The sequence below is a fragment of the Kogia breviceps genome, chromosome 19 (genome assembly GCF_026419965.1).
Source record: "Kogia breviceps isolate mKogBre1 chromosome 19, mKogBre1 haplotype 1, whole genome shotgun sequence".
Classification (NCBI taxonomy): Eukaryota; Metazoa; Chordata; class Mammalia; order Artiodactyla; family Physeteridae; genus Kogia; species Kogia breviceps.
The window spans coordinates 386744-506684 of record NC_081328.1 but is presented as its reverse complement, the minus strand read 5'-3'; the positions used below and the strand labels follow the sequence as shown (position 1 = coordinate 506684).

The following is a 119941-nucleotide window of genomic DNA, read 5'->3' as shown; positions in this document are numbered from 1 at the left end:
CAGGGACTTCCCTGCCCTATTATTTAATTAACTATTCCCCACGTAGCATGAACACTCCATGACGGTAATGATTTTTGTGCTTTGTTAACGTCAGTATCGCCCAGTGTCCAGAGTAGTACTAGTTATATGCAGGTTCTCAAAAACAAATGTTTAATTAGCTAATTAATTAACCCAAACAAACTTTTATAGGAGAATCTAATAAGATCATTCTCAATAAAACACAGGTGAAGTAAGGCACGTTATGGATATATTAAAGAAAGGTGTATCAGTTTAATAAAAAGTAAACTCAGAAAGAGTTAGGAATTACAAGTCATTTGTGATTCATCTCTATTAATATTAAATGTCATGAGTATTTTAGTTTTACTGTTCTTGCAAATATGATTCAGTTTCAAGAGTGTACCCTTGGGGGCTTCCCTGGTTGCGCAGTGGTGAAGGCTCCGCCCTCCCAATGCAGGGGGCCCAGGTTCCATCCTTGGTCAGGGAACTAGATCCCGCTTGTATGCCGTAACCAAGAGTTCGCAAGCGCAGCTCGGGACCCCGCCTGCTGCAACTAAGACCCGGCGCAACCAAATAAATAAATAAATGTTTTTAAAAAAGAATGTGCCCTTAGAATTCAGGCCCCTAATATCTGTCGATCACATTTTTTATCAGTATGGTCATCCAACCTTGGGAGAATTTCTATGCTCTCTACTTGGATTATAAATAATGATTTGGAATGCCCTGTAATCAGCCTTATATGTAAATAAGATTAAAATACAATATATCCTTGAGAAGCAGTTCCGAGAAGAGTCATGGATGAAACTGTTTACCATGGCATTTTTTTTCTAATGGGAAAAAAGCTGAAAACACCCTAAATGACCATTAATAGGCAAATGATTGAGTAAACTGTGAACTAGGCATTCTAGGGAATTCTATGCCGCTGTAAAAAGAATGACCTGGGTTTCTAAGTACTAATATGGAAAGTCTGTAAGACACATTAATAAAACAAGTTGCAGACAAATACAGATAGTACGGTGACATTTACTGAAAAGCAATACTGTATGTGAGTATCTATTAAAGGGCTGGGAGAAACAAACCAATCATAGTTAATGTCTGGTGAGGGAGAACTTCATCTACGGCATTTGAATTATTTTATCATAAGAATCATAGTATTTCATACTTAAAAAACCACCAAAACTTGAAATGACAAAATGTTCTAAGGCGGGGAAAGGGGACTTGCCCAAGTTCCACAGCATCTAGAAAACTGGTCCAGAAGTTCCGTTCATCCATCCACCCAGAAAACAAGTCAGACTCTTAACCTTGAGTTCTGGCTCCACCGCTGTCTGCCTGTGTAACATGAGGCAGATTGCTTATCTGTTAAAGTTGGGGTGACACCAACTCAGTGCTTACATTAGAGGGTTACAGCACAGAATAAACGGTAATCCATGCCAAGCTCTTAGTACGTGCCTGTTGTTTATTAAGGGCTTGAGAAGCAGGGACTCCCCAACAGTCCAGTGGTTAAGCTCCATGCTTCCACTGCAGGAGACTTGGGTTCAGTCACTGGTTGGGGAACCAGTGATAAGACAAGATCCCGCGTGCCACAGAGCAGCGCAGCAAAAGAAAAAGAAACGTTAGCAATTGATCTGAAAGTTGCTGGGCATTGAAATGATTGACAATATCCTACCCTAAGAATCCCACAGTGTCGTGGGATACATAGGAACACTAGCAGGCATTTGCAGTACGGCCGTTGCTGTGTATCCACAGATACCACATCCAAGGATTCAAGCAACCTCGGATGGAAAATATTTGAAAAAAAAAATGCCAGAAATTTCCGAAAAGCAAACCGTGTGCTGGCCACAACTTACATAGCTTTTACATTGTATTTACAACTATTTACACAGCATTTACATTGTATCAGGTATTATAAGTAATCTAGAGATGATTTAAGGTATACAGGAGGATGTGGGTAGGTTATATACCACTTTATATAAGGGACTCGAGTATCTGCAGGTTTGGGTATCTACAGAGCGTCCTGGAACCAGTCCCTTGAGGATACTGAGGGATGACTGAAGTATGAAATTGCAGAGATAGAGGAAAGTCCAGGTAACATGAAAACACTCCATGACACCTCTCACGCTAACCCTGCCCAGGCGTTTGCAGTAGAGGGGATCCAGAAATGTCTCCTATGCCTGACCTAAGAGTAGAAGGATGGGCAGGCGCTGGCCAGTTTAAAAATAAGTGATGTGGGCTTCCCTGGTGGCACAGTGGTTGAGAATCCGCCTGCCGATGCAGGAGACACGGGTTCGTGCCCGGGTCTGGGAAGATCCCACATGCCGCGGAGCGGCTGGGCCCGTGAGCCGTGGCCTCTGAGCCTGCGCGTCGGGAGCCTGTGCTCCGCAACGGGAGAGGCCGCAACAGTGAGAGGCCCGCGTACTGCAAAAAAAAAAAAAAAAAAAAAAAAAAAATAAGCGATGTGGTCAGGTGTTTGCCTCAAAAGGCATTCCCCACGATCCATGGGACTAACATGGCCTAAAATGTTGTTCTCTATATCGGTTTTTTGTTGGTTTTGTTTAGTTTTCAATTCTTTTAAATGTAAACATCCATGGAATTATGCTTTCAACATGGTCAAGTATATCCTATAATCCTCTCTCAGATAACAATTATGAACTCTTGACAGCATACAAACACAAATTCCTGAAGGCATTGGGGAATGAGCCAAATTGTGACGAAGTAGACGCTTGGACGAAGGGACCTGCCCAGAGGAAGAGACCTGTTTTCTATGGCTTAGAGACTGAGGACCAGCCACACTAGCAGGAGCCCACACAGGGAGGCTGAAGCTCTGATAGAAGACGCAGTCTTTCTGGACTGAAGAATTAAAGAACAGAGCACAGCACAACTAAAGCCACTGAAAAGCGAGGACAGAGTCAGAGAAAGGGAGCCCCACCACGTCCAAGTTGACCACTGAATCACTCGTGTGGGGGGGCAAATTCCAGCAGCCCAACTGGAGCGAAAAGAAATGAGTGGAGATTTAAGCTGCTGCCCAAGAAATGGTTAATTTTTTTAAAACAAGTTTCTGTTTTTTAAAATATAAGATTCAATAGTTTACCCACGTTGCTTGATATGGAAGTGGTGTGGTTTAGCTGAAACGTGATTTCAGCTCTTAAGTTCAAGTCTTTTTGTGTGTGATGTAAGAAAGTAGTCCAGTTTCATTCTTTTGCATGTAGCTGTCCAGTTTTCCCCACCCTGTTTTTTTTGTTTTTTGGCCGCACCATGTGGTATGTGGGATCTTAGTTCCCCGACCAGTGACTGAACCCACGCCCCTTGCAGTGGAAGCGCGGAGCCCTAACCACTGGACCATCAGCCCCCAACACCATTTTTGGAAGAGACCGTCCTTTCCCCACCATATACTCTTGGCTCCTCTGTTGTAGGTTAACTGACCATGTCTGAGAGGGTTTACGTCTGGGCTCCTAATTCTGTCCCACTGATCTAGGTGTCTGTTTATATACCAATACCACACTGTGAATTACCCCAGCTCTGGGGTACAGTTTGGAGTCGGGGTGTGCTGCCTCCAGTTTCCAGCTTTGTTCTTCTTTCTCAAGGTTTGTTTGTTTGTTTGTTTTTGGCTCTTCAGGATCTTTTGTAGTTCCATACAAATTTTAGAAGTATTTGTTCTAGCCTATAAATTTTTTTTTTTTTTTTTTTTTTTTTTTTTTTTTTTTGTGGTACGCGGGCCTCTCACTGTTGTGGCCTCTCCCCTCGCGGAGCACATGCTCCGGATGCGCAGGCTCAGCGGCCACGGCTCACAGGCCCAGCCGCTCTGCGGCATGTGGGATCTTCCCGGACCGGGGCACGAACCCGTGTCCCCTGCATCGGCAGGCGGACTCTCAACCACTGCGCCACCAGGGAAGCCCTAGCCTATAAATTTTTGTGTGGCTGTTTTCAGTTCTCTTGGGAATACCTAGGGATGGAATTGTTGGGTCCATGGTAACTTTAACATTTTGAGGAACCTCCAGACTGTTTTCCACAGCAGCTGTACCATCTTACTTTCCCACCAGCAGTGTATGAGTGTTCCAATTTCTCCACATCCTCACCAGCATGTTATTTTAAAAAATATTTATTTATTTATTTGGCTGTGCTGGGTCTTAGTTGTGGCACACGGGATCTTTGTTGCAGCATGCGGGCTCTTAGCTGCGGCATGTGGGATCTAGTTCCCTGACCAGAGATCAAACCCAGGCACCCTGCACTGGGAGCGTGGAGTCTTAACCGCTGGACCACCAGGGAAGTCCCTCCTTATTATTTTGTTTATTTATTTATTTGTTTGTTTGTTTATGGCTGCGTTGGGTCTTTGTTGCTGCACACAGGCTTTCTCTAGTTGTGGCAAGCGGGGGCTACTCTTCATTGTGGTGCGCGGGCTTCTCATTGCAGTGGCCTCTCTTGTTGTGGAGCATAGGCTCTGGGCGCACGGGCTCAGTAATTGTGGCGCACGGGCTTAGTTGCTCCGTGGCATGTGGGATATTCCCGGACCAGGGATCGAACCCGTGTCCCCTGCAATGGCACGCGGATTTGTAAGTGCTGTGCCACCAGGGAAGTCCCTCCCCAGCTATTTTAGATAAGAAAAGTGTGGTGATTAATATCCTGAAATGTTAAAATTTCACCAAATCATGTTACAACTTTCCAACCAGAATTGTGTTAATAAAGTAATTTCAAGAGTATTATTTGGTTTCAGTTTGAAATTAGTAATGCCCACTACATAAAACACTAAAACTGTTATGTCTTAGGGAAGAAGTTTTTCTAGATGCAACAAGTGTCACCTTCTGTCCTGAGCAGGTTGAATGATCACAATTTCTTAATCAGCAGAGTTCACACTCTTCATTTAAACTCTCACACTCATTGTTAAATAATAAACCTAGGAGAGTTGGACATTTTCCATCATGCATTTGGGAAAAGAGAAAGAGGCCAGTGATCCTTGTGGTCAGATGTAACAGTTAAATCTTGGAAGTATCTATTAAGAATACGGAGACTCAGTTACAAGACCCCCTCCAGAGCAACAAACTATCAACTAAGATAACCCTATAGAAATAATGTCCTTCCTGTAGGTTGTTTTGTTTTGTTTTTGCAGAATGTGGAAACAATTTCTAAAGCTTCTGTGTTCGAGTAACACTTGCAAGAAAAAATTTAATTTAATCACAGACAGAAGTTGGAAACATATTCACAAGTCCCAATTTTGCCTTAGAAGATAGGATCTTGTGACCACTCTCAATTTACCATCCTATCAAATTGGATTATTTTAAGTTGTTTGTGATTATAAGATTGTTTAAATAGTTTAGATTATTTAAGATAGGTTATTTTAAATATTTTATGATGCAGAACATTCTCTCTAACCCTTGGATCTTCAATTCTTTCTGGAACTCCCTTTGTTAATTCTTTTTTTGGGGGCGGGTAGCGTCGGGGCTTAGTTGCGGTATGTGGGATCTTCCCTGAGGCACGCTGGGTCTTTCATTGCTGTGCGGGCTCTTCATTGCAGCACGTGGACTTCTCTCTAGTTGTGGCGTGCAGGTTTTCTCTCTCTAGTTGTGGCACGCAGTCTCCAGGGCACCCGAGCTCAGTAGTTGTGGTGCGTGGGCTGAGTTGCCCCCAAGGCATGTGGGATCTTATTTCCCTGACCAGGAATCAAACCCGCGTCGTAAGGCAGATTCTTTACCACTGGACCACCAGGGAAGTCCCTGTTAGTTTTGTTTGTTTGTTTTTGCGGTAAGCGGGCCTCTCACTGCCGCGGCCTCTCCCGTTGCGGAGCACAGGCTCCGGACGCGCAGGCTCAGCGGCCATGGCTCACGGGCCCAGCCGCTCCGCGGCACGTGGGATCCTCCCGGACCGGGGCGCGAACCCGCGTCCCCTGCATCGGCAGGCGGACTCTCAACCACTGCGCCACCAGGGAAGCTCTCCCTGTTAGTTTTTAAGACTTGTAGTTTTTAAGGCCTGGCTCTGAAATGGCCTCTTATTCAGCATTTCGCACAAAGAACATACCTGCAAAGTGCCTTTTTGCTGGCAGAAATGGAGCAAAGACTGAATATATATCTTACTTAATAATGAAAAGAACCTGCTATATAAAAAAATAAATAAAATAAAATTCAAAAATTCCAAAAAAAAGTATTACAGACATGTGTCAGGCAGTTACAGATTTTGTGATGTTGGTCAGCTTTTAAAATTCATAACTTGTGATTTCTTTCCTTGGTTGAAATAAATATAATTTTTACACCTAAAAAAATAGTGAAATGAAAGTGAAGAGTGTATGGAATTTTTCTTCTTTGAAACTAATTGGGCTTTCCTGTATTTAACTTTCTTTTGGAAAACACTCAAGACGGTCATAACCCCTCATGTGCTTCTTGACACCTGCTTTCCCGTCCACACCTTTGCGTAACTGTCACAGCAGCCCCGGGAAGCTGGCACTAACTTCCACGTTGCCCATAAGGGGCCTCAATGACGCTCAGGGCTTTCGTGGCAGAACGGAGACTAGAAGCCTGGTTTTGTCAAGCTTTGAGGAGGGCAGTGATATGAATAGTAATGGCAACAGCTAATATTTATTTAATACTTACTAAGTACCAAGCACTGTTCCGTGATATAAATGCCCTCCTAACAGCCCAATGAAGCGTTTACCAAGACTAACTCTATCTCACACTGATGCACCAGCCTCTTTTTTTTTTTTAACTTTTTCCTCCCTAACATCTCCTTACTCTTGCTATTCTTTTTTTTAAACTTTATTTTTTTAATTAAATTTAATTTATTTTTATTTTTGGCTGCATTGGGTCTTCATTGCTGCACGCGGGCTTTCTCTAGTTGCAGCGAGAAGGGGCTACTCTTCCTTGCGCTGTACGGGCTTCTCATTGCGGTGGCTTCTCTTATTGCGGAGCATGGGTTTCAGTAGTTGCGGCTCGTGGGCTCTAGAGCGCAGGCTCAGTAGTTGCGGCTCGCGGGCTCTAGAACGCAGGCGCAATAGTTGTGGTGCACGGGCTCAGCTGCTCCGCGGCATGTGGCATCTTCCTGGACCAGGGCTCAAACCCGTGTCCCCTGCACTGGCAGGCAGATTCTTAACCACTGTGCCACCAGGGAAGCCCCTCTGCTTTGTTAACTTTCTATGGAAGTCAGTAAGATATATTGTGACTTACCATTTTGTCCGTCTAAAGGACAGTGTTGGGGTGAGGGTTATAGGGTTGATTAGCTTGTGGACATTTTTCTGATTGGTTGGTGGTGAGGTGACAGGGTGATGTTTTGGAAATTAACATTATCAACCTTCTGGTTCTAACTATGCTGGTGGTCAGTATGCAATTAACTTCCTCCACCTAGTGGCGGTTTTAGTACAGGCAAAACAGTTCAAGGGTACGGCTCAGGATCGTGTCTACAGCCCTTGAGGAGGAAATAAATGTCCTTGACTTTGTTTTATGGCTAAACTATTATTATTTTGTCTTGCTTGATTGTTTTGTTTCTGTGTGTGTATATATATATATGTATATGTATATGTGTGTGTATATATATATATATATATATATATATTTTCCCCCCCTTTGGCCACACCGTGTAGCATGCGGGTTCTTAGTTCCCCAACCAGGGATCGAACCCACGCCCCCTGCAGTGAAAGCACAGAGTCTTAACCGCTGGACCTCCAGGGAAGTCCCTTTTTTTTTTTTTAACTTCTCTGATTAAATTTTTCTTCTGGGGACTTGGGGAAGGCCTAGGATGCTAAAGCTTTTCTACAAACAGGAAGCAGGAGACATGGGGGACGTGTCCCCAGGAAGTCCCCGCCAGGTCCTGCTCGGTTTCAGTGCTATAAACCCACCTGTGGCCTCCACTGCCAACTGAGAAGAGTCCAGTCCGACCCGATCTGTGGGGAACATCTCACGTCTCATCCGCACACCAGCCAAATGACAGACCTGACCATTCTGTCTGTTCCTCCGGGCCCTTGCTGATGTCCCAAGGGTGAAATGGACGTGTCCGAGTTCTCCCTTCCTTCCAAGTCCCCCACGGATGTCTCCTCTTCCACGCAGCCTTCCCGGATGCACTTCCTAGCTCCATCTCCTGGATTCCCACAGCAGTGTGAAACTCCCCTGCACTGCATGCCATATCCTCCTGCCTCAACTACCTGTGGACATGTCTTCTCTCTCCCCAGGTCATGCGTGTCTTGTGGGCCAGAGCTGTGCCCGTATTTTCCTTGTGCTCCCACAGTACCCTTCACACGGTAAGTGCTGCATAAGCATCGGCTGAATGAATACCAAGGCAATGGGAAGTGACGGAATGCGGTGCGTTTCTCCACAGGCGACACCACGATCCAGGAGAGCGCCTGTCAGTACTCCTCTGAGCGCTCACGATGTCCTAAGGCCAGGCCTGGACTCCTGGGCTCCACGGAGCTGAGCCCCAGGCTCCTGGGCTCACACTGTGTGCTTTTCCACCCCGCCATCACCTCCCATGTTATCTCATAGACCAGATGGTTTAACTGACACAGAAAAGTCACGGACCCTGCCGTGCCATGGCTGATGGGGCGTCTGTGGGCAGCAAGGGTACAAAATAGGTTTTTATAGATACTTAAACAGAATGTGTGAGAGTCATAGGTGTTTTCAAAAACCCAAAATACCTTCTCAGTGGCGGAAAGTCTCTAAGTTGCTAAATGGCAGAGGCTGCAGCTTTTTGAGCCCTGATAACTTGCTGCCTTCCTGGGAGAAACCTTGAGATCAAAGCTTTTTTTTTTTAATCTCAGAGACAGAATTTCCCTGCGTCAAAGAGGGATGTGACCATCTCAGGAATACAGACATGCTTAGAAATATAAAGTCTCTTTTTTGCATAAGTCTGTGCTAAAACGATAGAGAGATATTGAAGTGAGCAGCTCTCTTTCTCCTTAGCCTCCTTCAATGTCCTCTATAAACAGCGAAGGGGAAATGGAATTGCTTTAGGAAGGGGTTTCTTTAGAAGAATATAAAGAGTGGACAGAGTCTGCTCTGTGTAGCCAGAATTACGTACGCACAGTTCCAGTGAGAGGCACTTGGCAAGGGCAGCTGGTAAGACTGGAAGAGAGGGACAGACTAGCAACTTCCCCCGGGAGTCTCAGCACAGCTGCCTCCGAGTGCCCGGGGGAAGAAGAACGCGCCCGTTCTGCGTGGCACCGTCTGCGGGCACCGTGCCCCACTTGGCGCTGGAGCGCCGGGCAACTGGGCCAGGCCTCTGTCCTGGCTTCAGAGTCAAAAGGTCCCCATGTTTTGACTGCAGAGTCACAGAGATACTGACGGGAGAGAGACAGGCGTGGCTCCGCACGGCACCCACACGACTCCTGTCCCAGTGCGGCCTCTGGCGCCGCCGTCTTTGAGTAGATTTCCCGTGAACTCTGTAATTCCCCTGTAAACAACACAAATACATCACACAGTATTTGCGTGTTAAGTCGCGTGATTTCTTAAATGGAAAACTTACAAATGTTCCATAAGTACTGTAATCCCATTTGGGGATTTTTTTTTTTTTCCTATTTATTAAATACACCCAGAGGCTCAGGAAGTGGAAGTCCTGGGACTGAATACAGGAGGAGCAAGTCGGAGCACGTCTCACGAAGCCAAGATTCAGATGCGGCAACTGTCAGACTGATTTACCCTGATTCGGACAAAACCCAGATTGTTCCTGGTGAACGTAAAGTTGGACTGGCTTCTTAGGAGGCCTCCCACACTGCCTGCACGCACCCGAGGCGTGTGTCCGTGCGTGTCCGTGCGTGTGTCCGTGCGTGTCCGTGCGTGTCCGTGCGCGCGCGTGCGTGTTGGGGGGATGCTTCTGCGTCCGCGGGACCGAGACACAGGGCTGACTCCCTGGGCTCAGAGGGGGGACAGCCACGTCCTGGCGCCGCGCTCTCTTTCCGGAAGGGCCGGGTGGCACGACTCTTTCCAGGGATGGGCTCTGGGCCAGACTCCCGGGTTCAATGCCCAGTGACCAATGCTTAGTTTTTTCCAGTTGACAACAGCTCACTGTCTGACACGCAGATGTCTTCCACAGGACTAGAGATACTTGGTGGAAATAACAGAGGGCAGAAGGGCTGTTTGTCAAGGGTAACATGCCCTCGCTGTGACTCATCTAGCACATTCCTCCAGAACCTTCTGGGGGGGTAGAAATGTTCTGCATCTGGTGGGATTGAGGAACTGAATTTTTAATTTTTTTTGAATTAATTTACATTTAAAGAGCCATGGGTAGCTAGCGGCTACTGTCCTGGACAGCACCGTTCTAGCCGTAGATGCCATGAGCTTCCTGTGGAAAAGTCAGTCTTATTAAAAGGTTCACTGCATCTGACACAGCCTTTATAGATATTCCTCTTGAATATTACATCTGATTGAGCATTTGAAGAAATACAGTGTAGATATTATTTGTTAGAATAGGCAATAGGACACTACAGGACACTTTAAAAAGTCTTAAACCCTTCCTTCCAGGGAAGGAATGTCACTTTTTTTTTTTTTTTTTTTTTTTTGCGGTACGCGGGCCTCTCACTGCTGTGGCCTCTCCCGTTGCGGAGCACAGGCTCCGGACGCGCAGGCTCAGAGGCCATGGCTCACGGGCCTAGTTGCTCCGCGGCACGTGGGATCTTCCCGGACCAGGGCACGAACCCGCGTCCCCTGCATCGGCAGGCGGATTCTCAACCACTGCGCCACCAGGGAAGCCCAAGGTTGCTACTTTTTAATGTCCTGCTAAAAAGTATTTTCCTCTCCCACGGTCACGATATTCTGCTGTTTGGGACTTCCCTGGGGGTCCAGTGGTTAGGACTCGGCGCTTTCACTGCTCTGGCAGGGCTGGATCCCTGGTCCCGGAACTAAGATCCCCAAAACCGCGCGACGCAGCCAAGAAAAACAAAACTAAAAACCTCCGATATTCTGCTGTTGGCTGTTATTTTCCAGAGTCGTGTCTTTCACATTTAGGTCTACAACCTATCTTGGATTGATTTTTTTGCGCGAGGTAGGGGTTACAGTTCGTCCCCCAACCCCGCCAAGGACATTCAATTGATCGAGCACTTTTCCTTCAAAATAACTCTTCTATTTCATTATAGTGGCTCTTTTGTGGGGAGAAGACATGTGACTACATCCCCGTGGGTCTGTTTCTGGCTTCTGACTTCTTTTGCATTGATCTTTTTATTTATCCTTGGGCCAGTATCACACCGCTTTAATTACTAAGGCTTTATACTCCGTAGCACACATTCTTCCACTTTGTGTCCCCTGCCCTCTTCCCCAAGAGTGCACGGAACTCAAACCGTGACCTTCCGAATTTCCCTCCGAAGATGGAGGGACGGCACTTACGCTGCTGGACGCAATTCAGACCTCCGCATCCAACCCCTCCTACCTGCGCCTTGAGGCGCGCCCGCCCAGCGCGCATGCGCAGCGTCATGGCTGGGCGAGGGAAAAATACGTCACCGGAGAGGCGGGAGGATGGGGTTGATTCGTTCTCCATGGCCTCCGCAACGACTAGGTAGGGCTGCGGGCGGGGGAACCTCGGTGGCGAGGGGCGCGAGGTCCCGCCCCGAGCTGAGGCGCGCGGCAGGTCCCGGCTCGAGCTCCATCTCGCCCGCTGAGGGGAGAGAAGTGGTGTGGAGGCCGAGCGGAGGCCGCGGACCCGGAGGGGCGCCCGCGCTGGAGTCCAGGCTCAGCGTTTTCTGGATGGGGAGCCGCGCCTTCGCTGAGCTTTGAGCCTCGGTTGGCGCGGCTGCAAGTGGGTGTAGGCAGGCGGCGGACCCGATTTCCCCGATTCCGCGCCGTGCGCGGGCGAGGCTGGCGGCACCTGGCCTGTGCAGAGGTAGCGCAGCAGGTACCTTTGTTCGGAGGCCGGGCGGGGGCGCTGCCTGCCGCGTCCCCGCGGGGTGGCCCGGCATCTCTTGCGCCTCCTGCCCTTCCTCTGCCGTTCCCAAGCTGTGCGGCTTGGACCAGTGTCCTCAGCTGTAACTTTGGGAATAAAACGCCCCTCCAATGAGTTTGTCGAAAAGCGTGGTGAGATTGCGCATGGGTGGTACTCAGCTAGCGTTTGGCACAGAATAGGTGCTCAACAAATGGTACCCATACAACCCTCTTTTTAGTTTCCTTTGCTATGGTGATTGGAGAATTGACGAGTTACTTTGGTACGAAATAGTTAACGAAATAATTTTTGAGCTTCATATACACGTGTGTTTAGTGAACGTAATACTTGCTTCTCTTAATGGAATTACCAGGAAGTGCTTTTCACGTCTTCCAACCTGGGTGTGGGGAAAACAGAGGAAGTCAGTTTCTAGAAAAATGGCAGATAGAAAAAGGGATCCTCAACTTGGTGATACAGGGATAGAATTAGCGAACGTGATCTAATTCTTAGGGATAGGCAGGGAACTAACTTTTTTGAGCACCCACCAAAATGACTGTTGTAGATATCTCTTATTCCTCAGCACGAGAGAGTATAGTGAGTAGTATCACCGTATTTTCCAGCCCAGTTTTGGGTGCTGAGAGCACCCACAGCAAATAAGTGAGAGAAGCAGGCTTTTAAAACTAGGCTTCTGGGGCTTCCCTGGTGGCGAAGCGGTTGAGAGTCCGCCTGCCGATGCAGGGGACCCGGGTTCGTGCCCCGGTCCGGGAGGATCCCACGTGCCGCGGAGCGGCTGGGCCCGTGAGCCACGGCCGCTGAGCCTGTGCGTCCGGAGCCTGCGCTCCGCAGCGGGAGGGGCCGCGGCAGTGAGAGGCCCGCGTAGCACACACACAAAAAAACAAACGAGGCTTCTGTATAAAACCAAACTCATTCTAGTACAGGGGTTGCCCCTGAAGAGGTCCTTGCTCAAGAATTTATTTTTAAAAAATATTCTTTTAAAGTTTATTTATTTATTTTTGGCTGCATTGGGTCTTCGTTGCTGTGCGTGGGCTTTCTCTAGTTGTGTCCAGAGGGGACAACTCTTCATTGTGGTGCGCGGGCTTCTCATGGCGGTGGCTTCTCTTGTGTGGAGCACGGACTGTAGGTGCGCGGGCTTCAGTAGTTGCAGTACGCAAGCTCAGTAATTGTGGCTCACGGGCTCTAGAGCGCAGGCTCAGTAGTTGTGGCACACGGGATTAGTTGCTCCGCGGGATGTGGAATCTTCCCGGCCAGGGCTCGAATCCGTGTCCCCTGCGTTGGCAGGTGGATTCTCAACCACTGCGCCACCAGGGAAGTCCTGTCTTCATCTATAGTGGAAGAAACGGACTCAGAGATGGAAAGAAATTTAGCACTGAACTAGTAAGGGCACAGCCAATTCCATGTCACTCCAAAAGCTAGTGCTTGTCTATGTATTTCATTAATTCCTTCACTTCACAGATATTTATTGAACAGCTGGTCTGTACTAGCAGGTGCTAGGTGTTGGGGATACACTGATGGCCAAAGCAGACACAGCCCCTGTCTTCAGGTAGCAATTTGAGTTGAAGTAGCAACTCATAAGCAATGACTCTAGCAAGGGAGACACACAGAAAATAGAAAATAACCAACTAAATATTGGCTGTGGTCGTGGCACCCGCCATAGGAGACAGTAGAGGGCGCTGTAGGAATATATAATGGAGTCGGTGGCAGCAGGCGGGGTGAGGAGGGACAGGGTCGCCTTTCCTGAGGAGATCGTATTCAGCCGAGACCTTAAGGACTGAGTTGGAGTTAAATTGGGCAAAGAGAAGAGTCAGGAGAAGGAGGGATGCACGTGAGGCCTCGGGGGTCGGAGGGGCTGTGTCTGGTAGTTTCGGAGCGACCCACGTGGTCGGCGGTGGAGAGTGCCTCCAAGGCAGAAGCGGCCACAGGTCGGATCCGTACGAGCAGTGCTGCGCCCCGGGGTTTATTTGCTTCGCAGGGCATGTAATCATCTCCACAAACCGTGTCTGTGTTCCAGCTCCGGGCCTCCTTCTTCAGACATGGTTAGGCCTCTGGTTGCCCTGGGTGGGGACGGATGTGCGGAGGGCCAGAGACCTCAGTGTGACACTTGCTCGGTGTTGGTTACTTGCGTGGCAAAGCTGAATAGACAGGAGTGCCAGTATTGTATTTCACCCTATTTGTCTCTGGTTTGCAAAATTATTTAACATTTTTTAGTCTCCTGATGGTCCAAGTCATATGTTAGCTACCTAGGATACAAATGTGTAAGGATAGTTATTAATTTAACTCATGTTTTATTTGCTTTCCATTTAAGATGCTACAGTTGTTTTACCAATATTATTCTTCAGGTGTGTTTGTTTACCATCTACTATGTGCTAGGCACTGTGCTAGGGACATAGCATGAGCAAATAAACATGGTCTGTGTCCTTCTGGAGCTTAAGCTCCCGGTTGGGGCTGGAGGACGGAGAGGGCGGAGGAGCGACTCAGGGAGATGGGGTTGGAGAGGTAGGCAGGGGTCAGACCATGCAGGCCTCACAGGTCATGCCGAGTATCTGGAGCTTTTCCTAAGGATGGTGGGAGGCCACTGAAAAGTCTCAGCCAGGGAGTAGAACCAGCAGGTGTGTGTTTATGAAAGATCACTGGCTTCTCCCTTGGCGGCGGAGGCGGAAGTCGATGGGTGTGAGGGCTGTTTAAAAGGTAGGATCAGTGGGACTTGGTAATAGGTTCACTCTGGGGTAAGATGGAAGAGGGAGGTTCAGGGCTGATTCATTTTCTGGCCTGTGTATCTGAGATCGGAGCTCAGAGGAAGGACATGAGTTCAGTTTTGAGTAAGACGTCTTTGAAATGATCCAGGTGGGGTGTCACAAAAGCAGCGATGTGGGAAGATCTGGCACTCACATGACTGGAATGGCTGCGTCTCTAAAGCTCTTGTCAGAGAGGAACAACCTTTCCCATTTGGGGGGGAGGGGGGCTGTGCTGTGGGGCATGTAGGATTTTAGTTCCCTGACCAGGGATCGAACCTGTGAAGCCTGGAGTCTTAACCACTGGACTGCCAGGCAAGTCCCCACCTTTCCTTATTGAGGGAGCTGTCAAGGTGGGACCTGTGAGGTGGTCCAGTGAGAGTAGAATTTCTCCACATTTATGTTGGGGAAAGGTAAAAATAAAATCTTCTGCCAACCTAGGAAATGCTCTCCACAAATACGGAAAGAAAAGAATTCTGTAATTCAAGCATTAACTGAAACTGGGATACAGCACAGGTAATCTGCAAATGAGACTACAAAAACAGGGGAAAAAAACCCCACCATTTACAGCCCATTACATACATAATCTCAAGATCAGTGGTAATTTGTTCTCTTGTAAAAAGACTAGACAACACCATTTGCTGTATGTGTTTTCATCCTAAATTTACCTGGTGATTGGGGTGGCCGTCTGTGCTAGTCAGTTGCCTTTCTCTGAAAGAAAAATAAAACATCCTTAATTTCTATAAGCAGGTTGTCGAGGTGCCTAGGCTAAACTCCCACGATGTTACCTTAAGACAGATGGCTCCCAGGCCCTTTAGAAAAAAATTCTTGGGTTTTACTTGTGGCAGGAGCTAGCTTATTTAGCCTTTAAAAAGGTTTGCTTGGGCTTCCCTGGTGGCGCAGCGGTTGAGAGTCCGCCTGCCGACGCAGGGGACGCGGGTTCGTGCCCCGGTCCGGGAGGATCCCACGTGCCGCGGAGCGGCTGGGCCCGTGAGCCGTGGCCGCTGCGCCTGCGCGTCCGGAGCCTGTGCTCCGCAACGGGAGAGGCCGCGGCAGTGAGAGGCCCGCGTACCGCCAAAAACAAAACAAACAAACAAGCAAATTGACTTAAACAGAGCAGTAAAGTGTTGGGCTGGAGCTCTCGCAGTGTGGGAACTGTTCTGGAGAGGCTCTTTAAGTGCGTTCCATGTAGTTGCGCATAGTAGGATGCCTGCAGGTGGTCAAATCTCGCCCATAGTTTCTTGTACATTGACTTGAAGAAGATACAGATACAGACCCTGCTGGTTTCCAGCCAGAGCTCTCGTCTCTGGTAGTTAAACCCTTCTAGGGCTTGTCCTCTTGAATGTCAATAATGTCATTTCTCACTCCTACCCATTGTTAAAAGCAAAATTCAACTGAGTAAATTTTTTTAAAATTAATTAATTAATATATATATTTTTGGCTGTGTTGGGTCTTCGTTGCTGCGCGTGGGCGTTCTCTGGTCGCAGCAAGTGGGGGCTACTCTTCGTTGTGGTGCACGGGCTTCTCATTGCAGTGGCTTCTCTTGTTGCAGAGCATGGCTCTAGGGTGTGCGGGCTTCAGTGGTTGTGGCACGCAGGCTCAGTAGTTGTGGCTCGCAGGCTCTACAACGCAGGCTCAGTAGTTGTGGCGCACGGGCTTAGTTGCTCCGCAGCGTGTGGGATCTTCCCGGACCAGGGCTCGAACCCGTGTCCCCTGCATTGGCAGGCAGATTCTCAACCACTGTGCCACCAGGGAAGCCTGAAGCACAGAAGTTTTAAATTTTGATGTTCAATTTATTTTTTTCTTTTGTTGCTTTTGCTGTAGTGTCATAGCTAAGAAATCATTGCTTAATCCAAGATCATGAAGGTTTACACTTAAATATTCTTTAAAGTAGTTTATAATTTTAGCTCTCACATTTAGGTCTTTGATCATTTTGAGTTAATTTTTATATATTGTGTTCTGTAAGGTTCCAACTTTATTCTTCAGTTTGTGGATATCCAGTTGTTCCAGTATCATTTATTGAAAAGACTGTTCTTTGCCCATTAATTTACCATAATGTAAAAGTCAAAGCCATTCTTTAAAAACTCACTTTATTGCTAAAAGATTCCTGTTTCATTTATGGGAAATGGCTTATGAGCAGTCTTTTTTTAGGTAACTGCCTAATTCTCCTTGAGTGGTTTTTTTCCTTTTGTTTCAAAGAAAATAAAATGAGCAAGTGGGATATATTCCATGAATGCAAGGTTGGTTCAATATTGGGAAATTGATTAGTATCTTATCCAGCATTATTAAGTATTAGGAACAATGATATGATTATTTCTTTAGATTCTGAAAAGCCTGTCAAAAAATTCAATACCCATTATAATAAAAGCACTTAGAAAATAGAAAAAAAAGCGCCTTTATGCTGTTACATACCCTAGCAAAAAACATGGTGAATGTACAAAATATGTTTTCGATTTAAGGTTTTTTTTTTCTTTTTTAGTATGGGCTCTGGAATTTGCCAAGTAATTTTTTCCAATACTGAAAAGACTCTGAGAGAGAAATAAGGAGGGAAATATGTATGGGGAAAAGTAAATCTGCCAACAGTGTTTTGTGAAATAAACAGATTGTTTGATGGCTTACTGTGGACATGTCCTGAGGCGACCTGGCCGTGTCCTTAGGGAGCTGTTTGGTGGGATGCTGGGAAATAAAGTGATAGGTCACCGGCTAGGCTATTTTTAAATGAAAGCTTAGAAGGTGGCTCTGGAAAACCCTCTCAGGTTATTATGCTTCCCTTCTCCTTTAATCCTCCGGAACGTGAGATTCCTTTCCATATGTTTTCTGGCATTAAAGTCAGGACACTCTAAGTTTTAAGTGGAAGCATTATTAAAAACTGCTTCAGAGTAAAGGGCATTTCCTAGTTAAATTTCACAGTTATGTTTTCCAGTTCCAAAAATAACTTGGGGGACTTCCCTGGTGGTCCAGTGGCTAGGACTCCGCACTCCCAAGCAGGGGGCCTGGGTTCGATCCCTGGTCAGGGAACTAGATCCCACATGCCACAACGAAGAGTTTGCATGCCGCCATTAAAGATCCCGAATGCTGTAAGGAAGACCCGGCACAGCCAAATAAGTAAATAAATTAATTAATAATAAAAAGAAAACCTTGGAACTCAGAGTGAACCATCATCCTAAATAAATTGTCTAAGAGAGAGAACAGTGGGCAGAGGCAAATAATTTATCCAAATTCATGAGGAAACTAATTTGTTAGAATTTTAAAATAATCTGATTTCAACCATGAGCCTACTTGAAATTAGACAGCATTTAATGTTTAATCCTTTGTGAATGACACGTTTAAAAATTTTTTATGGTAATAAAATATACACAATTTGAATTCACCATTTTTTTAAAAAAATTATTTATTTATTTATTTTAAAATTTTGGCTGCATTGGGTCTTCGTTGCTTCCTGAGGGCTTTCTCTAGTTGTGGTGCGCGGGCTTCTCATTGCGATGGCTTCTCTTGTTGCGGAGCACGGGCTCTAGGCACGCAGGCTTCAGTAGTTTTGGCACACGGGCTCAGTAGTTGTGGCTCGTGGGCTCTAGAGCGCAGGCTCAGTAGTTGTGGCGCACGGGCTTAGTTGCTCTGTGGCACGTGGGATCTTCCCAGACCAGGGCTCGAACCCGTGTCCCCTGCATTGGCAGGTGGATTCTTAACCACTGTGCCACCAGGGAAGCCCTGAATTTACCATCTTAACCATTTTTAAGTGTATAGCTCAGAAGTGTTAGATACATTTACAGTGTTGTGCCACCATCACCACCATCTGTCTCCAGAATTCTTTTCATCTTGCAAAACTGGAATTCTGTACCCATTAAAAAATAACTCCCTATTTCCCTCCCTGCTCCCAGCTCTCGGCAACTCCCATCCTACTTTCTGTCTCTAAGAATTTGACTACTCCAAGTATCTCATGTAAGTGGACTCATACAGTATTTGCTTTTGTGCCTGGCTTATTTCACTTAGCATAATGTCCTCAAGGTTCATCCATATTGTAGCATGTGTCAGAGTTTCCTTCCTTTTTAAAGCTGAGTGATATTCCATTGTATGTACGTATCACATTTTGCTTATCCATTCATTGATTGGTAGACGCTTGGGTTGTTTCTGTGTTTTATCTATTGTGAATAATGCTGCTGTGAACATGGGTGTACAGATATCTCTTCGAGACCCTGCATTCAATTCTTTTGAGTATATACCCAGCAGCAGAATTGCTGGATCATATGATAATTCTATTTTTAATTTTATTGAGGAACCTCCATACTTTTTTTTTCAGGGGCCATACTGTTTTACATTCTCACCCACAGTGCATAGGGTTCTAATTTCTCCATATCCTCCCACTTATCACTTCCTGGTTTTTTTGTTTGTTTGTTTGTTTGTTTGTGGTACGCGGGCCTCTCACCCTTGTGGCCTCTCCCGTTGCAGAGCACGGGCTCCGGACGCGCAGGCTCAGCGGCCATGGCTCACGGGCCCAGCCGCTCCGGGGCATGTGGGATCCTCCCGGACCGGGGCACGAACCCGCGTCCCCTGCATCGGCAGGCGGACTCTCAACCACTGCGCCACCAGGAAAGCCCCTCTGGTTTTTTGATAGCAGTCATTCTAATGGGTGTGAGGTGGTATCTCATTATAGTTTTTATTTGCATTTCACTAATGACTAGTGATATTGAGCATCTTTTCATATACTTATTGGCTGTTTTTATGTCTTCTTTTGAGAAATGTCTGTTCAAGTCTTTGCCTATTTTTTAAAAAAATTTATTGGGTCTTTGTTGCCGTGTGCAGGCTTTCTCTAGTTGCAGCGAGCGGGGGCTACTCTTCGTTGTGGTGTGCGGGCTTCTCATTGTGGTGGCTTCTCGTTGTGGAGCTTGGGCTCTAGGCACGCAGGCTTCAGTAGTTGTAGCACATGGGCTCAGTAGTTGTGGCTCACAGGCTCTAGAGTGCAGGCCCAGTAGTTGTGGCGCATGGGCTTAGTTGCTCCGCGGCATGTGGGATCTTCCCGGACCAGGGTTCGAACCCGTGTCCCCTGCATTGGCAGGAGGATTCTTAACCACTGTGCCAGCAGGGAAGCCCCCTTTGCCCATTTTTGAATCAGGTTGTTTTTGTTTTTGAGTTTTTGTTTTAAATTGTAGGAGTTCTCCATTTTAGATATTGCTCCCTTACCAGATATATGATTTGAAAATATTTTCTGCTACCCTGTGGGTTATCTTTTTACTCTGTGAATAGTGTCTTTTACTGCACAACATTAAAAATTTTTCTTGAACCAATTTATCTAGTTTTTCTTTTGTTACCTGTGCATTTATACAGTCTTATCCAAGAAAACATTACGAAATCCAATGTCATGAAGCTTTTGCCTATGTTTTCTTGTAAGAAACATGTTTTAGGTCTTACATTTAGATCCTTGATCCATTTTGAGTTAATTTTTGTATAAGGGTCCAATTTTGTTCTTTTGCTGGTGGATATCCAGTTTTTTAAAAAATTAAATTAAATTTTTTATTTTTTGGCTGTGCCATGCGGAATGTGGGATATTATTTCCCCAACCAGTGATCAAACCCATGCCCCATGCAGTGAAAGCACAGTCTTAACCACTGGACTGCTAGGTAAGTCACTGGATATCCAGTTTTCTTAGCATCATTTGTTTGAAAGACTATCTTTTCCCCATTGAATGGTTTTGACATTCCTGTCAAAAATTATTTGGTCATATATGCAAAGATTTATTTCTGGGCTCTCTGTTCCATTGGTCTATGTCTGTCTTTGTGCCAACACCACACTATTTTGATTACTCTAGCTTTATAGTAAGTTTTGGTATCAAGAAGTGGTTCTTCCAGCTTCTGTGTTCTTTTCCAAGATTCTTTTGACTATTCAGGGACCTTGAGATTCCATGTGAATTTTAGGATGAGTTTTTCTCTTTCTGCAAAAGGCATTGTTGGGATTTTGATAGGGATTGAATTGAATCTGCAGGTTGCTTTGATTGGTATTGACATTTTAATAGTAGTAAGTGTTCCACTCCATGAACATGGGATGTATTTCCATTCATTTATGTCTTGTTTAATTTCTTTCAGCAATATTTTGCAGTTTTCATTGTACAAGTCTTCATCTCCTTGGTTAAGTTAGTTCTTAAGTGTTTAATTCTTTTAGTTGTTATTGTAAATGGAATTGTTTTTGCATGTATAGAGATACAACTGATTTTTTTCTATTGACTTTGTGTCCTGCTACTTTGCTGAATAAATTCATTCTAACACATTTTAAACACATTTTTGTGGAGTCCTTAGGGTTTCCTACATACAAGATCATACCACCTGCAAACAGATAATTTTACTTCTTCGTTTCCAATTTAGATGCCTATTATTTCTTTTTCTTTCCTAATTGCTCTGGCTAGAATTTTCAGTACTATGTTGAATAGAGGTGGTGAAAGTTGGCATCCTTGCTTTGTTCCTGATCTTGGAGGAAAAGCTTTCAGTCTTTTACCATTGAGTCTGATGTTTGATGTAGGTTTATAATGTATGGCTCTTACTGTGTTGAGTAGTTTCCTTGTATTCCTGTTTGTTGAGTGCTTTTATCATGAAAGGGTGTTAAACTTTATCAGATGCTTTTTCTGCGTCAATTGAGTTGATCGTGTGGTTTTTTTCCTTCAGTTGATGTGGCATATTGTTGATCATTTTCATATGTTGTAGGATCCTTGAATTCTAGGAACAAATCCCACGTGGTCAGGATGTATAATCCTTTTACTATGCTGCTAAATTCAGTTTGTTAGTTTTTTTTTGTTGAGGAGTTTGGTGTCACTCTTCAAAAGGGATATTGTTGTGTAGTTTTCTTACAGTGTTTTTTCTTGATATCAGGGTAATGCTGGTCTCATGGAATGGGTTAGAAAGTGTTCTCTCCTACAATGGAGGAGTCACTAGCCCGGGCTGCCCTGGGCCGGTTGTGTGCTATGTGGCCAGCACACCAGCTTGGGTGGTTTTGACTTTGACTCAAAGCTTCAGGTGAGGCTCATCCTCTAGACAGGCCACCTTATCACAATTCCAGTTGTTTAATTTTTGTGTTTCTTTGTTTATCGCCACTGTCTGTCTAGGCGGTGAGCTTCATGAGGTCAGAACCCACGTGTCCTTGGTCCATCGCCCTGCAACCCCGGCCCCACCGGCACCCGGTGTGAATGGCACCTCGTGTGCTTTAGGTGAACAGGTGAGCCAGAGCCATCCTGGAGATGAGAGTATGCTCCGCATGTGAGATGTGGATGTAAAGTAGGGAGCTTGGTCTTTTTATGAAACTCCATTAACGCTGCCTGTCTGGGGACTTCCCTGGTGGTCCAGTGGTTAAGACTCCACGCTTCCAATGAAGGGGGTGCAGGTTTGATCCCTGGTCAGGAAACTAAGATCCCACATGCTGCATGGTGCAGCCAAAAAAACCCAGCTCCCTGCCTGGCTGCCTTTGCTCAGTTCCTGTCTGAAATCCTCTCTGGAAATGCTTTATTGCTTTTTTTCAGTTAGCTTATGAGTCAGCAGGACCTTAGCATTTACAAAGTGCTTCCCATGTGGCTTCTCATTGGAATATATAATCACCCCCATTTTGAAGTTAGGACACTTAATTGCAGAGAATAAATCTGCTTGCGTCACACAGTAGGGACGTGACAGAGTGAACTTGAACCCTGCTACCCAGTGCCAACGTGGTGCTTTTTCTGCTTTACACCCACAGTGAGCGCCGTGTGTGGTTTCCGTCGAGGGGTCTGGGCCCCTTGTGTGCTCTGGGAAAGACGGCAAGATCACTCAGGCATCGTCCAGTAATACTAAATTCATTTTAGAAAGCCCATTAGAAACCCAAATTGTGGGACTTCCCTGGTGGCACAGTGGTTGAGAGTCCACTTGGCAACGCAGGGGACACGGGTTCCAGCCCCGGTCCGGGAAGATCCCACACGCCACAGGGCAACTAAGCCCCTGCGCCACAACTGCTGAGCCTGAGCTCTAGAGCCCACGAGCCACAACTACTGAGCGCGCGAGCCACAACTACTGAAGCCCGCGTGCTTAGAGCCCATGCTCTGTAACAAGAGAAGCCCCTGCAATGAGAAGCCCGTGCACCACAATGAAGAGTAGCCCCCGCTCGCCACAACTAGAAAAAGCCTGTATGCAGCAACAAAGACCCAACACAGCCAATAATAAATAGTAAACTAAAAAAAAAAAAAAAAAAAAAAAGAAAAGAAACCAAAATTGTTTTTTGTGGCAAGGTGTCTAGATAGCTATCATAAGTGCTGTTTTTAAAAACTGAACAAAGACTCTGGCCCATAATAAACGGTTAGCCTCCAGCACCCTGTCCTCGTGTCAGGAGCCCGTGCTGCAGGGTCTGGAGCTGTGCTCAGCACCTCTCATCCCACCCTCCCAGGCTGGGCGTGCTGTGCAGCGGGGGCCCGGCATCTTCCTGGAGAGCAGTGCTCGCTTCTCCGCGACTGGATGCTCAGGACCTGGTCTGAAATACTCGCAGGCCTTCCTTTTGGTTCTATCTTCACTAATGCCAGCCTGCACTCCTTTAAACTGGGGGCCCTAAGGCTGGCATCCCAAAATACGCCCCATAGACCACTCGTTCATGGCTCGTTCCAGCATTCCAGGGAGGGCCTGCCGACCTGAAGGTATCCTCTGGCCTCTGGTTCAAGTTACTCTGCCCTGGGTCAAAAGACCAGAGTAGACATGGGTGCCGGGAACTGCCACTGGTGAAGTATCTGCTGCCTGAGGAAGGATGCTAGCTTTTCTTGTCAGTCAGAGACGGCCTTAGCTGCTGCTTTTCATACGCTTGAGACCAAGAACGAGTGGCTTTACTCTGCTTTTACTTTCTGAAATTAGATACGTATTTTCAGATATGGGTCATAAGCGTGACCTGTAGCTTGACGTCACCTTTAATGGAACAGCTGGCCGTCAGCGCTGACACACAAGAGTGGATGTGGGCTGTGGGAACTGAGCCTGGCTGCTTTTGCTGCCAAGCCCCCCCTTGCCCTGTGGCCTCGGTGTCCTGCCGTCCAGTTGGAACCCCTCTCTGCCCTTTAGCCTGATTTTCTTGTGCATAATACGGCAACTTATTTCATGTCTAATCCTTCCAGACCCGAACTCATTATCATTTTTTAAAATTAATTAATTAATTTTATCTTTGGCTGCGCTGGGTCTTTGTTGCTGTGTGTGGGCTTTTTCTAGTTGTAGTGAGCGGGGGCTACTCTTGGTTGCGGTGTGCAGGCTTCTCATTGCGGTGGCTTCTCGTTGCGGAGCATGGGCTCTACGGGCATGGGCTTCAGTAGTTGTGGCTCACAGGCTCAGTAGTTGTGGCTCACGGGCTCTAGAGCTCAGGCTCAGTAGTTGTGGCACGTGGGCTCAGTAGTTGTGGCTCGTGGGCTCTAGAGCGCAGGCTCAGTAGTTGTGGCTCGCGGGCTTAGTTGCTCCGCGGCATGTGGGATCTTCCCGGACCAGGGCTCGAACCCGTGTCCCCTGCACTGGCAGGCGGACTCTTAACCACTGGACCACCAGGGAAGTCCCCAAACAAAGGATCTTTGGGTCCTCATCTCTCCCCTGGGGCTTGGCCCTGCCTGAACGTCCAGTTGAGTTGAGGGCAGGGGTTGGTGCCAGCAGTACCCGGGTAAGGAGCTCGGCACTTCAGAATCCACTTGGATTGCCAGGGCCATCCGCGTGTGGGTTTGGCACAGTGTAGGGTAAGAGGGAAATGTGTCCACTTAGCGGACAGTCGCTGGCGTCTTTCAGAAGTTGATTCAGTGGAGGTTGATAGGAAAGAGTCCTTTTTGCAGATGTTCGTCCAAGGATGTTACTTTTTCATAGTGATCAAGAATTTGGGTGTATTTGGAAAGGGAGGTGAAAAATTAAGCTAAACACTGAACTAGCTTGGTTGACCGTTCCAACCGGAGCAGAACCTTTTAGCTTAGATCGGGAGCCCCTCCCAGACCCGGACTTCAGAGTCAAAGCAGCTCAGGGCACAGGCGGGTCCGGGCCGGGGTCTGTGTGTTCTTGGCTTCGTGGCACCCACAGAGTGGGTGCTGTCTTGGGAAGGGAGCAGAGATATGTTTTTAAATACGCGGAGTTGAGGGCTTGGGAGGTGGGCGGGGGCTTTACTCAGTCACCGCGTCGTGATGAATGACTGGAGGCTGCAGGCTCGTTGGCGGGAGCTGTGCGCTTACTCCCCAATCCCTTCCTCCGCTGGCAGCTGACGCGCTTCTCACACCGTAGCCCCGGAGGGCCGGGCGGGCACCTCAAGGTGGCAGCGTGGGGCTGCTCCCCGCTGCCCTCCTCAACGTTCCTTTAAGCCCGTGTCTCCCCTCGTGGCTGCTGCTCTGGGCCCAGGGGCGTGGAGGCTGGGAATGAGGAAGGGAGGGGCAGTTGTAGCCGAAACGGATGTTTCCTAAGCACGGACCCCGCATGGTGGCGCTCGCCCGGCTCCCGCGGGCTCCTCGTTGGCCAGGCCGACGCAGCTCGCCAGTGGCACTTGGTGGGCACGGGCCACAGTGCAGCAGGGCCTCCGCTCCACGGCCTGAGTCTGCGCCACTTGGCAGAGGGCTGCCCGCCCTGCCGTGAGCGCCCCAGGCATCCAGGGGCCTGTGGCCATGGAGGAGACTGTCCAGGGAGGGGTGTAAGGACCGACCGGTATGGCTCCTTTTTCCTTTTAAACAACGTTTTTAGAAAAACTTTTCTCGTTTCACCAATGTCAGGAATTGAAATTGATACTGGGTGATACTAAGTTCCTCAGAACAGATTTCTGCAGGAGACTTGGGGCCTCCTTGGCGCACTTCAGGAGCTGGTCCTCAGCCTGCCTGGGCGACGTGCGTCTGCGCCCTGCCACCCGCTCGTGTCCTTGCAGAGAGGAAGCTGGTTCCACCACGCTGAACGGTCCACACGGGGCGCAGGGCCTGGGGAGACACTGACGGGCTCCGAGCTGGGGTGCGCACGAGAGATCCGGGCTCTGTGTCAGACTTGGGGGAGGAGGGTTGGTGAGTCCCTGGCGTCCTTCCACCTTGTCACTAATTTATCTGGTTGGTTCTTCCAGAAAGAGTCTGCTGAGGGCGAGGGTCATGGACCTCATCACCTCCACGGCCATCCTGCCCCTGCTGTTGGGCTGCGTGGGCGTCTTCGGCCTCTTCGAGCTGCTGCGGTGGCTGCGCGCCAGCGCCCACGTCCGGGACGCCGTGGTGGTCGTTACGGGCGCCACGTCGGGCCTGGGCCGAGGTGGGTGGGGGGGCAGGGCTGGGGCGGGGGGGCAGCGGCGCGGGGGCAGACACGCGAGGCGGGCCGGCAGCTGGGCGGCACGGGCGGCACTGCCCTTGGTCCGGATGGAGACGGAGAGCCTAAGTGCAGTGAGGGACGGCCCTGACCTTCGGCACCAGGGCCGGAGGCGGAAGCCAGGGAGGAGGCTGCGTGTGCACGTGGGGCAGCCTCGCGCCGGTCGCTGTGGAAACGCGCATTGGTATGTGGAGACTTGCAAAAATGGACACTAACTTAGGGCCAAACGAAACGTTCCTTTTCCTGGGTTCAGCGGGCATCCCAGGTTTACGGCTTGGGCGTCACCTCCAACTTGCCGTCCCCTCACGGGGATGTGCCTCCAGCCGTGCCCTGGCACCTTCGCGGGCGGGGACAGGACCAGCAGGGCCTCAGCCATTCCTCAGCTGGGTTCTCCAGTTGAGCTCAGGTCTAACCTCGTGGCCACGCGGAGCTTCTGGGTCCCAGGCCCACCCCGCGCGCCTCTGCCGACGGTGGCAGCGTGCCAGGGCGGGTGCAGGTGCGTCAGCTTCTGCACACGCTCCGCGCCACCCCTGCACGCCCCCCGCGCTCACGCTCAGGTCCGTGCAACGAGGCCGGGAGGCGTCCTGAGTTGGGGTACACCCGGCGCCCCTGCGTCTCCTCGCCGGTGAGAGTACAGCCGGTGTGGCCCTGGGCCCCGTGCTGGCCCCTAGGTCAGGTGCCGGGACAGACGGATGTGAGGCAGGGTCCCTTCCCTCTGGGAGCCCGTGGCCTGTGCACAGAGGAAGGACTTCTCTCCGTGTGTTGCCCTTTCAGGACGGGTGTTCCCAGCGGGCTGGCAGCGGAGGCACCTAGGTGCGTGCTGGCTTGGGCTCATCTCCCTGAGTCCTCACAGCCGATGCTCAGAGAAGGTGTGACTTGCCCCGGGACTTGTAGGCAGGAGCGCGAAGCCAGGACTCAAGCCCTCGCCTTGTCTCCCTGGGGGAGGGGCGGGGTGGGCCGTGAGCAGCGCGGCCACGCAGGGGCTGCTGGCCCTTGAGAGCTGCGGGAGCACAGGAGCAGGTGGGGAGTGGCGTGCTGGCGGCCGGGGGCCTGCGCAGCCCTCAGGGTGCAGGGCCCGCGCGCGCGCCAGCAGGGTGTTCAGCTGGGCTCTCGGGGGCGGCCCAGGGTCTGTCATCACGTCTCCAGGCCCCAAGTCATAGCCGGGCCTCTGACCTTACTCAGCTGCTAATTATAGGGTGTCGGCAGCCGCTGCTCTACCACAGAGAGAAGCATTTTCTTAGCGTCCTTGAAGCGCATCTGGGGGTTGGCTGTAAGGGAGAGGCACACTGCGGCGCCGACACGCACACGCGTGGCGGAGATGCTGTTCTCTCTCCGTCCGCGCTTCCTCCTGTGGCACCAGGGAGCGGACGGGGGTGGAAGACGCGAAGCCCGCGTGTCTGTGTGCGTCCGTGCTCTTCCCACCACCTCCTGGGTCCCATCGGCGGGCCAGGAGGGCGTGTATCCCCCGCCCCGGCCGTCTCAGGACAGACACCCCTCGGCGAGTGCCCAGGGGGCGCGGGGAGGAGACCCCAGCCACCCTCGTGGCCCTGCCCGCCCTGTCGGCCGCCCTGGGGGCCTGGGTGACGTGCTGAGTGTTGGGGCAGCTCTCGTGTTTCTCCTGCCTTGTCTCCCGGCTTGTTTTTGTGGACCGGCGGGACACCGGGCGAAGGGACGCGTCTCGGCCCCGAGGCCAGGCGCCCAGTGGACTTATGAGCCGGCTGTGCTGGTGGCCTGGGGACCGGCTGGCAGCCCAAGAGAAATGTAGGCCTCTTGCTCTCCTCCCTCCCGCCTCTGCATCAGCTTTTTCAGGAAGTGAACATGGAATTTTCTCAGCCTGGTGGCATTTCTGTCATTCTCTACACGAACTTGAATTTCCTCCCCTGGCTTTCCTTGGGAAGCGAAGCTTAAGCAGAACACGGGTGACCAGTTTCCAGGGCTGTTCAGACCCTTGTGTGTCCCCCACCTTGGATCTTGGTGGCACCTCACTGAATGTCCATCGTGGTGGCCAGGTCGGGACAAGATGGGGGGAGGAAGCCAGCAGGGCTTCGGGAGTGATAGGAAACGGGCCTCAGGAGCGCCTGCCCCCAGCCCCACGCCCGAGGAGGCCCCGCAGGGCAGGTGGGATGGGGGCTGTGACCCACGCAGACCCCGGGGCTGGGGCTCCGTCTGCGTTTGTCCCCTCGGTCAGGGTGAGCTTCAAAGAAGACAACACCGCATGCCTGGAAGTGCACCGGTTTAGTTGACTTGAATCTCCTTCCAGAAAGCTCCATCTGGGTCAGGCTGGGAGGCGCCGCGTCTGGAAAGAAGGCTTTGCCGCCAGGGAGCCTCCTTCCTCCTTCCCTGAGGGACACTGGCACCCGCCCCGCTTCGCTTTCGCTTTCGATGTGTAGGCGGGGGAAGGACCCCACCTGGACCCCAGAGCCTCCTCCCTTCCTGGATCCCTGACCCTCCGGTGGGCTCCTGGGGCTGGCCTTGCCCTCCGAGCAGCCCACGGCACCAACACTCCACCTGACCACCCGGCCCAAGACTCAGTCTGGGACCCGGGGGTGGCCACGTGCTCAGCTGGGGCCACACACACCTGCTCTTGGGCACCTGAGGGAGACTAGGCCTCTACTGAGGACAGACTGCGCCCCTTTAAGCCCCGCGTTTCCATTTTCACCAACAGCCAGCCTGTAGAGCGTTTGATTGATTGATTGATTGATTGATTTTTTGCGGTACGCGGGCCTCTCACTGTTGTGGCCTCTCCCGTTGCGGAGCACAGGCTCTGGACGCGCAGGCCCAGCGGCCGTGGCTCACGGGCCCAGCCGCTCCGCGGCACGTGGGATCCTCCCGGACCGGGGCACGAACCCGCGTCCCCCGCATCGGCAGGCGGACTCTCAACCACTGCGCCACCAGGGAAGCCCCAGAACATTTTTAAAAGGCTGCTTAGAAACACACGCAGCCCTTGTGTAGCGCTCTCTGTGCAGTGCCGAGCGTGGCCGCTGTAACTCGCTCGGTCCTAGGGCTGCTGGCCTGCACCTACAGAAGAGGAAGGTGGGGACAAAGAAGTCGAAACTTCCCACATCACAGGGCCCGTCAGGGTTGGGAGTCTGAGTCGGACACAGGAAGTCTCGCTCAGGTCCGTCCTCTTGACCGCAGGGCTGTGCTGCTTTCCGTGGGCTGTGAGCTTCGGGGCACTAAAGGCTCGGCTGTGTCTGGGGGCAGGGCGAGAGGCCCTCACCCCCGGCCTCCTCCCTCTCCCTGCCCCTCCCGTCGCAGCCTTGGGACTCACACGCGACCCTGGCTGGCCTAGTCCTAGTGATGCTGCCCCCACCAGGGCTGATCTGGTCCCTCGCAAGGATTTTGACACCAGAGCTTGGAGGGAACAGGCCAAGGGCACCCTTGTCTGGCCGGGGAGTGGTGTCCACGGAACGCAGAGCTGTCTGCAGCCCGCCCCCATCTGGTGGAGAGGCCAGGCTGGGAATAAAGTGGGGAAGGGACCTGCTAGCACTCAGAGAGCTTGATTCCTGCTGCCCAGGGCCCTGGCCACCACCACTCCTGTCCTTTGCAGCTGAACCATTCAGCTCCTTCCCTTCATTCTTGAGCTACCCTGGAGTCCTCCTGATAAATCCTCTTTTTGCTTTGCCCTGGGTGACTTGAGTCTCTCTTCTTGCCACCAGAGAATACTGACTGAGAGAGGCGCCCACATAGCTCTGGGCTCCCCCTCCGTGGTCTTCGTGAGTTGTCACCTGGACACTGTAGTGACTCAGAGGAGCCCCCAGCAGGAGGGAACCTTTTAAAATGAGACCACCCTTGGACTTCCCTGGTGGCGCAGTGGTTAAGAATCCTCCTGCCAATGTAGGGGACACGCGTTCAGGCCCTGGTCCGGGAAGACCCCACATGCTGTGGAGCAATTAAGCCTGAGAGCCACAACTACGGAGCCCGCGTGCCACAACTACTGGAGCCCATGCTCAGCACCAAGAGAAGCCACCGCCATGAGAAGCCCATGCACCGCAGTGAAGAGTAGCCCCCACTTGCCGCAACCAGAGAAACCCCCCCGCGCAGCAACGAAGACCCAATGCAGCCAAAAAAAAAAAAAAAAAATGATGCCGCCCTTAACGCCGCCCTGCTGCGTGGGCGCTCGGCATACTTTAGCTCTTGAACCTCCTCGTAAGGCTATCAGCCTCCCCACGTTCTGTCCCCGCTGCGTGTGTCCACGAGCCCCAGGCCTGTGTACTCTCGGGAGGAACAGCCTGCAGGCTTCAGGCCTGGGGGGAGCCCCTCCGCCCCTTCTCACCAGAGTCCTGTGTCCCCCGTGCGTCCACAGAACCACAGAAGCGGCCCCGGCAGGCGTGTGCCTGCTGCGCTGAGGTGACGGCATCCCCGAGCTGGCGCTCCCTGACCGTCAGGCACATCCCTTGCCTCACTGAGCTCCTCGCCATGAAAGTGGGGACCCTGCTCGCAGGGTGGAGCAGAGCTAAAGGTCAGGCTGGCAAGCTCTGAGCCTGGTCCCTAACAGTCTGTCCCCCAGCTGCTGCCTGCCTCCTGCCCGCGGACGTCTGTCACAGCCCCGAACGTGGGCTCCGCAGCGGTGACAGCAGAGTCCCCTGTGCCGTGTCCCCAACCCTGCCCTGCAGCTTTCCACGGCGGGCCGGTGCCGATGGCTGTGGAAGAAGTAGCCCTGTGGTCTGGGGCTGGGGAGCTGGGAGCCGAACTGACGGTGAAGGCCTGGGCCTCCCCAGCTGCCATGCTGCTTTCTTCTTCCTCTAGAATGTGCCAGAGTTTTCCATGCCGCCGGCGCTAAGCTGGTGCTCTGTGGCCGGAACGCCGAGGCCCTGGAGGAGCTCACCCGAGAACTTGCTGCTTCCCAGGCTACCGAGGTGAGCCCAGGGGTGGTTTTTGTGGAGAAGAGCTGCAGCCCCGGTCGGCCAGCTGGGCTCAAATCCACCACTTGCGCAGCGCCGTGAGTTTAGGGAGGCCCCTCTGAGTGCCTTCTTCCTCCCCCATGGCTCCGCTAATACCTGTTCGCCTCTTGGCAGTGGCCGCCGGGAGGCTGGCGATGACATTTACCATTTCCTTTCCAGTTGAGGTGCCTTTTACCCTTTTTCTTGTCTAACTGCTCCGATTAGAACAACACGCTCTGCTGAATAGCTGCAGCGAAAGCAGACATCCTTGTCTTGTTCTGGAGCACAGAGGAGCGCTTTCAGTCCTACACCCCCGGACATGAGGTTAGTTGTGAGTTTTTCATAAACACCTTGGGGCATTTCCCCTCTGTCCCTAGTTTTCTGAGAGTTTTTATCATGAAAGGGCGTTGGATTATGTCAGATCTCTTTTCTGCATCAATTGAGATGCTTACGTGGTCCTTCCCCCTTCGTTCTATTCATGTGGTGGGTTATACTGATTGATTTCCCTACGGTAAACCACCCTTGCATTGCTAGGGTCAATTTCGCCTGTTGATGATGGATAATCCTTTTAGCATGCTGTTGAATTTGATTTGTTAGTATTCTGTTGAGGATTGTAGCATCTATATTCATAAAGGATTTTGGTCCGTAATTTTCTTGTGGTGTCTTTATCTGGCCTTGGTATCAGAGTAATGCTGGCCTCACAGAATGAATCAGTAAGTGTTTTCTCCTCTTCGGGTTTTTTTTTTTTTTTTTTAATATTTATTTATTTATTTGGCTGCGCCAGATCTTAGTTGTGTAATGCGGGATCTTTTGTTGCATTGCGTGGGCTCCAGAGCGCGCAGGCTTAGTTGCTCCGTGGCATGTGGGATCTTAGTTCCCTGACTAGGGATCAGACCTGCGTCCCCTGCATTGGAAGGCAGATTCTTAACCACTTCACCAGGGAAGTCCCTCCTCTTCAGTTTTTTTGGAAGAGTGTTAAGTATTGATGTTCATTCTTCTTTAAAATTTGATAAAATTCACCAGTGAATTTGGTTCAGGATATTTTTTGTTGGGAGGTTTTAGGGTAATGATTCAATTTCTACCTGTCACATGTCTGCTGAGATTGTCTGTTTCTTCTTGAGTCAGTTTAGGTAATTTGTGTTTCCAGGAATTTGTCCAGTTCTTCTAGGTTATCTAATTTGTTGGCATACAGTTGTTCATAGTATTCTTTTATAATCTTTTTTATCTATGTAAGGTCCCACTTTCAGTTCTAATTTTAGTTATTTGCATCTTTTCTTTTTTCTTTGGTCTAGCTAATGGTTTCTCAATTTTGTTGATCTTTTCAGAACACCAACTTGTAATTTCATTCATTTTCTTTGTTTTCTATTCCCTCTCTATATATTTTTGTTTTTAAATATTTTATTTATTTATTTATTTATTTGGCTGCGCTGAGTCTTTAGTTGAGGCACTCGGGATCTTTACTGCCGTGTGTGGAATCTTTAGTTGCAGCATGTGGGATCTAGTTCCCTGACCAGGGATCGAACCCGGGCCCCCTGCATTGGGAGTGTGGCGTCTTAACCACTGGACCACCAGGGAAGTCCCTTATATTTTGTTTATCTTCTTTCTAATCTGCTTTCCTTCCTCTGCTAGCTTTGAGTTTAGTTTGCTCTGTTTCCCTAAGATGCAAAGATATGTTAAAGATATGTTATTGATTTGAGAGGAAAATGTTCCATGTGTGCTTGTGAAGAGTATGTATTTCACTGTTGCTGGGTGGGGTGTTCTAAATATGTCTGTTAGGTCCAATTTGTTTATAGTGTTGTTCAGGTCATCTATTTCCTAATTGATTTGTCTGGTTGTTCTATCCATTATTGAAGGTGGGGTATTGAAATATCAAAATATTATTGTAGAACTATTTCTCCCTTCAATTCTATTGATTTTTGCTTCCTATATTTTGAGGGTCTGTTATTAGGTACATGTTAAGTGTTTATAACTGTTATACTTTCTTGTTGTAATGTACCTTTTAACATTATTATATAATGTCCTTCTTTGTCTCTTGTAACCTTTTTGATTTAAAGTATTTTTTTGTCTGATATTAGTTTAGGTACCCTAACTCTCTGTTTGGTTACTATTTAAATAAAATATCTCTTTTCCTCCTTTTCCTGTCAGTGTGTCTTTGGATCTAAAGTTAGTCTCTTAAAGACGGCATATAGTTAGGTGGTGTGTGGTTTTTTTTTAATCCATTCTGCCAATCAGTCTTTTGATTAAAGGTTTTAAACTATTTACATTGAAAGTAAATACTATTTAGGAGGGACTTCTGCCGTTTTGCTGTTTGTTTTCTATATGTCTTTTAGCTTTTTTGCCCCTCATTTCCTGCATTACTCTCTTGTGTTTAGTTGATTTTTTTGGAATGGAATGCTTTGATTCCCTTCTCATTTCCTTACATGTATATTCTATAGCTATTTTCTATGTGATTATCATGGAGATTACATTGAATATCCTGAAGTTGTAACAATCTAATTGGAATTTATACCAACTTAATGTCAATAGCACACAAAAACTCCACTCTGTCCTCCCCCATTTCTGCTATTCATGTCATAGATTACATCTTTATACATTGTTTGCCCAGTAACATAGATTAATAATAGTTTTTAAATGCATTTGTCAAATTATGTAGAAAATAAAGAGTAGAGTTACAATCCAAAGTTACAATACTACTAGCTTTTATAATTCCCCATGTATTTATTTTCCTGGAGATCTTTATTTCTTCAAATGGCTTTGAGTTACACTGTATAGCTTCCTTTCATTTCAAACCTGAAGGACTTCAGTTAGCACTTCTTGCAGGGCATGTCTGGTGGTAACAAACTCCCTCAGCTTTTATTTATATGGGAACTTTAATTTCTCCCTCATTTCTGACGTTATAGAACACAGATATAGAATTCTTGGTTGACATTGTTCTTCTTTCAGCACTTTGAATATATCAACCCACTGTCTTCAAGGCCTCCAAGGTTTCTAACGAGAAATCAGCTGATAGTCTTAGTAAGGATTTCTTTTATGTGAGGAGTAGTTTCTCTCTTGCAGTTTTCAGATTCTCTGTCACTTGGCTGTGATTGTGATGTGTCATAATGCGGGTCTCTGAGTTTATCCTACTTGGTGTTGAACTTCTTGGATGTGTAGATTCATGTCCTTCATTAAATTTGGGACTTTTTCAGCAGTTATTTCTTCCAGTGTTTTCTCTGCCCCTTTCTCTCTCTCTCCTTCTTCTCAGATTCCCACTAGGTGTGTGTTGGTCCACTTGGTGGTGTCCCACAGATCCCTTAGGCTCTGCTCACTTTTCTTCATCTTTCTTGTTCTCAGATTTGAGAATTTCAGTTGTCCCCTCTTCAGGTTCATGGATTCTCTCTTCTACTTGCTCAGATCTGCCTTTGGACCCCTGTAGTGTATTTTTCATTTCAGTTATTGTACTTTTCAGCTCCAGAATTTTTAAATAATTTCTGTTTCTAGTGATATTCTCATTTTGTTATACATCAGTTTCCTGCCTTTGTCCACATCTTCCTTTAGCACTTTGAACATCTTTAAGACACTTGTTTTAGTCAGTTCATTGTCTGGGCTTCCTGTGGAATGTTTTTCTGGGGATTTATCTACATTTTTGAATACCAGAAGGCAAGTGCAACTCCATTAAACCTACTGGAAGCCACTTCAGCAGGTGGTGGTTAAAAGAGTGCAGGCTGCTTCCATGCTGCAGCTCGGCGATCAGAGCAGCATCCACCATCAGAATGCAGTCCTCTTATGTGGAAGACAAGGTCCTTGTTGTCTACCTTGGCTCCTTCAAGCTGCAAGAGAAATGTGGGTTGCCTTTCCCACAGCTGCCCACCACAGGGGTGGGGCCACCATGGAGCTAAAGGTTGAAATTGGCCAAAATTGTCTATACTTTGCCAGCCGAGCACTCCCCTGGAAGCTGCAAGCGTTCAAACAGACTTCAGAGCCATGATGTCATTTCACTCCAGAGTTGGTGCCAGTGCAGCCATCCAGGCAGAGGGAGGGCTCAAGGCACTTCCTTCTCTGTGCTCCCTCCGACTCCACATCCCCTCCCTCATCTTAGATTCTGCGACAGCCCCTGAGTTAGACTGCTTGGCTAGTCATTCTCTTCAATTACAGAATTCGTCTGTCTCCCCCACAAGACTGCATGCTTTAGGGGGACAGAAGCACGTCTGTCTTGCTTTCTGCCATGTCCCCAGTGTTGAGCATATAGGGGCATATAAAAATGTTTTGTGAATCAAGACTGAAACTGATTTGGCCTGGGAAGGACAGCAGCTCTGTGGCGTAGGACAGTGCAGCGCCAGGCTGGCACAGGGCGGCAAGGGGAACCAGGCTTCCATCGTACATGCCCGCTGCCCCGTGGCATTTACAGTCCGTTCAGGAGAAAGGCTACCCAAGTCAGGTGTGGGCAGGGTTGGCGGGCTCCTCCAGGTCACATCCTTCAGGGAAGTGTTGTGACCTGTCCCTTCACGACCAGGCCCTCCCAGCACTGAGAAGCAGGGCCTGTGGCTCCCACACCTGTCGCTCTGAAGCTACGTTTGGCTTCTGTCGTTCTTGCCCCAGGTGCAGACTCACAAGCCTTACACGGTGACCTTCGACCTCACGGACCCTGGGGCCATAGTGGGGGCCGCCGCGGAGATCCTGCAGCGCTTTGGCTATGTGGACGTGCTCATCAACAACGCTGGGATCAGCTACCGCGGCACCATTGTGGACACCAGCCTCGACGTGGACAAGAGAGTCATGGAGACAAACTACTTTGGTCCAGTTGCTCTGACGAAAGGTAACCGTCTTGGGTGAAAAGGAGGACGAGCACAGGCACGTCGGCATTCTTTATATTTCCCTCGGTTCCTTCTTCCTAGACCTGGCCTCTCCCATCTGTTTGGCCCTGGAGTCAGTGGTGTCCTTACAGCCTGGGTGTTGGCTTTTCGGGGCTTTTATGTGCATTTTCTCCCACCGCTTTATGGTCTTACATCGAGATGTCCTCCTCAGCAACAGCCTCATCTGCACCGCGCTGGCTCCGTGTCTTTCCACTGTGTCTGCACAGCTACCGAGTGGGGCATTCTGAAGTCCAGCCGCGGTCCTCACTCCAGGGAGAGGCCCTCCCTTCCCTCCTGGGCGCGAGGGGCTATGAGGGTTCCGGTAAACAGTCGCCCCGCCCCCCGGGCTCTCAGCATGAGCTGCAGTGACCTCTGCCCCTCCCCACAGCGCTCCTGCCCTCCATGATCAGAAGGCGCCAGGGCCACGTCGTCGCCATCAGCAGTATCCAGGGCAAAATCAGCGTTCCCTTCCGATCCGCATGTGAGTACTTCCTTCTCCTTCCCACGTTTCCTGTATTGTCTTCTCCCTATTAGAAAGCCAACGCGTTTACTGTCCAGAATTCAGACGCTAGAGAAACGCTCGGCACAGACCGTGCAGGGACGTCATCAGCATGTGCTCCCGAGCAGAGGCCTGGGCTCGGCCCCAGCTCTGCTCCTCGTGCCACGTGTGACCTTGTGCCGTGGCCCCCGAGTCGGCCCCTCTCAGCGCCACCACCGTCGGCCCACAGGTGCTGCCCCGCCACCACTTTACCGCACGTGCCTCCAGAATTCTACACGGGATCAAATGTGCAAAACTGGGGCACGTTATCTGTAGTTTTGTGGTTCGCTTACTCCATTTGACAGTGTATCTTTCTGCATCAGCACATACGGATTTAGCTAGGTCCTTTAAGTGGATATACAGTCATTAATCGAATGGATGTGGCCTGATTTCCCTAGTAGTTTTCGTGACACGTGAGGATTGGCATCCCTTCTGTTGGCGACCAGTAGCAGTGATGGGCTTGCGTACAGCATCCTTCAGTATTTTCATCTCTGGGCGCTCACGGGAGGGTTTCAGTAAGATTAGTTCCAAAGGGTGGACATAGGACTGAGAAACTAACGCTGCCAGCTCGACTTCAGTCCCGGCCCTCAGCTCCCTGTGTGAGCGGCTGCGCCGGGATGTGGCGGCCGCGCCATCACGAGCACCAGCCAGCAGACTCTACTTTGGTTGAAAGATTTGAAAGGCGATTTCACAGACTGTCCTGGGAACTGCATTCTCTGCTCCACCGCCTGCAAGGAAACACTCAGCTGTGACAGTCTCCCCCTCGCCAGATGCTCGAAGGAGCCACGGGAAGGGAGGGGCGGGGCGGAGCCGCCTCCGCACCGTGAAAGGACAAGGACGGCCACGCACGCCCAGGCACCTGTCAGCCCGAACGCAGCGCGGCCCTCCTCCTGGTGCCGCGTGTCTGGCTCAGCCGTGGGACTCGTCTGAGCCCGCAGTGCCCCCTCACGCCATCCGACAGTCTCCGCGGCCGTGCTCAAGACAACGTGAGGCGCCCGCCGCACCCGTGCGTGTTTCCGGCGCGGTTATTTCCCTGTGCCAGTTTGCTGTTCCACTTCGCTGGCACGGGACAGCCGCCTGAGGAACAGGTGTGCAGGCACCACGTGTGACAGAGCAGGCGAGGCAATGATCGGGACAGGGGTGTACAGGCTAAAGGGCTTCTTTGTGCTGAATTATTTCCAAACTTCACTTGGATTTAGTCCCACTGAGTTTTGTCCTCCTGTTGGCTGTGACTGCGTACGTCACACTCGGTGGTTCTGGCTGCTTTATAACCACCAGGCCGGACCAGGCGGTGCCTCCTGGGCACGCCGGCCAACCCAACAGGCAGCGGTCTCCCCACTTGTGAAGTGGGGGTGGTTTCGTGCACCTCTCGGGGCTGTTGTGAGGCCGAGGGGGAGGACCCAGGAGGTGTGTTGAGTGCGCGGAGGCCTGGGGGCCACGGTCACGGCGCTTAGCTTAGTGCAGCCCGGCCGAGCACCTACATACAGCCCGCGAGCCGTGGAGGCCGGGGCTCAGGGAGGCCCCCGGTGGCTCAGTCCTCCCGGGCCTCGGCCTGGGCCGTGCCTCTGGAGTCGCGGCTGGTAGGAGTGTGTCTCGAGCCGCCCAGCCGCAGAGCGTTCGTTTGGCCAGGCCGCTCCGCCAGAGGCTCTGCGGAGTCCGGACGCTGTTGGGCTGCTCGCGGGACCCGCAGCTCACGTGGCTGATGGATGCCCTTTCCTCGGGCTCGAACGTGTGCACTCCGAGTCCGGAAACCGTCGCGGGAGATGCTGTTCCCCGGGAGTGCCGTCGTAGGGCCCCTCTGTCCCCTCAGAGCACCTGACGCCGTGCTCTTGCAGATGAAGGGCCGTCCTGCCGAAGCTGTCAGACAAAAGACGTGAGGAGGCCAGGTGTGGCTTTGTGCACGCGCTCCTGCACGTGCCGGGAGCCTCCCTGGATGCACTGTTGCAGCGTGGCCTGTGACCACGAGCCCCGCCTGTCCCCCGCTGGAGAGAGCTGCGTGCAGGAAGGACACGGAAACAGGCACAGCGCGGGGCCACGTCCGCACAGATGTGACTTCTGGCTCGCACCCCGCGTAGGTACCTGGTTGACGTGAGAAATGAATGCTGAGAAACCGGCAGCCTGGCTCCCTCTGGGGAACCGCACTGGAAGGCACGAGGAGGCCTTGCGCCTGGTTACTTTATTTCCTCCTGGACTATTTGAATATTTTACCCAGCAGGCATTAAGTGTTTTTGTTTTTAAACTTTTAATTTAGATTAATTTCACACTTAAACCTTGCAGGAACGGTACAAAGAACACCCATGCACCCTTCCTACACATTCCCAGTGGTTCACGTTTGACCACGCGCGCTGTGTCCGGTTGTGTGTGAGCGTACCTGTATGTGAGTGTATCGTGTACGGTGTTTTCCCTGAACCACACGAGAGCAGGAGACCTGACACCCCCGCGCCTGTCCAGGGCCCAGACCGGGCGGGCGCCTCCGACTCAGGGGACGCGTGCGTCCCCGCCCCTCACTCACCTGCCTCTCTGGCGACCGTCCTTTGCAGACGCGGCCTCCAAACACGCGACCCAGGCCTTCTTCGACTGTCTGCGGGCCGAGGTAGAGCAGCATGACATCGAGGTGACCGTCGTCAGCCCCGGATACATCCACACCAACCTCTCCCTCAACGCCGTCAGGGCCGACGGGTCCAAGTACGGAGGTTAGGCCCCGGTGTCGCTTTTCTTCTGCGCAAAGCTACCTGACGATTCTGTGGTCGTTTTCATTTTCTTTCAGAAAATAAGTTTAAAACTAAACCACTTGACGTGTGGGTGTTGGTCGTGTATACCGACGACTGACCTCACTCGGCACGAACCCGAGCTCAGCGCGTCTCTCGTTTCATTGCAGTGATGGACGAGACCACGGCCCAGGGCCGAAGCCCCTCGCAGGTGGCCCGAGACGTGCTGGCTGCCGTGGGGAAGAAAAAGAAGGACGTGGTCCTGGCCGATGTGGCGCCTTCCCTGGCTGTTTACTTGCGGACTCTGGCCCCCAGGCTCTTCTTCAGCCTCATGGCCTCCCGGGCCAGGAAGGAGCGGAAACCCAAGCGTTGCTAGTGCCTGTCCGGGCAGGCGGCGCGCAGCACAGCTGCTCCACGGGGACAGGTGTGTGTGCGTGGACTGCACTGGATTCTTGCCTCACGGGGGGGGAGGGAGGGAGGGAGGGAGGGAGGGGGTCTCGCCTCTCCCGCAGACCCCCGGCCTGTCCTGCTGGAGGAGGACAGGCTTCCTCCGGGGGGAGGGGTAAAATGCAGCTGGATCTAAACTCCAGGACGCGAAGTAAAGGGTTGGGCTGTGGAGCTGTGACCCCGGAGGGCAGGCAGAACCACGCCTCCTTTGGAGATCAGAAGACATCCTGTCGTCCGACCGACCCAGTTGTCGTATTTGACTCACTCACCTATAGCACTGGGGGCAGAGCCCGTCCCCGGGGCTCGGGGAGAAGGCCGCACACCGTTCACAGCGTCCCCCAGCACCGTGTCCAGCGCGGCCATCAGTCAGCATGAGACTGGCTTCTCCACGTGTCCCGCGGTTCAGTGTGCTGGAGCCGCCCGTCCGCACCTGGCTTGTTCCTGGTGACAGCTTCTGCTCAGCTGCCCCAAGGTGGCCACGGCTTGTCCGTGTCCAGCTGCCTCACCCATGAATCTGATCTGCAGTCAGATCACGGGCTCCCTGTCCGCGCGTGGCCTGTTTATTACAGAAACACCTCCCAGTCCCACCCAGCAGGCTCGGGAGGGTGGTGGGCACTGCACGGTCAAGGCAGGTCTGTTGAGGATCACTGTCGGTTGACCCTTGTTCCAGACCTCCCAGCACCCCACGCAGGGACCAGCATCTCCAGGCCCCTTGGAATTAAGTCAGAGTTTCTCACTCTTCTAAAACCTCTGGCCGTCCCCCCACGAAGAGATGGCCCCATCACCCCCATACACGCTTCTGACACCTTCCCTGCGCCCCGTGTTACTCCCTGGCGCCCGAGCTTCCTGAGGGGCCCTTTCAAACCACGGGAACATCAGTCTGGTTGCGGCTTAGAAAAGTGCCCTCTAGGGAGGACCGAGCAGAGTCTCGGGCCGACACGGCCCCCTTTTCTGTGGAACACGAGGTGGGGGCAGCAGGTTGAACTCAGGACACGGCAGGAGAGCTTCAGTGCTTTAAAAAAAAATACAGATGTTAGTTTTTGTTCTCCTAAATCAGAATCTGGACAGGAGGTCCCAGGCCCCAGCTCTCCAGGTGAACCCAATGGAGACCCAGTGACCGCCAGGCCTCGCCACCTACCTGTCCCGCCACACCCCCGAGCGGTGCTGCGCTGCGCTGCCTTGGACCAAGGCCAAGGCGAGGCGTGAGGCTGCTCGGGGAGGGGCTGGGCCTGCCTGTCGAGAGGCCTGTTCGCGCTACAGGCGGGGCCCCTCCTGCCGCCTGCATGCTCCCGCCAGGACCGCCACCGAAGAGAGCAGACACCTGGGGTTGAAATTCTCATCATTTTAATGGTCAATAGCTTCTGGTTGGCTCTGGATGGTACAGTTAAACAGCCTACTTAACGACCCCCCAAGCGCTTTCACGTCCCCTCGGTGGCGTTGCTTCCGTCGCATCCCGCCGCCTGGTCGGCCTTCCACAGCCTCAGGTCCCGTGGGTTACGGGAATCCACCTCTTAGTGTGATGAGCTGAAAAAACCCCTGGTACACTTGTGATCTGTTATTTCTTTAAAATAACAAACGTGCAGCCAGACGCCTTCCCGGGCTCCGTCCTGCCACCTGGCGGGCCGGGCTGCCTGCTCCCCCTCCTCGGCCCCGATCATACGGCGCAGAGCTCGTAAACCTTCTTTACACAGTACACCAGGGCCGCCAGCGCTATCGTGTTGTGCAGTCTCTTTCTGTGCAAGTCGTCCTTCCGGACCAGCACCACCGGGCTGGAGGAGGTGAGTGTGTGCAGGGGCAGCCGGGACAGTCTGTGGGCGTCGTACTCCACCTGGTACTTGCAGCAGGGGTCGAACTGCCAGGAGATGCCGTAGAGGGTGCAGCAGGCCAGGCTGAGCACGCCCGCAGGCAGGGAGATGTAGTGGGCGTAATCCAGGGGCAGCGCCAGCGGGGTGAAGAGGCAGGCGGTGCCCGCCAGCACGGTGGTCTTGTGCAGGCAGTTGCCCACGGTGATCCAGCGGGCTGTCTCGTCACCGATGCGGGTGGGCTCGATCACGATGTACTTGTACTGCGCTTCCAGGGCCTGCTCCAGCTCGTACTCAAACTGGTCTTGGGCGTTCTCCCCGTTGTAGATCTCATGCACAATGTAACAGTCTGTGGCCGACAGGCTCACCCTTAGGAGGGGGGGGGGGGGAAGAAGAGCCGGTTAGAGGCTGCTGCTCCGCGGAGATGCCCTCTCCTGCCCTGCACACACCAGGCGGCCGCTGGGAGGCGGGCTCGGAGCTGCCTGGGCAGCGGCTGCACAAGGGGCTGCGCGCATAGGTACCAGGGAAGGCTTGTGAAGCGAGGTCACCCCAGAACCTCCAGGGCCAGCATTTCCTTCAAAGAGGAAAGCTGTTACGCGTTCACGGCGGCGGAGAGCGGACTGTTGCGCAAACTCCGGGAGGAAAGACAGGCGAGGGAGAGCCGGCCACTGGTGCCCTTCCGTGCGTGCTCCCGGGGGGATTTTTGGGGGGCCCGTGCTGCACAGCATGTGGGATCTTAGCTCCCCAACCAGGGATCGAACCCGTGCCCCCTGCATCGGAAGCGTGGAGTCTTAGCCACTGCACCGCCAGGGAAGTCCCCCTCCGCGTTTGGTTTAACTCAGAAAGGACACAGGTGCCCAGGCGGGATCCAGCACCTTGCGAGGCAACTTAGCAGACAAGCAAACCTAAGGGGCAGGGCCTCGCTCGTGGCAGCAGCGGCTCTGGCGCAGAGATTTCCTCTGTGCTCGCAAGTTCATCAGCCGAGACGGGCACGGAGAGAAGCCCGTCTCGGCCTGGTAGGGAGGGTCTGTGCCCCGCTGACCGTCAGGAGTGCGGCCAGGGGACGATGCCTCCCTGTAGGCGTCCGAGGTGAGCTTTCCGGCCACACAGCCCCTCTGGAAGGCTCAGAGCAAGGCGCGCGTGTCAAGGCTGGGATTAGAGGACATTCTCGCCCAAAGCCTAACCTGCCTGAGTTCAGTGACGAGATGGGCCCAACAGGGAAGCACCAGCTGAAGCCCCAGCGTCCAAACAGGCCGCTCCGTCTCGGGGACGCGTCAGTGGCCAGACCCCGCCCGCGCCGGCGCCGGCGTCCACCCCAGGGGTGCGGGCTCCCGGTGCCTCCCACAGCACGCTGGGCGAGCCCATTTCCACAGGTTGGTGGCTGTGCCCACAAGTCCCTCCAGGCTGCTGGCTCAGTCCTGGTGGCACGGGAGCAACTACCAGTGGACACGGGCAGTCGGGACAGCACAGCTGAGGGTGTGTGGATGGGGCGCTCACCCACCGAGGCCGCCTGGAGCCCCAAGTGTTACGGTGGGCGGGTCCCCCCACTCCTGTCCGTCACCGCCAGCCAGTGACCAGCCTTCCACAGCGCGGAGAACCCTCCCTGGCGCCTGCCAGCCCGGCGGGCACACGGCCCTGGGCTCACCACCGGTTCTGCTTTACAGGCCGAACCTGCTTTACCTGCTCAGGAAAGGCTGGACCGTGACGCACACCCAAGCCGACTCCCAGGACTCCACGGTGTGCGGTGCAGGGGAGGGAAGCAGCACGAGGTCCAAGACAGACCCAGACCCGCCAGCAGGCGCCCCCTTTGTCAGAGGACCCACCCTGCGGTCCGCACCCACAGCCCCACCTGCTGGCGGGGCCGGGGCTCCCTCTGCCCTGCAAATGTAGTTTCAAAGGCTGCCTGGACCACCAGGTTCAGTCCTGCAGTTGACAGGGACGGTTGCTTCTCAAGCCAGGTGGCCGAGGACTAGGAAGTGAGCCGTGGCCACCACTGCCCAGCCACCCCAGCGCCCACTGTGTGTGGCCTGCTTTGTTTCTGGGGCAAAAGTAACCCAATTAAGGAAAGAACCCAGTCAGAAGGTTGCCTTGAACCTCTCAGAGCACCACTAGCCGAGCCCCAACTTGAACCCTGTACACAAAAGCGGATTTAAAAACCCCAACAACTAATAGCTAATTGGGATCCTTTTTTGAGTCCTGGGCTTCCTAAGCGACTATATTTTTGCATTTTGTTGCAGGTGTGAGGTGAGCATAGTAAAAAGGGCTCATGTTGAAAAATAAAACTGAGAGCGCACCGATAATGGAAAGGTCTTTAAAGTGAAAGAGTCAAGTACAGAACAGTGTTTGTAGCCTGTGATCTTCAGTGCCTTTCTGAGAAAGTGTACATTTGCTTTTAGATGCACAGACGTTTCTGGGCTGATATACAAAGACCCAAGAGTTACGACTGTCTCTGAGGAGGGGAATGGAGGGGCTCCAGGAAGAAAAGGGGCCCCTTCTTACCGAAAGACCTTAGAACCCTTTGAATTTGGCAGGTTCCATGGAGCTCACGGGACAGAACTGGCCCGCACAGAAGAGCGCCACGTGCCGGGCCACGGGGGCCACTGCAGGTGCTGCCTCGGGTCAGGGTCACAGGCTCTCCCTGGGGGCTTGTGAACCTGCTTCCAGCTGGGGTCAGTCTCCTCCTCTCCTCGTCAGAATCGGCTCCAGCAGCACCCAGGAAATCGTCCTCAAAGGAATCCTGGGGAACCTGGCAGCCACCACAAAGAGCCCAAAGAACAAACCTCATTTTGCCAGCACAGAATCCGGCCCTGGGGATCCCATGCCATCTCGAAGCCAGTCCTGAAGGAACGTGGGATTACAGGAGCCTCAGACATGGGACCCACAAAGTCTGGAGACAGCTCCCAAAGTCAGGGGTGCACAAGAATGTTCAAAGCACCACTCTGGTGAGAGCAGAAGACTCGAGAGCAGAGAGAAGGAGACCGTGACTCGGCCAAGGGAGGGAAAGCCGCGGAGGCACAGCCGCCCAGTCCCTCCCGACCCTGAAGGGGAAGTGGGCGCACCACACCCGTGAACGCCTCTCTCGCACGCACGCACGCACGGTTCAGATGCATGCAGAACCAAGCACGTGCTGTCACGCAGACGACGGAGGATTCAGGAGTAAGGTGGCTGCTGCCTGCGCTTGGGAGGGAAGTGTGGGCCCGGGAGACGCTAGCACTTGGTTTATTTTTTTCTAAATTATGGTAAAATACACATAACACAAAGCTTACTATCTGTAAATTTTGTGTTATGTGTCCAGTTCAGTAAGGTTAAGTACACTTAGACACTGCTGGGCAACCAATCTCCAGAACTTTTTTGTCTTAGAAAGCTGAAACTCTGTCCCCATTAAACCCCACAACTCCCACCCCACCCCACCCTTCTACATTCTGTCTCTCTGAATTTGGCTGCTCAGGGAGGGACCTCATGTAAGTGGAGTCACACAGTATCTTTTTTTGTGGCTGGCTTCTTAGCATAATGTCCTCAAGGTTCATCCACGTTGCAGCAGGTGTCAATTTCCTTCCTTTTTAACGCTGAGTCATATTCCCCGTGTGTACAGACCACGTTTCGTTATCCACCCATCCATCGATAGGTTGCTTCCACCTTCTAGCTATTGTGAACGACGCTGCTGTGAACACGGGTGTAAAAACATCTGTTTTAGTCTCTGCTCTTAATTATTTTGGACATATACCTAGAAGTGGGATTGCTGGATCATGTGGTAGTTCTATTTTTAATTTTTTAAGGAACCTCCACACTTTCCCACAGTGGCTGTACTATTTTACATTCCCACCAACACTGCACAACGGTTCCCTTTTCCCCACATCCTTGCCGACACTTTTGTTTTCCGTTTTTTCCACAGTAGCCATCCTGTTGGTATGCGGTGGCATCTCATGGTAGTTTCGACTTGTGCTTTTCCTAAATGGCAGCTTTATTGTAATAGATTCACCCACTTACACTGCACAAGTCAGTGGCTCGACACTTTCACTGAGTTGTGCAACAAACACCTCGATCAATTTTAGAACATCTTCCTCACCTCAAAAAGTAACCCCGTCACTCCCTTCTCCCCTGACCTCCGTCCCTGGCAGTCACCAACCTACTTTCTGACTGTGTATCTGCCTCTTCTGGGTGTTCTGCAGGAATGCATCACATGGCATGTGGGCTTTGGGGCTGATTCCTTCATTTAGCCTCGTGTTCCCAAGGTTGTACGTATGGTAGCAAGTTTATAACTTTTCATATGGTAAAGACATACTTTTGATGGGTTGAACACATAATTTTTAAAATTCCAAGACAAAATATCCGGTGGGAAGCATCAAAGATGCTCCTCATAAAAAAAGGCCAATAATGGTTTGTTTTCTCTGGATGGTGGCCCAACAGGTAACTTTTAAATTTTAGTTTTCTGTATTTTTCAAAAATAGAAAATAAACATGTTTCTTTTATAATGGGAAAATTAATTATAAATTTTTTTATTAAAAAAAAAAATCCTGTCCAATAGCTCTGTATCCCTTGGGGTGGAAGAGACCAGACAGGGCAGGCCCTCCCAGCCGAGGAGAGGGGGCCCCCCTCCTGCTCCAGGGGGCACTGGCCCTGCAACCCACCACCTTTTCTGGTCATGCTGGAACCAGAAGAACCGACCCAAACACCTGCTTTAAGGCCCCTTCCTGGAGCGGCCCTGGGCTCACAGTCTCAGCTCAAACAGAGGAGGAGGTGATGCCAAGCTCCTTGAGGGCAGTGACTGTTTTCATCACAGTCTGGTCCACCCCACCCCACCCTGGGCCTGAAGGTGACAGGTTCCCAACAGACTCAGACAAAGTACGTTTGAAAGGACTGACAGGAGACGGAAAACAATTAACAGTAATTAAGAGCACCCGTGGCTGAAAGTTAAACTAGGTCCATGCATCGGGTTGCTTTCCACCCAATAAGCACAGGGTCACGTGACCAGCTGAGACCTGGCGGATGGTGCCACCCCTGCATCCCTGGTCTAGGGAAACCACTTTTGGCAAACCCCAAATCACCTCCTTGGGAGCCAAGGAAAGCAGTAAACTCCTGTGCTGTGGATTCAAAGGCCAGTTAGGACTGAATGCACAGGCTTTTAGCTCCAAATACTGAGGACGTTTCCAAACTGGCACCTGACGTTCTCGTTGTTTCAGAGGAAGCCACGTGCCAGGGAACAGGCTCCCCGTGGTGCTCCAGGGACCGGGCAGCTCTGCTTTGGGGACAAGACCACGGCGCACCAAGAGTGGGAGCCGAGAGGCCTTGGATTCCGGTTCCTCTCAGTCACTCACTGGCTTTGTGTCCAAGGACAAAACCGCTGGCTACTCTGAGCCAGCTTCCCTCGTGTCAAACGGTGCAAAGGCCCCAGCTCGGAGAGTGAAGATGGGATGAGATGGGATGGGCTGGGCACACAAACAAGGTGACAGCTGCAAAGCGCCACCCAGTGTAAGGCCCAAGCACTCTTAAAACTTAAGTAAAATTGAGTGAAATTTAAAATCCAGTTCATGGGCTTCCCTGGTGGCGCACTGGTTGGGAATCTGCCTGCCGATGCAGGGAACACGGGTTCAAGCCCTGGTCTGGGAAGATCCCCCACGCCGCGGAGCAACCAGGCCGGTGAGCCACAACTACTGAGCCCGTGCGTCTGGAGCTTGTGCTCCACAACAAGAGAGGCTGCGACAGAGAGAGGCCTGCGCACCGCGATGAAGAGTGGCCCCCGCTCGCCGCAACTAGAGAAAGCCCTCGCACAGAAACGAAGACCCAACACAGCCAGAAAAAAAAACAAAAAATTCCGCTCCTCAGATGCTCCAGCTACACTTCCAATGCTTGACAGCCGCCAGTGGCCAATGGCTGCCCTGCTGGACAGCCCTGAGCGGAGCTGCCGCGAGCGCCCAGGAGCCAGGGCAGAGGCCGCTTCAGGCCACAGGACCACCCTCCCTCCTCCAGAAAGGTCTGAAAGACTGAACCGTAGAGGCACAAGTTACTGCCGCTGGAACCCCGGCTGCTTGAACGAAACAAGGAAAATGGAGGTTCACCCCAGCAGACCCTAACTTACAACATCCAACTTCCAGGGTCAGAACCTTCTGGCAGCCAGCTGAGCGGAACCCACAGCCGCAGGCTTGCACACCGGCAGGCCTGGGTGGAGAGGCCGTACTGGCACGACTCATCCAGGCCAGGAGGAAAGCAACGCGAGAGCAAGAAAACGTCCAAATCCCGCGGACGTCCTCAGCTCTGAAGGAAATGACCGGGTCAGAATGAGGGGAATGTCAGCCACCGGCCCGAGTGGCTCGTGGTCCACCTGTTCTGGGAACCAAAGCCTCCACCAGCCAGCCAGAGCCACACGCACCCGGTTCAAAGATGACAGCAGAGCTGTCAAAGAGGAGGGCCCAGTCCCCGGGAATAAAGTGTAGCACAGAAGATGTGCAGGTAATGCCACAGGACTGGCTGCCTAGAAACGCTGGAGCAGACACCTGCGTAAGCCGGGGGGGGGAAGGCCACAAAAAGTGGTTTCACCCTAAAACCTGAGCATTCAGCGTAGCACGCCCGGCCCTCGGACCACTCCAGGCCTTTAAACAGTGCTGCTGCCTCACGTCGTGATCGGAATCGGATGCCATGCATCCTCCCGGGCTGCACTCACGTTCAGCAGTCGCAGCGAGCTAGGGACATGCGGGGGCCCTTCAGGAGGAGGACAGGCAGCCTGCATGGGACAGAGGGGGACTCTGTGAGCTGGCCCAGGTTGTCACCCAAGCGGCAGAACACACAGATGCCTGCACCGCGCCGTCCCAGACAGGCCCGTGTGTCTCCCAGAGGCCGACAGGACAGTGGCGATCTGTGTGTTGTGCTTTGCTGCCGGTGTGCGGAGTTTTGGACAAGAATTCAGGTTACAGCTCAGGGTCTGAGGTTCTTCATTACAAACACTGTGCGTTCCCTAGATCTAATGGGCTGAAGAGAAAAATCAACACGCAAGCAGCTCTCATTTTGCTGTTTCCACCCCTCTCCTGTTTTGGTCTAGGCCAGCGCTGACCTTTCTGTTCTCTGTCTGCACCGTGCACTGTATTAGCCACGGGCCATGTGTTGCTTTTTGCTACCAAGCACTTGAAATGTGAATAGTGTGACTGAATTTTTCACTTTATTTAATTTTAACTAATTTAAATTTAATTGCTGCAAGTGACTAGTGGGCACTGAATTAACACAGCTCTAGACTCAAGAACCAGGTAAAGCAAGAATTCACACACTATGTATTCTAAACTGGACCGCCATTAACAGCTGGCAGCAGTAACTCCTGCGGAAAGTCTGGCACCAGGCGGGGCCTTCAAATACAATGCAGGCTTCAGAGTTTGCAGCCACAGGGAAATCTGGAAAGTCTGCCCAAAGCGTTGCTCTGCTCCAGCCAATGCCCCAAGCTAGACGATGTTTCCTTGGGTGTCAGCACGAAGCAGATTCCAACGAAGTGTGTGCGGCAGCTCGGGAAAGCGGTCTTATAGTGCGGAGCTGAAATCGGAGTCAGCACAGACGCGACATGCAACGAAGCCATTTAAGAGCACCATCAGCAGCCTGCTTTGGTCACAGGAGCCACTAGGTATGCTTGGGCCTCGATCTATGGTGTGGGCAATCAATTAATCCAGACTGCCCCCCCCACCCCAAAGTATTCCCACCCACGGAGCAGGAATGGAGGTGTGCCCAGGCTATGTTTCCATCCCCTACTCGGCGTGGAGGATCTCAGGGAAACAGCCCAGCCAAACGCGCCTCCACAAGAGCCCAGCTAGGGCCTCGTGGCAGAGGCAAACAAAGGGGTACCCCGAGCCACTCCATGTTATCTGGAAGGATGACAGATGGTGCCACCCGAACCACAAAACCAGACGCCCCATTCCTGGCTGACACACGACATACGCATCTGCAAGCAGAGCCTGCCGTTCAGGCCAAAGGGTGCAGTCTGGACACCTAAGGAGACCGAGCAGGTAACGGCAGTGAGTCAAGCTGTCAGGCGAGGAAAGACGAGCACCTGCCCTGACCAAAAAGAGCCACCACGCAGCTTTTCCAGGGGACTTTTACGGGAAATCTTTCCACTTATAACCATCGGCAACTACCTTAAATTCTCTTAAAAACTGAGGATCACAGTCAAGGACTATCCAGCCTTAGGGGTCCTGGTTTGCAAACTCAGTTTCGAATTAACACTGTCTTAAACCAAAGAGAAAAAAAAAAAAACACCCAATATCCAATTTCTTAGATCAGTAAAAGCGTAACTTTTGCTGGCACGGCCCCTGTATGGTGTCTGGGGCGTCCTCATTTGGCCCTTTCTGTTGTTTTTATCCAGTAAGGATGAATGCTTCTCTCTCTGCAACTGAGTCTTCTAAATCAGTTATTTCCTATTACTAAAGGATTAATGTTTGCATTAAAGATCTTGAAGATGTTTGCCAGTTTTTAAGGCCATCTGGAAACCATCGAGATCGCTTCTTTAACTTTTTATGGTCTGATCTAAGAAATAACCAGGTGGGAGGTGGAAAAACAAAAATACTTGCTGGCCATTCACTGCTGCTTCTCCAAGAAGAGGAAGTGCAGCAGGGACAAGGCTAGATAACTCCGAGCTCGAGAATAAAATGCAAGCTGGAGGGGTCTATCAGCACAGCTAACCAAACACGAAGGCGACCACCATGAGTATGTAATGCAATCAAAGAAAGAGAATAACGCAGAACAGTCGAGAGAAAAAGAGCGGGGAGGGAGGGGAGGAAGGGGGAAGAGTAAAGAAAGAGAACTTTTCTGTTCAACAATCCTCACCAAGAAAAACCACAACAAACCCGGAGATCCTGCTGACCTGTATCTACCGCACCAGTCCACTCGTAACAGAATGGTCAGGACAGTGCAAACCGGATGACTCCTCGAATACACATCCTTTCCCAAACTTCTGGGGCCTGAACAGGTTCTAATGGCTTCTACTAGCTGAAACTGTTTTCCAGAAGCAAAAACTGTAAATTCAACACGAAACACGAAAACGACTCCAAACTCATCTTCTAGAAATGAGTCCTTCAAATCGAGATCCACCTTGTTAGAAACAAGCTCCCGGCTCCCTACTCACGCACCGTTCGTTAGGAAAGGTCGCTGCAAAGGACTTCCACGGCAGGGGCGCTCGCGGAGACGCCTCCAAAGTCCCAAGGATCACCCCCGGGGGAAGCGGCCGGCTCCCCGCCCGGAGTCACAGCGCGGAAGGCTGAGGCCCCTCGGTGACCGTGCGAACCGCCCCGCCCGCCCCGCACCGGCCCGCGCTGGGAAGGCTTCCCGTTCCTCCTCCGTCCCAGGAGCCACTCCTCGCTACGGCTGAGAAGACCACGCGCGCGACCAGGCGGCCGGGGTCTCCGGCGCCGCTCGGCCCGCGGCATTCAGGCGGGTGCCGCCGAGGCCCGGCCGTGCCCAGCCCGCCATCGCCCCTTCCTGAGCCCTCCGCGGAGGCCGCGTCAGCCAGGACCGGGACCCCGCGCGCCCGGCGGCGGACCGGGGCGATCCGCGGGGCGGAGGCGGGGACGGCGCTGCAGCCTGAGGAGCCCCGCCGGCTCCCAGCCCCGAGCCGCCCGCAGGGAGCAGCCCGCGCCTCACCTCTCTCGGGCGCCGCCACCGCCGCCCGGGCCAAGACGCCTCCTTCCCCACGCGGCCATCTTGGAGACTCCCCGCTCGCGAACGCCTCACGCCGGGCGGCCTCGCGACACCGCGCGGGCGGGAGGGAGTTGTAGTCCGGCCGCCGCCCCGGACGGCGCGCCGGCTGGGGATCGGGCCCCGCGGGACTATAAGGTCCACAATACACTGCGCGCCGGAAGCCCACTCCGAGGCCGCCTGGGAAACGCGGGCCCAGACAGGACGAGCTGAGGGCCCACTTCCGGACTAGCCGCCGCTAGGCCTCCTGCGCTTCGAGAGCTTCGACCGCCGAGGTCACCGAGGGGCCATTCTCGCTCATCCCCCAAATTCTCGGGAGGCGAGAGAGACGCGGTCCCCGCCGCCAGGGGGTCCCTGCTGGCAGGCTGTTGGCAGAGAGTGTCTGGAAGCGGAGAAAGGGGAGCATTTACCGTTTGATGACTGCTGGGAGAGACAGGGCCCCGCGCACCCTCGTCCGGCCGTGGTGGCGAGGACACAGCCCCGCACTCGGGCGTCTTCGAAGGCGGGTGCTGGCCCGTCACCCCGCCGGCGGGAGCCCTGCCTGGACCCTGCCGAGTCGAGAGGGCGGACGGAGCCCAGTGACCCCTGCCCGCTGTGCCCTACGAGCAGGGGCTGCTGATCCGGGGGACCCCTCGCAGCTCTGAACTTGCAGTCCCTCCCCTGCTTCCGACCGACAGCGTTGCTAGACATATTAATTGGTCCCATAAGCATTTGAGCAACTCTCATGCCGAAATCAGCTCCGTGTTCAGAGAGGGGAGAAGCACGGTGCCTGCTCTCAGCCCTCGGGTCTGGGCGAACCAGGGCCCGAGGGCTGTGGGGTGTAGATGCGGCTCCCATTGTTGAGGATTCCTCAGGATTTCCTTCTGGTTCCCAGTCTACAATAGTCTTAATAGTCTGTCAGGGGCCCTCCGTACCTACAAGATGCAACTCAGGCTCCTTAGCGCAACCCAGAAGCCCCTCCGTAATGTGGAGGTTGCTCCCCGCTCCAGCTTCAACTGCCTCCTTCCCTGCCCAGAGCCAGGTTAGCAGATTCAGAGGTCCCCAGACGGTCCATGCTGTGCCTAAAATGCCTTTCTCTCCCTGCCAACCCTCCTTTAGCAGTACCTGCTCTTCCTGTTGGGTCACAATCCCGCCTCCAGGTAACAGTGTGCTGCACTGCTAGAGACCTCCGAACGATGACCATCTCGCCTTGTGATTAGTCTGTTTTCTCTGGACCAGTTTGCTGATTCAGAGGGTTTCCAGGGATTCTAGAACAGCTGGGTTTGAAGCGTGGATCTGGATCTGGGGCTGCTTTTTGTTGTTGTTGTTTGGTGGGGGGCTGCTTTTATAACCTGTTTCTCAGCCTCCCAGTTTGTAACCTGGGCGTGATACTAGCACTTCTCAGAGGACCAGTGTGAGTATTACATAAGGTGACACCTGTAGAACTCAGAACACCACACAAGGTAACAATCAACTGACGTTTAAAGTCAGGCCAAGCCCTGTTCTAATTATTTTAAGTGATTAACTCTTAAATCTTCACAACAGCCCTGTGAAAGTGATACTGTTTTTGTCCACATTTTATCCTCCTCGCAAATGAGGAGGACCTACCTGAGTGACTCGCTAAAGTCACGCGCCAGGATTTGAGCCCAAGCGGTCTGGTTGCCGAGATTTCGCTGTGCTCTGGTGTCTTTCAGGAAGAGTCAGCCAGGATCTAGTGCACAGAGGAAAGAGCTCAAGCATCTGTGGGCCTGGGACCATCTCCCCATCTCCCTGTGCTTGCACTTGACTTCTAACAGGCCATCTGCCTCCGTCTGCTGACTTGAGTGGAGACACCCAGAATGTCACCTGTTCATCACTGCTAGTGCACAGTCACCTTCTGGAAGATTCATGGGCAGGTTGATTCCCTCAGCGTGTAGTAACTGAGCTGCCACTGAGGGCACAACCTGAATGGTGGGAGTTGAAATTCCCGTGGGCCCCCAGAGAGCCCTGATTGCTGGCAGAGAAGCAGCCAGCAGGAAAGGTGGGTCCTAGCTGGTGCTCAGAAATCTCCGCCACTTCCCTTACTACTCTGTTCATTCCCTCTTACAGCAAATAATTGTCATGTGCACAGTCAGTACCACGTACTCTCAGGCACCAGAGTCACAGCATTTAGTAAGACAAACACTTCCTGGTCTCATGGAGTTTCCAGTCCAGTGGAATAAACAACTAAGTAACTAAGAATTTTCAGTGCACGATAAATACTAACAAGAAACTAAGCAGGTGATGTAATAGATGACTTGGAGATTGCAGCTGGCTAGAGGTCTTTTCAAGAGGTGGCATCTGCATGGGGCCTGGATGAAGAGTGTACAAGGAAGAGCTGGGGACAGCCTTGTGACCCAGTAATGGGACCAGGGTGACAGAAGAGGGGCACTGGGTTTGCCTTTGGTTAGTCGTTTCCTCTCTCTGAATGTCACTTTTCTCAACTGTAAGATGGGGGTAGTTTTATCTATATTATTAGTCAGTGTCTAATTAGGAAAAGAAATCCACCTGAGGTATTTCAAACAGAAGGGATTTAATACAGGGCATTGTTTGTGGAGGTGTCGGGCAGGCTGGCTGAATCACTCTCTTGAACCCTGAAACTTATTTAATATTGTACATCAACTATACCTCAACTTAAAAAAAAACCTGCTTTCTTTTACCCAAAGGCTGCATGCTGTGCCTGTGCGCTGTGCCTGCAGCTCTGTCCTGCCATCTAACTCCAGGCTTTGAACCTCCCAGGACCACCTTGCCAGCCAGGCTGCCTTGAGGGGACCCTGCCCCATGCTGTGAGCAAAGAGCCCTCCCCCAGATCCCAGTGGGGGTGCATTTTCCTCTCTTCCCATCCAGGCCTCAGAACGCAGGCTCCTTGTTTGTATGGCTGGAACTCACCCCCAGCCTGCCCTGCAGCAGTGCTGTGGACACGAGGGGCCCCTGGGCCCGGTCCTGCCCATTCCACAGCTGGATGTGGTCGGCTTTGGGGATGGGGACTCTGCAGGCTGGAGGGGACATGGGCTCCTGAGTTGCTGCTCAAAGGAAAGCCTAGCCACACCCACGTGGTCAGGAAGTAGCCGCAGACTCCTGCTGAGAGGTGGCCACGGGGAAGCAGGACGAGGAGGGCTGGGTGGGCAGGGGTCCCTCAGCACCTATGACTCCTGCCCCGGCTGCCGGCTCCTGCCCTCCCTCCTCTCGGTGGGACCTTTACTGGGTCTGTCCTGTCCCTGCCCCGCTGTTTCATTCTGGTTCAGGGTAGACGGTAACTTGGGTTCTACTTCTAGACCCCAGGCTGCTACAGAGTGGTTGCTGGGGGCGTCCACGGGTATTGCCCTGTGAAGTCTCCGCCACGGGATGTGGACGTGGAGGGGCAGGAGATGGGTGTGGGTCCTGGTCCCCTTGCCTTCCTGCAGCCTTGTGAACCCCCCGCCCCCAGCCTCTGGTTCCCAATACCTGGTGTCTCACGGAGCTGCTGTGGGAGCCGAGCTGGCCACGATGGAGGGCTGGCGACCTGGTGACCGCAGAGCCCCTTCCTCTCCGTCGGGGCAGGGATGTGACACCCGCCCCACCCCCCACCAGGTGGACCTAGAGGAACACGCCCCATCCAGGAGTCCTCAGGCTCCAGACACCATGCCGGAGGCTCTCCATCGTCCGTGTTCTGAGTGACGCTTGCCCCTGGCCTGTGCCCTCCTGGGCCAGGAGCTCCAAGGGAAGGCTTCCTGGGGAGAGAGGGACAGGGCTAAGAGCAGCAGCTGATGTGACCTGACGGCCTCTCCTGGACCCCCCGTCCAGCTGCTCCCAGCGAGGGGAGCCAGTGCCGGGGGCATGATGTGGCCTCAGAGGGGCCCATACCTGGGAGGAGGCACGGGCCGGGTCGGCAAAGCCCCCAGATCCTGACGCCACCTGCGCCTCTCAGAGCCTTGCTTCCCCTGCCGCCAGTTAGGATGCGGGAACGCAGAGCACCTGCCAGGTCTGCCCTCTCATGCCTCCCTCACACCTGAGGGCTCCCCCACCCCACCCCACCCCCGCCACCTGGGTGGAGCCCGACTGTCATGGGGGTGGAGCAGAGGCGGGGGCGGGGGGGGGTGCCCCTGCCCTTCCAGAAGCAGTCCTGGAGCTGCACTGGGTCACACCTTTTATTGAAATGTACGTCATGCAATCCGTCTGGAGACCAGCCCTGGCCCAGACGCCACCTGCAGCAGGTCCTGAGTGGGAAAGGCACGTGAGTGACCACCTGTCTTGACCGGGCGTGAGAGAGAGACCCACAAAGTCATTTGTGGCAGGAGGGCACGGGGCCTAGGGGGCGATCTGCCTGGGGGGCCGGGGTGGGTCTCTGAGTGTCCCCCTGCCCTGCCAGTGGCACGCAAACTGGCCCACGCGACCTGCCTCCTGAGCAAGAGTTCCCCAGGTGTCCCGGGACGGGTGGGGCTGGGGGCCAAGGCTGGGAGGCCAGTCCGTCAGGGGAGCACCGCGGGGGCGGCCGGCCACAGCGGGATGGGGTTGGGCGTGCTGGCAGGGGGGTTGGGGCTCCGGGGCGGGGGTCTGCAGTGGGTCCGGCCCGACCCGGGAGAGTTGGCCGTCGCTGCCGCCGAGGGCTCTAGCGGAGCAGCGGCACTTTAAGGCAGCCCGAGGCAAGGAGGCCGGTCGCGCCTGCAGAAACTGGGGACAAGCCGTCCCTGGGTCCAGCGCTGCAGGGGCCCTGGAGACCCTGCACATCCCCTGATTCAAGTACTAAGTGTTTTGTCTGCGTGCCGGCTGGGCACCGAGTCGCCTGCTGTTAGAACACAGGTGCAGGCTGGGACGGGGGTTGGCGGGCCCTGGTGCCACCCAGCCCTCCGCTCCTCCACAAGCTGCTTGCCCTGGGGTCCCCTGCGCCACTGCTGCAGGACACCCTCCCATGGACAGCGCCTCCTGGAACGGGGCCACCTTGCCCCAAAGGCTACAGAGGGGTCAGCACCAGGTCGCTGAGCTACTGGAGAGAAGTCCTCACGACGGAGTCTGTGCTTGAACTTGGGAGGGATGTGTGGACGGGGGGGGGGGGGGGTGCTGGAGAGGGAAATGGCTCAGAGCCTGGGCTGCCCGTCAGTCCACTCTCAGGCCTACCACCCACTCTTTCCTTATGCTGCCCCAGGAAGGGGACACCCCCAGGCTCGGAGGGGACCCAGCAGCCGAGCCTACCTCCTGCCAGCACAGTAGAGGCCCAGGGGCCTCCCTGATTCCCCCCAAAGCCCTGTGCAAACAGAGCTGGGAGTGCGGTGGGTGCCCTCGGCCCTCTCAGGAATTCCTGGAGGCCAGAGGGGGGCTGGGGGCTGGGGGTTGGGACCTGGGAAGGGTGGGGGATGCTGAGGACGGGGACTCGGGGGCTGCCAGGCCTTCAGGCGCACAGATGGAGAGGTTCCCGCTACCAGGTGAGAAGGCATTTGTGCAGGGGCGTTTGGGGGCCCCAGGCCACTGCAGTGGAGGAGGGGGGTTTGGTGCAAGACTGGGAGCAGATGAGTGAGAAGAGGACGCAGGCCAATGCCTGCCAAGCGTCAGGCAGGGAGGCGTCAATGGGGCAAGCAGCCTGCCCTAGCCAGAGGGCTGACGCCACGTCACTCACGCCTCAGCCCGAGGGACCCGACTCCTGGGCTCCCCTCCAGTCCCACAGAAGAGCAGGCATGGATTCAGCCCATGTGGGGAGCACGGCAGAGGAGGATGGTACCCTGAGCCCTAACCAGCCCCCAAGAGGAAGCCCCCAGAAAGGCTGGCCCCACAGGACAAAGGGTGTTGGGGTGCTTGCTCTCCAAGCTGTTCCCAGGAAGGCTGGTCCGGGAGGGGCCCCAGGACTCCTGACGGGCCACGAGCTCGCAGGAAGGCCAAGACGCTCTGATGTCTGGCGGCTGCACAGGAAATCCCTCTGCAGAACCGCTTTTCCCTCTTGGGTGGTGCAGATGGTTCATGGAGGACGGTTTTCTCCCTCCCACCCCAGCTCGGGAGGGCCCTCTCTGAGAAAGCTCAGCCACAGCGAGGGGTGGGGGTCCCCAAGATACTTGGGCTGGAAGGGGGAGGGCAGCCACGGGGGAGGGCCTGCCTCTTGCAGAGCTAAAGGGCGTTGCAAGGAGTAAGGAGGCATGCGCGCGCGCGCGCGCGCTTGGCCCGACGCCCCCAGCAGTTGGCACACAAGGTTCCTCGTGGCTCCTCATCTGCGGAGAGGACCCGGCCTGGGCATGTTGGCAGGGCCCCAGATCAGCCCCCCCTGCCCATCACGGAGCGGGGAGCAGCAGGTGGGACCCAGAAAGGCCAGAGGGACGCCCCTGTCCGCGTTCCGGTCCTGACTGCGGGCCCTCACGGTGTCTGCAGAGCAGGAATAGCCGGGCCCCGTTCGCCACGGCAGCTGGACCACGGCCACAGAGGAGCGTCCTTACAAAAATAACTCTGAGTCTGTCCCCGTGGGGACCAGGGTTCCTGAGAGCACGCAGAGGCCGGGGCGAGGCCCGGAGGGAGGGTCCGGTGGGCGGGCTCGGGCCCCGCGGGGGCCGGGGCTACGGCTGCAGGCGCTCCAGGTACTGCGGCAGGGGGTTTTCCTTGACGAACTTCTGGATGTACCAGCACGTGACATGGGCCCTCAGGTCCTCCTCCACTACGAAGTCCAGAGCGGCCTGGCAGCCGGGCAGAGAGAAGAGCGGTCAGGGCCCCCAGCGGCACCTCGGCTCAGAGGCCCAGCCCCTCAGGCCCCGGGCTTTCCCTCGGGTCTGCGATGGAGCCAGGGGTGCTGCCACCACCCCCGTTACAGTCGGGAAGCCGGGGCAGGAAGCTCTGGTGAACTGCCGGAGGAACAAGGCAAGGAAGAGAGGGGCCAGGGTCGGATCCGCCCCGGGAGAACCCCGCCCGCCCGGCTCCAAACTCCTCTTCTCCGCTAATTCTTCACTGGACGCTCCTCCAGGAGCCTCCCCTACGGGCTGGGTCAGGGCGCCCGGGGCTCCCTCCGCCCCTGGCAGAGGTCACTCAGTTTTCACAGGGACCCCAAGAGCAGCAGCCAGGGGCGGGGGTGTCAGCGTGCAGTTGTCCTGGTGGCTCTGGTGCACCTCCCTGCCCCAGCGCCCTGCACACACTGGTGCACAACAAACGCTTGCTGAAACAGCACAGCGCAGTCTGGGTGTAGCTGGAGGGTCTGATGACGAAGGCCGAGGGCCGACTAGGTGCCTGGGCTCCTGGTCGGCCGTCTGACCGTCCGGCCCCCCAGCGGCCCACGCCTGACCCCGGGTTTCAACCCGAGAGCCTCTAGTGACAGGATTCCAGGCTCTTCTCCCATTTTGCAGATAAGCGCCCTCACCCCTGGCAGATCCCTTCTCCTGTTTACCCAGGTAGCAACTCTGGGTCCCTCGCTTGTAACGGGGTGGACCCACAGACCAGCTCGAGCTGCTACTGAAGACACCTGTCCCCCGCCCGGGCCGCGGGGAGGGGGCGAAGGGAGCAGCGGGGCAGCAGGGGGAGGGGCTGGGCCCCAGCAGCCGTCAGGGCAACGCAAGGCCGAGCCCTGCTCCAGGTCAAAGCCCCTTGAAGCCCAAGCTGCTCTCCTAGCGGCTGGGGATGCAGGGGCAAGAGCCAAGTCACTCCAGTGTCTGTCCACCTGTTCAGCAAGGGTTCACGGAGCACCTACTACGTGCCAGACACGGGGTCCCGGCAGTGAGCTCCCGGCGCCAGGCAGGTGCGTGCGTGTGGTGGTGGGGGCCCGGAGGCCCGGCCCCGAGAGGAGGGGAAGGGGGCGAGGCGGCCGCAGCCGCGGGAGGAGGGCGGGGCCGGGCCCCGGAGAGGAGGGGCGGGGGCGAGGCGGCCGCAGCCGCGGGAGGAGGGCGGGGCCCGGCCCCAAGAGGAGGGGAGGGGGCGAGGCGGCCGCAGCCGCGGGAGGAGGGCGGGGCCCGGCCCCCGGGGCGTGGTCTCCTCTGAGCAGGGGGGCAGCCCCCACGCCCCTACCTTGGCCAGGTGCTTGGCGATGCCACGCCCGCGGTAGGCGTCGGGGACCTCCGTGTGCTGCAGGTCCACAATCCGCTTGCCCACGTACTCGTAGAGCAGGACCGCCCGGTCGTGACACCCTGTGGGGAGGGTGGTGGGAGGGTGAGGCCCGAGCCGGCACGCAGGCCTGGGCCTTGCGGGCGCAGGCGTTTGGAGCCCGGCTGGGGAGCTGGGTCTGGAATAGCCTCTCTGCGCCTCAGTTCCGTGTGCATAAAGCATGGATGTAACAGAACATTCCTCATTAGAGTGTGTGGAGGGTTAAATGAGGCAATTTCCGTAAAATGCTTAGAACAGCGCCCGAACACCCCGAGCCCCGCGTGGGCCTTTCCTGCTACCCTCCAGCCAGCATCCCAGGGCCCCGGGCGCCCCCCAAAGCCCAGCTCTCTGCACCCCCACTGGAGCACCTGCCCGAGGGTCTGGGGGACCCAGGCCCAGTGCTGGATGAAGAGCAGAGCTCAGCAAGTCGCCAGCTAAACCAGAGCCTGAAGAGACAAGAGAGCAGGACCACCCACCGGACCGTGGGGCAGGGCAGAAGAAGGGGCACACAGGAAAGCCACGCCGGGCACGGGAGGCAGAGCAAACTGGCCTTCATGCCCTCTCGGGCCTGGCACCCTGGTCCACCCTGGTTTCCTGCTGGGAAATTTAACTGGAGTTCCTCCAACCGAAGTCTTCAGTTCCTCATCCGCCCGTCTGTCTGTCCACCCACCCACCCACCCACCCACCCACCCACCCATCCGGCCCCCATTTGCCTGCCCATCTACCTGCCCAGGCACCCCATCCACCCATCTGTCTACCTGTTCCCCTTGACAAAAGTTCACTGAGCCCCAGACACTGTTTCAGGAGCTGAGGACAACTCCCTGGGTTACTATTTCAGGAAGTTCCAAGTGTATGAAGGAAAAAATAATCTGGGCCAGGGGAGACGGGCATTTAGCCAGGGTAGTGAGGGGAGACCTCCCAGGAGGAAAGCTCTGAGCTGAGGGCCAACTGGGGAGCAGGAGACGTGTGAGGGAAGAGCAGGGGAGCAGGCCACGTCGGGGGCTTCACAGGCACTGAGCAGACCTCCGCTTCTGCACTGTGGCCGGCCCCGCAGAGAGGGGGTGGGGGTCTGGAGCCCTTGTCAGCCTGCTCCCGGGCCCGGTTCACTCACTCACCCATCGCCTCCGTCAGCGTTCCTGAGCGGCCACTTGGGCCACAGATGGACCGGATCCCAGGATGGCCTGGGGGACTCTCTGCCCCTCCCACCCCGCCAGCTCCTGGTGGTCCCAGGGACTCGGTCACCACCACATCCCCAGTGCCCAGCCCGGGGCAGATGCCCAAGAAATAGCTGCCCCACAAACTCCTGCTGTTCTCTGTGCCAGACGCACGGCAGGAGGTGGAGGCCGGCACGTGGCTCCTGTACGCCCAGTCCCTCCCCGGAGCCCGACCCTACGCCCTTGGGGCCGCCAGGACAGGACAGCTGCAGCTCACGCTGGTGGGGCGCGCTCAGCCCCTGCACACACCAATCCCTCACGAGAACCCTACAAAATGGGCAGGGTTCTCACAGCCCGGTCGACGAGCAGGGAAGCCGAGGCTCCGAGAGGCTATCGCGCAGCCCGGCACGTGTGGAGCTGTCTGGGGACCCTGGGGCTCGCGGCTGAGAGGGGCAGGAGGGCATCGGGCCGCGGGGCGGACGTGGCGGCGTGTGAGGGAAAGGGCGCGACGTTGACCCCTCTCCCCGCCCCACACCTCCCTGGGCTGCGGAGGAGCCAGACGCCAGCGGACAGCCCTGGAACGCCTGGGCCTCAGGGCGACCGCAGAGGCCGCCCAGTCCCAGCTGCCCCACGCTGCCTGGAGATGGCCACCCCCCGAGGCCCTTCTCATGCACCTCTCAGCCTCTGCTCTGACCTCCAGCAGGCCCGTGGGCACAGCTTTCAAAACATGCCCGGAATCTGGCCACTTCATACCTCCGCCGGCCCCTGCGCACCCCCCGTGGAAGCCGAGTCACGTCCTGTCCGTCCTCTGCTCAGGGGCCTCCTCGTGGCCCCTCACGTCCACCCAGCCTCGGTCGGGTGCCCCCTCTGCCTGGCGCCTCCCGCCGGACACCCCCCTGACCTGCCCCCCGGGGCACCACGGCCACCCCGTCCCTGGCATCTGGGTCCGTGGATCCCACAGCCTCCGCTCATGGCAGCCTGGCTGGACCCCAGGCCCTTCTCCAGGCTGGGCCAGTACTTGCCACCTGGGGGCGATGGAGCCCCGGCTTCCAGTCCCAGCTCTGCCAGGAGACCTCAGACCTCAGCAGGCCTGGGACAACCGCTACCTCCCTCCTGGGCCTGAGAGTCACGTCGAGATCACGGGCTGTGACTGGTTTTGAGGAAAGTTAAAGCAACTTGGCCAACGAGGAGCCCTTCCCTGGGTCTCCGCCGTGCGTGCACCGGTCCCTCCGAGAGCAGGCCCAGCAGATCAAAACGCCTGTTACACGGACGATGAGGCTGCGGCAGAGGGAAAGCCAGAACGCAGGCCCTCTGCACCCTCTGGGAGGTAGCTGGCCAGGGCCAAGTGGACGGCACCGCCTGGCTTCTCTGGGCGTCTCCACCTGCAGAGCCTGGTGCGGGCAGGGGCCACGTGCTGCTGGCTCCGAGCTGGGAAGCACGCGTGAGAGGGCAGACCCTGGGGGCCGCGCCCCGGAAGCCCACCCACGGGCCCAGCCGGTCCCATCCCCCCCAGGCACCCTGCCCAGGGACCTGCTCTAGCATGCACCCCAGGACGCGAAGGGCATGAGGGTGCCCTGGGGGCACAGGTGGCTCGAGCCCGTGCCCGGGAACTGGGATCTGAATGTAGGAGGCCTCTGCTGCGCTTTCAGCCCTGCTGCCCCCAGGGCCTCAGCCTTCCCAACTGCAAAGTGGGGGCTGGGGGCGATGTGGAAGGCACTGGGTTCCAGGACCCCCAAATGACACTTCTTGGAGCAAGTGGGACACTCGGCGCTGGCTGAGAGGGGAGAGCAAAGGCCAGGGGTGAGGCCGCCCAGGGGTGGGAGCTCCGTTCTGGCTTTGCACTTTCTCCACTGATGAAATGGTGATACAAGCCAGCTTTTCAGACCCCGGATCTGGGGACCAGAGAAGCCTGGGTACCCGCGTTCTCTCACGGCCCCATCAGCACGGCCCATCCACGCTTCTTGCCACAACCATCCAGGAGCTGGGATTTCTCCCCTCCTCTCACACCGCCTGCCCCAGAGCAGCGGCCATCCTTGCTCCTGTCTTGTCTTGCCCCAGAGCAGCCAGAGGGAGCCCAGGACACGCCACCCGCCCTCTGCTCAGGACCCTCCCAGGCACCCACGTCACCCGGAGTCAAGGCCAAGTCCTCACAATGCCCTCCACGGCCCCGCGCCACCCGCCCCCAGGACCTCTCGACGTCCTCTGCCATGCGGCCTCTCCGCCCTCCCGTCCGTCCCCGCTGCTCCCACACACATCAGGCATCCTAGGGCCTTTGCACTTGCCGCCCCTTCCACGTGGAGGGCTGTTCCCACCGTAGCTCCCTTCCTTGCCTCCTTCCCGGGGCGGGCCTCCCAGACACCTGACTCTAAACAACAGCCCTTGGGACCTCCCTGGTGGTCCGATGGTTAAGACTCTGCGCTTCCACTGCAGGGTCCCCGGGTTCGATCCCTGGTGGGGGAACTAAGATCCCACATGACGCGTAGCGCAGCCGAAACAAACAGAGCCCTCTCCTGACACCCGACCTCATTTCTCACCAGTCTTGCACTCTAGGATGCTCTACACTTTATCGTCCACTGCCCCCCAGACGGTGGGTCCCAGGAGCCCCCAGCACCTACAACAACGTTTCGCAACACACAGTAGGTGTCCAATAAGCACTTGTGGAATGAATCCTAGTGCTTCTACCTCCAAGCTGCAAGCCCCTGGGCACATCCGTCACTTTCCCTGCCTCAGCTTCCTCCCCTGTAAAACGGGCAGAGCAGAGCAGTTCGGCCAACGCCGCCCCCCCCCACCCCCCCCCGACCAACAAGGCTGAGGATAAAGCGAGTCCGCGACTCCGCGCGTGCGCGGGGGGGGGGGGGGGGGGCCTGAGGGCTCAGTGCACACAGCTGCTCACACCTCTCCCCTCCCCAGACCTGGAGCCTGCTGCAGGCTCACCAGCCCGGCTCTGCCAGGGGATGGCCGGTACACACCTGCACCTGGAGCCCCAGGGCCGCTCAGCCTCTTGGCCTCAGTGTCCACATCTCTCACCGGGCGGGCGCAGTGAGCTGGCGCCCGGGGCCTGCCTGCAGGTCAGGAGACACCGCGGCAGGCCGTTCCCCTCCCCAGCTGGGGCGGGGCGGGGGCTTGGGCACAGAGGACTCCCCACCCCCCATATACACCCAGACCAGGTCCGGCGTGGCTGCACAGCCCCTCCTCGCGGGCGGGCGAGGAGCCACTCCCGGGCTTGGCTGGGGATCCGGGTCCACTTTACAGTTCGCCATCTGAGCAGCAGGCGACAGAGGGGCAAGTTGGAGAGATGGCTGGTCACGTCCAGCTCTGACCACAGCCAAGTCTAGAGAGGTGTCCTTTGGCTGTACTCACTAGGGAGAGAAAGAAGGAAAACCCCAAACATTCCTTTTCTTCTTTCTCTGAGTGTCTAGGGCCTCCTGAGCCCCCCCAAGGGAATCTAAGGCCTCTCTGGAGCCTGAAAAAGAGGATTTGAAAAGCCACGGGGCCTCGTCCAACGAGAGCAGCGGGGCCCGGAGAGTCACGGCCGGCCGGCCAGCCGGGCCACTGCAGGCAGCATGGCGCTGGAAGGACACGCCTCCAGGTGGAGAGACACGTGTCTGAGTTCCGGCCTGCGCTCCTCCCCTGTTGTGACAGGGGTGCGCTGGGCCCGGCTCAATGCACAGCACAGCCCAAAGGGGGGTTCTGAGGAAGGCCCGCACTCCAGGCCCCAGCCCCCAGCCCCTCCCGGCTGTCCAAGTGCAGGTGGGAGGAGTGGGCCCAGGTGGGGCCCCATCCGGGCTCTGCGCATTCCCCCACCTCAGGAAGCCTTCCCCTTCCCTCCTCAGAAATGGGCACAGCGGCCCATGAGGGCCCTTCCAGCTTGGACCCTGCCACAGGGGGCCCAGCTGGGAGGGAAGAAAGTTATTAAGGCAGAAGGGGTGGGTCACAGGGATGAAAGTTCACTCCTCCACTTCATAATTCCACTTTCCATCCCCAGACCTCTTAGGCGGAGGGAGGGTGGGCTGGCTAGAAAGTGGTGGAACCTTTCTTTACAGGAAATGAGGACTTGACTTTGCTTCTGGTTTAAAAAGTAATGCCCAGGGACTTTCCTGGCGGTACAGTGGTTAAGACTGCACTTCCAGTGCTTCCACTTCAGGGGGCACGCGTTCAATCCCTGGTGGGGGAACTAAGATCCCGCATGCTGCGCCTCTTGGCCAAACTAATAATAAAATAATAATAATAATAATAATAATAAATACCCAGTCAATGTTCACCAACATTTACTACCTGCCGCAGGCGCTGTTTGAACCTTACTCTTACTGGGGCATCTGGTCCTTACCACCAGCCAGGAGTTATGCGCTGGTGTTAACCCCACTGTAGAGACGGAGAAGCTGGCGCGCACAGAGATGAGGCAACTTAGCCAAAGTCCCAGAGCCTCTGGGGTCTGATGGAGATACCATCCCTCCACACCCCCCGCCCCTCCCAGGCAGAAGCCCCTCTGTCTGTCAGCCCCGGGTCGGCCCAGAGGATTCTTCCAATCCCCTTGGTGCAGAAAAGCTAAGGTTCCCAGGGGCAGCCAGAAGCCACTGAACACCGGGGAAAGGGGAGGTGGTGGCTCCCCAGGACCTCGGCAGCAGCCCGGAAAACTGCCAGGCCGAGCAGGTGCGGGTTCCCCGGGGCCGAGGTGGCATCGGAGCTGCCCGGCGCCTGCCTCCGCCTCCCCGGGGCCCTCTCCACCCCGGGCGCCCGGCGCGGGCTAGACTCTCCCGGCAGCCCGCCTCCACCCGGCCCGCGAGTGCGCCCCCAGCCCCGCGGCGCGCAGACAAAAGGCGGGGGCGGGCCGGGCCCCGCGTTACCGTTGAGCCGGACGGTGAACTGGCGGCGCCTACGGTCGTGCTCCACGCGGATGGGGCAGCCCTGCTCCGGCGCGCCCGGCGGCACGGCGGCCGGCGAGTGCGCCATGGGCGCTGGGACCCGGGCTGCGGGCGCGCGGCGGGCTCCGCGAGAGGCGCGCGGACCCGCACCGTGGGCCGACCGCAGGCGGCGGCGCAGAAACTGACACTCGGCGGCGGCAGCAACAAAAAGGGGGGGCAGGAAATCAGCTGTGCGGTCACGTGCAGCGCACCGCCAGTGAGCGCGCGGCCGCTCTGTTTTGGTGCATTCCGCTTGGCTCTTAAAGGCGCCGCGCCGCTCACGGCTTCACGCCTGGGCCCGTGGGCCTCTGGCCTCAGCCGGCAGGAGACTCTGGGGCCCCCATGGACCCCTTCCCAAAGACCCGTGACGACCTGTAGGGCAATTCTCACCGTCCCCTCGCAGCCACCACTTTTTTTTCTTTTTTAAAAATTTATTTAGTTTTGGCTGCGTTGGGTCTTCGTTGCTGCCCGCGGGCTTTCTCTAGTTGTGGAGAGCGGGAGGGCTGCTTTTGGCGTGCGCGGGTTTCTCACCGCGGTGGCTTCTCTTGCTGCGGAGCATGGGTTCTAGGCACACGGTCTTCAGTAGTTGTGGCGCAGAGGCTCAGTAGTTGTGGCTCACGGGCCCAGTTGCTCCACGGGCACGTGGACCAGGGCTCGAACCTGTGTCCCCTGCATTGGCAGGCAGATTCCCAACCACTGCGCCACCAGGGAAGCCCCAGACTACTTTTTTGAAAGGGGACTGGACAACCCCTCCCCCCCACCAGCTTTGCTCAGATCAGAAGCAGCCCACCCAAGTCGGGTGACTGCAGGTTTTACTAGTTCGTTAATGAAGGTGTAAGCATGACGTCACTCCCACGGGACCACTGCCCAATACCAGATACCCGACCCTTGTGTTTAACCCTTTCAGCCAGTGCCCCACCCCTTGACTAATTTGCTTTTCCTAGAACTTCATGTTAACAGCATCATACAGTATGTGCTTTCAGGGTCCAGTTTCTTTTTTTCAACATTTTATGTGTGAGGTTAATCCCTGTGGTTGTATCTTTTTCATCGCTGAATAGTATTCCATTGTGTACATATCCCACAATTTATCCGCCTGCTGTTGATGGGCATTTGGGTTGTTTTTGGATTTTGACAGTTACGAATAAACGTACTGTGGACATTCTTGAACACGGGCTCCTTGCAGGTGCCGGCGTCTCATAGTCAGTGTACCTTGAGTTTTATGAGGACTTGCCAGGCCTTTTTCCAAAGTGGTTGTACCAATTTTACACTCCTGCCAACAATTTTGAGAGTTACGTTTGGTGCTGTCATTCCCTTTAGTTCTAGCTGTCTGATGAGTGTGATTAAGTTTGCATTCACCTGATGACCCATGACGTTGAACCTTTTTCATCCACTCCTTGACCGTTTGGATATCTACTTTTGTGAAGCACCTATTTAAGTTTGTTTGCTTTTTTTTTTTTTTTTTTGGAGTTCTTTTTATTGTCTGGTTATTAGTTAGTCCTTTGTCAGATATATTTATTGAGAATATCCTATCCTAGCAGATTAAAAAAAATAAGTGTGTATTGTGTCACAGAGTTTGGAAACAAAACAAGGCTGAGGAGTGAGTCATCACATACAAGGAGATAGAAAAGGATCCTGGGGTCAGAGGGGGTCTTGACTTGAGCTGAGTCAGGGCTGGCTGCAATCCTGAGCAAGACGTAACCTTGTGTGTGTCTCAGGGGATTTCTTTGTCTCCAGAGAACTTGAGTGGTGTGGGGAAGCCAGAACAAGTTTCTGGAGAGTCCATCAACTGGCTATGCTGTTTCCCGTGCTGGGCCTTTGCATGTGCTGCTGTCCAAGCATCCCCTCCCTTGGAAGGCCCTCATCGAAGCTCCTCAGCCCTCCTGGGTCCAGGGGAGATTCCTGGCAGGGCCGAGGGCACACCAGGTCCACCATAAGAGCCCGGGATCCTCCCTGGTTTTGATTCCCTTCCTTCTGTCTGAGTTTTAAATGTCTGTTATCTTGTTGCTGTCTTTAAACCTTGCAGAAATCCTTTGTGGAACAGGCAATGGATCAATCAAAGGGTAAAGCAAGCAATCAGTCTTTACAGAGTTGAAAGGACTTGCCTCTATCTTTCAACCCCAAAGCATGCTGGTCACGGAGGAGCCTTGGGGAGGGGCTCCTGAATGAACCTGTGACCCCCCCACACACACAAAGTTAGAAAGCAAAGCTGGGTCCCAGCAGTCCTGGGGAGATGGGCCCTGGGTCATGAAAGCCCCAACGGCCAAGGCTTGGTGGGGCCAAATGGAGACCGGGTCCCATGTATTGTATATAGGGTATCATTTATTCAGTCAGCCATTAATTCATTTAGCAAATATTTATTGAGCACCTACTATGTGCCAGTCACAATTCTAGGGGCACCCAGTGAACAAACAGACCAAACTCCTTGCCCTTCAGGAGCTGACATTCTAGGGGAGGGAGAGGAAGCAAGAAGGAAATAAATCCGTGGTTCATCTCACTGAGACAAGGGCCCAGGGAGACTCAGTCGGGGGGAGGGGAGGAGGTGCCTTTGGAGAGGTTTCAGAGGGGGTATCGAGGACAGACCTCTACAGACCAGGCTTTTATAATGAAAGACTTGAAAGAGGTGAGGGAGCCTGGTCCAGGCAGAGAGGACAGCCAATGCAAAGACCCTGGGGTGGATTTAAAGAGCTGAGGCCACGTGGCGTCTTCAGCTTTTATTCTGAGCCAGGAGGGGCCGTGGGAGGGTTCTGAGCAGACCAGGGATCTTAGGTTTTTTGTTTGTTTGTTTTTTAATATTGGAAAATTTCAAACACATATGTAAGTAGAGAGAATTATAAAATGAAGCCCAGTGAACCCATCGTGGCTGTGGTGTTTGTTTCTGTGTTTTTTTCTTTTATTAAAAAACATTTTAAGTAGTGTTTACATATAGCAAAAATTACCCCTTTTTATCGTTTTGACAAATGTGTACCCCACGCAGCTGCCATCACAACCTGGTTGTAAAGCACTTTTATGACCCCCGACCCCGTGCTGCTCACCAGCCCCACACCCTCCCCGGGGAGCTCACCGTCCCGCCCAGCGCCCCCCTCCCTGCCGCCACCCCGGGACAGAGCCTCTCCTGTCCTTGCTGCCTGAGTGGATGCACGAGGGGCCTGACTTACAATCTTCCGAATAATCAGGAAAATAGCCAGGAGACCAAGCCCCTCCGAGGTCCACGGCTGGGGTGGCGTGTCCTCCTGGGTGGCTTCTCCTCCTGCGACGTCATTCCTTCCTTCCTCGTATGGAGCAAGTGCCCTGGTTCTAGAGTCTGGGAACTCGGCAAACAAGGCGCCAAAACTGTTCACGTGAGCTCTTTACACACAGAGTGTTTCCTCCAGCACAGGTGGACTCATGTTCACTGTTTTGTCGTCTTTTTTTCCCATTTTACAGTATACTGTGAGCAAGTTCCTTTGTTAATACATAGGAAACCACAGAATCATTCTTTAAGAATATTCTTATATTTAATTTTTGATTATGTAATATATTCACGTTTCCAAAACTAAAACAAAATATGCACAAGCCCGAGGGGACACTCGACCTCCGTCTCCCATCTTCCCCAACCCCCCCCCCCACCTCACAGAGGGGGGTGTTCTCACTTGTTATGAATTTTTCCAGTTTTCCACACATAAACCCAAGTAAAGACAAATGTATATTCTTTCTTCCCCTTTGAACCCCAAGGTTAGCACATAAACCCAAAGTGAAGCCTGTCACTGAACCATAGGTCCTGCGGCCCGGTCGGTGCCAGCACGTGCTAAGGACCCGCCCTCCGCCCGGTGTGTGGTCACCCGCTGAGTGGACACCATGACGTCAGTAGCAGAGGACAAGGCCCTGGCAGCCCCCCCCTCCCCCCCCCCCGCCACACGGCCCTTTATTGTCGGGCACTTGAGTCATTTCTAAATACAGCCTCTGTCGCAACTGCGACTCTTGCGTCTTAAGGAGACAATGATCCTCTGAGCGGGCCCTGTCACTGGGCCGTTGGGTCAGGCGCCAGGCTCTCACTGCACCGTGTGCCGCGTGCTTCCCGGGCAAGGTCTCATTTTCTCTCTCACCCCCGTGAGGAGCCGGGAGCCGTCGAGCGAGAGCTGTGGGCTGCTGAAGCTCTCGGGGTGGGGGGGGGTGGGGGGGGTGGAGGCAGGACTCAGACCCGGGAAGGCTGAGTCCAGGGCAGGCATTGCAGGTGGAGGACGGGCCGGGCCTCCAGGCAGGCCTGACCAAGGAGCCTCCCAAGACGGCCCAAGGCCCTGAGGCCCTTGGGGGAGATCGGGGTCAACAGTGCAATGGGGGCGGGCCCGGGCCTGCTACGGTGCAGGGACTGGGAAGGCAGGCGGGTGCTAGGCAAAAGGGGGCAGTGCGGAGTGTGGCAAAGTGGGGCTCCCTGCCCTGCCTCCCCCACTGGGGCTGACAGCTCACGTGGGAAACCTGGCCGGGTCTTCTGATGTTTCAGTAGGAGCTGGAAAGAAAAAATGAAGTGAGGCCTCCTAATGCTTAAATGATGGCAACTGATTGACTGCACAATTACACGTGGCTGCTGCTTACTCTCCAACGGTTAGCGGAGAGAGACAGAGGGTCTGGCAGATAAGCTCCGTCTGCATGTTCATTGCAGGATTCTGGCCATTTTTCTGGAGATGTAAATTTTTTTAAATTAAAAATGTGGGGACTTCCCTGGCGTTCCAGTGGTTAGGACTCCGCGCTTGCACCGCAGGGGGCGTGGGTTCGATCCCCGGTCGGGGAACTAAGATCCCACATGCTGCTCAGCGCGGCCAAAAGAAAAATTTGTGGGAAAAAAGAGATAAAACCAAGTAGAGTATGTGAATCTCGTCAGATCCTGGTCTGAAAAAAAAATCAGCCACAAAAAACATGCAGGGTTAATGGGGTCCTTGAATGTGGCCCGGTGTATTAGGTGTCTGTGGCATGATGGCTTTTTGCTTAGGTGGGGTGATCGTGTTGTGGTTACGAGGAGAGTGTATTTGTTCTCCAGGGACACGTGCTGAAGGGCTCCGAGAAAAAGGTTATGCCAGGGAGAGAGCCCAGGGGCTCCGCGTGAACATAGCGGGCCCAGGCTGCTACTTCCTGTGTGCTCTATGCTTGGCATAGTACAAATTTGAGGGGCGAGGCGGGGAAAGACAGGCATGGAGGTAAAGCAGAATGTGTGTGGGTGCTCGCTGAGGCCCCCAGTTTTCCACCTGTCATTTAGCCAGTTTGCCCCCACGAGCCGGGGAAACTGAGGCCCAGGGAGGAGGGAGTGTCCCCTCCGGCCGCTGACCTACCTCCCCGATTGGTTTCCGCACCCAGCGTGAGAGCAGGTGTCGGCCACGTGGGGACGGGGCCCAGGCGGCGCTTTCCAGGCCTTCGTCTCTCTCCGCCCACTTCATGGAGGTGGAAACTGGGGCCCAGAGAGAAGTGAATGGACTGGGCTGCTCATCAAAGGCCTCAGGCCTCCCGTTTCCCCTCTGTCCCCAGAGCAAGGACACTAGCTTTGGAGTCGGCAGGTCCGGCTCTGTCACCGGCTTTGCTGAGTGACCCGGGGGGACTCACCTGACCTCTCTGAGCCGCCGCTTCGGGTGAGAAGGCTCCTGCCTGCTGCCCTCTGCACATCGGTGCTGTCGCGTGTCCTTCTGCCCCGTGTCCTCGAAATCTCAGCACCTCCGGCAGCCCTCCCGCAGCCTGCCCTGGGCCTGGGCCCTTCCCTCCTCAGCCTTGGCTCCCCCAGCGGCTTTCCCGCCGGCCACACTGCCGTCCTGTCCTCATCCCCTCAGGTCAGCGTTTGCCACAGGCCTCGGAGCCATCATCACGTCACCTTCTGAGCCTCCGTTTGCTCACCTGTAACACAGCAGGGGCGGCCCCAACAGGAAGGGAAGACCGGCTTCCCTCCATCCACCCCCAGCTTTAATAAGGTATCATTTGCATACAATACAAATCACCACTGAAGTGTGTTTGACAGTTTTTGGCAAATGTATAGTCACGCAAGGACCACCACAGGCATCATTTCCTTTATCACGAGTTCCCTTGAGCTCCTTCGCGGTTAACCCACCGCCCCCGCCCTGGCAGCCTCGGCTCTGGCTTGTGTCTGGTTTTGCCTTTTCCACAATGGCATTCAAACGGAATCCTTTTCGGTCTGGTGTCTTGGACTCCACGCCCCTGGGACGCACCGTGCTGTTCCCATATCTGGAGTTCGTTTCTTTGTTTCTGAGGAGTCGCCCATTGACCGATTAACCACAGTCGTCTGTCCATTCGCAAGTTCTGTGGGCATTTGGGGTCTTTCCAGGATTTAGTTATAAAGAATAAAGCTGCTATGAATACTTACATACAAGTTTTGTGTGTGTGTCCGTGTCGGTTTTCATGTCTCTTAGGAGTAGAATGGCTGGGTCGTAGGTAGGTATAGATTTGATTCTATAGGAGCTTGCCAACGTGTTTGTAGCAGGTGTGAGCTTCTATATACAGGATGGAGAAACAAGGTCCTACTGTAGAGCACAGAGAACTCTAGTCAATATCCTATGAAAAACCGTAATGGCAAAGAGTATGAAAAAATATACGTTAAATGTGTAAGTGAATCACTTTGCTGTACGGCGGTAATTAACACAACATTGTAAATCAACTAGACTTCAATTTTTAAAAATCTGTGTATAAAAAAAATCTTAGCTGTCCTAACAGGTGTGCAGCTTGCATCCCTGGTGACCGGTGGTGAAAGCGTCTTTTCATCAGCTTGTCTGCTGTCTGGATAGCTTCCTTGGTGAGGTGTCTGTTCAGGCCTTCTGCACATTTTTTATTGGGTTGTTTGTTTTCTTATGATTAACTTGGAAGAATTCTTTGTATATTCTGGGTACAAGCCCTTTGTCAGAGATGTGTTTTGCAAATATTTTCTCTCAGGGTTGTTTTGAGGATTAAATAACACCATAAACACTAAGTAAGTGGGTACTCTTATCATTATTATTCTTTCTACTAGTGTTATTTATCACCCTATTTTGTCCTGTGGATAGAGTAAGACCTCTCGCCTCTCTGCCCAAACTCCTTGCGGCACCTGCAACAAGGCAACAAGGCCGCCCGAACGCCATCCGCCCAGGTCCCCTTTACTGGAACTCCCTGAGGGGGCCCCGTCTCCGCTGGAGCCCAGGACATCTGTGTTGTTTGTTGTTTACATGTTCGCTTATCAAAAGCATCCAGCTGGCCCCGGCCGCTTGGCTGGGCCCAGAGGAGGCTGCGGAGATGGCCTCGCCTCACCCGCCCCACTCTGCCCGCAGGACAGAGCCACATCCCTGCCATCTCCAGCCCACACCCCTCGTGCCAGCACGCACAGACACGCCCCTCATTCGAGCCTCATCACAGCACCCAGCACCCAGGATCCGAGCCCCACGTGCCAGACGGGACGGGAGGCTCGTGGAGCCAGTGTGGCCGTCCAGAGTCCACAGCCCAGAAGGGGTGCTGCGGGGACCCCGGCTCTCGTGCCCTGAGCGTGTCATCTGCAGCGCTGTCACTTGGCAAACGTCCCCCCAGGCTGAGCGGAGGACCAGCGGAAGCAGACAGGGACCACTGAGCACCTGGCTCTGCGTGAGTGATCTCCCTCCAGGGAGTAGCTGTATGGTCCCATTTTACAGATGAGGAAACTGAGGCTGAGGGAGACCAAGTGGCTCAATAAATCAGTGGCACAGTAGGATTTGAGCCCAGGCACCCTGTCCCCTCAGCCTGAGTGCTTGACTGCTGGTCCAGGGGGAACGCATGGCCTCTGTCCCTTCTGTGGGGCCTGCCCCAACGGGGTGAGGGTGGCGTGCACCTCGCTGACCGTCACGACACCCTTGGGAAGTGGGAAGTCAGTCACGCCCCCCCCACGTCACCCATGACCCCCCACTTCCCTTCTCCCTTCAAGCTCTTTGTGACCCCCCCTCCCCGTCTCTGTACCCTTGTCTGTGCCGGGCTGCTTCCCGAACGCCCTCCCGACCCGAGCACCCCCTATTCAGTAGACCCTTCCCCGTGGACATGGCTGGCTCAGAGCCTCTGCTGGCCCCAGAGTGCAGAGGGCAATGTAGCCACACCTGGCTACACCGAGGAGTGTGTGCCCTTCTCCAGCCGCCCCCTCGGGGCTGTCTTCCTGGGATCCACTCGCGTGGGTGGGAAAGGGCGTCTCTGAACGGAGACACTCACCGTCAGCGCAGAAGACCGGAAGGCACCCGCATGCCTGTGGGCAGGGGGCTCCTGAGTGCCTTGGGGGGGAGTCGCTCCGCCGACACTGTCGGCCGCCATGACGAGGACGGGTGCTCTCCCCATGCTGAGCTGAAAGGACACTCGGGGCCTTGAGACGTTGCGTCACAAAGGGACAGTGTGTGCAGAACAGAGGCTGCCTTGCCCCGCAAAGATGCACACGAGCTACATCCTCGGGGGGCACCCGGGCGTCGGGGGACAGAGCCGGGGACACTTTTCACTCGATGTCTTATCACTGCTTGAGTTTCGAACTGACATGTCTCCCTCCTCGGGAGGCCACCTCTGATTCCAGAGTAACTTGCAGGTCAGGTGACGAACCCCCCTTTTCTAAATCTGCTGCCCGCCCACGAGGTCTGGGGGAGCACCTCCCACCAGCCCTTTCCTTGTGGCCTTTGGGTTACACCGGGCACCCCTGAGGGAGGGGCCTGGCGTCCAGCTCAAGACCCTAGGTGGCCTCTGAGTTGGCCCAGATCCCAGGCCTGTTCCTGTCTGACCTCAGGAGGGGGCTCGTTTCGCAGCCCCGCTGAAGCTCTGAGTGTGTGCTGGGCGCATTCCAATCCTCACCCTGACTCTTACGAGTGAGGACCATTAAAATACCCACTTTACAGAGGAGGAAACTGAGGCTCAGAGCCGTTCAGAGATCCCTTGACTCCCCCGGATTCACGCACTCGTGAGGGAAGAGCCAGAATTCCACCCTAGCGAGGCTTCTGGCAGCTTTTGCAGGAAAAGCTATTGCTTTTCCTGGTGCTGCGAGGCCCCTCGGCCTGGAGGTGCCTTTCTCCGGCCCTGGATGAGGCTGGGGTCTCAAAGATGCACCGTCCTGGGACCGAGGACCCCGCGCCAGCGTGATGAGGGCACAACAGGGCTTTCGGAAGCCCAGGGGAGGGAACAGTAATTCCACCTGGAGCAGCAGGGAGGGCTTCCTGGAGAAGGTGGTGCTGGCACCCAGCCTGCAGAGATGAGGTGGCCGGCAGAGCTTCAGTCCGACGTGTTGCCACTAAACTCACTATCTTCTCTTCCCACACCTACTGCCCCACCCCATTTTATTTTATGATTGACACCCTCCCCCAGGCCCCGGAGGAGGCTGCGAGCCTCCCCGTAACCCTGGCCTCCTCCCTTGGCCTCTACCCTCTTCCTACCAGCCACTAAGGCTTCTGAGTCTTTCTCAGATACCGTCCCCACCTACCAGCCGCACTCCTGTCCCACATGGACTTGCTCCAAGCCTCCTCACTGGAGGAGGAAGTCCCCGCTGGGGCCCTGCCCTATGAGTCACGCTGTCGCACTGGGAAGTGCGGTAGGTAGCTCTGTGAATGGTCACTGCCCATGACGAATTGCAGAAGGGGTGTGGAGGTTTTGAAAAATGGCTGCAAGTTCTCTGTCATCCCACTCATTGTGGGGCAGGGTCAATGTCTCCGCCCCTTAAAACTGGGCGGGTTGCTTTGGCACGTAGAGTCAGGCAGCAGCAACACCAGCAGAAGGGACCATGCAGCTTCCACCGTCTGTCCACCCCCTGTGAGGAAGCCCTGGCCAGAGACGGAGGCTGTGTGGAGGGGCTCCAGCCCTGGAGTCCTCCCAGCCCAAGTGCCAGACTTGGAAATGAATGGAAATGAAGGGCCTCCGGATGAATCCAGTGGAGGCCCCAGACATCGTGGGTCAGAGACAGCATCGTAAAATAGTTGTTTAACACCAGTGAGTTTAGGGAGGTTGGAGTGCAGCTGGACGTAAGCAGAGGGGGATTTCGTGACTTTCCCCATCTCTGATGTTATTTCGTTCTCAACACATTTCTGCTGGGACCTCTTGAGGGGCTGGGGGCTGCGGAGGTGGTGCTGTCTTGGAACTCGGCCCAGGGTCAAACCCTAGAGCCACTGTTTACCCCTTCCCTGTGAAACTACGGGGCTGGATTAGAATCAGGGGACGTTGACCATGACCATCTGCTCCCCGCAAACCACTACATACACCCAGCCTGACACCACTGGAGTAGAGTCTTGGGTCACTAGGTGGTGTCAAGTCTCATGAGGATCAATTTGGGTAATCCAGGAAGGCTGCATGTAAGAGGCAGGATTGAGTTGTAAAGAACAGTCAGAGTCAAAAATAATGATGCCATTTTGCTTGTTTACATTAAAATATCAAAATAATATAATTATATTGACTGATTTTCTAACATATTAAAATATTATATATTTAATTTATATTAAAAATAACAAATAATTCCTGGGACTTCCCTGCTGGTGCAGTGGTTAAGAATCTGCCTGCCAGTGCAGGGGACATGGGTTCGAGCCCTGGTCCGGGAAGATCCCACACGCCGTGGAGCAGCTAAGCCCCGTGCGCCGCAACTACGGAGCCTGTGCTGTAGAGCCCACAAGCCACAACTACTGAGCCCATAAGCCACAACTACTGAAGCCCGTGCGCTTAGAGCCCGTGCTCCGCACCAAGAGAAACCACTGCAATGAGAAGACCGCGCACCGCAACGAAGAGTAGCCCCCGCTCGCCGCAGCTAGAGAAAGCCCGCGCACAGCAACAAAGACCCAACGCACCCAAAACTAAAAATCAATACATTTATTTTCAAAAAACAACAAATAATTCTTGCAGAAATGTTTGACAAGAAAAGCATAACGAAGGTAAACACATTCCTTGTGAACTTAGGCCCAGATATCATTATGGCTGGCCTGTTGGAGTATTTCCTACCTTCCCCCCTTGCAACTGGGACCAGGCTGCAACTTTGGGCAAACTTTCCCGGTGGTTCAAACAAGGCACAAACCGGCTGGCAGAAGCGGGTGTTCCCACCAGCAGCAGAGGAAGCCAGGCTTGGGGCATGTGGTCCTGGCCGGCGTGGAGCCCTCCTCCCCTGCCCCTGCCCAGCCACCAGCAAAAAGGTCGCCATGCAGCTGGTGCCCTGGTCTTTCACAGCACAGCCCCGTGGAGGGACACCTCCAAGTGTGCCAGACCCAGCACCCTTCCTGCCACCTCTCGGCTCTCTAAGCCCCAAGCACAATAACCCCCAGCCCCAGGGCAGCGGAAGCCACTTGTCCGAGGAGCTGGGGGATCCCGGGGGCCGTCCAGCAAGCGTCAGAATCAGTCTGAGTCCTGGGCCTGGGGAGGAAATGAATTCCTTCCTCTGGGCACGAAGGCACCCCGCCCCCAGCAGCCCGAGGTGGGGGGAGGGGGGGAAATGCTTTCCACCCGAGAGTGTTCGTGACCCTCCAAGGTCAAGCACTTGAACTCGTACTGTCTCCGGCTTTTCAGAGGACGACGTGTCGGCCGCTGGAGAGGGTCTGGGAGCAAACGTTCCTCGCGGCGGGGCTCCGCGGTCTCAGGGCCGCGCCCTCGCCCTGGGCCTGGGAAGCCGGAGGGAGACGCTGGTAGAAAAACGTCGACATTTTTAGCACTTTCTGCTGCAAAGCGCTGGTCACAGTGCCCCGTGGGGTGCCACGCAGGACGGATCTGGGGCTCGACTCGGGGTCCGATGGCCGGTCGGCCCGGATTCCTCCCCGGGCGGGCCCCTCGCGGGCCCCGCGCCCACGCGCCCGGCTCCGCACTCGGGCTCCGCTGGAAGCCAGGCTGAGGGCAGAAGGGCGGCGCCGGGCGGGGTCGCCGGGCCAGCACCGCCGAGGCTGTGGGAGGGCGTCTGGCCCGCAGGGCTCTGGGGAGACTTGCGTCTTTGTTCTTGAGCGGGTGGCTGGCAGGCGGGACAGCCCAGATCTTCTAAAAATATTCCATTTTTGGCTTTCCACGCCCCGGGCCTGCTGACCTCGTAGCCTCAGGCCCTCATTCCGCGGTCCTCCCCTCCCGCTTGGGCTGTACTCTAGACGCTGGCCTTTAAGTGTTCCTTCCAGTGACTTCTAATTCTTATTAGATCGATGCAGGCACATAGTGTTCGAATCACACGCTTGTATTGCCATTTCTTTTCTTTTCTTTTCTTTTTTTGCGGTACGCGGGCCTCTCACTGAGCCAGCCTCTCCCGTTGCGGAACACAGGGGCTCCGCGGCACGTGGGATCCTCCCGGACCGGGGCACGAACCCGCGTCCCCTGCATCGGCAGGCTGACTCTCAGGCGGACTCTCAACCACCGCGCCACCAGGGGAGCCCTAAAGAAACCAATGTTTTTCTTTCTTTTGTTTTTTGTATCGCTATTTCTTTTCTCTCTTTTCAGTGTTAGACGGTACTACTACAGGCAAGGACTTAGTCCCTTACACATGGACCCCTGCACTTCCCCTGCCCCAGTGCTCACTTTCTTTTCGTCACAATTTTTGGATATATCAGCATTTGGTGTTTGGGTTTACATATTATGATTATGTAAATATTGTTCCCACCTGAGCTGTGCAGTACTTTATGACTACATTTTCTTTTCTTTCTTTAAAAAAAAAAATAATTAATTAATTTTTGCTGTGTTGGGTCTTCGTTGCTGCGCACGGGCTTCCTCTAGTTGTGTCAAGCGGGGGCTACTCTTTGTTGTGGTGCGTGGGCTTCTCATTACGGTGGCTTCTCTTCTTGCAGAGCATGGGCTCTAGGCGCGCGGGCTTCATTAGTTGTGGCACGGGGGCTCAGTAGTTGTGGCTGGCAGGCTCTAGAACGCAGGCTCAGTAGTTGTGGCGCACGGGCTTAGCTGCTCCGCGGCATGTGGGATCCTCCCAGACCAGAGCTCAAACCCGTGTCCCCTGCATTGGCAGGCAGATTCTTAACCACTGCGCCACCAGGGAAGTCCCAATGACTACATTTTCTATTTTGTGTTATTTGTTTTTCCAGGAGTTGATAATTGCCTTGTTTTCTTCTTACATCCAGCTGGGCATTGAGGGGGGTCCTTTCAATCTGGAACTCCTGACCTTTGTGCTGGGAAGTTGGAAGGCGTAACTTCTCCTTTCACAAACTCTTGGCTTATTTTCTTTTCATCCCTGCCTGTCCTTCCACCTCCAGAGTGACCTGGTGTCTCCCAGGCTGCTCTTTCTAGGGGCTGTCTGTAGGTGGTCTTGGCTTCCTCCCCTGTAGACTTTCATTTCACTTTCCTCTACTCTACTAAGTTGGTTACCATTTTTCTGTTCATTTAAGAGCTTCAAAAGTTTTATAGATTCTGTCCCTGTCATTGACTTTCCTGTTCTCTTTGTCCTTGTGAGTTTGTGCCTTAAAGTTTTCTTATTTTACTTTTATTTTAGTGGGGTTTTGGGAGGGAAGGGAGAAAAATATCCCTGTTCAGTTCATGGTTAATTAGGAGTCCCCCTCACCTTCTCTTTGAGCACCCGCTGCGTGCCATGGACTATTTACAGTCGGCTCTTACACCCAGTTTCACATAGCTCTTTTTTTGTCACCCAAGTTTGAGCTCAGAAGAAACCTCCTCCAGGTAGGCCTCCTTGGCCACCCATCTAATGGAGCCACCCCAGTGCCTCTCTATCATGTTGCCCTGCTTTACTTTTGTTTTTAGCCCATATCACTATTTAAAATTCATTTATAGATTTACTTTCATTGATATATTTGCCTTCTTTTTCAACCTCCCCCAGAAGGCTTGCTCCATGAAGGCAGGGACCCTGTCTGTTTCGTTCTTCACTGCCCCCGCAGCATGTAACGTGGTGTCAGGCAAAAATAGATGTTCAGGAAATATGTGTTGAATGGATGGATGGATTTGAGCCTGGGACCTTCGAGAGGCAACTTCAGCATAACTTAAGGAAGAAGTTAGTAACGGGCAGCGTTTCCTGGGAATGGAAGATACTGCCAGTGAGAGGGTGAACCCCTGATCGGGGAAGGGATGTAAGCCCAGGCTTGGGGATGGCTGAAAGGGGACACAAACTCTAGTGAGAATGGATGTGATCACCTCCAAGGCCTGGCTGAGACAGGTGACTGGCTTAAGGTCACTCATCTCCATCCTGGTGGAGCCAGGACTCCCCTCAGATTGGAAAACAGCCCTCTGCAGGCAGATACTGGGATGTGTCTGGGTCGTGGCGTCAGCCCGGTCTGGACACAGTTCTTTCTCTCTTCTCCCTGGTCCTGTGATCTTGGGAGCGTGGCTCGTCTCTGTGTTTGCAGTACTTCTCCCCCAAACCCCAGTGATGAGGACAATTCTCAGGTCCTGGATTCTAGGTGACAGGCCTGAGCCTGCTAGTAAAATGCCTGATACACAGCAGGCTGTCCCTGATCAGGGCTAAAAGCCTGGCTTTGTTTTGCCGGCAGTGGGACCTGGGCCAGCTGCTTGAAGACTTGGGCCTCAGCTTCCTTGTCTGTGAGATGAAGGCCTTGCCGGGTCACGTCAAGTCTTGGGCTTGGAGTGTAACGCGTGTCAGGGAACCCCGGCCCCGCCTCCCGGGCATGAGGTGCTACATGTGAGGGCCTGGGGACAGACAGGCTCCGGGCCAGGGCTCCTGGGATGCCCTGAGCACCTGGCTGCCTGGAAGATTTCCTGGGGGAAGCCTCAGGGTTTCTGTGCAGCTGTGAAGGGTCCTGGGCAGGACATACCTGAGGGCTCAGTGAGAAGCGAAGCGCTTGGCATCTTCCCAGAAAGCGGAGGAGGGAGTTCAAGGGCGATGTGATTTGCCCAGAAGGAGGGTGTCGCAGACGACTACTTAATGGAAGCTTGGACAGGGAAAACTCTGTCTCCATCTGACTGTTCCAGCAACAGCTCTGCCATTGCCAGCAGACTTCAGCCCCTCTCTGAGCCTCCACTTCTCATCTATTACACTGGGATGATGATAACAGCTGCCCCTTGCTGCACCACTGTGAGCCTTCCTCCTTTCCACCGCTGTTCACTGCACACCTGCAGCGTGTGGGGACACTGCAGTGAGCAGAGCAAAGTCACGGCCCCCATGCAGCTTGCTTATGGTGAGTCCGCAGAATCATGAACTTCAAGGGATTAGCACATAGTAGGTGCTCTAACAATGGCACTTGCTGTTTTGCTCCTGGAGCCACCTAACTGGTGTGAATTGACCCTTTGATATTCAAGAGTGCTGGCGGCTTAGATAGAGCAGGTGAGCTCCCGCCCTCCCTCGAGGTTTCCTTCTTTGTAAACTGCGCTGTCAGGGCCTGACCCTGAGGGAGGCTCCCACCTCCCTCCAAGTTCAAGGGCAATTACTTACTGCCCTAAAGCACCACTTCCAGCCGGCCTGATGCTGGGCCAGAAAGAACTCAGCCCCTGCCTCGGAGCAGCTTGATTCTGCTGGAGACGCAGGTGGGGTTTCCGCCGCTGGCAGAGATGGGGTCCCTGGGGGCAGCGTCAGGGAGAGCCTCCCCTCCCTGTTTCGGAAGTGGGCCTTGAGGGGTAGGAATGAGTCAGGTGGAGAAGGCAGGGAAGGGCATTCCAAGCTGATGGAACAGCCTTTGCAAAGAAAGGTTCAGGGAGGAGAGCTGGGGTTGGTAGTGGCTGGACTGGGGAGAATCTGGGGAGGTTCTCCGCGGAGCGAGCCTCGGCAGGGTTTGAGCTTGGCCAGCCGTCTTCTGGAAGGCTCTCTGGCTGCTGTGGAGGAACTGGGGGCAGGAAGCACGGGGAGAGGGAGGGGGAGGGGGAGCGGACGAGGTCCCGGAAGTGCCCAGGGCTCCGTAGAGTGACCAGCTCACGTCCAGCCGCCATGCCAGGGCTGGCCACCAGAGGGCACTGTGGGCGCAAGCTGAGGGGGCCCTTGCGGAGTCAGGGCCGTGTGTGTGTGTGTGTGTGTGTGTGTGTGTGTGTGTGTGTGGTATCTGCGCACGTGCCTGAGCCTGCGTGGCCGCTCCGCGGGCAGGTCCATGCTTGTGCACCCCGCCGTGCTCACAAGCGTGTGCATGTGTCTGGGGTGTGTGAACTTGGGTGTGAGCTGGGGGTGGGGGGGGCGAGGGCGTGAGTGAGCACGTGCAGTGGTGCATATAGGTGAGAGCAGGGCCCTCCTCCCCCGCTGCTCCCGCCTGTTCCTCCCCCACCAGCCGTCCACCTCAAGGCCTTTGCACACGCCGTCTCCTCCCCCTGGAGCGCTGTTCCCCACACCCTCGAGACACCTCACTTGCTCAGGTCTTTGCTTATATGTCACCTGCCGGTGAGGCTTGTCCTCCCTCTTTAAAATTACAGCCTCACCCTCAGACGCACGCCGGTCCCCTTCCCTCCTTTCCCGGTACCAGATCCTCCGGCGACTATAATTTAATTTGGGCATTTCGCTTGTGTGTTTTGTCCACCAGTCACCTCCCGAGGGCAGGGCCTTGTGTCTGTCTCTTCAACGTCGTGCCCTCAGCGCCAGGCACACAGTCAGTGCTCACTACGGAGCTGTCGAGTGCATGAAGGGATGAGCTCCCGCCATCCCGGGCGGTCGCAGACATCCTGTCTCCAGCCCTCGGTAACCCCAGGCCCCGCCCACCTCAGCTCACACCCAGATCCTGACCTGACCACACCCCTTCCCCTGAGTCCACGGAGAAGGGTGTTGGGGACTTATCTTCTAGGAGTCAGGGCAAGAAGGAGGCTGTTACAGGGATCCTGTCCCATATCCCTTCTGGTTTCTGAGTGGTCATGGAGCTGCAACCAGCAAGGAAGGGACGATGGAGCCCTGCCTCCCCGCCGGGCCCTCACACAGGGCCCCTTGCACAGCACCAACCCTCTACAGGGAGACTGTTGCTCGCTTCTCTGCCTGACGAGCTCACAAGCTCCTACTGGTCCTTAAAGGTCCAGTCTCAAAGTCACCTCCTCTGAGGAGCCTTCCCAACCTCACCCAGGTGGAGCCTGGCGCCGTCCCGGGACTCTTGTTCATGCATCTATTTATAGCAGCCCACATGGAGTTTTGTGATTCTTGGGCTGTCTGTCAGGCTCCCTGACTAACCGTCACCTCCTCCAACGGCAGGGCCTCGTCTGAGTCATAGGAGCAGGCCAGCATGGGACTAGAGTTGCTTCCAATGTCTGTGGCCTGCTTTCTGTCTGTCCTTTGGTCATTCCTCAGACATTTTTCCTGACCTACTATGTGCCAGGCCCTGGGCTGTGCATCAGGAATGCCCCGCAGGGAGTGAGTTGGCCAGATTCCTGCCCAGGAGGCGCGCTGACAGTCGAGTCAGATTAAAAGCAGAGGAAATAGGAAAGGCATTGGTGGCATGAATGCTGTGCAGAGAATTACAACTGATTTGGGGGTATGGCCAGAAAGCCTCATAGGGGAGTTCATTTAAGAGGAGGCCTGGGCTTCCCTGGTGGCGCAGCGGTTGAGAGTCCGCCTGCCGATGCAGGGGACGCGGGTTCGTGCCCCGGTCCGGGAAGATCCCACGTGCCGCGGAGCGGCTGGGCCCGTGAGCCGTGGCTGCTGAGCCTGCGCGTCCGGAGCCTGTGCTCCGCAATGGGAGGGGCCACAACAGCGAGAGGCCCGCGTACCGCAAAAAAAAAAAAAAAGGAGGCCTGCAGGATGAAAGGGACCAGCCCCAGCAGTCACGGTGGGAGGGTGGGGGAGAAAGATGTTTCAGGCAGAGGGAACAGCAGAGGCACAGGCCGTGAGGCAGGACCGGTATTGGCGTGTACAGGGGCAGCACTGAGAACACTTGAATATGGCATGGAGTGGAGGGGGCGACGGGGAGCACGGGAGGAGCAGGAGTCCGCGTGCTTGGCAGGGGCCTGAACCCAGAAGATGCCCCCAGACCAGGCCTGCAGTCCCACTAGGGAGGTATGTGCTGCTGGTGCCCACTTTGCAGATAGATGAGCACAGCGCCATGTGGGAACAAGCGCCCCGGGCCATTCCAGACACCCAAGTGCGGTGAGGCCGGGTCAGCTTCCTGTAGGGATTTTAGAAACATTTTCTGGGCACCTAGGGAGTGCCAGGACCTAAGCCAGGCACTTCCAAGCTTGCACTTGTGAACCGATTTCGGAGAGGCCACCCTGTCCCCATGGCACAGGTATGTCAACAGGCACGGAGTGGCTCAGGATGTCTCTGAGTGGCAGGGCTGGCATTTGAACCTGTAACCTGATGAGTCCAAGGCTCATGCCTTTCCTCCCACTGCCTGGGGACGCAGGAGGAAATAATGACAATTAGCAGGCCCCCCCCTTATCTCATCTGGCCCTCCCCATCACTGTGTGGATAGGCCCTGCTGTCACCCCATCTTACAAGGGGGAGGGCTCCAAGCCTTTCTAGCAGGTGGTGGAATCTGCTTCCCTCATATGAGGCTCCTGGCAGGTCACACACTCACGCCCGCGTGAAGCAAGTGACTGACCCCGTGACCTTTGCCTGGCTGTCCATCCTAGTGACCTGGTCCCCCTGCCAGATTGGTCAGTGGCTCCCGAAATCCTCCAGGGCTCCACGTGGGAGCAGAAGGGAGGGCTGGCCCGTCCGGACTGAATAGTCAACAAACACCTCCTGAGTGTCCGCGGTAGCCCAGGTCCCTTTCCACCAGCTGCGACCGGAGGCGCGGACGCGAAAACATGCTCCGGGGTGACCTGAGTTGCCCAGGTCAGCCCCGCTAGGAAGTAGGCGAAGCGGGATCTGACCCTGGAGTCACCCGGGGGGCGCACTTTGACCCCCGCAGCACCTGCCTTCCCGCTCCCCGGGGCCGCAGCTGGTCGGGCCAGGGGTACCCAGGGTTTCTGCGCACAGGAGCCAGCGCGCGCGAGGCGGGAGTGGGCGGGGCTTGCGTCCGGACAAGCAGCGGGAGGGACCCTCCTGGACCTGGGGGGCGGGGCCTGACGGGTTTCCCGGTGGTGGGCGGGCTTGACAGGTGGTGGGAGGAGCCGTACCCCGGGCCAATGAAGGGCGAGGCTTGAGCTTGACGGGCAGGCCCCGGCCGGCGGTTGATAGGCAGGGGCCAGGCCCGGAGACCGGCGGGCCAATGGGTGCGCGGGGCGGGGCCTGCGTCGGCGCCGTCCGGCCGGGGCCCCCGCCGCGCTGCCCAGTCTGGCCCCGCCGCCGCCCGCCGCGGACGCGTACCAGCCGACGCCCTGCTAGTCGCCCGGGCCGCCCGCCCGCAGCCATGAGCGTGCTCCGCCCGGGCCGAGCTCGCCGCCCCCTGGACTAGTCCCGCCGCCGCCCCGACCCGCCTGCACCATGGAATCTCCTGCCGCGAGCCAGCCTGCCGGTGTGCCCGCGTCCAAAGGTAGGAACGCGCGGGCTGCGGACCCGACCTCTGCGCGGTCCCCCGGCCTGCACCCGGGCAGCTCCCTTGCCCGGAACGCCTCCCTTAGGTCCTGGGCCCAGCCGGACCCCAGTTTAGGCCTTGGGGCTGCACCCAGGCCCGAAGTCGGGAGAGGGTCTCGTTCCGATCACTCCGCTCCAGGTCAGGAACCTTGCTTGGACCTCCCCCTTTGGGCCTTAACTGCACCTTGGACAGAAACTCTCGCAGTCTGGGTCTCTCAGCTGGACCCAGGTGGGATTCACTCTGATCTTGCACCCAACCCCCTTCCACTCCCGGGTCTCAGGGCCGTATCCAGCCTGGGCCCCCAGTGGTGCTCCCCTGCTGCGGATCTCTCTGTAAACGCCCCCTCCCGTGTGGCTGCCCTGGCCACGGTCCAGCTCAGAACTCCCCGTCCTCTCCCCCAAGGCTCTCCACCCTCCTAGGTCCCACATTGCCCCATCCCTGGCGGCCTGCACCCCGTCCTGCAGCTCTGTCTGCAGCCCTGTCTTCCGGGGAACCTCTCTTGGCCTCCCACCCCACCCTACTGCATGGCCTCTCCATCGGCTCCTTCATCTGGACTTGCAAGCTTCTCTGTGCACGGGGGCGGGTGGGGGGGAATGTGCTCACCTCGGACGCTGCCTGTGGGTCCTGGGCTGGCTGCCCGGTGGGTGCTGGCCGTGCGATGGGCTTGCTCTTGTTTTCTCCAGGCAGCCGGCCTTCCTGGAAATCTCTGTGAGGTGGCGGCTGCGGCGGCCCGGTTTGTCATGCATGGGGGGAGGATGAGACTGGGAGGGCGAAAGGGGGATTTTTTTGGCAGGAAGAGGAAAGGATGTTTTTGGCATGTCGGAGTCTCAGCGGGCTGGGCTGTGTGAGAGAGCTCCAAACCGGACGCAGCCGTAATGAATGGGCTGCCCGCGGCTCCCTAACTTTCTGTCCCTGGGCCTCGGTTCCCTTATCACACCTACCTTCCGGGGACTCCTGGCGTAGGATGTGAGATAGTGAATACTAAAGAGCTCTAGGCAAGTGTGGGTGATGAGATGAAGAGCTCAGGGGTGCTGGGGAAGGGGCACTTGCTGCGTTTTATTACCGTTACCATTCTTCTTGCTGGAAAGGCCTCAGCCATGTGGGATCCAGGCCTTGCCTCTGTTGGGCTGTAGCTGCAGAGTGAGGGGGAGAAAGGTAGCAGCTGGCACTTAGGGGGGCCCTAATCAGGGGTTGTCTCTGCCTCTCTTTCTCTGCGGTGGGGGGAGCCCAGGCAGCCGGAGGGCTTGCGGGGTCCCGGGGAGGGTGTGGGTCCTTCACTGTCCCTGCTCCTGGCGGCTGCTGTGGCTGGGGCCAGAGCCCAGCCGGCCGGGTGGGCAGGGTAATTACGTCTTACATAAGTGGGAGGCCGGATCCCTGACCATTGCCCAACCACCGTGAGTAACCCAGGAGGCACTCGAGGGGGAAGACGGCTGGGGAGGGACTTGCACTGCGCAGACCTCGTGGAGCTTGAGAACCGGGAAATCAGACACTTTTTTTCCCCAGCTCCAGGTGTAGGCCTGGCCTGGCCAGCGCTGTGAGACCTCGGGCAGGTCCATCAATCTCTCTGGGCCACAGTGTTTTCATGGGTGGAAAGAAGAGGTTGGAAGCAGTGTTTGTTTTTGAAGGCCCTTCAGCTCTTCCAGGCAGGGAATGCCTCATCAAAATAAAAATTAAAGTTGCAGGGTTGGGAAGGGAGAAGGGTCATGGGTGTGAAGGAATAAAGCACTTTGGGGAAACACCCAAATGCTGTGTGACCTGAGTCCTGGCATTGCCTTCTCTGAGCCTCTCTGCAGAGAGAGGACCAGGATGCATTTCCAGTCTGTGGGTCCAAGTAACAGATGATGTTGGGTGGGGACGCTGTCAGCCTCTTAGGGGTCTGTGGCAGCATGTGGTGGGGAAGCCACAATGACCTCTTGCCAAAAATCCCAAGAGCTCCCACTTACCAAGGTTTTTCTGTGTGCCATGTGCTAGCCCATTTATTGCTCACAGCCCCATTCACAGACGAGGAAGCTGAGGCTCAGAGGCGTTCATTGCCTTGCTTGAGGTCACACAGCTGTGACAGATGGAGCTGCTGTTCTAGTGCTCAGTGCTCCTCTGTGTCCCATTTCTGTGATGGGTGCTTGGGCTGAGCTGGTGGGATACTCCCCCCTCCGCCATCACACCTCTGTTCTGAGGCATCTCCTCTAGCCCGTGCCTGGCCTGGAGAACGGACTGAGCAGAGGTGATGTCTCCCGTGTGCAGAGCCCTTTACAGCTGGCACATTTCATACTCGTTGCGGTCCGACCCATTTGTCAGGTGACAAAACTGAGGTCAGATGGGAGGAGTGGCTTGACCCGGCCCTCCGCGTCCTGGGCACAGGCCACAGCGTTGTCCTTCTCGCCACCTTCTCGAGGAATTTGGACCAAGCAGGATGTGGTTGGCACTTGACCTTAGGGAGCTTGACCTCTAAGCTTTCTGCCCTGCAGGGGTGCCCTGCCCCATCCTCCACGCCACAGCCCTTGGCAGTCTTCCGGGGGTGCGCGAGGCTCCGGGCCCTGCAGCCCTGCTGTCTTCCCCGCTTCCTCGCCCGCGCGCCATCTCTGCCGGGGATCAGAGGCCGAGGGCAGCTGCGGCCAGGGGGCCGGCGCGCGTGGGGTCGGCACAGTCTGGGTCTGCTGCCTCCGGCCACGTTTGTCCGGCCGCCGCACCGGGAGCGCTGCCCCCGTGGGCACTTCCTGGTTGATCCTCCGGCGGCCCCCGGATGCCTGACGGGGACACTGAGGCTGCAGGAGCACCGTGTCCCGGCCCTTCCTGCTCTGCAGCTGCCCTCCCCTGACCTGTCCCGTCCTGCCCCGGCTCTCGGAAGGACTGGAGGGTGGCACTTGGGGACTTCCCCCACCCCTGGCGTGACGCACAGGAAACTGTCCGCCGACCTGTGGCTCAGGGCCTGAAGGGAGCAAAGTTCTGAGTCGCTGGTGTGGGGAGAGGGCCGGGGCAGCGGAAGGCTTCCGGCATGAGTCAGCGGGCACTGGACGCTGACTCACCCGCGGGGCACGCCAGCCGGCTGGCTGCAGCTTAAAGGGCCGGTGCCTGGCCGCTGGTGGGTGGGAGGGGGCTGGGAGTCCCCACCTCTCGGGCGGCCTGTGGCCCGGAGCTGGGCACGGAGGTGGCCCCGCTCCTGGCCCTGCGCCCATCCCCCCAGGAACTTCCTCTATTAGGCAAGGGCCCTGCTGCCTCTGTTCAGGGAGCGGGGGCAGGTGGCGCGGCTGTTTACCGCCCTTGGCCCAGGGCCCCCTCCGGCTCCGAAGTGCTCCCGGGGGCCGAGGAGCGGAGGTGGTGCGGGGTCCCCTGGGCTCCCAGGAGACAGGGCTGTGCAGAGGTGAAGACTGCTGTCAGATCCCAGCTCAGCCCCTTCACTGTGACAGAGGACATCCGCTGCCTGCTGCAAATGCTTTCAGTCCCCTGGCACTGCCCGGCTCTCGGATGCGAGGCCTTGGTTTCTTCACCCGCAGCATGGGAGTGGGACCCCCGCATGCCGTCTTGCCGGCAGCCACGAGGACAGGTGTAGACAGCCTCATTCCACTCTTGTTAAGTGTCAGGTCCTGGGAGCAGCGAGACTGCCCTCTGCCCACAAAGAACCTCAGCGAGACAGGAAGTGGGGCAGAGACTGGGCCCCGGGGGTGGACGGACCTGTGTTCAAATTCTGACTTGGCCCACCGCTTCCCAGCTCCCTCACGCGCCCTCTCTGACCCTCAGTCTCCTCTTCTGTAAAGTGGGAGCGAACAGCCCCCCACAGGGTGGTGGTAAAGGTGGGAGACGGTGTCCGTCAAACAAACGTCATCTGTTATTATTTTCTCACTGTCGTGGTGGTGACAGTTGTTCCTCGGTGGATGAACATCCCGGATGGGGACCTCTGGTGATGGACTATCAGCTCTGGGACACGACTCTGTCTGCAGGGTCCTGTAATGGCAGCTAGAATATACCAGGCTCTTTCCCCACTGGCCCCCAAGCTGGAGCTGGAACTTCACTGCCTCCTGGGCCTTCCTGGGGAGGGCCTGCGGGGAACGGGGAGGACAGCATGCCCGCCTCCGCCTGCACATTCGCGTCCCCTGCAGCATGGGGGCGTGTGGGACCGGGAGTTGGGGGGGGGTGGAGCTCCGTCAGGGCCAGGCAGGGCACCTGCTGCGGGAGCGCAGGGCGGCACGGAGAGCGCCCTAGCCGTGGAATGGAAGGAGGCCGCCGCAGGGGAAGTGGTTCTGAGGGTCCGGCTCCAAGGCCTCCGTGTTGGTGGGCGGCAGGGCTGAGCTGAGTGGGAGCAGCCGGGCGGGGCCCAGGCCGCTGTGGGGGCCGTCGTCAGCATCTTGGGAGGGGTCACTGTTGGGTCCCAGAAGAAGAACGCCACGCGGGGCCCTGTCCCAGCTGGGTGCGGGGACGGGCAGGCCTCCCAGAGCTCAGCGCCCCACGCTGGGGCTCACCGCCCTCCAGGGACCGGCCGGGCCTCTCGGTGTGGCCCCTGTGGTCAGGCCTGCTCCCCCAGCAGTGGCCGTGGAAAGCCCCCGAAGCTGCGCATACAGGGCGTGAAGAGCAGGCAGGGCCGGGAGGCAGCCCCTCTGCGCAGACGCCACGCTTGGGCCCACGTTCCAGCCCAGGGGGGTCACCAGACTCCCCCCGACAGGGCTCCCCCCTCCCCCCCGTCCTGGGCACAGGTCGCCGTCACCCTGCCCTGTCCTGAGCTCCTCTCTGGGCTGTCCTCGCAGGCTGGGCTGGCACCCAGGGGCCGCCCTGGCTTCTCTGCGAGGCCGCGTCCAGTGGCCCGTCTGCCCCGGTGCTCTCCCGGGGCTGCTCTGCACGGGCCCTTCTGCCCTGTCGGGGCGACACCGGAAGGATGTGTAGAATGTACCTCAACGTTTTAAAGAGTAGAGAAAAGTGAATTCTGTACACCCAATACCCAGCTAAAGAAATCTCACCTTCCTGTGCCCCTGCAGCCCTTCAGCGTCGCCTCTCCCTGACGCCTGGCCCGATGTGTGTGCTCATCATTTCTGTGTTACTGTTTTAAATCAAGCCCTAATGTACGTGTCACTGGCCCGCAGGAGCCCCGGGCCAGTGTCCACACCGTGGTCCGTGGGACCAACACTGGCGTGCGGCGGTGTCGGGGGAAGGGCTAGAGCCGGCTGGCGGTCGGGAGCTGCGCCGCGGGCGTGATACCGGGACCTGCGTGGAGGACTCCGCGTGTTAACCCGCGGCAGCGCCAAGTGTGGGGCCTCAGGGTTCGCGCGTCTGAGTGCCTGCAGCTGTCATCACTGTTGCTTCAAGCGAACGTCAAGCCCCAGTGGTGCAGCGCTCGGACCGCGCAGCTGTACCACAGCCCCGAGTTTTCTCGTCTGCGTCGCTGCGCAGCTTCGAGGGTTTGTCTTAAGGTTTGCATGAGCCAGTGGGCACGAAGGGACAAGTGAAGGCCCTCGGATGTCAGCGGAGGTGTTTGGGTGCCACCAGGAAGTAAAAAAGGGGCCAAGGGGCGTTGCTGTGCCTCCAGTAAGTCGGCGCTTCCTCGGTGCTGGCGGTCAGCGGCTGCTGAGGCCTGGATGGGAGGCCTGCCCGAGACCGCTCCGGGCGCGGGCGCTGGAGAATGTTTCCCGCCCGCTTTGTTCTTCTGTGCACCTGGGTCAGGGCCTCTGGGCCACCCCACCCCCTCTCACCCCAGCCCAGCTCGTCCCGTCCCGAGTTGCCCTGCTCAGACCCGGAGAGTGTGGTTGGACCCTTGCTGGGTGAGCCTGTGGGCACTTGCAGCGCAAGCACCCTGCCTGAATTCCCCTGCTGCAGAGCTTTCCAGGTCGCCTCCTCTTCCCTGTCGGCCTCAGCTCAGATCTCACCTCCGCAGGATCCCCTGCTTCCTTTTTCTTCAGAGCACTTAGCGCTGTGGAAATCTGCGTAAACGGTGTGTACCCGGACTTTGTCCCATAGTTGGCTTTGTCTGTGGCCCTGTCTCTCCCCAGCCCCGGGCGTCTAGGGCCGGATCGTTCTGGCTCATGGGGCAGCACCTCTGGCCTCTACCCACCAGATACCAGTAGCATCCCAAGTTGTGACAAGCAGAATGTCTTCAGGCTTTGCCCCGTGGCTGTGGTTAGAGCGCGATCCTGGGAGGGCAGGGCCCTGTCTGCTCACTGCTGAAGGCGCGGATGCTGTGAGCTGGGTGGGCTCGGGACCATCCGCACGGGCTCTGCAGGCGAGAAGGGCCCTGGAGGTCGGGGGGGACGAGGGGTGCCGAAGGCCTCTGAGGCCAGGGCCTGGCCCGGGGGCCACCGTGCCGCTGCGGGGACACAGGGCAGAGCCGCCGGGTTGAGCGGCCCCGGCCCAGCCTGTCACTCCGCTGTGGGCTCGGTGCTCAAGGCACTGGTGGGTGCGGGCCTGGCCCGTGGAGGCTCCCAGGAGACAGAGAGCCCTCCACTCTGCGGGACCCTGGGGAGAGGCCACTGCAGAGCTGGGGAGCCGGGTGTGAACGTGAGGGGATGTCCCTGCCGTGCCTGCCTCCCCGTGTCCTCGCCGTACACGCCCGCAGAGCGGTAACATGACATCGGGGGGTGGGGGTGGGCCTTGGCTTGGCGATAGACCTTAACTGTGCAGGGGAATCTGCTGCCCCGCCGAGAGCCTCCCCTTCTCGGGGCCTCAGTTTGCCCACCTGAGCAGTGGGAGTGTGTTGACCCCCACAGGAGAGAGGGGGCCAGGCGGGGGCGGGGCCAGGCAGGGGCGGGGCCAGGCGGGGCGGGGCCCTCCTCTGACATCTGGCCTCCGATGCCTCCGTGGTGGTGCGCACTTCCTTACCTGATGGGCACGGACCCGGGGGACCCAGGACATCGCCAGCAGGATTAGGCAGCACGAGAAGCACCCCAAGTATGCAAATCTAGGAGGCGGGAATAACAAAGTGGGAGCCGGCGAGGCCACGGGTGAGACAGAACGTGGCGGGGTGTGGGGCTCCCGTGTGAGCGAGCCCCGGTAGGGCCGGTGGTGCGGGGCTGTCTGCCCTGCCCCCCGCCCCGGACGGAGCCTGAGAGCCGGGCACAGCGGTTTGTTGGAACCTCCCCAGGCCCCGCTCAGGGTCTGCTCGCCACCAGACGCTCACCGTGACCTCGCCTGGCGCCTCCTCGCTAACCCTCCCGGCGCAGCAGACCCGTGAGCGCGCTCCCAGGCCCGCTGAGGGTGTTGACGGAGTGGCCGTCGGGGCTGCGGGCCCGGCGTTAGCGTGGCTCCCGCGCGTCCCCAGGCGGCTCAGTCTAATCTTCCTCGCGCCAGGACCGCTAAGGCGGGGGATGCGCTGATACCCGTGCGAGGTCGGTCCGTCGTCCCCACGTCATAGTTGAGGCCCAGAGAGGTGAAGTCGTTTGCCTGAGGGCAACCCAGCTAGGAAGCGGCAGCTTTACGAGCTTTTCGAGCCCAGGCCGCCTGGCTCCGGAGTCAGTGCCGCCTCTGAGATGTAACGACAGGGCCGTGACTTGGGAGGCGCCGGCCGGACACGGGAGAGCTGGTTAACAAGGGCGCTTAGCTGCACGGCCAGGAGGGCCCCTCTGAACAGGCAGAAGCTGAGGCTCACACGTCAGCTGGGACGCAGTTGCAGGGAAGACCGCTCTAGGCAGAGACGACAGAACCGGCAAAGGCCCCGGGCTGGGAACAGCGGTGGCTCATTCAGGCCGTGGCTGGAGTCCTCGTTGCTTCCTGTGGCTCCGCTAGAGGGCCGGAGCGGACGAGGACACAGACGCCCGGTACTGCGCCCTCCTGCGCCGGGAGCCCTGCAAGCCGAGGCTGGCGGGCTCGTCGTGCTTTGCAGGTGGCAGCCCACGAAGTCCATTTGTCGTGGTGACAGTCGCCACGGTGGCCTGCACCTGGGCAGCCCCGGCCCGGCTCCGACATCTCCGGCAGACGGTGGGAGGGGCCGGCAGCCTGCTTCTGGCCGCCCCGCACACCCAGTTGTGTCACTCTAGACGTAGGCCTGGGGACCTCGCCCTCTTCCCCTCCCCCCCACCGCCACTGCAGCCACAGGCTGGGAGGCTGAGGCTTGTCAGGGGGACATTCCCAAAGCCCGGGGCGGGCCATCGGTGTGCAGGCTGAGCCCAAGGAAGGGGGAAAGGGGGCTGAGAGCAGAGAAGGCGCAGGGGGGCCTGCAGCTGTGAGCCCCGGAGACCCCATGTGGATTGTTACCTTTTAACTTAAAATGTTTTATTTTCTGGTTACAAAGTGGCGTCAAGTCAAGAATAAAAGCCACCCATATTGGTTACTTAGGATGGATTTTTTTCACCTCTGCAGAGGCACTGACAATAACTGGTGTCCACTTGTGGGCCATTAGAGGGCCACCTACTGTGCGCCAGACCCTCGGCCCTGCCTTTTAGGGCGGCACGTGCACCTCCGGGTGGGTGAGAAGTAGAGGTGCGGGCAGGAGGGCGCTGTGCTGGGTTCGAGCCGGGCTGCAGAGCTGGGCCTCCTTTGGCCTGGCCTGTGGCCTCCACACGCCGTGGACCCCTGCGCCACCTTGGGGCCTGGTGGTGACTTAGTGTGATCCGGGGGCAGCACAGAAGTGGCCTCAGGAACGGAAGCCCCGGCTTTTCTGTTTTCCTCTTGGCGTGTGGAATGTGCTGGCTTCCCTTGGGGGGTGTGTGGCAGGCCTGTCCCCTCCTCCCTGCAGGAGGGGTGCTGTGAGCCGCTGGCCTGGCCTGTTGGGGTCTCCAGGTGTGACTCCTGGCCAGACCCTTGACTAACGTGCAGTGACTCCAGCTCCGAGCCTCGGTTTCCCCAAGTAAAATGAGGCCAAGAGCTCTTCCTCCAGGGGCGTTGGGGCGTCTGGGGGAGATGGGAAGGGCCCGTGTGTGAGTGGCAGGTTGCCGCTCTCATGGGCAAAGGGCTTTGGAGGGAGACCCCCCACCCTGGCCCCGGACAACCAGCCGCCTTGCCTCGTCTGTAAAACGGGATGGAATCTCTCCACACACAAGGTCACGATTGCGCAGATGGCACACCTCCGTGCTGGGGGCAGGCAGTGGCGCCTGTCAGGTCCTGGACAGGCCCCTGGGGGTTCAGAGGTGGTGAAGCAGCTCGATGCAGGCTGAGCGCTGTTCTAAGTGCTTTATCTGATAACTGTACAGGGAGGTGCTGGTTTTTGTGTTTGTTTTTTAATTTGGTTGTGCTGGGTCTTAGTTGCGGCAGGCAGGCTCCTCAGTTGTGGCACGCAGGCTCCTTAGCTGTGGCATGCGAACTCTTAGTTGTGGCATGAATGTGGGATCTAGTTCCCTGACCAGGAATTGAACCCGGGATCCCTGCATTGGGAGCGTGGAGTCTTAACCACTGTGCCAGCAGGGAATTCATAGGAGGTGCTGTTTTTGTCCCCATCGTACGGATGAAGATACTGAGGCTCAGAGAGGTGTGGGCACTTGCCCAAGATCACCCAGCCTGTAAGGGGCAAAGGTGGGATTTGAACTTGTGGCAGAGAGAGCCCATGCTTTTGGCAACAGGGTTGCGTGAGAGCCAAGCCTGGTGTGGAGTGAGCAGCGACCCCGGCTCTGGGGCTGTGGACTGTGCCATCAGAGCACTGACTCGGCCGCAGGCCCGGGGCTGCCTAGGTCAGGGCCTTTGGCCAGGACTGAGGCTCTCCTGCTGGCCGCCAGGGCGCAGATGGATGCACCCCAAGCCTGGCATCTGGGGGCCCCCGGGCGTGCTTCTGTGGAGAGGCTGCAAGTGTCTGCCTACGTCACCCACCCTGGGGTAGATGGTGGGACCCCACCCCCACCGGACTTTTCCTGGTGGTTCACCCAGCTCTCAGGACAGCTGGGCCCGGCCTCGTCTTCCCCGGGTAGCTGGTCACCCCTCCTATCGTGGACAGTGGTGCCGGGACCCACCCCCGCTGCTGGGCCCGAGCACGTGGGCCTGTGTGGATTCACAGATGAGGCGCTGGGGCTGCATAGCAGGGTGTGCTGGAGGCTTGATCCGAAGCCGCTTCAGAGGTGGCTTCGGGGGGGTGTGCACAGGGTCTCCTGGTGCCCTGGTGCACACCTGCGGCACCAGGCACGGGGCCTTGGGCAGGAGGCGGAAGGACGTGCCTGCAGGAGAGGCACGTGGGCGCCGTTTCCGCTCTGGCTTCGGGAAGTCCTGGTCGGGTCCCCGGTCCGCCCAGCGCTCTCGATGCCGATTCTCCTTTAGCACCGACCGTGTGCCGCGCACCGGCTCGCACTCTTAGCTGGCCAGAGAGGCTTGGAGAGGCGACACTTCCTGTCGGTCCCTGGCGGTGAGGGGTGAGGACGGCGTTGCCTCGGGACTCAGGCCCACCCAGCACCCTGGAGGGTGGGGGTGGGCTTCCTGGGGCCGTGTGGTGAGGATGTGCACAGGCTCCGGCCTCCAGGGTGAGTGGGCCCGGCCAGAGCTGGCCCTGCCCGCACCTTGGGTGGTCCTCCTCCCCTGGGACGTGGACCCCGCCGGGCCCCTCTCACCTCCCACCCTGTTGGCTAGAGCTGGGGGCGGGGCTCCTCACAGATGGGGAGACCGAGGCCCAGGGCCACTGCAGTGTGCCGGGGGCAGCGGGCAGGGGTGAGATGAGGCCGTGGGTCCGAGCCCGGGCCTGGATCTGCCCTGCTTCGGCCCCTGCAGGCCTGCTGGGCTTACTTCTCACTTCCCCAGAAAGGTGGGCCCCCAGGAGCCTCCCCCGCTCCCAGCCTGGCGTGAGCCTGGGCGGGACGCCGCCAGCGTCGGGTGTGGCTGTGGGCACAGGCGCCCGCGTCTCGCCGCCTGTGCGCGGGGAGGGCCATGTGGAGGGCTGGCGAGCTGGCCCCGCACGGCGGCTTGGCAGTACTGGGAGCCCGGCCGGCCCAGCGCCCTCATCCCACAGGGGGCGTCCTGCCCCGCCCGGAGCCCCCGGCTGCGGCGCCGGCAGACCTGGGTGCACGTGCGGTCCTTTCCCGACTCACCGTCCTGCCCTCGGCCCTGGCCCCGTTTTCCAGCCTGAGCCGGGGGCCGACGGCCTGGCAGGTGGTCCTTGTCCTCCTACTTTGTCCACCCGGGGCCCCTTCTGGGGAAGCTGAGGCTGAGAGGGGCGGGGTGGCAGCACACAGGGTCCCGGCCCGTGGGCCTGGCTGTGGACACCCCCGGCTGGGTTGCATGTGATGCCTGCCGGCAGGGCCCCCAGCCCACGTCTGCGTCCAGCGCGACGGGTGGGGACGTCGAGGCTCAGAGGCGGGGTGGGCGGTAGAGCGGGGCTCTGGCTCGGCGGGTGCCCCCCCACCGAGGTTAGCACCGCACGGGGGTGGGGTGGGTAGAGGCCCTGCTACCTTCCCAGGCTGCTGGACAAAGCCCCACACGCGGCGCGGCTTCGACGCCGGAACCTCCTGTCCCCCGTCTGGAGGCCGGAGCCCATCCAGGTGTCGCCGGGCTGGTCCCGCTGCGGCCGTGCCGGGAGGAGCCTCCCCGGTCTCGCCCCCGGGGCCGCGGACGGCCGTCTGCTCTGACGCGTGTCTGTCTCTGTGTCCAGATTTCCCCGTTTTAAAAGGGCGCCCGTGTTATGTTGGATTAGGGCGCCACCTGAATGACCTCGTTTTAAGCTCGTTGACCCCTGTAAATCTCCAAATAGGGCCGTGCTTGGAGGTACTTGGGGTTAGGACTTCAGCTTTCAGGGGTTAGGACACAATTCAGGCCTTCAGGGAAACTTGGGACATAGGACTCTGCGTGGGTAGGAGCGCGGGGGCCCGATGGGGGCCGTGGGGGCCGGTCTGTGACGGTGCGTCTTCCTCGGAGGCCCGTCTCTTCTCCGGTGGCTGTGGGGTGACTGTTCCAGGAGGACTGGCCCGGCTCAGGCCTCGCAGCCCAGGCTGGGCGCGTCCTCCGGGCTCCCGGAGGCCCCGGGGCCCCATCACGGCGCCGACCGCGCTGACCCGCGGCGTCGGTGTCTGTGCCGCGCCCTGCGGTCCTGCCTGTCCCGGGAGACGCTGACCGAGCAGTGGCTGAGCGGGCGCCCCCGTCTCTCCCTCCCACTCAGGAAAGTCCAGGAGGAAGAAGGATTTACGAATCGCCTGCGTGTCCAAGCCGCCGGCGCCCAGCCCCGCGTGAGTCGGCCTCGGGTTTCCCCCGGCGCCGCCCAGACGGCCTCCCGAAGGGGCCACCGTGAGAGCCGGGCCCCTGCCTGGGCGGCACCTCCTCTGGGCAGCTGCCCAGGGCCCTGCTCTCCCGTCGAGGACGGAAGGCGAGGCCCTGGCCGTGTCCGCGTGGTGCACCGCGTGCTGCCCCGCAGACGCCCGGTGGCTGGGGGGTGGGGGCTCCCGGGCAGGATGTGCGCCAGGCTGGGCTGCCCGCTCAGGGGGGCGCGGTTCCCCGGGCTCACGGCCCCGCTCCTCCCTGCAGGCCCCCCCGGAACCTGGACTCCCGGGCCTTCATCACCATCGGGGACAGGGTAGGTGTCGTCGGGCCCTGGGCCGTGGCTGTGGGTGGTGGACCGAGCCGGGCTGGGGCGGAGCGCTGGCTCTCCGCTGCCGACCAGCGGCCCGTCTGGGGCGGAGGTGGCGGCTGCCTCCTGGGGCCCTGGTGAGCCGGAGCCGGCTTGCAGCTCCCCAGCCCCAGAGGAGCGGTGCTGAGCGTGCAGACCCCTGGCCCTGCCCTTGGGGCCGGTGCCCGGGAACCTGCATTTCACCCGCACTTCCTGATGGCTTGGGAAGCCCGGCTTGGGGACTGTGTGTCGACCACGGGACACGCCGAGGGTGTCCTGTCCGTCCCCCCGCTTGCTCCCTTTTCTGGCCTCTCCCTGTGAGGCGAGGCCTCTCTGCTGGCCTCTCCGTGTCCCCGGTGCCTGAAACAAGGACTTGCATGCAGTAGGTGCCGAACGAGTGACTCAGTCTGGCCACCTGCGTGGGGCGGGGCGAGAGGGAAGGAGCATCTCTCAAGGGCCCCACGCCTCTGGGAGCACTTCCCAGACCGGCCTGCTGACAGCTCGCAGCAGCCCTTGGAAGTAGGTGCTGTGCCTGTTCTATAGAAGGTGAGGGGAGGCTCAGAGAGGTTGAGTGAGTTGCCCCAGGGCACACAGCAGAAGTGGTTGGGGCAGGATTTGAGCACAGGTCTGACTGGCTGGCGGTCCTCTCTTTCTGCTGCCCCAGCGTCTCCACTGGTGCCTGACTCGGCCCCGTGAACCCTCTCTCTTTTGTGTCCCCGAAGAACTTCGAGGTGGAGGCGGATGACCTGGTGACCATCTCGGAGCTGGGCCGAGGCGCCTACGGGGTAGTGGAGAAGGTGCGGCACGCGCAGAGTGGCACCATCATGGCTGTGAAGGTGAGCAGGGGCCCCAGCGCTGGGCCGTCAGGGCCGGGGGCACCGGGGGCCGCACCCCTGCTCCCGGCCCCTGACCGCAGCCCTCGCCCCGCAGCGCATCCGGGCCACCGTGAACTCGCAGGAGCAGAAGCGCCTGCTCATGGACTTGGACGTGAACATGCGCACGGTCGACTGCTTCTACACCGTCACGTTCTACGGGGCCCTCTTCAGAGAGGTGGGCCCTCGGGGGGCGGGCCCGGGGCTGGGGGCTCAGCCAGGCCCAGGCCGGGTCAGAGCTGGCAGGGGGCCCGGGGGCTTGGGGATCCCCCCAGGGCATGCTGCACCCCCCCACCCCCCCGCCTTCTCAGAAGGCTGTCTTGGGTAGGGGCGGGCGGCGGGGACTGGCGGAGGAAGGACCCGTCTGCCAGGTTCAGAGCTGGGACGAGCCGTGGGGGGCGCGGGGGCGGGTACGGGGCTGAGGCAGGAGGGGTCTGCAGGGCTGGGGCACGGAGCTGAGCGGGCACGGGCGCGTCCCAGAAGCCCCCACCGGAGGGACACAGTCACTTCTCTCTGGAGCCTGCCGTGGAATTAGGGGTCAGGTGGGGGAGAGCAGAGGTGGCAGCGCGGGGAGGCTGCCGTGAGGCGCCAGCAGAGTGGGCAAGCCTCGGGAAGGGGGAGGAGCGGGGGGGTCGGGGCATCCGCGGAGGCTGAGGGGTGTGGGTGTGTCGGGGGCGCTGGCCGGCTCCGGGGAGGTGGGCACGGGAGGACGCCGGGCCAGGCAGTCCTGGGCGGGCATGGCTGAGTTCCGGGTGTCCACGTGCAGGGAGACGTGTGGATCTGCATGGAGCTCATGGACACATCCCTGGACAAGTTCTACCGGAAGGTGCTGGACAAGGACATGACGATCCCAGAGGACATTCTCGGGGAAATCGCTGTATCTGTAAGTGGCTCAGGCCCCGCTGGGGTGGGGCTCCCGGTGATGTTGTCTCGGGCAGAGTCGGGCTCCCAGCGTGGCCCCCAGCTGTGGCCCTGAACCTGGGCGGCGGCCCCTCGAAGCCCAGCTGCCGCCACCCTGGACCAGAGCCTCCCTGCTGAGGAGACCGGGGCTCCGGGAGCTGCGCCAGTTTGGCAGAGCCGGGCCCTCTGGGCCTTTCTGTGCAGCTCCTGAGCTTCTAGGCCGCGGGAAAGGGCTTAGTGTTTACAGCTTCCTCGTGCCGAGGACGCTCTGGGGCAGCTCACAGAGGCATAGTGTCGGGGCAGGGGTTCGCATCTGTGCTTGCCTCCTGAGCTCGCATGTCCCTAGGGCAGGGCGGCAGCCCTGGGCATGAGCACCCCGGCAGCCAAGGCAGAAAGGGAAATGGAGGCAGCGAACCAGAGCTCCTTCCTCCTGACCGCACCCGCGAACGCGTGAACGTCCCCTGGCGTTGAACCGGGATCTTTGGGGTCATTCCTGTGGGGAATGGCTCCGAGCCTGTAGCCCACTGACTGCTGAGGGAGGGAGAGGAAGCAGGGAGGCTGCGGAGGGCGGGGTTCTGCCAGGAGGCTGGCGGCACCCTGGGGGCTCATGAGTCTGGGACTCTGCAGGGTCCCAGGCATATCACCCGAGACCCTTGCCCACTCAGAGCAGCGCAGGAGCCGAGTGCGTCTGCGCCAAGGTTGCCGGGACCCCACGGCGAAGGCTGGGAGTGGGCAGGAGCCTAGGGTAGTGAAGGGTTGGGTGTGTACCTGGGAGAGGGCGACGGACGGCCCCGGGTGGGGTGTCTTGCAGCTCTGTCATTGTTGATGCAACCGGGAGTCACAGCCCTCCGGTCTCTTCCCCCCTCTTCCTGTTCCAAATGCCAGATTGTGAGGGCCCTGGAGCACCTGCACAGCAAGCTCTCCGTGATCCACAGAGGTCAGTGCCCAGGCCGGCCGGCGGGAAGGGGCCTGGCCACTCACACACGCTCTTGCCCAGTCCTGCTGGGCCCGCGCCACCAAGGCTCCGGGGCAGCCGCCTCTGACGTACCTGTTGGGTCAGCAGCTGAGCCCGTCGCCCAGTCCAGGCCACTGTCCACTCCCCCCCAGCCATTTTCCTCAGCCCCCAGCCCCAGTCCCGGTTCCGTTTGCTGGTGCTCAGAGCACGGATGGGTGGACCCTTGTCCTGGGAAGGCTGAGCCATCCTGTTTTGATGTGTCGTCTACGTGCTGCAAGACACGCCCTGCCCATCAAGGCGAAGGCGTCTCCAGGCCCCCCCCCCCCCCCCCCCCCCCCCCCCCCGCAGGCGTTCCCAGCCGCCACGCCCTGGAGTCACACTCTGATTTCCCCGTGGTGGGTTGGCTTTGCTTGTCCTCAGCCTCCCGCTTGGCCCGATGATTCTGAGACTCACCCGGCCCTGTGCGTCCTGCCTCTTCGTCTGTGTTCTAGGTGCTCTGCTTTTCCAGACCAAGTTCACTAGGCTCAGCCCCCTTGACTGCTCAGTGGCGCGTTGTCACGGAGCCTTCGGTCCTTTTTCTGTGCGTCTGTATCCACACAGAAGTCCCCGTAGAAGGCAGCAGAGATGCGTGTGCGTCCTGTGTGTGTGCTCGCCGGGAGGTCCCTGCGGTGCCCTCCAGCCCACTCCGTGTCCACCCCGAGTCCGGGGGCTCTGGGTTCTCCCGCAGACCCGTCTCCTGTGTTTTAGCTGCTGCCCTGTGCTTCCTGGACAAATGTGCCGAGCCCTCTGGCTGGACACGGGGTGCTTTCCAGTGCCCACGCTGTCAGTGACGGGTCCCCCTGGAGCCTGGGTGGACCGCAGAGCTAGAGCTTGTGCTGGGACGTGGCGGCCGAGTCCCAGCTGGTTGGCTGCAAAGACACGGTCCCGGGCGAAGCCCCAGAGCCCTGACTTCCTCCCCTACCGGGGCTCCTGGCTGTGTGGCCACCAGCTCTGACCTGGGCAGTGGGGGCCCCACAGCCGGGAGCTGAAAGGCGTGTCCTGCCCCTGGCAGACGTGAAGCCATCCAACGTCCTCATCAACAAGGAGGGCCACGTGAAGATGTGCGACTTTGGGATCAGTGGCTACCTGGTGGATTCCGTGGCCAAGACGATGGATGCCGGCTGCAAGCCCTACATGGCCGTGAGTGGCTCCTGGGCCGCCCCAGGAGGAAACAGCCAGGCCTGGCCACGCCCGCCGTGCCCTGTGTCCGTCAGGGACGTGGCCTCCCCAGACCCCGAATTTCCTGCCGTTGGGGGCAGAGGGGTCTGCCGCCCGGCCCTCTCCACCCCTTTCTGACTGGCCTCGTGGTGCCCATTTGGGTAGCAAGTCTCACCTCCCGGAGGTGGCGGGTGGGGCCCACGGGGTCCCACCCCTCCCCCAGTGTCCCGAAGGTGGGAGCCCCAGGCAGGGCAGCTGCGTGGCAAGACTCGGGCCTGCACCTCGAGACCCTGGCCCTCGCTGGCCTCAGCTTCCTCATCTGCCCCGGGGGAGGTGGGATGGCTGAGCCCTGGCCCCTCGCTTTGGGGTGGGGGAGGCCAGACCCAGCTGAGGATGCCTGGGCGACCCTGCTCCGGTCCCTCTTACAGCCTGAGAGAATCAACCCGGAGCTGAACCAGAAGGGCTACAACGTCAAGTCCGACGTCTGGAGCCTCGGCATCACCATGGTACCGCCTGGGGCTCCCTTGCTGTTCGGGAGGGGCTGTTCCAGGTCCTTGAGCTTCCGGGGCCCGTGAGATAGTTCGGCCCTGGACAGAAACGTTGGTCGGCTTCGCAGACTGAGGAGAGACCGTGTCGTCAAAACTCACGGTGTCTCGGGGGAGCGTCTGCAGGTGCCTTGTGCGCGCCGTGGGGCGAGGGGCGGCGCTGCGGTTCTCGACGTCTCTGATGGCGCGTCCACTGGACTTCACCCAGCGCTCACGGTGCCCGTCGAGAAGTCAGCCGACCCCCAGTTAAGGAGCTCCTTGTACCTGTGGCCCTCACGGTCACGGTGGGGCTCAGCCCTGGCGCTGGACGGTCATCCTGTCACAGAGAACATCGTACTGTGCGTCTCTGTGCCCAGAGGCTGTTTATATTCTTGTTCTTCTTTTTTTGAGCTCCTTAGAAGAAATTACCAGGAAAGGAATTACGAGGTCCAGGGTTCGGACACTCCTCTGTTTTCCTACTTGTAAACTCTGGTGGCCCTTCTCCGCAGCCCAGGCCGGGTCCTCACTTCTGTGTGTCAGCATCATTGGAAACTCTAGGGAAAAAAGCAGGCTGACTCTGTCCTGTGAGGAGGATCCAGGCTCACACCCACGCCCCCCGCAGTGTGCCACCGCCATCTGTGGGGTGCGTTCGTGTCTTGGCTGGAAAGCGGCCTGTAGCCTAACGGGAAGGTGCTTTCTTCGCACAGTGACTAGCGATCTGTTTGGGTGCCAGTCACCACCCACAAGAAGCGTTTGCTTGAGCTGAGGTCTCTTCTGGTCATTACGGTGATCACTTGTCAGGGAAGGGGGCCTGGGTGGACCTGATTTGTGTTTTCATCTCAGCAGCCAAAATCGGAACCCAGAGTTTGCTGTGAGCTGCTGGTCTTTTTAAAAAAAAAAAAATTAATTAACTAATTAATTAATTATCGGCTGCCTTGGGTCTTCGTTGCTCTGTGCGGGCTTTCTCTCATTGCGGTCAGCGGGGGCTATTTTCGTTTCGGTGTGCGGGCTTCTCGTGGTGGTGGCTTCTCTTGTTGCAGAGCATGGGCTCTAGGTGCGAGGGCTTCAGTAGTTGTGGCTCACAGGCTCAGTAGTTGTGGCTCGCGGGCTCTACTTTTCGTTTCGGTATGCAGGCTTCTCATCGTGGTGGCTTCTCTTGTTGCAGAGCACAGGCTCTAGGTGAGCGTGTTTCAATAGTTGTGGCTCATGGGCTCAGTAGTTGTGGCTTGCGGGCTCTAGAGCACCGGCTCAGTCGTTGTGGTGCATGGGCTTAGTTGCTCCGCGGCATGTGGGATCTTCTCGGACCAGGGCTCGAATTCATGTCCCCTGCATTGGCAGGCGGATTCCTAACCACTGCACCACCAGGGAAGTCCCGAGCTGTCAGTCTTTCCCACAGATGACTCCTGCCAACTGCAAGGGAGGCACCCAGGGCACAGGGAGGTCCGGGTCTAGTAGGAGAGATGAGGCCATGGTAGCCTTGTGTCCAGGGAGTCAGGGAGAAACAGAGATGAGGTCAGAGCCGGAAGGCTTCCTGGAGGGGGAGGCATTGGCGATTGGCCTTACAGGTATTGGTGGCTGGGCAGTGGGGGCTCTGTGGAGGAGGAGGGGCCTGTAAAGTTCATTTCCTCATGGAGTCTGGTGGATTGTTGCACAGTCCAGGAGATGAAACTCACGGTCAAAGGCAGACCTCACAGTCTTAACATTCCTTCTGCAAACACATGACAGTCACTTCATTTCCTGTTTGCCCTTTCGGTAATAACAACAGCTCAAATAAATGGCAGCAGACGCTTAAGTCATTGTTGAGACATTAGGGAGTGGGGCGTGGCCTGTGGCAAAGGAAAGGGAAACCGGTTGCCTATCCGAGTTCCTTTGCTGGCGGCGGCCTGTGGGAAAGCGTCCCCAGGTTGCCAGCTCCTCTGACTTTTCCAGATTAGCTGAAACCTGGGTTTACATGTACAATCTTCTGAATTCAGATTGTTTGAAAACCCGATGATAGCTGAGCCAGTCAAAACTCAGGGTTGGATTTGCTCCATGAGCCATAGCTGCTGTCTGGGTCAGAAGAACTAACTACTGGTGTCCCCTTGGCTTTCATCTTTGGTATGATGTCACCTATCAGCCCCTTGACCTGCCTCACAGTCCAGCTCTGGGTGCTGGACCAGGACAGGCAGGATCTGTGAAGGTCCTGCTTCCGCATGCAGAATGTGGGTGCATCTGACCCAGTGCCGCTGTTTCCACTGCAGATCGAGATGGCCATCCTGCGGTTTCCTTATGAGTCCTGGGGGACCCCGTTCCAGCAGCTGAAGCAGGTGGTGGAGGAGCCGTCCCCGCAGCTCCCAGCTGACCGCTTCTCCCCCGAGTTTGTGGACTTCACTGCACAGTGGTGAGTCTCAGCCCTGCCCGGACCTCTGGGCCTCCCCAAGCCCAGTCAGTACCCCTCCCTGTCCTGGCCAGATCCCAGCTCCTCCCTGGGCCTGGTCTCCTTCTCCTTTAGCAAATAACCCCCAAACAACATAGCATCAAAAGAAGTAAGGCAGAAATAGTTTGAGTACAAGGAAGATTTGACAAACTATGGTCCTAGTGGGGAGATTTTAATATAGTCCCTCTAGACATGGACAGATCACGAAGATGGAAAAAGAAAACAAAAAGCATATGGAGGATTTAAGTGCATAACAAATTTGCTCTCATTGATGTTTAGAACTTCGTATCAAATTAAAGAATGCCCACAGGATCCTTATAAAAATTAATTATGTTTGAGATTACCACGGAAATAGGGGAAGAGGCAGAAGGCAAAGCCATATAGGCCATGTTCTCTGACTGTAATTAGCTGGAACAGGACATCCATAACTGAAGAGAAAAAAGCTACATGCAAATTAAAAGTAAATTCTTCTAAGGCGCTCTTGGGTTATGAGAGAGATTTAAACAATAAAATCATAAACTAGTCAGAAGTGAAGACAATGAGAATATAACATGTCAACATCTATGTGTTGTGGCCAAAGAGATACTCAGAGGAAAATTCGTAGCCTTTATTTCTTTTATTGGAAAATAAGAAAGACTGGAGACAAGTGAGCCTGGCAGACAGAGTCATTTTCTCCCAAGACCCATGGTAGGGGGTATCCCGATTAAGGATACCAAGTAAGTGATTGTTAATGTTAGCATTTTGGTATTGGGATCATTGCAGATTCCCTAGATCACTATAGAGACAAGAAAGCTAACACCCCAAGAGGCAAAGAAACTTGGTCCATATCTCTGTAGTTTGCACCATGGATCCCACTCCGCCCTTGGAAGCCCCCCCAGAACAGTCCGGCCCCTTCTTCCCTGAGCCTGAGGAGCATGTGTGTCCCCTTGCTGCCCGGACAGGGCTGAACCCAGACTGGCTTGGCTGGCCTGGATGGGCTGGACTCACTCCTTCGCTGCCAGTCTGGCCCCAGCCTGCCCTCAGCCTGCTCTGTTCTGTCCTAGCCTGAGAAAGAACCCTGCGGAACGCATGAGCTACCTGGAGCTGATGGTGAGTGTGGGTGGGGCTCTCTGGGAGGGCTGCATCTGTGCACATTGGTGGGCAGCTCCTCTGTCTTGTCTGTGCATTCACTCCTAGGAACTCCGTCCATCATTCACTCCCATGTACCCTGGCTCCCTCCTCCCCGCTCCATGCCAGGCCCTGTGGAGGGAGGCAGAGGGCAAGGGGGTGGTGGTGCAGGTGGACCATTTTCTTTGGAGGCATCAGGGAAGGCTTTGCAGGGGAACTGGGCCTAGAAGGGTGAATAAGGATTTACCCGCTGAGGGACAGAGGCCTAGCATGCACGGGGAAGAGTGAGTTGAGGGTGGACTGCGGGAGGGCTGAGGAGGAGGCCATGAGCGTTGCCTCTAACAGGAGGGCTTCTGGGGGGCAGAGGTCCTGGAAGGATGACTAGGAGTTTGCTGGGCAGGAGAAGCATGTAGGGGCACCTCCACCTCGCCGCCTCCAAGGTGACTGCCTTCTGTCCCCATCAGGAACACCCTTTCTTCACCTCACACAAAACCAAGAAGACCGACATCGCTGCCTTTGTGAAGGAGATCCTGGGAGAGGACTCGTAGGCGGCGGGGCCTTGGACCCACTCTGGCCCCGCGGCGCCCCGCAGCCCTCTGCTGCGGCAGTGCTTGCCCACACCCATAAGCTACTGCCAACCTGGCCTTGGGCACCCGGGAGGAATCCAGGGGGCTGCTCCCGCCTGACAGGCTGCTGGTCCCAAGTGCCAAAGAACCAGACCGTCGGGGCCCTCCAGTGCCTCCGCCCCCGCTGCTCCAAGGACTCTGAGACTCCGGACTTGGAGGGGCCGGACGCCCCTCACAGAGAAGGCAGTGGTGCCTTGTGCAGGCCGCTGCCTTGGCCCGGCCCTGGATGCCACCCAAGTTGTATATTTTTTTATCTCTCGACTGAATGGACTTTGCACACTTGGCCAAGGCTGGCCACACTCTGTCCCGGCATCGGCAGGGGGACCCAGTAGGGGGATGAGCCATGTGAATCCCCTGGAGCCCCCAGGAGGCAGATGCCAGAGCCACCGAGGCCTTCATCCCAGCACTGGCAGACAGGGCTCTAAGGGCACCGGGGCCACCTCGCCCCTGCCTGCCGCCTCTAGGGGTGTTGTTTCACTTTTATTTTTTTAATTTATCCTCTTGATTTTTTTTTTTCTTTCGCTTTGTGGGTTTGGCTGGTTTTTCTTGCATGGTTTGGAGCCGATCACTTTTCTGTCACCTGCTAGGGGACCAGCAGGCTAAGACCTGCCCTCTCTGCTCAGGCTGGGGTCTAGGAGCATGGGCCCAAGGTCACTGCTCAGAGAGGAGCTAGGGGAGCCATCCAACTCACTCTCCTTGGGGACCGGCTCGACAGGGGCTGTGGATTTGCTTTTGGTATTGTTTAAAAAAAAAAAAAAAAGAAAATATATTTTTTTGAAGAAAGGACTGCCCGTCCCGGGTCCTGTCCCTGATTGGTTGGGGCAGTTGCCTGATTGCTGTTTTAATTTAAAAAAAAAAAAAAAAAGTGGGACAAAAGGTCGTGTGAGACTGTGTGTCATACCGGCGAGCCCTCCTCCTGCTCAGTGACAGCTGGTGGCCCTGGAGGGGGGACCCCCTGCCCCCAGGACAGGGACACGGCAGCGTGATCAGGGGAGTAGGGGCCTCTCACCTGCCGGGGCCCTGCATTTCCACATGTGAGGACACGAGGCTGCCCCCCAAGGGCCGTGATGAGCTGCCAGGCCCTTGCTGAACACTGGACAGGGCGGCAGCACAAGCCCAGTCCCCTGAGGGGCCACCTGTCCCCCTGGCATTGACCCCAGTGCCTTGCCAGGTGCTGCGCCTGGGCCTGGGCCGTCACCTCGCTGAGGGCTAATGCCATTATTCCCAGCTCACAGATGAGAAAACAGGCCCGGAGAGCCGAAGTCACTTGCCCAAAGCCACGTGGCTTGTGAGATGGAGAAACAGGCTTGGGGACAGGTAGTAGCCCCTACAGAGGGAGGGGGGCAGCCGGAGGAAGGCATCCTTGGCAGGATCCGGTCTGGCTCTGTCATCCTTGGGGCCTGGGCTGGGGCAGAATGCGGTAGAAGCCCTCTTCCATCAGACTGAAGCAGAAGGGGATTTAATTGCTCGCGTAAGCAGAACTGTGCTGGCTTCAGGCATAGTGGGATCCAGGAGCCAGGTTAATATCCTGTGGAACTTAAGTCTGCCTTAGCTGTTTTCTCTGTCCCAGTTTCACACTCCCCACATGGGGTCATGTCAGGACTCAGTGGCTCCCACCAGCTTAGCAGAGGGGCCCAGAGCTCCCACCGAAGGCCCAGGGCTGGCTCTTCTCAGCTAGGAAGGGTCATATGCTCATCCCCAAGCCCATCTCAGGCTAAAAGGACCCAACACAGGAGAGTCAGCCTCCCTACACCCCAAGGTCTGAGGACTAGCCTTGCTCCTCCTCCAAGGGAAACGGGTGTGTTCCCACAAGGAGACACGGATCCCCCTGGGGTCCACCTCCCTTCTGCCTCGTCCACCAGTCCTCCCTGCCTCAGTTCAGCCAGAGGCCGAGTCCGATTCTCGTCCCCAGGTAGCCTCAGTCGGGGACAGCCTCTACCTATAACCCTCCCTGGCACAGCATTTAACAGCTCCAACCTTCCCACTTGAAGGCTGCTGTCCTCGCCTCGGGGCCTTTGCACTGATGGTGCCCTCTGTGTGGAACGCTCCTTCCCATCTCCTTGTGGCCCCCTGCTTACCGGTTCCTGTCTCCCCTCTCACTTACCCGGGGAGGCCCGGCACCTGGTCCCACCAGTGTACTAACCTCTCTCTGATTTATCTGGGCCGATCGGACCCACCACCGTGTGCTCAGTGCCCGCACCCGGGGAGCGCTCACCTGTGTTCGATGAAAACAAAAGAAAGGACGAGGCCGTGAGTCCCGAAGGTGTGCCCGTGGATGTGTGCGTGGGCGGACCGCCCTGCGTGCGAGTGCGGCTCCGTGTGCACACACGGCCTCACACACGCACGCCCACGCACGCACGCACGCGTGTCCTCCGCGCGCGCGCAGGACCCGCAGACCCAAGTCCCGGCCGCGGCCCCGGCCCCTCCTCCCTCCGCGGCCGCCAGGAGGCGGCAGAGCCCGGGCTTCGACCCCGCGGCCCCGGAGCGCCCGCCCCCAGCCCCACCCGCGCTCGGGCCTGGAGAGGGCGGTGTCTGGGTTGCGGGGAAGGGGTCGGGAGGACCCTCGTCGCCCAGCTCTGCGCCCGGGACCGGAGCCCAGCCGGCGGCCCGCGCGCTTCCGTCCTCAGCGTGGAGGCCCGGAGGGGAGCCCGGGGCCGAGGGAGGGCGACTCCTGACTCACGTTCTCCTGGGTTCACAGCGCTCTACAGCTGGCAAGTCATGTGCAGTGTCCAAAGGACTTTGCGGTTTACAAAGCCCAGAGCTGTTTACAAAACACAGCTTACAGGGTAATTTCTCGTGCACAGAGCCTCCGCAGGATTATGAGGCGCTTTATAGCTCAGCAAGTGGTTCCCAGTTTGCCAAGCCCTGGCCGTATTAGAACGTTAGCGTTTGTAGATTCCTCTCGGCATTAGTGTAAACACGGTTGTTTACAGGTCCGGGTACTATTTAGGAGACGCTTCAGCTTTTACAAAGGGAGTCCAGGCATCCAAGTGGGAGAAGCCAGTGTGCAGGTCACTGACGTTTACAAAGCACATGCCAGTGCCCAGGCCCTTGACAGTTTATTCAGCCCGTGATTGCCCCCAGTGGCAGGGCCCCGGGTCTTCCCTGTCCCTAGGCTGTGGGGTGGCGGTCATGGGCCCAGGGACCAGATGGGCAGGCAGGGGCCTATCCCAGACCTGGGGTGAATGAGGCTCCCTGGACTGACAGACATGCGGTGGAGGTTCCTGGACTTTCAGTTACAACCGTGAGAGCCTCCTCGACCGCCAGCATTAAAAATACAGCGTCTGGGCCTGGTTGGGAGCAGGAGGTGGCCCCTGAGGGAGAATTTGGCGAACTCCCTTCTGGAGGCCAGGAAAGGCGGCTTTGCTTGTTAGACACCAGCTCGGCCTCCCCTCTCCTTAGAGCCCTGCTCTGGCTCCCGCCTCCCTCTGTCCAAGCCTCCCCATGGTCCCCACCAGCCAGCCCTCCCCTGCGCATACTCTCCCTTGCTCCCTGTGCTGCAGCCTTGCCGTGCTCACCTGCCTCAGGTCCTTTGCACTGGCTGTCCTCTACTGCCCAGAACGCTCTCCCCCAAGACACCCTCCTGGCTGCCTCAGGTCACCTCTGCTCGCCTCCTCAGAGATGCCATCTCCTCAGTGAGGCCTCCCTGACCACCCTGTCTCTCTGTCCCTTTGCCCTGCTGCATTTTCCTCAACCTATTTATTCACACTCTTGTTTGCTGGCCAGCTCCCTCACTAGACTGGGAGCTCTCCTAGGGCTGAGATGGGTCTGTCTTGCTCAGAGCCTGGCATGGTCGAGGGTCAGGCAATGACAGAGGAAACAGGGCAAGTGCAGGGAAGGTGGCCTCTGGCGCCAAGAACCGCCCCAGAACCAATGCAATGGGGCCCAGAGAGCAGGGCCCTGCCAGATCTGTGCGAAGGCTTGGGCTGGGGGTGGGGGTGGGCACTGCAGTTCTATTTATTTGGGGCTGTGGGTCCCAGGAGGGCTCTCTAGGACCAAGGCAACCCCCTGGTTGTACTGAACGGGGACTCTGTGCGTCAGAGAAGGGAAGCGATGAGCTCAAGACCACACAGCGAGCAGCAGCACCAAAGCCGGGACCACGTCGGGGTCTGAGGCCGGGCTGCCTGCGTCACTGCCTGCGGATGTCAGCACAGCAGTCCCAGGAGCGGTAAGGTTTACCCACCCATCCCCCCACCCTTGCTCCAGTTTTCAAGTCTGTGGGGATGACTCTGGCTCAGGAAAAGGGGACGGGGCCGGCACCTGGCTCCTACCACCAGCCCTACCTCCGGCTGCATCCCTGACTGCTTTGTGGGCAGGGGCAGGGGCTGAGAAAGCGGGGCTGGTGCCATCTTCTCTCCCGGCAGGGACTTAGCATCTGGCCAAGCCTCTATCCGGGGCAGGGAGCCCTCCCCACTCACACCCCCCTCGGATGGGGAGCTCATTCTCGTTCAGATGTGCTTCTTGGAAGGACCTGAGATCCTTCTTGTCCTGGTTCTACTCCCCGAGGCTCGTGACGTGGGAGCCTCATGTGTAAACTCTGGCACGCTCTAAATGTTCATTTCTTTGCCTCTTGTGAAAGCCGTTTTGAATCCTTTTGGAAACCAGGTGGGAGGTTCTATATATAAGTCAGCTGTGCTATGTTTAGTGTAGCTCGTTCACGCTCAGGCCCAGGGCAGTCAGGCTCTCCTGGAGGCCACAGAGCCTCTGTGAGGGTCCAGGCTTGCCTGAGGCCCACCAGACGGTGAGCCGGTAACCCAGAAGTCCTGCCCTACCCCCAGCTCCCACCCTGAGTGAGCCACCTGCCGAGCTGGGTTTAGCTGCATCCACCCCCTCCAGCCTTGCAGAAGACGTGGGCTGCTCTATTTCTGTCCTGGGCTGGCCTGGTGGCGGGACTTGGGTGGGGAGAGGCTTGGGGGGCAGCCGCAGCTGCCAGCTCTGATTGGGGGTGCACCAGCCCGAGAAGTTCTCCTTTCCTGGCTCCCAAACCCTCCATGGCTCCCTCTTGCCCACGGAATCCAGGGAGGGGAGGCCCAGCACCACCTTTCTACGGCAGAGCCTCGTCTGGATTATTCTCTGCAGGGCTCGGCACGTGGAAGGTGTTAACCTGAGCACCTACTACGTGCCAGCAGCGTTCTAGAACTAGAGCTGTGGCAGGACCTAGACAGACCTGGCCTATCCTCCTTGAGCTCAGAGGGCATCAGACAGAGCATAAGCAAACTCATAAATGCTCCCAGCAACATTTCCCACTTTTTCCCCATTATCATTCCCTAAGGAGAAACACTGACTTATTAAATGGAACCATTTACCTACACTTAATTACAATTGAGTAACTCAATTTAATTAAGTAAATGATTTAATTTCTCCCTAATGAGAGATACAATACTAATGAATAAGATTTTGTCATGTGGGGCCACAAGTAATTGTAACATCTATTTTTTCAGTCCCCCAAGAACCAAATTTTGCCTCCCTTGAAAACGCACGGCTCAGAGGATTATCATCTGTGCTCAGTGGGGTGAAAAGGAGACACACGACTCGGGGGGGGGGACCCTTACTGGGTGCTTGTCTTGGGGGGCGGCCCACAGCCTCAGAAGACTCCCAGTGAGCGGGTAGGGTGGCAGCAGGAGGACTGGGAAGCATGTAGGTGAGGAGTGAAGAGAGCGGATCAGCAACAGCCTGTGTAAAGACCCTGCGGTGGGAGGGGCCTTGGTGCCACCGAAGGGAATCAGGGGTTGGGGGCAGATCACGCAAAGCCATGGCAAAGACTCTGGACTTTGTTTTCTGGGGGTAAGGGAAGTCGTGGTAGGGTTTTAGGCAGGGGAGAGATGCAACTGGTTTTACATGAAGAGCAACGATGACAAGAGGATCACCTTTCTGAAATGTCCTCGTGTCTTTTTGCCTTCAAAGCCCTGCTCCATGCCTCCCGCCCACAGCTCTTGGGTCAGACAGCCCTGAGCTTGACTCTGTCACCCCGGGCAACGTGACCTTGAAGACCTCATAGCGTCTCTCAGACTCAGTGTCCTCTTCTGCACATTGAGGGTAGTAATGCTGATCTTACAGGCTAGCAGGTGGCTTCCATGAAATGCTGGGGAGCGCAAGGCCCGTCACCATGCTGGCGCACAGCAGGTGCCCAGTTAATGGACCTGTCCCTCCAGCCCCTGGGCCGCCCCTTGGGCCAGGCCCAGGGTGTGAATCAGGAGCTTCAGTCACTGTACTCCACGACTCCAAATTCATTCCCCGTCTCACGGTTGCCTTGAAAACGAAGCTTCATTCCTCCTTGTCCCCCTAGAATGTACGGCTGGGGCCGAGATGGGCTTGCCTTTTAAACCTTGGTCTCAAGGTCTGTCCTCGGGACTGTAGGATTTCACAGGCTGCTGTGGCAGGTGCAGACGGACCTGCCCATCTCGGGGTGCTGGAGCCTCAGACTGGAACAAGGGCAGAGCCTGGCCAGCATCTAAGCCTCTATGGGCGACCTTCAGCGAGTCACCACTTGCTGAAGTCCTAGTCGTTGGCTGTGAAACGGATTGGAGAGGCCGACCCCCATCCAGCCTGACCCCGTGTGATTGCAGTGGTCTCAGTAATGGCAGCTTGGGGGAGGAGGGCAGGGCCCGGGTGCGGGGCCTGGGGGCCAGGGTCACGCATGCAATTGCTCCTGGGGGCCAGGATCACGCATGCAATTGCTCCCTTCCATTTCTTGCTCTTTCTGGTCTTTCTGTCAGGATTTCCCTACAGAGTTCTTTGCTGCGAGACACACAGAGTGACTCTGTCCACCGTAAGTAAAGGGGGGCATTTCTTGGCTCAATCTCAGGGCTTACAGAGTAGACAAGAGAACTTTCAGGGGCTAAGGGGGCTACAGGGGCCTGGGCATCAAGGCCAATATGGTCAGGACTCCCTTGTCGCCATTGCCCCAGGTATTAAGCTTCAAAGTCCCAGGCAGGAGTGGCCTCCTGACCAGACCAAAGTCTGGCCCTTTCAGCTTCTGCAGTGGGAAATAGGCCCCTGTCCACTGGGGACTCTACAAAGAAGGATCCCTCCCAACTAAGAAGGGGTTTGGGTGCTGGAGAGCCACCCCACCCCAACACACATATTCCCTACACCCCCTTTTTTGCTGGCGAACTCCTACTCATCCCTCAAAACTCACTTCCAGGGGCTTCCCTGGTGGCGCAGTGGTTGAGAGCCCGCCTGCCGATGCAGGGGACACGAGTTCGTGCCTCGGTCCGGGAAGATCGCACATGCCGCGGAGCGGCTGGGCCCGTGAGCCGTGGCCGCTGAGCCTGCGCATCCGGAGCCTGTGCTCCGCAGCGGGAGAGGCCACAACAGTGAGAGGTCCCTTGGCAGTAAAAGCGCGGAGTCCTAACCACTGGACCGCCAGGGAGTTCGCGCTATTTCTAGAACTTAGAGGGAGAAAGTGCTGGAAGGAGTGAAAGGATTTTGTGCGCAGGGCCAGAGGGGCCACAGGAAGCCCCTCGACTCTGTGAAGAACAAAGTACCAGTCTCAGCTGGTGCAGAGTGTCGGCTCCGCCCCTGCCACCCGGCCGCGCCCCGGCCCCGCCCCGGTGCCAGGCCCCGCCCCACAGGCCCCGGCCCCGCCTCGCAGACCCCGCCCTGGTGCCGGTGCCGGTGCCGCCGCCGCCGCCGCCGCCGCCGCCGCAGCCCCTGCCCCCGAGCTTTCTTGGGCCCTCGCGGCCCCCAGCTGGATGCAGCTCCAGGCTCTCAGGGGAACTGTGTGAGAACACGCCCTGTCTCGCTTTCCTGTGGGCATTTCCCAGGATTTCCTTGCGCCTAAATCCTCCTCAGTGTCTGCTACCTGAGAGGGAGCGCCTCTGCGAATGAGGGGGGACGCAGGCGCTAACCGAGGTCAGGTTTTTCAGTCCGTAGATGAGCTCGGTAAGTGACACCTGCAGTCATTACAGGGATCCTCCCGCGGCGCTGTCCCCTCCCCATGGGCTCAGGCCTGGCGCTGCACGGAATCTGGGCTCTGCTTCTCCCGGCCTCTCTCGGGGCTTTTCTGTGACGCTGCCCCTCTCCTGGCCCACCCACCTCAGTCCCCCCACTTCAGCTGTGTGGCCATGGGCAAGTCGCTGCACCTCTCTGATTCCCAGTGTGCTGGGACTTGTTGCCTTTCCCGGGCAAACGCCCGCCTGGCTTACTGGGCGACCAAACCCCCAGTGCCGTGGCACCTAACGGCACTCTTGGCTAAGGGTCCCGGGGAAGTGTCTGTGGGGCCGTTACTCACCTCGTCTGGGGCCACAGTGTGAGGAGGGTGGAGGGGCTGACAGGATGGGAATCGCAGAAGGTCTGGGGGGCTTCCTTCTGTGTGTGGAGCCCTGTCGGCGCCTTGCCAGGGCCTGCAAGGGAGCCTCAGACCTGGTCCCCCCACCGTTCTGGGCCCGGCAGCTGGCCACTCACATCTCAGGCCCCCGGAGCTGCGTTGCCCTGAGCAGCTGGCGCGCCTGGGAGTTGACACCTGCCTCCCTGGGCACCTCCTGCCCATCTGCTGCGGTAGGAGAGCCCAGCTCCTCGCACGCACTCAGAGGTGCGCTGGACACTGCGGAGCTCCCTGGGGTCCGGCCGTGGCCGGGACAGAAACGCACCCTTGGTGGGCGTCTGCTGCTCTCTCCTGTTCCCCTTGCTCCGTACTGGTTTCTGCTGGGAGAACTTCCTCCCTGAAGCTCTGGCACCTGAATCCTTGCCTCAGGTTCTGCTTCTGGGAGAATCTGACTAGCCAGCCTGCTGGCACTGGGTGCCTTGGGGGCATTTTAATCAGGCGAGTTTATTGGTTAGGATTGAGGTTTGGCGGCTTGTTAAAAACACCAACCAAACCAAGCTAATGCAGGTTTAAACCAGATAGACAATCATCTCTCTCTCCTGTAACAGTTTGAGGGTCAGTGGTCTGCAGCAAAAGGGCCGTTTCATGGAGCAGGGCCTAGATTCCTTCCATCCTGGGTGTTGGATGCTTTCATCCACATGACCCGAGATGGTCCCCAGCACCAGCCCCACCAGCCCACAGTACTGGGCGGCAGGACGGCAGGAGAGGTGGAGAGGTGGCACAGCCCTTCCCTTGAAAGGCACACTCATCATTGGCTCACATACTGTTTCAGTCACATGGTCAGCACGCTGCAAGGGAGGCTGGGAACTGTAGTCCATACAGGCAGCCCAGCACCCACCTAAGCTTCAGGGGCTCTATGGCCTGGGAAGAGGGGGATAGAAACGGGGGAAGTCTGTTTATTCTCAGCACACGTAAGGAGGACAGAATATTACTCTAAAGCTGGAACAAAATTCTTCCTTCAGAGATAATGGTCTCTGTTTAAGAAAATATGCTTAGGTTTCTGTGGCAGTAAAGGGGCTTCTGTTCGGGAGGGCCCGTGGGTGCAGGGGAGGTTAGGGCTCGTGCGGTGCAGCCTGGGCTGGGCAGGAAGAGACAGGAAGGGGCCAGGAGGAGTGGCCTGTGGGAGGGGCCCCTCCCTGTGGAACCCACCGGCGTCCACTCTTGGGTGGATGTGTGCCCCACTGCAGCCTGGGCGGGGCTTGTCCGCGGGCAGAGGGGAGAGTTGCAAAAGACAAAGCTGACCTGGGGTTGTGAGAGACACAGGCCAGAGCAGGCTGGGTTTGAGGGCTTCTGGAGGATCTCAGGGAAAGCCGATTCCCCATGGGGGGCCAGGGTCAGGGCATCTTAACACGCTTCATGCTCACAGCGTGTCCCATGAGGCTGATAAGGGCTCCGCTCATTTTCCACGTATGTTTGCAAAACTGGACTCCTGACAGACGTGCAGACGTGCATCCTCGGTTCACCCAGCGTTAAGCCCACCAGTGTCCGTGTTGGTGGCCGCCCAGTGGTCCGTCGCCAGGACGTCTGTGCTTCACTGACACGACCCCTGTCGCAGGGCGTGGCCCCCAGCGCCAAGCTTTCACCCCAGTAACTGCACCGACATGGGCATCCCCGAGCAGACAGGTCGGCTGGCGTTTCGGGTTTAGATGATTTCCCGGGCACGCTTCCCAGAAGAGAAGTGGGGTGGAGGAACCACATTTGCCTGTAAGGCCACGGCTTGTGCAGCCAAATGGCTTCCTGGCCGGGTCTTGCCAAGGGGCCCACCCGCCTGCAGAGCCTGGGCGAGAGGGAGCCAGTTTGGTTTAATCTTTCTTTACCAGATTTTTTAAGTGCTGTGCGTTCATTGTAGAAATTTTAGAAGATGTTGAGCAATTTACAAAGAAAATTTATCTATAATCCCATCTGCCAGAAGTATTTATGGCTAGCATTTTTTAGAATCCATTTTCACTGAGATACAATTGATATATAACACTGTGTGGGTTTAAGGTATACAGCTAGCATTTCGATTTATATCCTTCCACCCTTTTTTTCCATATATGTTTTTATTGTGCAAAAATTATTTACATACCTAAAGCTTTTATTATGAAAGGGTCAAACGCACAGAGCATTGGGCTGAGTAACGAGCCTTCAGGCACCCAGCGCCCCGTTGCAACAGGGGTCAGCACGCACCGGTCTGGCCTCACCTCTGCCCTCGCCACTTTTTCCCTCCCAAATTGTTGGGACAGTCGTCCTGTTCATCCCAGACATTGTGTAACTTCATCCACAAATATTTCAGAGTGTATTTCTGAAAGATTATGACTTAAAGGACAATATCATTGTTTAGAACTTCATATGGAACCACCATTCCTTAATATCAGCAAATGTCCAGTCTAAGTTTACAAGTGTCTCCTAAATGTCAAAGTGAACAAAGTGTGGTTGGAATCAGGGTCTGAATAAGGTCCCCACATCACACTGCCTGATGTAGCTCCCAAGTAGCTTTCATCTAAAGGCTCAGCCCGTGTTTGCTTCCTTGTAGCTTACTTGTTGGGGAAACTGCATTCCCCCAGTGGGAGGCGCGGCGTCCTTCGGTCTCTGCTGTGTTAGCAGCCGCTGAGTCTCAGCGCCTGGATTCACTGCTTTGTTAGTGGTTGCAAACTGGTGACACCCTAATTCTACCATTCCTGCCTCACTTGTTAGCCGAAACGTTTCTCGGAGAGAAAGTTGCCCTCCCCAGTGTTTGGCTACCTGGTGGTGCCGTTTTACAGGGGAAAGGCCTTGTCCTTGTAACGGTTTTCTGATTCAGTTGGTCTCCCAGTGGTGATCAACTAGGGATTAAAAAAACAATTAGGGGGCTTCCCTGGTGGCGCAGTGGTTGCGAGTCCGCCTGCCGATGCGTGGGGGATGTGGGTTCGTGCCCCGGTCCGGGAGGATCCCACGTGCCACGGAGCGGCTGGGCCCGTGAGCCGTGGCCGCTGAGCCTGCGCGTCCGGAGCCTGTGCTCCGCAACGGGAGAGGCCGCGACAGTGAGAGGTCCGCGCACCGCAAAAACAAACAAACAAACAAAAAAACAATTAGGAACACATGGATTTAAAGATATTTTATGTGTTTCAGCTGATTGTGATAATCACCCTTATTGAGGGTCTCTCCCTGTATGTAACCATTAAAAAAAAAATGGTTTATCCTTGGCGGCCATTGTAGTTGTGAAACACAGCTACGAATTCTTGGACACACGTGTCGTTGAGAAGTGTGGTCTCTGTCCCCGCCCTTGACTCTGGGGAACTTGGGCCTGCTCCAGCCACGGGCAGAGTGTGGCTGACAGGCGCTGGGGGCCCGCAGAGCTGGGTGTACACGCCGCGGAGCCGCGCTCTGCGGAGACCCTGTGCTGGAGAGCCACGTGTAGACACACCAGTCCGGGGTCCCCGTGAGCCCAGCCTCCGGGCCGCCTGCCCTCCAGCTGGATGCCAGTGACGGGCCTCCGTCAACGCCACGTGGAAAAGGACCCACGCGGCGGGCCCGCCTGGGCTCCTGACCACGAAATCGTTTACACGGTGAACTGATCGTCTAAGCCGGCCATGGGGTGGGGGGGGGCGGGCAATAGGTCATCGGGACGCTCTCCGCCGAGCTTCGAACACTGGAACGCAAGCTGACACCTACCGCGTGCATCTCCCCCTACGGCACCGCCTCACACTTTCCCTGGATGGCGGGCTCTGGCGGTCACTCAAGCTGGAGCTTCCTTTCTTAGCCAACCTGAAAATCTGTTTGCTATTAATAGGTGAGTTAAGACAGATCAATCAATATGTTTAGCCTGAGTTCTGCATGGTGTTTTATGTTACACTTACACCTACCCAGGCAAGACTTTTAAACAATTTGTCTTTCAGTGCGGTTTTTATTTTCTCTCTCTCTCACTGGACTTTTGTCTTTTTGGTACTTAGGAAAGGTTCCTATTTTGGTTGCAACGGTTACTTTTACAGTAATATCTGTATGCGATATTGGTCCTCTCTTATTTGTCTGTTGGTTTCCTACTATGAGCGATACTGAAACTTGCTACCGTCCTCTGCGCACAGCATCTGATTTGAATTAATATCCTTTTACTCTCAGACTTTAACTACAAGGCAGTCAGTAAGCTTATTCTATTTCTTCCATGTTCTTCCCGCTTTCCCTCACATATACTCTATCTGGTGTCTCCATCACTGGTCTTAACTGTGTTACGTTCCCATGTGTCCCCCCCATTTAGAACTCACAGTCCCACCTTAGGATTATGTTTCTCTGGTTGTCTTGGTTGTTTTTTTGTTTTGTTTTGTTTTTGTTTTTTGCGATACGTGGGCCTCTCACTGCTGTGGCCTCTCCCGTTGCGGAGCGCAGGCTCCGGACGCGCAGGCGCAGCGGCCACGGCTCACGGGCCCAGCCGCTCCGCGGCACGTGGGATCCTCCCAGACCGGGGCACGAACCCGCGTCCCCTGCATCGGCAGGCGGACTCTCAACCGCTGCGCCACCAGGGAAGCCCGTCTTGGTTGTTTGAGACCTGTTTTGTGGTGGGTCCTCAGAGCGCATGTGGCAGTAACGCCCCGGAGTTCTTGCCTGTTGGTGACTGTTTATGACCTTTGTACTTGAAAGTCAGCTCGGCTGGACCTGCCCCGCTCTGCTCCCACCTTGGTGTCTAGATGTGCCCCCGGGGCTTCTGGCAGGAAGTGCTCATGTCGCAGAGTCTGGGACAACCTCAGTTTCCTGGAAGTGTCTTCATCTTTTTTTGCCTGAATCCCCAAAGGCGGCCATAGAATATGTTGTAGACTGTGCCTCTCTGTTGGCTATTCTGGATCAGTTTTTCCAGGTACCCAGTGCTGTTTCAAGTTTTTATATCTCTCAGGAGAGTTTTTTTCTTTTTTTAAATTACAGCGTTCAGCGTTCGACTAAACACTTGGACTCCTTCTTCGTGACTGGTGTTATACGCGGTAGGTCTTTGCCTGCTCTCTACGCAGTCACTTCCTCTTGAATCCTACTTTTCTCTCCCATTTTTTTATTGTTTACAAATTTCCCTCCACTCTAACTTCTGATTCTCTTAGGCATCATCTCACAGCGGTTCGTTGTGTTGTGTGCCTTTCTACTGCAGTTGTCGTTCTGAAATGCATTTTCTCCTTTTCTTCCGGATTCTTTCCTCAGCTCTAGCACATCTTTTCTGAGGTCTTCTCATGTTGATTGGTTATTCTTTTGTATCTTTTCTTCCTTTTTTTTTGTTGACTCACGCAAAAATTTTAGGATACAATTTTCTGTTTGTTTCTGGCTGTGGTTCTGTGGTGTGTGTTTCTGGAACGATCCGTAAGGGCACTGCTTAGTTTTCTCATTTCTCCAGTAACTTGGTATGGGACTTAACCGTAACCTTTTCTGTTGTCCATTTTTATCTGAAATGCCTTTCAGAACTTTCAAGAGGAGGACTGGGTCAGCGTCATAATCTTTAGTTTCCTTTTCTGCTGTTTTCATGAAACGTTAAACAAAAATGGCCTTGTATTCCCTCCTTTTCCTCCCTCCCTCCATCCCTTCCTTTTTTCCTGCTCTCCCCACTCCTGCACCTTTCATTTCTAGTTTTTGGCCCCTCTTGTCTCTGTCCTGCCCATTTTGGACTCTGTTCTCAGCACCTCCTTCCCGGTGTAGGGCCCTGCCCTGGAGGGGAGTTTAGTTTGTGTTGAGACTTGCAGGCCCGCCGTAGCTCCTTCAGACATTGCCCGCTTACAAGCACACACACCTGGGCATGTGCAGCGAGCCCTGCCGGTTCCCAGGCTGCGTACACGGTCTCTCCACCTCCGTCACTGCTGTGCTCTTCTTGGGAGGCAGAGCTGTGTCGGGAGGGCCTGGACCCGCTGTCAGGCCACGCCAGACTGCGTGGGAGCCAACAGTGAACTTTTAGAGTGGGAAGCCCTTGAACTCTGGGGCTCATTCCACAGCCTTCCCTGCTCTGACTCACAGAGAAACCAACACGGAGGAGAAATGCTGCCACTGCAGACCCGTGGCGGGGGCCGCTGGCCTAGCTGAGTGTGGCCAGGCGGCCAGGACACCGACATCGGGGCTGGAAAGACAGAGCCGCGTCCGCAGAGGCAAACCATTTGCAGACCAGCCTCCTATGAGGGTCGGGAAGGTGCACGGAACGGCTCCTGAGTTCATAGTTCCCTAGGAGAAGTCGGAAAAGAAGGGGTTGCTAATGTTTCTTTGCTGCCATCAGCTGCATTTGGCAAGGGTTACAGGAAGGAAATCAGCTCAGGAGGAATGGGAAGGTGTTGGGGGTGAGTCAGAGGTTCAGGACAGAGCAGGGCCGGGACACACGGGGGCCTCCTGGTTCCTCACAGTCAAGTGGGGTTTAAAGGGCCTTGGGGGCTTCCCTGGTGGCGCAGCGGTTGAGAGTCTGCCTGCCGATGCAGGGGACGCGGGTTCGTGCCCCGGTCCAGGAGGATCCCACGTGCCACGGAGCGGCTGGGCCCGTGAGCCGTGGCCGCTGAGCCTGCGCGTCCGGAGCCTGTGCTCCGCCACGGGAGAGGCCACAGCGGTGAGAGGCCCGCGTACCGCAAAAAAAAAAAAAGAAAGAA

At 56.7% G+C, this 119941-nt stretch overlaps 4 protein-coding genes and 1 long non-coding RNA gene across 14 annotated transcripts; 2 read left to right on the top strand and 3 right to left on the bottom strand.

Annotated features, from left to right (window-relative positions):
• The first annotated feature begins 11044 nt into the window (after positions 1–11044).
• Positions 11045–47677, top strand: DHRS7B (dehydrogenase/reductase 7B). 10 transcript variants are annotated; one of them, XM_067021859.1, is made up of 9 exons: positions 11396–11451; positions 25267–25495; positions 25602–25780; positions 30584–30693; positions 35296–35512; positions 35938–36030; positions 38628–38780; positions 38966–39219; positions 43441–47677. In XM_067021859.1, the coding sequence occupies exons 3-8, from the start codon at positions 25627–25629 to the stop codon at positions 39169–39171; spliced, it is 933 nt and encodes a 310-aa protein (XP_066877960.1). In that variant the 5' UTR covers positions 11396–11451; positions 25267–25495; positions 25602–25626; the 3' UTR covers positions 39172–39219; positions 43441–47677. The 10 variants fall into 10 exon arrangements, with proteins under 10 accessions (XP_066877953.1, XP_066877952.1, XP_066877955.1 ...); XM_067021852.1 differs by lacking the exon at positions 25267–25495 and having other exon boundaries at positions 11045–11451; positions 43576–47677; XM_067021851.1 differs by lacking the exon at positions 25267–25495 and having other exon boundaries at positions 11045–11451.
• On the bottom strand, positions 33416–38778 carry LOC136793254 (uncharacterized). The gene is made up of 2 exons (XR_010838286.1): positions 38600–38778; positions 33416–38166 (listed from the first exon to the last, which is right to left on the bottom strand). It is a non-coding gene; the product is annotated as an uncharacterized lncRNA (long non-coding RNA).
• On the bottom strand, positions 40570–50837 carry TMEM11 (transmembrane protein 11). The gene is made up of 2 exons (XM_059048907.2): positions 50654–50837; positions 40570–41413 (listed from the first exon to the last, which is right to left on the bottom strand). Exons 1-2 carry the CDS (start codon positions 50710–50712, stop codon positions 40897–40899), a joined length of 576 nt encoding a protein of 191 aa, XP_058904890.1. The 5' UTR covers positions 50713–50837; the 3' UTR covers positions 40570–40896.
• Positions 50838–54813: 3976 nt separating this feature from the next.
• On the bottom strand, positions 54814–64926 carry NATD1 (N-acetyltransferase domain containing 1). Its single transcript, XM_059048910.2, has 3 exons — positions 64722–64926; positions 58649–58767; positions 54814–57333 (listed from the first exon to the last, which is right to left on the bottom strand). Exons 1-3 carry the CDS (start codon positions 64825–64827, stop codon positions 57217–57219), a joined length of 342 nt encoding a protein of 113 aa, XP_058904893.1. The 5' UTR covers positions 64828–64926; the 3' UTR covers positions 54814–57216.
• Positions 64927–83771: 18845 nt separating this feature from the next.
• Positions 83772–105940, top strand: MAP2K3 (mitogen-activated protein kinase kinase 3). Its single transcript, XM_059048888.2, has 12 exons — positions 83772–84001; positions 96024–96090; positions 96386–96434; positions 97190–97303; positions 97398–97517; positions 98106–98222; positions 99125–99176; positions 100246–100373; positions 100820–100897; positions 103156–103295; positions 104375–104420; positions 104903–105940. The coding sequence occupies exons 1-12, from the start codon at positions 83953–83955 to the stop codon at positions 104984–104986; spliced, it is 1044 nt and encodes a 347-aa protein (XP_058904871.1). The 5' UTR covers positions 83772–83952; the 3' UTR covers positions 104987–105940.
• Positions 105941–119941: the final 14001 nt, after the last annotated feature.

What these genes read in the sequence shown, in the direction of transcription:
- DHRS7B (XM_067021852.1), top strand. Translation starts at nt 11,264, where the DNA reads ATGGAGGGACGGCACTTACGCTGCTGGACGCAATTCAGACCTCCGCAT. An exon ending in CTGCTTCCCAGGCTACCGAG is followed by an intron (nt 30,694 to 35,295) that starts GTGAGCCCAGGG and finishes TTCTTGCCCCAG; the next exon opens with GTGCAGACTCACAAGCCTTA. An exon ending in CGACGGGTCCAAGTACGGAG is followed by an intron (nt 38,781 to 38,965) that starts GTTAGGCCCCGG and finishes GTTTCATTGCAG; the next exon opens with TGATGGACGAGACCACGGCC.
- TMEM11 (XM_059048907.2), bottom strand. Translation starts at nt 50,712, where the DNA reads ATGGCCGCGTGGGGAAGGAGGCGTCTTGGCCCGGGCGGCGGTGGCGGC. An exon ending in GGTGGCGGCGCCCGAGAGAG is followed by an intron (nt 41,414 to 50,653) that starts GTGAGGCGCGGG and finishes CCCCCTCCTAAG; the next exon opens with GGTGAGCCTGTCGGCCACAG.
- NATD1 (XM_059048910.2), bottom strand. Translation starts at nt 64,827, where the DNA reads ATGGCGCACTCGCCGGCCGCCGTGCCGCCGGGCGCGCCGGAGCAGGGC. An exon ending in GTTCACCGTCCGGCTCAACG is followed by an intron (nt 58,768 to 64,721) that starts GTAACGCGGGGC and finishes CCCTCCCCACAG; the next exon opens with GGTGTCACGACCGGGCGGTC. An exon ending in TCGCCAAGCACCTGGCCAAG is followed by an intron (nt 57,334 to 58,648) that starts GTAGGGGCGTGG and finishes CCCGGCTGCCAG; the next exon opens with GCCGCTCTGGACTTCGTAGT.
- MAP2K3 (XM_059048888.2), top strand. Translation starts at nt 83,953, where the DNA reads ATGGAATCTCCTGCCGCGAGCCAGCCTGCCGGTGTGCCCGCGTCCAAA. An exon ending in CGGTGTGCCCGCGTCCAAAG is followed by an intron (nt 84,002 to 96,023) that starts GTAGGAACGCGC and finishes CCTCCCACTCAG; the next exon opens with GAAAGTCCAGGAGGAAGAAG. An exon ending in GGAGCCTCGGCATCACCATG is followed by an intron (nt 100,898 to 103,155) that starts GTACCGCCTGGG and finishes TTTCCACTGCAG; the next exon opens with ATCGAGATGGCCATCCTGCG.